The following is a 121,896-nucleotide window of genomic DNA, read 5'->3' as shown; positions in this document are numbered from 1 at the left end:
AGAATTTAATTTAATTTGCCGGAGCGAAGATGTCATAAAAATGACGTCGCACAACTGACATTGTGTGGGAGTGCGAATGGTGGAAAAAACGGGGCTTCATTTGTCTCTGTGCCAGCAGTGCAGTCACCTTTCCATGCAGAAAATGCTGGTAGTGTTTTTGAAGGCCAACCTATCGGTCTGTATTGGATGGGCAAGTGCTAAATTCCCTACTTGTTAGCTTGCTTACCTGCTGTGATTAGCAGTTGAGCTGTCTCCCCATTTTTCCGACTGTCTAATGATCTTCTTATGTATACACTAATATGCCCACTAATGTGCAAGCGTATTACTGATGCACGTTTGAAAGAGAACGGCAGTCTGAATTTTAAAGACAAAACTGTATGCTCTCCTTTTATTTCCTTTGCACAATTTGTACACTTCAAACAAGGAAAAAAAAGCAAGACACCTATGTTCCAAAAGTTTCTAGTACATCTGGCTCGTGGAACACGCCAACTACGGACACAACGCACCACCGGGTAGTGCAGTATTTTTTTCATCACTTTTATGTCACCTTCTTTTCAATACTCACTGTCAGTCGGAAGCTGGGGAGCGTTCTTGAGGTGGGACATCTGATGTGAGGAGGCGAAATGCTGTACAAGTCAATGCTGTGATTGCTCAAATGTGACCTGCACACTCGGTGGGTCTTGCAGGCAACTGAGTTTTAAATCATATTTGCCAATCAATCAATCAATCAACAAGTCAATGCTTTGGGAGGCGAAAACAGACAGCACCAAAGTGATGTAATGTATTGTGACGTGGGGAATGCATTGCACCAGAATGGAAAGAACCTTTTGGCAGAGCAGCGGTAAACATCTTGTGTTACATGGACTACTTCCAGAAAACTAGCACCAGGCCAAGCAGAGCGTTTGAAAGAAACAAAAGCTGTTTGGACACCTCAAGAACAGACTCTTGCCTCCGCATATCTAGACGCAACTTGAAAGACTTAGTCATATAGCATCGTGCACTATTGTCCTGAAGAGCTTTAAACTTGTCGACTAGTTTACTATCTGGCAGGCAGCATTTTATCTTGCCGTGAAAGCCCACGTTTCTATCACTTTGTTGTGCGGAGTGTCTCGCCACAAAGAGTCGCACCTGCTGAATGCCACTAGTTGGGACTGTGTAGCAGCACGCTCTCCAGCTTCTCTGTTTAGTAAGAAAATTTGAGGCGAACGGAAATTCGTTTCCTTGTTTGTTAACGAAACCCCGAAGCCACCTTTGGCAGCCTGTGAAACTTTTATTTAATAAAAGTTGCTGTCAAGGTATATTGCAATATTTTTTAGAACTTTAGTCCACCCAAGTGCAGAAGTTACAAACTGTTACTAGACAATACCATAACTTCACATTTAATGTGGCAAAAAGAATTAAGATGAAATTCACAAAACCAATTGCTTTTCTTTGCAGTAGCATGTGCGTGGCTGTTAGCGGAATGCAGTTTCACCTGGCCTTCGAAAAAAGGTTTACAAAGGATTTGCAGTTGTTTATGCGAAATGGTGCTGAATTCACTGTGTGGTATAGTAGCAGACCTTAGGTAACTTTTGTTCGCCTAGACACATTCAAAAACAACAATTCCGCTCGCATCTTTGATGACTATAATTTCAACTATTCTGCTAAGGCATTCTCAGATAAAACAACAACCTTGTCCCCCAACTAATGGCAGTCAAGGAGTTCTGGGGAAAAAAAAACAAGAGCAGTGAAGTTTACGACCTTTGTGGTGAGACACTGGCTTGTATTGTGTGCAGCCCCAAGACACCAGGGGACGTACATGTGAAAAGCTTTGCTTGCTTGGTTTCTCTGAGGTGGCAAAGCGCATAGGTTGAAGCATCTTGGCACTGTAAATGAAAGACTGGATCGTGTAATGGGAGGGTGTCCCCGTTACGGCCCATACAATCCAGGGTACACACAACATTCACAAATGACTGAGCGGATGGGACCACCCAAAGGAATGCATTCTGTGTGGTCCAAACATGTCTTGGTCAAAGGGCCACCACATATGAAAAGCTTCCGGGTTGGACTGCTTTTGTCGTGCATTTTCGTTTCCTTCGGTTGAAAAATAAAGTAAACGCAAAGAAGGTAACCGCGTAAATACTGGCCTAAGTGCCGCATACTATCTTCCTTCTGCTGTGTTGTCGAGAACGCTAACCAGGAAGGTTTTCCTGCTTTGACGTGGTCCGGTGTGTTCCCTTGTAAATATATTGTCGAAGTCCTTGATACAACGCGCGACTATGAGCAGCTCTAGTGAGAATGTCATGATGTTATATAATTGACAAGCACACTTTGAAAGCCCCCTTCTATCACTCACCCGTTGTGTAGGGTTAACAGTTGGAAAGTAATTACAATACTCTCATTAACTAGTACACATAGACTTTGCACAGACCATTCTATAGAGCACCAAAGAATTAGACCAGCAGTGCCTAAGGTGACAAGGAGGGTTAGCAGTTTTCAGCACAGTTGTGCCTTGCACTGGATTCAGAAATGTAACACACACTGTAGCAAAACTGGATATGAAGCTAGTGAACAGTGGAACAACTGGAATACACTCCTTCAACTTGACAATTGACTCTGGAGCCTTTGCACACTTCAAGGCAGTTGTGAATACACTGCAGGTGATTAGTATTAATCATACGTGTGCTTTTTTCAGTTGCCCGACTAGCGGGAAAAGACGACGCTCCACATCTACAGGCCAGAAGCAAGCCTAGTCATCCTTTTGTTTTTGAGCATGTTTTTATTTGAGTGGCATATGCTGAACTGTTTTAACAGCCTTATGATCCCACTGTGGTTGCTGTAGCAGACACACTTTCCAAATTATTTATAAATTTCTTTAAAATCACCTGACCAAGGTGCAATGGCTCGAAGAGTTTTAACAGTAACATCGTAGTATTCACAAAACGGCAAACATCCCACAAGCAGAAACGTGAACCTTCACTCAAACACTTGCAAAGCTGCAGTTCAAGTACATGTAGGAACTCGGATCCACGCCACCACAACCATTACACACACGACAGCACGAGGGAGGCGCTTGACCTAAGGGCTACATCTAGAAAGCGGAGAAACCTCAAAGACTAGCGCGCAGCTGCAGCAAAACAACCAGCATACAGTCGTTTCAAATGTGTCATTCCTCAGCCAGGGGTCATACGGAATGCGTAAGATGGACACAACTCGCACATGCGTACACTTGTATTGGAGAAACTCGACTGGTCGCACAACACGCAACACCAGTAAGGGGGCTTTGTATATATTGCTTTCTGTGAGGGGCTTTGTGATCAGACACCCAGTAAAGCACGTGCTACTTGCAGAGCCTGCGTGCTTTACGACACACTCTGATAGTCTCTACAATGATGATCGCAACTTTGCAGTTGCGCTTGATTGTGGGCATCCGCATATTACATATACTGACAGAGTCTAGACGATTGTGAAGGTTTTCAGTCAACGCTGAGTATAGCTGTTTAGAAAGGGTTGTTGAAGGGCTACGGAAGATTGTTTTCAGTTACGATTGTTGACAGTGCGCGGGAATAGTCAGGGCTGCAAGTTAAGAAGACTTGGTTTATGTGATTGCTCTAACTGTTGTGTGGCGGTGTTGAAATTATTTTTGTGCCTCGACTTGGACACAGCAACTGATCATTGCCTTAACGATGTCTATCTTTTTGCTTACAACTGCTACTTCTTGAAATCAGGTTAGAATGTAGATTCTACTTTTGGTGCTGCTTAAATGTAATGCAGAATTATTTTCGTGCAAGTTTTGTCCAAAGTGCAAATCACTAAAGTTTTTAAATGATTGCCGACTTTACGTTGATTGTGCATTGCTCAGAAACTCAATGTTTGATTTGTTGTTCTGGTGAAGATAAAAAATTTGATTGCACCAACACAATGCGAACTTTAAGACTTGACTGAGCACCCTGATTGGGCGTCCCAAAAATTTGCCCTTTTTGATGTTTACAAGAAAGGGAACTTAGTTCCCTGTTATCTGAGCTGGACTGCAAGATCGACTGTACTGAAGTTTATCTTTTCAACGATATTTTCCCTTGTACTGTAAATGACTTACTTTTCACGAGAACCTGGTTTTTCAAAGCACTGATAGCAATAACAATTCACACAACTTCACAAATTAAATTTGGGCTTTCAAGTGCTGGCCTTCCTTTGCCTTTGGACTAAATTCACTAAAGGACAGTTATAATCATTTATTAACACGCCTAAAATAATGTCAAAACACAAGATTTGACACTTATTCAACGGACTTCACTAACATATTCATACAATACCTGCCTGCCAGGGTGCAACCTATTTTAACTACATCTTCACAGGTCTCGAGACCTGCACATGTCTGAATAAACCATGCTTACTGCGTAGGATTTACTACAGTTAGCTCCTGAGCTCACACATGGAAGTCCTTCTGTCATTCACACCCTCTTTCGGACTTGTTGCATACCACTGAACAAAACTGTTCAGTACTGTGTCAGGGACCTATGTCTACAAAATTCTTGTGTACCTGGCTGGGAAAAATGTGCAGTCTTGCAAATTCTGCAACAGCTGCAACTATCTTGTGAAATCTAGTATCTGCAACATTTCTGAAATTTCAGTACGCTATTCTGTTGCAAAAAATTCAGCTCGTGAAAAGTAAGTTACTTATAGTAGTAGCTCCTTGTTGCTTAGTGTGACTTCAGTGGATGATTAGGCATGAAGCTTAAAGCCTACAAGCTGTTAAAACTGCTTCCTTTTTTTTTTACTTTATAAATTCTTTGGTTAAGTAACATCTGAAAGACTTTTTTTTTTTTTCACTCTGAGATTCCCCTGTGTTTCACTCAGTGATCATGAAGCAAGGAACAGTATTGATTCATTGGTTTGAACGAACATTCATCAACAAGAGCTCAACATTTATCTTATCCATGCATACCCAGAGTTCACAGTGACACGGCAACAAAAATAAAACCGAACAGTGACACTTTTGAGTATAAGCTCACTGGGCCAAACGTGTTAGCCAAAAAAAAAAAAAATATATGAACAAGGATATATGAACATCGCTATGTATACAACACTCACATACCTATATATAGTGTCCGCTCGCTCTCACACAGTCTAATGTATAGGGTTGCACTGTGCAAATGTGGTGAAAGTGCCCTCTGGAAACGCACATGTCGAGGTGGAAAAATTCCCAGAGAGCATTGAAAGACTTACTTGCCAGAGCACGGAAACCTAATTTCAGCAAAGACATCGCGTGAACTTTGTGCTGCTTGCTCACCGGACGTTTGCCCTACATTCAAACTCCCAGCACTGTCTTGTGACTGGGATCATTATTTGTATCATGCTAAAGACCAACTGTCATCCTCTCCTTACAGAACACGGATAATTCGGAAAGCTAGATGCTTGATATTAGTGCCCATTTTCGCCAAGCAAGACGCATGCATTTTGCAGCTACCTAAAACTAACATTGCTTTTCAAAGTGACTGTCCTCGTGCCATCTTGCTGCGGCATACTGCACTGTTTTGGAGTCGTGGCAGATAATGGATGAGGTCTGGATCAAGCACTAACCTAGCTACATGCTTTTCTTCAGTTAATTGATTGCTCTCTAAATGTCTTATTTGTAGAGTACTCACTTCTACACAACATCACTTTAAAACGGCCCACTTTGAATAGTATGTGTTACCTAAGCTTATAAAAGTAAAAGTCTGCATCTTGTGATGCTCCAGTATATAGGAGGCTATATGGATGTTCATAAGTAACACAAACAAGGCATGCCATTTACTACTGTACCAAACTAGCATAGTACGAAGCTGTGAATGATTTGCAGTTTCAACTGGAAAAAAATGTCTTGCAAAGCCTCAAAATAATGGCGTTCTAGAATCCTTGGTGGACCCATCGAATTGTTAACTGACACCGTGACACTACCTGAATGGCATCAACATGTAAGTTAATTCTATGCTCATGAACGTGGCCAACTGCACAATCTAGCTCTTTGCTCAAACTGTCTCAGCTTTCTCGGCTGGAGGTAATGACTCTGCGAGTTTCATGTATGATAACCACCGCCCAACATCGCTGGTGCTCAAATGCGGAACTTTGATGAGGACCTGACATGCTATGTCGCGTTCATAAAGCTGAGATACAGAGCCCGGGAAATGTAAGTAGAGTGTGCATTAGGAAAACTTTGTTGTTGCTCTTTAGATGATCAAAATACCATGAGGTTGGTGAGCAAAACAGAGAGCTTAAAGCAGTACGACTGCATGCCGACGCTCATCCCACACCTCCCTCGCGTATCTTTCTGCCCTAGCTTCCACTCTCATGGATGCAAATGGTGTATGAATGTAAGTGGGCGCCTGTGTTCACCTTGTCACCTTCACGTCGCCCAACATCATGTTTGCAGGGAACCACTCCCCTAAGATGAACACCTCTACACTAGATAGCCTGCATTGAATGCCTAGTGGAAACGCTACGAGGAGCCTCAAGCAGCGGGCTCATTCAGCGCACATGGGTGGATTAACGTAGCCCAATAGGTTGAACTCGACAGCGCTACAGAAGATGAGAAAGAAGACGTAGACCACCAGTAGAAACACGCCCAGCTTCTTGGTCAGTAGCCAGTGGCTCCTGTGGATTGCGTATATCTGGAACAATACACCAAGGCCACCGTGACTATTAAGGTTGGCTTCTGAAAAATTTTGTGCATACATCGGTGAATGTATAGCTTCACCTTGTGAGCACATATCTGGCTCACAAGACAACGTTTGCAGTGTAAATTAGTATTGAGAACATGGGCTGGTTTAATTATGTGCTAGTGGCAACAACCTGCAGTTAATTGAATCCTAAACAATGGGACCAGAACTTACAGTAATGATGATGGTTAGAAACAGCAAGACGACTGACCACACCAGGCCCCCACTGTTGATGTAAGCCTACAGGGAGATTTTTGTGGGGGTTAAGCAATCAACAGTGTGATCACAAATAGAAATGTATGTGGTGGAAGACTCACAAGTGATCCAGGCTCGACCATCCCTGTCTGAATCAGCCATGGCAGTGCTAAACCTATCAGGATGTCAAATACATTGCTTCCAATACTGTTTGCAATGGCCATGTCTCCTTGACCTGCAAAAAAAAAGTGAAATCGCATGAAAAATAGCTTTAGAAAGGCAAATCTTTTATCATAAGTAACAAAAGAAGATGCTCATCTTCTAACACAACTTCTAGCGATGTGCTTTTGAGTAGCCAATGCTCAAATAACAATTAAGCACATACGACATATGTAAGTTAAAGAGACAATGAGGGTCAGTAGAAATTGCCCTATATCAACAGGTCACTGTGTTTTGATCACAAAGGGACCACTCTTATGGAAAACGGAGCTTTTATAAGCGAGAAAAGATAAAAAATGAAACTAGATGTTGCCACCACCAGTCGAATTCTCAAGTAATATGCGTGCGTTGACACCGACTTAATTTTGGGTGTGGATCCCAGAGGCCATCCTACACTGCCGTTCACAATTCAGAACGGTGGCAACTTGTCCTGTTCGGTAAATATGCCACAAGCTCCAACTGACTGGGAAGATTTTTAAATCTAATTTTCTCTGCAATAAATGTGTCTTTTGCTCCTGGCCAAACATCAACATTGCAAAGAGCCAAAGAATCAATAATTACTGAGAGTAAATATTGGTCCAAGTTGTCCTTTATCAACACGGAATAATTGTTACTCTGAACACATTCAAATCAAACTTACGGTTAATTCGAACTGACACACTTAGTTGGCATTTACACCATTCAAACAAGTTTTTGGTTTGAATGACAGTAATTGCTTTTAGTTACAAATTTCATTATTCATTATGCCTTTCATGTAGAATGGTTTAATGATGTCGCACTTTAAATTCAGCCCGGTACAGCAGAGAATCCTAAAATGGCAACAAAGAAAGTATATAGCCATCGGGCTTGCTGGTCAGCGATGCTTTCAATAATAAGAGCAATTGGAAACACGGACATACGCGGTCGAATCAACAGCTCATCTCTGTTCGTCTCGGTCCTTCTCGTCCATTACGCTTTCGTGCGGCGATTTTGTTGTACAGCGACAGCTGTTGGTCCCTCAACTCCTGAGATCGTGGCGTCATTGCCAGCAGAGCAGATGATATGGGGAGAGGAGGCGCGCCGAGGGGAGAGGGCCAGCTCATGCTGGCAGCCTAGCCAGCCGAATGCCGAGCGTTCTCTCCCTCAGGTGTGACGGGAAAGTCGATGATAACAGATCCCCGATAACAGACCCCGACCGCGGCGGCTGCGTTTTTATGGAGGAAAAACGCTAAGGCGCCCGTGTGCTGTGCGATGTCAGTGCACGTTAAAGATCCCCAGGTGGTCGAAATTATTCCGGAGCCCTCCACTACGGCACCTCTCTCTTCCTTTCTTCTTTCACTCCCTCTTTTATCCCTTCCCTTACGGCGCGGTTCAGGTGTCCAACGATATATGAGACAGATACTGCGCCATTTCCTTTCCCCAAAAACCAATGATTATTATTATGATTATTTTAATCTAAAACTGAAACCGAAATCGAGCTACCTTCATATTCACCTAGCCAATCCCATCCAATCCAGACAGAACATTTGGTGCTTGAAAGTTTGTCTTGCTTGTTTACATCCGACGACGGTTCTGTCTAAAGTTTGTCCAGGGGCAGAGAAAGAGAGAGAGATAGAAAAAAAAGGTGTCCGCTTGTCCCAGTTTAATTTCGTCAGTCGGTGACATCGCGGCGTTGTGACGATGCAGAGAGAGACACAGCTAGGAAGCGCCGAGGCAGCGCAGAGACCAGCAGAAACTGCTCCCAAGACTCCGAAAGGTTTGTGCTGTCGTGCTTGAAAGTGTCCTCCAGCCTAAGGTTGAAACTTATGGACTTCTTTTTCTGCCAACGGTTGTTTCTTTGGGAGTGGCCGGAGATCGGACGTTAGGCTGCGAGGCGTGACGCAGAAAAGGTGCCCGCGGGCTTGACGTGACCTCGCCAGGGTATCGCAAAAGTGGCGGTGTATGCCAATGCTGGCGCCGCGGCAGACTTGATCGATCGAGGTCGCCGCGCTTTTGATTATCTGTTTCGCTCGCTGAAACATGTCTCTGACCCCGCCGCCGTTTACATCTCTATCGCGCTTTGCACGCCTTCGAAAGCAGGAGCTAGCGCGATTATGCTTCTAGCAGTTCTCTCCCGAAACAGCAAATGCTGCGTTGTTTCATTCAGCTATATTCACGAACGGAATGACTGAAAGCTGTAAAAAAAAAAAAAAACATCGGATCGTGTCTAAAATGTACACGCATACCTCGTGTCTGAAGCGTTTTTTTTTTCTTTTTGTACAAGTAAAGTTTGGTCAGGCAGTCGGAATGCGAAACGCTGGTACGCCGAGCCGCTGTGATCGTGGTGTAGTCTGCTCTTGGATTCGAGTGTAATGTCATGCGCAGTTAGGCCGGCGCTTTCGAAAGACACTTCGGACAATCGCGATTGCAGTGACTGGTGCAGTATGTATTGCACATATCACTGATTTCCATTTTAATTACGGTTAGCGCGTGACCTTGCACTCCGTTGTTACGGCTTAATTCCTCTAGGCCCCGTTAGAATGCGCTTATAGTACGCCGGGCCACGCGCTCCCGTGTTCCCTCTAACCGTGGCTGCGATAGTACAAGTGACATTACTGGACGCCTGCATAGACGTTGCTCGGGAATTTGTACATTACTCTCACGGTTGGTGTAACGTACACGTTACGTGAGTGCACTTACCTTGTCGGGAAACGAGTAGGCTGGCGTATGCGTCAGGTATGCTGGTGCCTGCCGCCAGGAACGTGATTCCCATTATCGTGTCAGGTATCCCCATCGTGTAGCCAATCAGCGTCACCTGCATGGGTATGCGCCTGGCCATGAGTCGGAGCACTGGCAGGCTAGGAAATAAACTGTAGCGTCTTGCTCTAATTCATTTCATTTTGTGCAGATGATGTTACTCTCATGCAGTTTGACAAAAGAAAAAATAAAAGGCACTTTAGTTCCAGTAGCAACGTTAGCCACTTAAATTATAGAACACAATTATTATTAGTGATTGAGCAGAAATCTTCAACATCAAAGCCTGTTCATTTTTCGCTGCCCTGCTTAGCTCTGCGCTAGACTTGCAAAGGTCCGAGGTTTGCGAATTTTCCTCCACTTGCATAGTCTGTACAAATGACCAGTATTCATCCCGTGTAGGTAGACATTACAGGACTGCACTGAATACCAAGAGTGCCAGGTTAGAGAGCTCCGCAGTTTTATTTTCTTTAAGTGACTCCATTAAGTGACATCAGTTTGGAAGTGCTTTTAGCATGAGTAGCAGTGGTCCTGTGACCACTCTGACAGTAGCAAGACGTAAGAAAGACTCGGGAAAGGTAATCAAATGCTGCCACACGCACCATCCAGACCATGACATAGGAGAAGGCGGCCGTCCAAAAGATGGACATGAAGAAGCTGAGGAGGAAGAGCCGCTTGCCGGTCGCGGTCCGGCAATCGGGCACTGTGTAGTGTAGGGTGGCCAGCAGCGGCGCCTGCAACATCCACTTGAGCACCACCCATGGGCCCTCCTCTGCAGCGGAGGTGGGGAAGAACAATCTGTTGAATGATGTATCTGACGGTCACACAAGCTTTGGCTGAGAGAAACTGTGAAAGTTGAGAGTAGAGCAAGCAGGAAAAACCAAGAGGACATTCGTTGATGCTCGGGATACCACTGGTAGTGGCTAGTTTTCTGGGCTATTGCATTTGCAAATGTCTCTGCTCTGGCCAGACCACTAACTCAGATGCTTCCTCTGCCGCTGTCCTCTCACCCTAGCAGTATAAGTGGGAACAGTTTTAGTACGTTAGCACTAGAGCTCCCACTCGGCAGCTTAACCATTGTCTGTGAGGTCCCTCTGTGTGCTCACCAGTTTGTGGGCCACCTAGGTCGTGTGACCTTGTGACGTCATCACAACCTGCCCTCCGGATTGGGAGCGATCTGTCTACCATGGCAGGTGGCAGTTCAGTTAATGATTAGTCGCGAGTGGTTGTTTGGGATGAGCAACGTGGGTCTCACAAACTCCACTGGTGGCAGCACCTGCCATCGCAAGGCAGTGGTGCATTGCTTAACCGCTGCACCACTGCGCCAAGAGGGGTGTGAGGACTCCCAGCGATCTCTGATTATAAAAATCTAATTCAAACAAATAATCAAGTTAAACTAAGCACAACAACTAGTGCTAGCACACCTATGTCTCATTTGGCCAAACTGAGCTAAATTGTCCATCAAGGAACTCTCGATTCGCTAGTACTTTTGGTATGCGTGACTGTGATACAGCGGTGAAGCATGTGCTGGAAGTTTATTTCCGTAATCAAAACCATCAAAAACTTCCCGAAATGCATCACCATCTATCGCAGTTTTTTTTTAATTCTTCATCTGTTGCCAACTTTAATGCGCCAGAGACTATAACTGAGTCAGTTCTCAGTGCTTAATTTATTTTTCTTCATAAGATTCAACACTGGTACTGCACTTGTGTTGGTTACTAACTGAACCTCCTAACTCAGGATTAGTTTTCACTTGTGTACAAACTAGGTATTGACTGGTGTGTTAGTTTTCTTTTTCAAGAAGATAGGGCTGCGATTGATTAAGAATAGGTGATACATTTGCTTTGAATTTGCCTCCAATTTCCTGAAACCGAATTCACGTTGCTAATCTCGGGTGTTTGCAAGACTTGGATGTTGGGGATTACAAATTGCAACAGACCTATAATTTTTGTTTCTAGAAAGATTTTGAGAAAAGCACAGGTGACATGGCAGTAACTTCAGTCTGCTATTATAAAGAGGCAAGTCAAATGACAGCACTGTTGCATAGCAAAATATGTTTGTAAATAGTGCACAGCACAACGAGTAGAAATACTGGCAGTTTCTGGCTAACAGACACCATGCGAGTTAACACTGTTTAGAGGAACCAGCTTACTTAGGGAGGGAATTCTTTTCCAGTCAGCCTCTGTTGAGAGGGCGACGTCGACACTGAAATGTAGAATGCACAGTAAGTCACCAACATCTGTGCAAAAGCAAAAGTGAAATTTATAAATGCTATGTGTAGAAGCCTTGGAGCACTTTTTTAGTACTCTTCTGTGCTTTTGAACTTCATCGAATTTTCGTTTCTAGTAAAGATTGATTGTATGGCTCTTTCTGGGTATACTGATGTTTCTCCAGCTGCGAAGCATGCATTTTAACGCAAAAGCTTTAGATGGCTCATCAACACGGAAACCCGGCATCGCATAAAAAGTGACGTCACACAACTCACGATTAGTCGAAACGGTGTGAAGTCATCAAATGTGGGAAAATACGATATGTTAACCGGTAATAATCTGTACTATTACTTACAACTTCGCCAACTACAATGGAAGCAACTCCTATTTGTCTCCTGCAGGAGTATGCACAGCTCAACACACTGGAAGATTTAACTACCCAGCGACAAACCAATTGAGCATGCGTCCGATGTTCAAGCCTCAACCACCTCCATGGGACTACTGTCACATTACATCAGACGAGCCTGCTCGTCATAAGAAGTCAGAGTTCTCTTCTCTGCCGTTACCACCAGCTTTTTCTACGAAACATGATGGCTATATCCTTTACACAGATGTCGCCATAACCCCAACAGGGGGATTGACTGCTTTTATAAGCCCGACACACCCTCAACACTACAGCTGCCAAACATTCTGTACTGACACTTCATCATCGCTTCCCTTGGAACTGCAAGCGATTTTAAATGCTATAGCAGCTTTACCTGACGACTCTCCTTATAACCAGGCGCACCTAGTTTCTCATTCACATGAAGCTCTGAAGCATCTAAAGAAAGTCCATGGTACCCTTCAGGTTTCCCAGGCCATACATGCTGCTCGTCAATCCTACCTGGTGCCTATACTCATCCACTGGGTTCAAGCTCGCACAGATGTCCATAACGTCACAGCTGGCGTGCTATCTCATTTAATGGACGTCCCACAAACTCCCCCTGCCTCTCTGCCACCAGATCCACTTCTGACACATTTAACATCTTCAGCCTCCCTCAAGCAGCGTACGCGTGCTCTTATTCCCCTGTGTACCTACCCCTTCCCTCCCAACCTATCACGGGTGGAGGGGGTCTCTCTCAGGCGGCTGCGGGTCGGAGTGGCCCTTAACTACAGAGGAATAGAAGAGAATTAGAATATGGTAGGAATGGAATTGGAATAAAATTGAAATAAAATTGCAGTGCTTTCACATTACTCGCTCTACGTAAATCCCTTAAGTGCCCCCGCTAATTTTATTGCTCAGAAAATTGCTTTTGAAACTTTTCCCGGCACTCGATTAAAATTTGTCTCTATACCAAAATGGACTCTGTGATTACTGTTTTTCAAGCGAAGGCATTATAGCCTAGCCTCAGGAATCCATGAGGGATGTGTCGATGCATGACCGTTCACTTACGAAATTGGCCAATGATGGTGATGTCCACATTTCATTGGTTGACCTTCTTTTGCTTATAAAAGCTCTGCTTTCAGTGAAAGCAGCGTCTTGGTGGTTAGAATTCGGTAATCTATAGATACAGACCAACTTCAATTCGTCCTCAGTTTCCCTTTAGTTCCTGTCACATTTCATCATTTTTTACTGCATCTATGAAGGTTAAATGTCACAATCACAACTGACTGGCCTTCTTGTGTGGGAGGAGAGGTTATCATTCAGAGGAATGGGGAAAAAAAAGTGAAAAAGGGCTGAGCAAATTTTATTAATTTTCACGCGTTAGCAGCTGTGTTTAGTAGGGGAATGAGAATAGTACTTTTTTTTAAACCGAATCAAATACGAATAGTGTAGCTAAAAACTGAAAGAATATTAATGCTATCATTTGCTGCATATATCTCATATACGTAGGAAAATTACCTTTCGCTACTGACGGCGACAGTTAACACTTTAACTAGCGCCAAATCTCAGTTCAGGAGAAGGATGAGAGTTTGAGCCATAGCCTCTAATAATGAGCATGAAGGCAGGGCTTGGTAAACCTGGCTGAACCCTGTCACGTTGCCCAATTTTTAAGGGCGTATGTGTGGCAGTTAAGAACGTGCACACGAATGGATCGTGCCTTTGCGTTGAACCCTCGTTGCTGCACACACAGATCGCGGCAGTGCGCTGTATGCTATGCAGCGTAGGAGTGGGAGTGGGTTCCGTTTTTGAAACAGGTGCCGAAAAATACTACGGCTTGCCGTATTCAAACTTCATGCCAATTATTTGAAAACTCAAGAATGAATTCATTTCGAACAATTTTGAACATACACTATTTGATTCGTTCAGCCAATCGAATAGGAGGATCTTCGATTTGCAGTTCAAAAATTTGGGATATTTGCACACCCCTAGTGCTTTGGGATAAGGGAAAGCAGCAGTTTGATAAGAGGTGTTTCAGGGCCTCCTTAAATGGTGCTTCAAACAGCTGTGGTGTGTCATTGTTCGATATTTGCAGCACGTGTGCCAAACCTGGAACTCTTGCCTCGGCGGACCATGTCATTGGGGTCGAGGGAGGTCTGGGAAGGTAAGTGCTGGATTTCCCCACGCCGGATGCGCTTGTGCTGCAAGCAGAACAAGACACAGACTGCGTGAGCATGTGCCCTTTTGTAGATAAACATACGGACTGTGTTGATGTGAAAGCGATTAAATTGACGGTGGCCTACAGGCTGTGCGCGCGTCTCGTGCTTAATGTTGCCCTGTGCTTGAGACAGGTGTTTATTTGTCATCATATATGTTGAAGGTGTGCAGTATTTGGATTTAAAATAAAATTCAGCTGACTTGTTTATTGAGTTGTTTGATTTGCCTTTTTGCCTAATGGACACGAAATTATTGTGCCTTGTTAAAGGGCAGACATTGTGTGTTTTTCATACCACTCAGACACTCTGAGCATTGTTGCTTTTACGGATCAGAGTGGGGAACAGAGTATATTTATAGACCAGATAACGGAAGTCACTCTAACATTGATACATAACACCAGAGAAATTATCAAGTCATCTTTGCAAACACTTTTCGAGCGGTGTTTAGAGTGGCTTGTCTCACCTCGTGGGTGATCCTTTTTGCTGCAGCCCAAAAACGGGTCTTTGGCCGGAAGTAGCGTGTCATGAGCATTCGTAGGGCTGCTTCATACAGAGTCGGCCTGGTGTAGAAAAAAAAGTTGTCAAGTGTCGGGTCCACATCATAGATACACAGCTACAAGAATACATTCCTTGCTTGCTGCCTAAAAAGTTGGCATGTAAGTGCAGAAGTAGCATGTTCTTATTACGTTGTACATAGAAAGCAAACAACATTAATGACTACTGTTTGCTATTGCTTTTTGGAAACTTAATTGTAAGGAACTTAGGGTAGTTAAAATCATTCCGGGGCCCTCCTCCGCAGTATGCCTCGTCATCTGTGATGCTGGTTTGGCACACTAAAATCCATAGATTGATTAATTGGTAATTCAGTGGCGGTAGCAAAGTCTGCATGCAGATGCCTTCTGATTACATGCGAAATGCCAAACTGCATGCTTTGGCGACAAACTGCAACACTCACCTGCGCCGGCTATCTCGGATCATTTCATCGAGAGGCCGTGTGTTTCTGAGCGCACTCTGCTGGGCGTAGTCGTCGATTTCATTGTTGAATGGCACTGCACATTTCAACGTGATACCAGGCAAATGCATGACTGGCATAGATTAGAGTGACAGCAATTCGAATTTTACTTACAGTAGCTTGTTACAAAACAAGCTGTGGCAAATCACGATTGGATACTTTGGCTATAATCTAGAGCTTACATTTGTTAATGAAAGGGGTAAACAGGGAACGCTTCTGATGACTGCAGCAGTTTATTAGTGTCCGGAATGCCCTTTTAGTCATGCTGGCTTTGGTGCACTGGCTTAGCCAGCAAAGCATGCTGTTCAATATGTCAGTGTTGCTATGCCAAACCACACACAGTGAATGCAGCCCAAAACTCTCATATTATGGTTGGTTTAAGAATGCAATTGGGGAAGCTAAAGGTCACTTTAGAGCGCAGGAAATTCAAACGGCCACATTGAAGATGCTTTTCGTGACCCTAAGCTTACATGAAATGCAGTGAGTGCAGTCTTGACACAGTGATCTCACGGCATTACCTAGATGCAAGTTGACCACACAGAAAACCTCTTATATTCTTTTAACCTCTTAAACGCGTCCTTTTGAACTTGGCAGGCAGGCAGCACTTCTGTTGTAAAGTGTTCTGTCTTTTCCCTTTTCAACCAAAACTTCAGTTAAGTGCTTAGGGCTTATTTCAATTTAAGCACACTGTCAATTTTGTTTTCGTGTACCAGAATTGGTGTGACCTGTGTCAGAACTCGGAACGCCCTCTGACGAAGGATTCTCTGCTTCTTTAGTTACCTGCATGCACGTTAAACGTGTCTAATCTGGCACTTGGTTCTGCTGACAGTGCGTGCAATGTTGAAGAAACTTGTCCACTGAAAATGAAAAATGGTTAGCTCTTTGTCTTTACTAATGACTCTGAATCATCTTTAGGGTAGTGACTGCAAATGTACCACTAAATTATCATTAATACTGTCGTGCACTCTTTAATTTAATCAAATGAAGAGTGAGCAGAGGGCTCACCGTAAGAGCTGTAGTTTTTAGCATCATAGCCGGCTGACGTTAGGCCTAGTGAAGTCTGCTCCTCTTCGTGGATCCCAAATGTGGTGGCAATCCATTGGTGGATCCTTTTGTTGTACCTGGAAAGAGGGGAAAAAAATAAGAAAGAGGCGTGAACATATCTGCTTCAGTTCCCGTGCTTTGACTCGTGCACTGGCACCATTTGCAGCGTTTTTCCTAACTTTTTATACAGGGTGTCACAAATATAGTGGCATGAAACAAATATTACTCGTTTGCTCTTACTAGCTTTACACGTCGCAGCTTACCATCCACACAGTTCAACTGTCCGGTGCAGTCCACGTATTTTGGTTCATGCTGTTGTGAATACAAATTGATAAAAACTTCATATGTTTTGGTGTAGCTTGCTATCAACCTCGGTGCAGTTTGTACGTTTACAGAACAGAGAGACCGAAACCAATTGAGCATGCGTTTGATTTGCAGATTAGATTCTTTTTACCTCTGTTAGGGGACTTTGGTTTGCTGGTCTGGATTATGAGCTTGGTGTGAAGAGCAGCTACACGCGCTTGCTGTCACAGCTTTCTGACATCCCTTTTAGGCTTTGATTCTTGGAACATGGAAAAGTGCGCCTCACCAGGTTTTCGGAAGTTATAAACTTTGAGGGGACACTTAAGCTGCACATTAAGGGTATAATGCAATATCGTAATGGGTTAATTCTCATAAAAATATGGCAGGTCATTCTCTACTTTACAATCATAGATCCCTGAGAGTCTTCATACCACTCCTGGCGCAGTGGTGCAATGGATAAGTGATGCGCCACTGTCCTGCGGTGGCTGGTGCTCCCAACAGTGGGCCTTGAGCGGCTCAGGTTGCTCTTCCTGAGTGACCAGTCATTAATTTAACTGCCACCTGCCATGGTGGGCAGTTTGCTCACTATCCGGTGGGAAGGTTGCCGCAAGGTCACGTGACCTAGGTGGCCCACCTGCCTCCTAGGTTGCCCTCTGGGCACCACCTGCCAGATTGGTTTATGGATTAGGTTTATGGGGTCTTAACGTCCCAAAGCTACTCAGGCTATGAGGGACGCCGTAGTGAAGGGCTCCGGAAATTTCGACCACCTGGGGTTTTTTAATGTGCACTGACATCGCACAGTACATGGGCCTCCAGAGTTCCACCTCCATCGAAATTCGACCGCCGCGGCCGGGATCGAACCCGCTTCTTTCGGGTCAGCAACCTAGTGCCATAACCACTGAGCCACCATGGTGGGCCCCCCCAGAGTCGTGCTCCTGATTTATCGCTCACAACGCCGACGCTGACAACACCGACACAGGGTTTTCTGGACAATGTGACCTTTAACTAATAGATAAGCGTGATGAGTAGGTAAGGGACTTGTGTACGTAGTCACTGCAGTCTGCAAAACTATTCCCGTGCACGTCGTGAAAGACGGCGGCATCTAAAAGCAAAGCCGTGTCGCTTCCCCTCAACGCGAGCAACCTCCCCCTCTATGGCATCTTTCGCCGGCGACCCAACGCACGCGCTTGTTACGCAAGACGGGCCCAGGCGCGTGCTTTATTGTTCGATTGTTCGTGCGACGGGTGACGCCTGCCCTCCGGCGCCTGGTCACTTGCTAACGCGCCGCTTACGCTCTGTTTCGCGGCGCACTCGTTTTTCCGGCGTTGAGGGCCGAGCGCGTGTACTAGCAGCTTTTGTGTCCGTTTGCGTCTGTCGCTGGAGCGCAATTGCAGCTCATCGCGCATTTCTAGCGTATCGCAACGTCACGGTGACGTGCGGTGTGCCACCGCTGTTTACGCGGAAGCGTTTGGGGGCAATTTTTATCACTGATGCGTCCAACAGTAGAGGGACCTCCTTAGAGAAATTCTTGTGGCTGGCAGAGGCGCCGTACCCGAGAGGGGGACGGGGGTAGGGTGGCAGCCCCCTTCAGTACTCAGAGAGGGAGATACAAGTGTTGGAAGGGCTGACCTCCTCCCCCGTCCCCCTCACCGGTTCTGGCGTCCCAGGCGGCAGACGATTCCACTACGGGTAACGTTTCACGCTGTCAGTAACGCTGATCATGCGTGTTTCAACGGTTTGCGCCGAGGCTAAGAAAATCCAAAACGGGTAGATATTGAATCACCATCCATCATAAGCTGCCGCAAACATTTTCGACATTACGTCGCACCAGAGATATATCGGCGATTAAAAAAAAGCACCCGTCTAATTTTTCCCCGCAACTCGTACACCGGAGCGAGACAAAAAAATTGACAGACAATTACGATAGTCGGGAATGCGAAATTTGAGCGCAGCGTGCTGAGGGAGTCGTACCACGTGACCTCGCCGTCTTAGATCACCTGCAACATAGCCGCGGTGTTCGGGTGACTGGTTGGCGCCTTTGCCTGTTGCGGGTTTTCTGGTGCTAGAGGACATGTGACGTAGCCCCTCACAACCGACGTCACGCGAGCCTTGTATGACGTCGTAGGGCAGGGCTCGTGTGGTCGGCATTTGGTCCAGGATGCTGCAGCTGGTCACGATGACAGCAACGAGGTGCTGCATATCGGACCAAGGGTCGACGACCACAGCGCCTAGTGGCCCGTGAGGACCGCCAACACCTCTAAAAATGTCGAAATAAGTTTTACAAGTCTAAGTAGGAGAAGCCGGCACCAGACGTCACGTATATATTATAAATCATCGGCTCGCTTTTGGGGACTTGTACGCGGCATGAACGCTCAGTAGCCTTTACTCTACAACCCGCCGCGGTGGCTCAGTGGTAAGGGCGCTCGGCTACTGATCCGGAATTCCCGGGTTCGAACCCGACCGCAGTGGCTGCGTTTCTATGGAGGCAAAACGCTAAGGCGCCCGTGTCCTGTGTGATGTCAGTGCACGTTAAAGATCCCCAGGTGGTCGAAATTATTCCGGAGCCCTCCACTACGGCACATGTTTTTTTCCTTTCTTCTTTCACTCCCTCCTTAATAATAATAATAATAATAATAATAATAATAATAATAATAATAATAATAATAATTGGTTTTGGGGGAAAGGAAATGGCTCAGTATCTGTCTCATATATCGTTGGACACCTGAACCGCGCCGTAAGGGAAGGGATAAAGGAGGGAGTGAAAGAAGAAAGGAAGAAAGAGGTGCCGGAGTGGAGGGCTCCGGAATAATTTCGACCTCATTTATCTCTTCCCTTACGGCGCGGTTCAGGTGTCCGCCGATATGTGCGACACATACTGCGCCATTTCCTTTCCCAAAAAAAACGTTATTATTATTATTATTTACTCTACATAATAAAAGCATTTCACAGTCGCTTTTAGTGCCGTGTTAAGGCATACTCCGGTAGTGGTGACGCCAATTAACTCACTTCATGATGTCGATGTAGACCCCGTACAGGAGCAGCATGAAGAGGGAGTCGTACCACGTGACCTGGCCGTCGTAGATCACCTGCAGCATAGGCGCTTGCTTTGTACCTGTCCATTGGTCGGGGGACGCTGCTGGCATGCGGTAGCAGCGACAGGGCTGACTCACCAGGATCAGGATGACCACAGTGAATGCGTAGAATAGGGAGTCCCTGAACAGGGGCCACCACGTCACGGGCACCTCCTGCGAGTCGCGAGGCAGTGGGCGCGTCACTGTAGGGGAGTTGTCCGCGAATATTTTGAAGCGAAAAGCTTCACTACGCTAGGTAAAGCATTCGTCGCGTAGGCCGGAGAATGACCTTGAACGACCTTAAGCCCAACCAAGAGTAGCCGTGTATGACCGTATGCGATACAGCTGTGGTGTCGAACCCTTCACCCCTGACTTTGACCCATGACCTTTAGTTGACCTTCGACATTGGATGACCTTTGGGTTGACCTTTGACCCTATAATAATTAATAATTATATTATTATAGGGTCAAAGGTCATCCAAGGTCGAAGGTAGGTCATAGGTCAGAGGTCAAGGGTTCGACACCATACCTACCACATACGGTCATACAAGGCTATCCTGGTTGGGCTGAAGGTCATTCGAGGTCATTCTCTGGCCGCGACGAATGCTTTAAGAACATTCTATGGCGTGATGTGAAGCCACGTGATGACATCCGATGGGGGTGTTGTAAGACCATGTGATACAACGTCATAGCTACGGTGGTCATGTGGTTATATATAGAACGGCTGTCGCGAGCGTGTAGCGGAGCTGCCATGGACGTGCCACAGACGCTTAGAAAACGTGCTGGCTTTTCGCTGAATTCCAGGGTTAGCTAAGTTAAGCCACTGGCAATTTTTTCTGCTACAGCCGGAGCGCGCGCGACTTAGTGCCCGTAGCGTCCTCTTAGTATAGACTTGTAGCATAACGCGTACCGCTGCCGGTTACCTCGTGTCGTGTACGCGCTGGCGACACGTTGAGCGCTATGTTAGGAGTCGCTGTGTCGCGTCGGTCAAGGCAGTCGCCCTCATTCTATAGGGCGTGCATCCGATTAGCAAGTGCTGTTGCCCGTATGTACGAGTGCCGACCGAAGTCTTGTTGCTTGCGAGTGAGTAGGAACGCTCCGCCTGCCTGCTTCGTTTTCCCGCCTTGTGCGTTTACGCCAATGGCGCTCGGTGAAACGCCCACAGAAGGCTGCTCCTGGTTTCGCCACACGCTCACAGAGACAAGCTTCATCTCTGCGATACCAAATTCTAACCGGCCTTTCCCTTCCACTGGCACTCTAGCGTCTTATGGAAAACCGTGCAGGACGCACGTTACGCAAAACCCAGATGAAAGTTACATTTTACCTTCCCACCTAATCCATGTTCTTGAAAACCTAGACGAACGGGATCTTGGGTTCCCAAACCTCGGTCCACACTGAGCTTTCGAACCGGATTGAGGCGGTGGCTGCTGCCCTTGAGGGGACTTTGGAACTTCTACTTCTTTTGTCTACTTTCGTTAGTCATTTGTAGCAAGTACCGCTACTATAACTGACGCGGTATATGTTGGCGGTGGAGCGCCAATCGTCTGGCACACGCGGGACAGGAACTAAAGCGGTGTCTTTGTTAACAAAAACCTGTTGGCATTAGTGGAAGCTACACCGGCCGCCAGCCAGGCGGCAGAGCGGTCACGACAAGTACTTCGTAAGAGCCAACCAGTTTGATCAGTGTGAAATATGCTATTTCGTTCGTGTAATACAGGCTGAACGTCAAAAACAGCGAGTTTTCTCGTGCGCAGTTTCGAAGGTCGAGTTACACCTCGTAGCTGCCTCTGCTATTTGTGCGACGGAGCATGTTTCTCGTGTTTTTTTTTCTTTGCACTGACGTGCAATGCTACGCTGGATTTGGCCGCGCCCGGTGTATAGTTATAATTGAATTTCTTCCCCCATCGTATATGATGTAGAGGGCGCTACGCCCCAGGCTTATTTCCGGAGTAATTGACGTCACCCTTTTCGCATCGCGCAATGTCGGTAGCAACCAATCCCCGCCCTCCACTCTCCACGCGTCGCTCCGTCCGCGAGAGGCGCTTTTGTCCCGGCTTCCACGTGTGACGTCCCTCGCTCGACATACCCCGCTCGCTCAGCACCGCCCAGAACACACACAACGCCCGTCTCCCAGGCGCTGGAATGACAGCAAGTAACAGACACTGCTGTCCCGCACTTTTCGTATGCCTCACGTGACCTCAGCCCTGTTTGTGACGTCATAGCCACCGGTCGGATGCTGACAGCGAAACCATAACTGCACGTTAAAGATCCCCAGGTGGTCGAAATTATTCCGGAGAACTCCACTAGGGCACCCATTTCTTCCTTTCTTCTTTCACTCCCTTCCCTTACGGCGCGGTTCAGGTGTCCAACGATATATGAGACAGATACTGCGCCATTTCCTCCCCCCCCCAAAAAAAACAATTATTATTTTAATTGCAAGAGAAATTCAACTGTAAATTATTTACCGGGCGCAGGGGAACATTTCACGTAATTATGTATGCATGGGAATGTCTGACGCACCATTCTAGAAAAATGTAATGGAACGAAAAATTGGTATTTCTATCGCTTTATGTCCTCGCCACGTTCTTTGGTATACCATAACGTAGCAGACATGCAGGAACAGTCTAGCCCATATATGGTAACGCCAGCTTCTGTCAGTCGCGAACAAGCTATAGCCTACGCAAGGTCTTCCCCCGGCAGAAATGCAGAGGAGGTTGCACAATTCACCTTTCCGGAGCACAGGCCGCAGAGTCCGATGACGAACAGCACGTTGAAGACCGCGGAGCCCACGATGGTGCCCGTGCCCACGTCTCCCTTTGCGATAAGGACGCCTGCGGGGACCGGCAGGGGGAGCCACTATAGCGTTCCACGTCCACGTGGACATCGGTTAGAAGTCGCTTCGAAACCCCAGCTGCAGTGTTTGGCTGTTAACAGATCTATAGACTGCGCGGATTCCCCGCGATCGACGATTGGCCAAAGGCTGACGATTAGCCGCGAGGATGGAAGTATGTGGTCTTGGAGGTGGCCTGTATACGTCATTAAGTGCTGCTATCTGGAGACTACCGTCATCACTAATGGCCACGCGGGTTGTTGCACCAAGTGTAAGTGCAGCTATGAATGGATATGCCCATTCGAACGCGTTGTGCTGATGAGATGCTACCGTGAAGAGTGGTTGTAACCCGAGACAAAGAGAGGGAGAGAGATACGACCCATGTTTAACGGGTTCCCGGGCATTGCTGATAACGCGGCACACGACATCAGTGATTAGGCGGCCAGGCATGAATGGAAACATGCGTGTTTTTTTTTTCCTCTTTTTTTCTGTTCCTCAGAGGCATAGCTATGTGTACGGTAGCGTGCTGCAGAACGGTTGTGGCAGATAACAAAGAAAGAGTTGCTTGTTTTTCGTGCACAGCATATGTGGAGGTAGGCAGAACATGCGTGCATGTATACCGAGTATGGCGGTGAAGAGCTCGGGTGCTGAGCTGCCTGCTGCCATGAAGGTGGCCCCTGCCACGTCCTCGGACAGGTTCAGCCGCTGCACCAAAGAGGGAAGGGGGGGGGGGGGTCATCTTGAGTATGGGGAAGGGACGTGGCTGTCTTCGTTATGGACGTTTATTTGTTTGTTTATTTTAGTGTAGAGGAGTGGATTCATAAAACCGAACGGAAAAAATGAAGCGGAAAATTTTACAAAATTCGATACAATGGTAAGAATGATAAGCAAACATTTTCTGTTGGTTTTTAACCTTGTTTCGATGTGCTGTATTGCGTACTTTTTATTTCTAAAAAAATGCTGCGCATTTTTTTTGGTTTGTCGTTTTCTATGACCATTCTTTGTTTTTCATCAGTTAACCCCCCCCCCCCCCCCCCAAGGTAATTCCCTGCTGATCCCTTCGTGTATTCTGAAGTAAATAATTAATGCGACAACAAAGATAATATGAGCATTAGCAGCGACGCGCAGAGTTACAAAGAACGCTCTACTCTTTAAGGAACATTAACGTGAGGTCGCAAAACGCAGACATTGACTGGCGGGAATGTGCAGTTTCTGTTATTGATTGGATATCCGCGGGAAGCAGGTGGTTCCAATCGTTGGTTGTACGGGGCTCGGACGGATAATGAAATGTGTTGGCGTGGCAATAACTGAATCCAACTTTGGGCCGGTTGTCAACGCGTGAAGCCCGATACGGTGGCATTGATATACGGCTTTTGAAGAAAAGCCGATGATAATAACCGTTTTAGAGCAGGCAGAGCCCAAAAAATTTTCTTCCAAGTAACCGACAGGCCACACTCTAAACGGAAAGGTGTGAAAAGGGTGTAATCCTATAGCCTACTCACTTTCATGAAAGGAATTTCAGAGAACAGCTTACTCTTTTTTTGCTCCCATATAAGTGTATTTGTGTTTAGTGTGCAGTGATAAGCTTGCCGTAATGTTAGTGGGCCACGACTTTTCATTGTGCATACACAGCGGTCAAAACACGATCTCGTTGGACAGATATGCAAGTACAGCGTCGGTGGAAAATCTTGCGGTTGTGAATTTCAACACTCCTGAAGCTTAAACCCGTGGAAGAGGAGTCACACCCTTCAGAATTTTGATAGCTTCATATATACGTCGTGAGTGCCCTGTTGCACAGCTCATAAAGCACACCCTGCGTCCTGAACACTTTTGACTAAAAGGGCACGTGCAGGATGCTCGCGCTAACACTTGCACCTTCACTGCCACGTGTACACGCTGAGTCGCTTTGGGACGTTAACACCCATTAACTAAACTAAACCACAGCGTACACAGCAGAGCAGTGATCATTATGGAGTCATGTAGGGGCCGCTTTTTGCAAATGTTCATGCTACAAACCAGGTTTCAGTGGCTCGGTGACAAGATTTGCGGCCCGTTTATTAAGATTTCACAAGCCAGGGGTGTATATGCCGATAAGCACTCGGGCGGAGGGGGGGGGGGGGGGCAAGGCCGATGAGACAGGAATAATAACCTCTCTGGTTAAGAGGATACAGCCCGTCGTATTGAAAATGCGCTCAGGCTTCGAGCCGTGGTCGGGTTACGCGATTCTCGAAACCATCGCGGATTGGGCGGGAGTGAGGATGTGTAGTTAGGTTCAGCTTAAGTGTTGTGCGCGGTTACGGACTCGACAGTGCTTCTGAGAAATGCGCGCCTCTACCGTTACGCAACCTCGCGGACAGATTGATGAGAGAGACGGCGGGATAAACGGAGGGGGCAAAACGCTATCCCGTTGCGACATGGCTTGGCCCAGTGTGGCGAAATATCCCCGCGGGGGAAGATTGGGACGCCGGCACTGTCGATCAACAGCGGAGCGCTGAGATCGTCCGGGTCGTCGGACGACGCGTGATCTGCCGACGGGGACTTGCGCAAAGTGGCCTGGTTGGGCAGTAAGTATACTGTGACAAGCGCATGGACAGGCTTGACTCCGCGGCGGGAGTGAACATTTGTGGGTACTGTTTTCTAATCGGAGTGGGGTGCATATTGATGGGCAACGGGAATGGATCGGGATTGCCTCCGGTTACCTATAGACGCATGCGGTTGAGTGGCTGGATTTGTAAGCGCGCGGCAGTTCCGAGCATGTAGAGAAAAAATGGTACTGGTGAGTAGAAGTGTATGTCCGTCCGATATGGCCAGTGTGGTCACTTAGTGAAGAGTGGTTGACCGCATGTCTTCAAGTGCAAGCCCGCAGGTCTACGCGAAGCTTTAACACCGGCAGTTGGTCACTGTTGACAAATAGACGCTAAAGCCTTAATGAAGGCAACCTATATGAACTGACATATCCTGTATGCGCGCATCTATGATCCCACATATAAATATGCAGGCCCCATAAATATTCATATATGACAGTGATATAGAAAGAGCCCCGTAAGATCGCATGTTAATCTCATGTCATCAGTTTGTGAAGTTTTCTTTTAGTGTAGCCGCCGCGGTGGCTCAGAGGTTATGTTGCTGGGCTGCTGACCCGAAAGATGCGGGTTCGATCCCGGCCGCGGCGGTCGCATTTCGATGGAGACGAAATGCTGGAGGCCCGTGTGCTTTGCGGTGTCAGCGCAAGTTAGAGAGACCCAGATGGTGGAAATTATCCGGAGCCCTCCACTACGGCGTCCCTCATAACCGGAGTCGCTTTGGGACGTTAAACTACGTAAAAACCTGAAACCCTAAATGGTTTAGTGTATTCGGCCTTCGGAAAGGACGGAGCAGTACTCACGGCGCAGCACTCCTCCAGGGAGGCGATGAAGTAGTCGTCGCAGACCACTGCCAGGGCGTAGAACATGTATAGCACCACCAGGATGTGCACGATGACGCCGCCCCGGGCGCGGGCCTCGTGCGAGAACAGGTCCGGTGGAAACTCGTGGTACGCTGCGAAGACCAAAACGGTAAAGAAGGGGGGGGGGGGGGGGGGGCTGAGGCTGCGCATTCCCCTGCGCGATCCGTCGACACGTTCACGCCGGTAGCTCGTCGTACATTAATTGCATTTAATTGGCGCGGATTGGCTTTGGCATACGTTGAGCTGACGACGCAAGCACGACGCGTGCGTGTGCTGTCTGGAGGCTAGCCCGCAGATAAACCCACAACTTCATTCACGTGACACGTGGTACTTAAACCAACAACTATGAAGCGTCCGTGGCTTTTGGTCAGGCGGATGTGTTCTGTACGCTGTCTTTGTTTTTGTTTTCGGTAAAGCGGTAACCCTATTGGCGGCTGAGTTGGGCGTTAACGAATACGCTGCGCAAGATGTACGAACTGACAAGATTCTGTTTTCTCTGTGAAAAAAACTGCAAATTTTTAATGCGTGCCGTGTCATTTCTAGCTCGAAGTGTGTGTGTGGTGGAGGGGTTGGGGGGAGGACCAGCGTTGTGCGCATGCGCCCTGGCATTACGGCAGCTGGATGCCGCCTTCACCGACCGTTCCTCTTGTAAAGCATGTAAATGTATGCCCGTGTGCTAAAAATGTTCTTTACTTCGTCGTTTCTCTGCATAATAAGCGAGTTCTGTCCCGCTGCAGAAATGGCGCCTCCTTCGGTCTGTATGTTCATGTCGTCTCAGTGCGGAGCCATTATGCAGTCGGATCAAGCTCAAGCAAGCCTGTGTCGATGCAGACCGCCCTCGCGTTTGGCGTCTGCCTCGGGAAACGGAGCGATTTCTCAATAAGGCAGCCGTCCGCTCTGGATTTCCATTTGCCGCACTGGGCCGCGGGACACCATTTTGTGGGTATAAGAGTTTGGAGTATATGCGTATAAAAAAGAATGATAGAAATACGTAATTCACGCCGGAGGTTTTTTTTTTTTTTTTTTTAGAGAGTGCAGCCGCTAGCCGTGACACAGTAACGGAAATGAAAATTTTGCACAGCCCGCCCGCGCGAGTATAAAAATTGCGCGCCACACCTGCGCTGTAAACGTCGCAGGTCGCCTTTGTTGGGCGAAACTGCGGAGGGCGTGGTCTGCCGGCTATAGCGTCGACCGCGTTGTTGCGCGCGATCATGACGGGACGCTGAAGCTGCGTACACGGTGTACAGGAGTGTGGCGTGGACGCCTTTGAGCGTATACACTAACGAGCGTCTGATGTCTTTGCATGCAGTGTTGTGTGCAGCGAAACCGCGTGCACTGCTGCATTGTGTCCTCCCGGTCACGTGGGCTATAAAGAGGACACGCTAGCTTCGTCTCTAGCCTATTTTCCGTCGTTGTACCGGGGCCGAGACAAACTGCGCGTTGTCACGGCAGGCGTTGGTGGGTACACGTGCCGACCGAAGAAGTCTGGACGGTATACAGTGCGTGGAGATGCAGTCCGCGACTAGTACAGTCTTGGTCAAAAGTCTTGAGGCCACAGCGTTCAGCTGCAGCGAAATGAATGTTTTTAGAAGGCTCCGTGTAGCGGATCATTGAAAGTGCAAGTCAAGTATGAAGCTCCTCTACCACAAGAAGAAACCTTCTGCTAGCATTTCGAGGTCATTCGGTCTTTATTAGTGCCGCAGTGGCTCTGTTATGTGGCTGAAGCCAGAAGCCTTTGGCCTTAAGACTTTTGACGAAGACTGTGCCTAGATGTCGGTGGGGACCGTGATTTGATTTTGTTCGTATTACTTCTTCTGCAGACATTTGATTGTTTTAAACCATTTCTTAAATTCGATTCAGGAGTTATAAAAAAATGGAGAGGACACTTAAGCTCCGCATTAAGGCTAACACGCAGTAGCTTTAATGGGTTAATGTCCATATATGCGGAATTGGTCATTATCGACTTTACATTCATTTATCCCTGGGAGTCCTCATACCCTTCATGGCGGAGTAGCGGGGCTTTGCGCGGCACATGTTGCTCTTCTCGAACAACCTCTCGTGACCGGTCATTAACTTCCTCCTGCCACGGCGGACAGTTTGCCGACAGTCCGGTGGGCAGGTTGTGATGACGCCACAAGGTCACGTGACCTCGGTGGCCTACCGATAGGTTTGATTCTCAGGGGATTTTTTTGCTCAAACGACAACGACGGATTTTCTGAGCAACGGTTAACGCTGTCGCGTTAGAATAAAGTTGGTTGCTTGGCTGAATTAAGCGTTCCCCTTTTGTATTGTTCGTGACTGTACTTCATACACTCAGATTGCTCGAGTCACAATCGACGCGCGTCATTTTGTATCTTTTTTTTTTTTTTCATTTGTGCGAGGTGGTTTTAACGGCCCAAAGTTTCTAACACGACTTCTGCGATAAAATTGGTACGTTGCTACAATGGTCGGATACAAGTAAAGAACGAAACGCCTTTTTCCCGTTATATGATGCTCTTCCAGCCAATGGCGTCGACCGGTTCTCATGAACCTGCTAGTGTGACAATGCAGGAAGTGGCAGATGAAAGTGGAAAGTCTCCTCCCTGCATTGTAGGGAATATCCGCCTCCCTGCATTGTCATGCCACTCCGTGCACGGTCGCGCTCATGAGAACCTACCGATGCCATTGGCTGGAAGGGGGTCCTTTGACGGGGAAAAAGCCGCTTTTTCCTTGACTTGTACCCGAATATAGTAGAGGTGCCTAGCTGGTTTCCCGAGCGAGGTATTTGCCTCAACGCACGAGTGCAATGCGGCGAAGCTTCATCTCTGCCAGCTGGCGAAAGCGCTGAGAGTCCGCGGACGGGTTTGTAAAGTGTCACCCGGCTTAGCTTTTCTACTCTGTGCGACTAAGTTGCCGCCGAGACGGCGCTAAGTAGTCGTAAAAAAAATTTCTGTTCTAACCATTCGGCAGTGGTCGCACTTAAACGCATCGGCATCGTTCATGTCAGAGCCGTCTAGACCGCCTTTAAATGTAACTTTTTTTTTTTCGTCCTGGATAACTGCTGGAGCGATCGTTCACTTACCGGGTCTGATGCAGTCGATGGCCTCCCCCTCCCCTTCTTCTTCGTTTTTCGTTTCGTTTCGCCATTTTTCCTTGGCCCCCGGTTCTGTAGCGTTCTCGGAGACGTTCTTGGCCGGAGCGACTCCCTCCTCCGGGGGCTTCGGCTTGGACTCTTCCCCCTCTCCCTCTTCTCCTGCGGTGCGGCCTTTCTCGGGACTCGACCGGCCCTCGGTTTTCTCCGGCTCGGACGGTTTCTGCTCCTCTTTTCCGGACGGCTTGCTTTCTTCTGGCGGCTTTGGCTTTGGCTTGTGTTGTTTCGTTTTCTGCTCCGGCTGGTCCTCCGATTTCGGTTTCTCCGCCTGCTCGTCCGTCTTGGTCGCTGGTTCCTCCTCGTTGGATTTTGGTTTGGCTTTGGTGTCTGCCTCGGGTTTATCCGGCTTCGTTTTAGGTTCTTGCTCCGGTTTCGCCGCCGTCTCGCTCCGTTCCTCCTCTGCCGTGGACTCCGTCTCTGATTTGCCCTTGGCGGCCTGTTCAGATTTTTCTGCGGTTTTTCCGGCCGATGCCTTTGGCGGCTTCTCTTTTTCCTCCGTCTCTGCCGTAGTCTCTGGCTTGGCTTTGGGCTTCTTGTCGTTTGCTCCCTGGTCGTCTTCTGCCCCATCTTTCGAAGCCTTCTGGCCCGAGGGTTCCTTCGGTTCCGGTTCGCTACCTTCGGCTGCGCCCGTCTCCACCTGCACTCCGGACTGGCCAGCTTTGCCGTCGCCTTTAGGCTCGCTGACCGTGTGCTTTCCTTTGCCCTTGCCAGCTTCGTCTTCGTCTTTGTCTTTTGGTTTTTCTTTGCCGCCCGTCGACTTTGGCTTTGGCTCAGTGCCGTCTTCCTTTGGGGGAATTTTGTCCTCCGGACCGGCGGAGTTTTCAGGCGAGGCTTCCCGTTTGAAGAGCGGGCTTGCGTGTCTCGTAGGCGCCGGGCTGACATCCGTTTCCGGTGCAGACGACCTGAAGCCGTCGTCTGCTTCCGCCACTCCGCCGCCTGCGATGGCGAGCAGACGACGGCCCGCCAGATAGCCGTTGGCGTTGCTCTCGGGCGCGACTGCATATTTTAAAAAGAAAAAAAAAGGAGCAGAAAAGGAAAGCAAACTGCGTTAGGACGATGTGTACTTAAAAGTAGGAGACTTAGCAGAGCAGAAATCTCGTGTCCGCTATGCGGTGTAATACGTTTCGCGCACAATGCATGAACGAAGGGTGAACCAATAAAGTCGTCCCGACACCCATTGTTGTTTTGTTAGAACTAAAACGCGTCACTTCTTTCTTTGTTTACTTCGTTTCGTCATCTCCGTTTGATCGCTGAGTGCCTTCCCCTCGTCCGTCTGATCGAAAAAAAGAAGTGTCGTCTGCCGTAAAATTCTTCCACTGGCTGGAAGAAAGTGACGCCATTTCCGGTGAAGGCATCAACAGCTTCTAAAGCTGTCGCATTGACAACGCAACGCATAAGCTAATTAGGTGTCCCTGGGAATATTTCCTCTGTAGTGTGGTAATCTTCATCGATATAACCACTGACATGATGAGTGGAAAGGAAATCGTAGCCCAGGATGATGTCGTGTGAGCAGCGAGACAGTACAATAAATTCGATGGTGTATAAGACGTCTTCGATGAGAACACGGGCCGTGCACGCCGCTGAGGGATGAATGCGCTGTGATGAGGCGGTGCGAAGCGAAAAGTCGGAAAGTGCGGTGGTCACCTTACGAAGACGACGGCAAAGAGCTTCACTGATGACTGATACGGCAGCGCCCGTGTCGACTAGAGCGAGTACTGCGACGCCGTCGACAAACACTTGAATTACGTTAGTGGGAGAACACCGAGGACTTGAAGAGTTCGAACCAAGCGCAGTTCTTGCCCCGGGAACTGCGACTGTTAGTTTCCCTCAACGGTGCCGGTAGAACGTCGGAGTGGGGACGGGGAACGGCGACGAGGGGAAGGTGATCGGCGAGCTGTGTACGTTTGATTGTCACGAGATACAAATTCGGAACTGGGCGGATTTCTCGGCGAGGGCTGGTCTGTATTGTAGGAGTAGTTCCATAGTTCAGGTCGAGAAGGTGGAAGGCGTTGGCGGCAAAGGCGTGCGACATGGCCCGGCAGCCCGCAAGAGTAGCAGATTGGTCGATTGTCCGCGGTACGCCAAGGGTTCGTAGGGCGTTGGCGTACCCTTGGAATAGGGACATGGAATGCAGACCCAGGCAAAGGCGAAGGAAGGTTGGAAGGAGCGGCCTGGTAGGAAAGAGATGCTGATGGCATGAGCGGCCTGGCCGCAACTTGGGCGTAAGTCAGTGGTGCCGTTACTTGCGCTGGCACGGGGCTGGGCGGCAGCACAGGGCTGGGCGGGAGCATGGAGCTGGGAGGAAGAACGTCAGCGATGTGATCTTGAACGGCACGCCGTATGGTAGGGGCCAAAGACGGAGCCATGTCAGGAACAAGGCGGCCACTATCCTGTAACTGAGGGACCAGCGATAGCTGGCGGGCGACCTCTTCTCGAACGAAGGCTTTGATTTGCTGAAGTAAAGGGCTGTCCTCTGATGGGGTAGAACCGCCCAGCGCAAGTGTAGAGATGGCGTCGTCTCTAACACCGGACCGCCGGGTAGAAGCGCGCTTCTTACGAAGCACGTCGTAGCTCTGGCAAAGCTTGATCACGTCACTCACCGTGGCAGGATTTTTTACCCAGAGCATTTGGCACGCGTCGTCAGAGATGCCTTTCATGATGTTCTCGATCTTATCCGCTTCAGTCATTAGCGGATCGACACGCTTGCATAGGTCCACGATGTCCTCTATATAACTAGTGAACGACTCATCGACTTGCTGAGTGCGCTCACGCAAGCGTTGTTCTGCCCGGAGCTTGCGAACTGCAGGGCGGCCGAACACTTCTGCAAAATTCTTTTTAAATGCAGACCAAGATGGCAGGTCTGCCTCATGGTTGCGAAACCAGAGGTTCGCCACGTCAGTCAGATAAAAGATTACATTGCTTAGCTTGATAGCGTCGTCCCATCTGTTGTAGCTACTGACGCGCTCATATGCCGCCAACCAATCGTCGACGTCCTGGTCGGCTGTGCCACTGAAGAAGCACGGATCACGCTGCCGTAGAGCTCCAGAACACAGCACGGTGGTTGGGAGGGGCGACGATGTCGTGGCAGTGTCATCCGGCATGCTGGAAGCAGAGGGTAACGTGCGGCTTCTTAGTTCCAGGGTGGACGGGAACGTACCCAGCAGCACCTGCACCAATTGTAGGGGTGTGTTTATTCGGTGAACCCAGATGATTCCAGCCGCTCAGGGGAGACTCGCAGCGAAGCGTCAGGCGTGGCGAAAGAGCAAGGCAGCGAACAACTTCTTCGTCCTTGAGAGCGGCAGCACGCGACGCATGTCAGTGGTTATATCGATGAAGATTACCACACTACACCTCCGTAGTTCACGAGCGAAACTTTCCTCTCTGGATTCGCGAGCGTTTCAGAGCCTTTTCCTGAGATATATGTACGCGTACACCGAAGCGATAAAGAAACCGTGTTCGCGTTGGTCGTCTGCTTGGTCGAAAGGTGCAGACGGGAAGGGACAGAGGGAGAGAAATAACCGAGGAATCGTGAAAAAGTTATGCGGATCTCTTGGTGTGCTTTTGCAGGCGGCGAGCTTTCTGGATCGATCATCGTATGTTAACCTCCGCAGGAAAAGAGAGGACATATGTAGTACAAAAAAAAAATAAATTCGAAGCAACGGAGAAGTACTGCAACGGGACACGAAGGGGAAAAAAAAGGCAGACAGAAATAAGAGTTCTGCTTTCACGTGCTGCTTGAAAGCTGAAGGTGCTGCTCTTCGACTTTCTTTGCCGTCTGTTACGAATGTCGCCGCTTCTTGAACAAGTAATGACGAAGTAGAAAAAATTAAGTCGTTAGAAAGCTCTTTTAGGGCCCTCTCGAGCGTCTCGTTGGACGACCCTTAATCTGGTGGCAGAGCGGGGTAACAGAGTGCTCGGTGAACGCTTCGGAGAAGTGCAGTTTTTATTTATGGCCTCAAAACTCGGGCCAGGGCAGTGAAATTCATATTGAGCCACTGTGAGGGCATGGCTGCTCAAGGAAAAATGAAGAGGTTGCCCGGCGAAGGGGGGGGGGGGGGGGGGGGGGGCGTCTAGATTTGCAGGCTAGCGCGGATCAGTCCTTAATTGGATCGATTTACCAAGCGCTATGACTGGAAATTGGTTTGTTGCAGTGAGCGTAACGCTTTTACGTTGCAGTTTTCTTTGAGAATGCTATTCATCCCGTCCAGCTTGGCGCCTAGGTGAACAGTCTACATGTTGTGGCAAAACTGTTTTGTATTTCGTTCGGCATTAGCGTTTTGTAGGCACCATGATTTGTGTGTTCAGACCGAAAATAATGGCATATCGCATGGTGGTGATGGTGAAGGAGGGGGGGGGGGGGCAAAGAAGCTTATTTCTTTGCAGACGGCCGACGCAGATGCATTTCCTTTGGATCAACTGCCGTGAGTTGTGTCTTCCTACATTCAACGCCGTTGGAAAGTACAGTTTGTTTGACCTATCTGCTTGTTGTTTCCCCTTTCCTGACTTTCGGGTATGGTCAAGAAGGTCACGACCGCAGCAGTTTTGCATTGTGAAACCAGCAGTGTGAAGCCATCACCATCATCGTAATCACAGTCAATAATTATCTTAGTTTATCACTTCGTTCAGAGTTCCTTTGCTGTAAGTCTCTCTCTCTTTTTTTTTCTCGCTTGCAAACGATTCTGTGCTGACGTGTAATGCCATTTAATGTCATCGGTCGGCCTCAAAATCTAATTTAACTGAAGTACTTAGCCCGCCGCGGTGGCTCAGTGGTTAGGGCGCTCGACTACTGAGCCGGAGTTCCCGGGTTCGAACCCGACCGCGGCGGCTGCGTTTTTATGGAGGAAAAACGCTAAGGCGCCCGTGTGCTGTGCGATGTCAGTGCACGTTAAAGATCCCCAGGTGGTCGAAATTATTCCGGAGCCCTCTTCTTCCTTTCTTCTTTCACTCCCTCCTTTATCCCTTTCCTTACGGCGCGGTTCAGGTGTCCAACGATATATGAGACGGATACTGCGCCATTTCCTTTCCCCAAAAACCAATTATTATTATTATTAACTGAAGTACTTAACCTACCGGCCTTGTCAGTTGAGCAAACTGGTGTGAGGGCTTGTATGAAGTACTGTAGTGGTTTAGACTCGGGTGCACCTCAGTTATTTACTAGTTAACTGATACCGCAGTCTCTTTCCAGTTTGGCGATCAAGTTTACTTGGGGCTGACTGGTAGCGTTCAGTGTCTGTTTGTTTAACTACTTGATGTGTTACCGCGGTTTTTCTTGGGACGCGGTTGCCACATTTCTTGGTGGCTCATTAGTTAAGGCGCTCGGCTAATGAGCCGGAGGACCCGGGCTCAAACCCGGTCGCGGTAGCCGCATATTGATGGAGGCGAAACGCAAAATGGCGCCCGCGCGCTGTTCTATGTCAGCGCACATTAAAGAACCCCGAGGGGTCTAAATTAATCCGAAGCCCTCCACTGCGGCGTCCCTCGTATACCACGTGTTGCTTCTTTATGGTAAACCCCACAATTTACATTTATATGTGTAACCATAAAACACGTTTCTGCGTCGTCGTCTGGGCACATCCATTACGGCCGTGGACGTCTTCACTTCGACTAAGCTCGCTGTTTATCTGGATTGCGCGTTTAACTACAGGATCCCCTGCTTGACACCCAGGTTCGTTTCTCGTACGAGCACAGTCTGCCGTCGCATATCGACCGTGTTTAGCGTAGAACGCTTGCTACAGCCGCTTCTGCGCATTTATAGAGTGTGGCCATGACCGCCAAGTCTTTTTCCGAGTCGTCTTTCGCGAAAGCAGACGACGAGCCGTGCGCAGACGGCGCACTCGGGACCGCGAAGCAGACGACAGTCGCGGCGCCCCCATGAGGCAGGAACAGAAAACAAATGTAGGCGGAGGAAAGAGACCGGGAGGTTAGCCTCGCTTAGGGAGCAAATAAATCTTCCAGGTCGGCTGTCACACGGGGGGGGGGGGGGGGGGGGGGGGTCTTATTGGGAAATTGGGGGAAAAAGGGGGGAAGAGTGAGAAGAAATGGACTTCGCTGTGCGCAGAGGCACAGTGGCAGACAGTTGGGAGAGGCGAGACCTGTCGTACCCGCGACCCGCGCACACAGAAAGGCGATTGTCGCACGGTCGTTTGCGGGTTACGGGGGCGGTGCGAGTCTCGGGGGCCCGCCGCCGGTTGTCGCCACCTCCGTCGTTCGTCGCTGCTCGCCAAGGGGGGAGAGGAAAAGGGAAGCGAGTGGAAGGGGGGAGAGGGGATGAATTGATTTACGGCCCGTTATCGCCATCCCGGCCACCATAGCGCTGCCGCCGCCTGTCGCGTTGCCTAGTAATAGCCGCTAAACTGAGCCCCGAAACGCGAGCTAGTAGTGGGCGCGGGGGGAAAAAGGTACAGGCCTGCAAGGTACGAGGAGGGTTGGGCTGAGGGCTCGAGCTAGTGCGACGGAAGCGGGAGAAGGCGCCTAGGGAGGGAAAGGGGCGTCGGGAGAGGCTGTACGCGAAACGGAAGGAGTAGGTAGGGGAGAGAGGCGCGCTCGCGCTAACGGAAAAAACAAAGGCAGTAAAAATGGCGGGCTCACGTGCCTTCCCCGAACAAAGACGAAAACAAAGCGAAGTTGAAAGCCGAGAAGCGAGCGCGCTGCAGCAGAGGAATAAATAAGCTGCGACATTGATCGAGCCGGCTGAACGGCGGGCTTTGTGGGAAAAGCCCGGTTCTGTTCGCCCGGGGCCGAGTTGTAGAGCGCCTGCGAAGCTTGCTTCTCCTTGTGCGTTGCGGCTGTGCGGGAAAGTCGAAGCGAGGGAGTGGAAACGTATTGTTCGTGGCGCGTGTGTGGCGTCAGTGTGGCTTATGGAGACGAACGAGACGGATGCGTTGAAAGGAGAAACGTGTCTGCGGGAAAAGCTAGAGCAAAGGGGCTGATAGTAAAGAGGTGAATGGTAAGAGTAGTAGTCGTAGCAGTAGCAGTAGTAGGCGGTAAAAGGGCACTAACAAATGGAACGCCGGGTGATTTCATTCAGGGTGCAAAGACTTTTGATGACAGAGCAGTGGGGCAGGTTCCTCAGGTATGTACGGTGATTGTTTTCGTGGTCGCTTGACTGCCCGGCCGTCGTTATTAGTGGTGCGGTCTGGAACACGTTTCTTTTTTTTTTATGCCCAATATAATCTATCTCCGGCCGTCGTGATAAAAAAAAAAGACAGAAACCAGTTGTAATTGTTTGACTGAGGGGAAGAAGTGAACGGGATGGATTCACTGGAAGTGATTTCGCTAGTGCGAAATGTCACCCGGCGGTATTGCCGCACCGAGCTCGGATGGAGCGGCAGGTCGCTCGCATTATGAAACCGCGCGCGCATTTCGTTTCTTTATTGCTTGGAGGGTGAAAATAGAACAGAGGACATGTTTACCTCTGCGGATGGATACGCGGCTGGGAGAAAAGAAAGGATAGAAGGGAGCAAAGCGAATTTACAAAACAGGCTGGAAAAGAAGCGCTCGTCCGTGGGTTTGATTCCGCTTCTTCCACGGAAAAACACGGGCGTGACGCAAGTTGAGATTGAAACAAGAGAAGGATGAGTCGGAACGGCGGCTTTCCTGCCGCACAGCTTGAGGAAAAATAGCGGTTTTTCTGGAAATCACTCGCTACGCTCTGGATATTCCGTGCAGCGAACGACAAGAAGGAAAGCAAACTTATTCGAAAGCGAACACATTCGGAATGAATGTGTCGCCAAGATTTTCAGCGAAACTTTACTTGAGGTTTTTCCTTTCTTCTTTCCGAGGCAGTTGGCGCGATTAGATTGTGACTCAACTTTATCTGGTATTCCGTTTTAGGTTTTCTTCAGTCCATCTGCGCACTCAGTCGAAATACAGGCATTATACACCACCCGCAGCCAAATACGCGTATGTTCCTTGACAAAGCTCTTTTTTTTTTTCTAAGCTTGACTACCCCTGTGATAAGTTTTCAGACTAGCGGATGGAAACGACACCTGTGAGGCCCGGTGTTAGACATTACAGCGCGCCGTGCAGCTTCAGACCACTCCTGAGCGCTTCACATTCGTGTCGCAGGTGACGCGTGAATATGCGGGGCTGCAATTCTGCTCGCAAGAGCGTGTCGAATGCTAGTACATCGGGTTTGTTAGAAGTTTTTCACTTTGCTTTTCAAATGAGGAGCCCTGAACGTTAACGGCATGCTGTTTTATATTTTTAAACAGCAACATGACTCGTAGTCTCATAATACGCCAGGCGGGGAGGGAGGGGGGATAGAGAGATGCGTTTATTGTCCTTTTTCCTCGGCGTACCCCTAACGCGCAACATAACTCTCTCCCGTCCACCGCAGTGTCTCCTGAACACCCTGTACAGCAGTGAGCAGTTTCAGCTGATGGCCGAACACATCAGTCCGTCCGGGCTTTGCTTCGCTTTTCCACCGAGCTATTATCGGTTTAAGTGGTTGTGAACTTGTGCGTATTAGCATCTCTTACCTGTCCTTATCGACGCGCATATTTGGTGCATTACGGCCCCCGTTGCCGTTGCGCCATTGAAAAAGAAAACGGCAACAAAATGGTGTCGCTGTAGCCCGGCGCAGAACAGGGATGACTGGAAGTCAATTGTAGAGGCGTTTTGTCCTGCAGTAGACGCAGTTTCGATTGTGATGATGATGATGATGATTAGTACTACTGTTACTCTCTTGCTTCCTCCCTCCCTTCTCCTCCAGTTCACGGTAACTGGGGCCGAGCGATCTTCTTTACTCGACAAATGAACCTATCTTTGTCGTGCCTGTGACTTCTTACACGGGTAAGGCTTGCCGGTCGAGGCCGAATCCGTGCGCTTTCCATGCAGGCCTTGGATCGTCACTGCAAACTGAGAGTCTGACGTGCGTCGCCGCAGTCAGTTCAGTACCTACACAAACCCATATCGCTTCGTTTAGAAGCGGCCGATGTTTCAGTTGGAAACCCTTTCTGAATGGATTCTGTAGCCTGCTTCGATTGTGCGGTCGATTGCTCTCCCGTACCGCTTGATCCGCCATGCGAGGAAATATTGCTCGCTTGATCCGATGGTCTAACCGATTTTGAGGAACACGCGCGGTGAACGCTTTTCGCGGATAGTGGTTGCTTTCTCGTGGTGCTTTCTGGCGCCTGTAAAGCGGGCTCCTCCGCACGTTGGGTGTTTATGCGGGGAAGCCATAGCGGGCGGGGTGCTGTGTAAAAAGGACGCCTTCGACTTTCATGGTGCCGATACCCGTCGTAGACGCAGGTTACAAAGAGGTTAATGACGGGCGCGACAAAAAGGCGAGAGTGCGATTGTGTGGAGAAGCCTGCTGCCTAACGAAAGTCCTAGATGGCTGCCGCAAGGCTCGCCGTTTAATGTCGCATAGCGCGCCCTAATGTATCATTGAAGCTTCGCTGAAAGTAAAAAGGGAGAACTTATAGGTGGGAAAGCTCAAAGCTACTGGACGTGTCTTTTCGGAAGGCGGATATTATGCGTGAACATGGTGCTGCGATTAAGGGTGTATGAATCCAACTTGTCTGCGCTACTGTTACGGGGAACGGCCATGTGCCGTCGACGGCACATAGACTTGTAAACTTGTTCAGTAAACTTGCTCAGTAGTGTGCGCCTTACGCCTAGCGTTCCTTTCGGCGCAACATCGAAAACTGCGGTGATGTCTTGACTGGTCCGGGTAAGTTTTTCTTCTTTTTTTTTTTTTATAGCGTAAGGTGTTAAAGGCTTGCCGTAGGGTGCCCTAGGGTGACTGTGTGGTTGGAACTAAATGGTGACATCTTCATGTGACCGGTTTTATTGACGTCATTGTCAAGTTACCATACTTAGTGACGTCATCGTCCGTCCATTGACACCCGGGTCACCTGCGTAAGCCATTACACCACTTGTGCAGTCTCGGTCAAAAGTATTAAGGCCAAAGGCTACTCGCTTCAGCCGCATAGCAGCGCCATTACGGCACTGTTAAATACCGAATGACCTTGAAATGCTAGCAGAAGGTTTCTTGTTGCGGTAGAGAAACTTCCTGCTTGACTTGTGTTTTGAATGATCCGCTACACGTGCGGAGCATTCTATTAACACTCATTTCGGTGCAGCTGAACGCTGTAGCCTGAAGACTTTTAACCAAGACTGTGCATGGCCATCACCCCCCCCCCCCCCCCCCTTTACACTCGCATTAATGGGTCACTGAACTCATTTAACCTTTCGCACATTACGATGACCCCATCGTACAGCACTTTCGACCCCCTCCCCTTAGAATGGAGGAAAGAATGGCTGCTGCAAATTAAGAGCGTCACAGTTGTCCAGATCTCTTTTCGCGTCTACTTCACTGCTGTAAATGCGTTTCTGATCGTCGCTTTCTCGACGGCCGAAAGCGCACACCTCCGCAACGGCCGCACTTGAGGAGTCGAGAAGGGCGGTGCTGTTCGGATGTCTTTCGGATGTCGTTTGGACGCAATTGGCTCGCTTGTTCAAAGAAGTAGGGGCAATGGAAGGCGCATACTGTTACACGCCGTCTCATTTCGCTTCCTCCGTTCTTTCCGCTATCAGTCTAATTCCGAAGCTCACGATTGGGTCATCGCATTAATGGATGGAGCTGATTGCCAGTACATAGATATGATAGCACCCGTAAAGAAGCCTTTTTCCCATTAGCGGGAGGTTTTTTTTTTGCGCACTTTCCAAGAACTGAACAGAACCATAGTTTTTTTCGGTTTCGCCTGGTGTGCTCTCTGAAGGCGGGGTTTGGATGATTGTGAATCTTTGCGTTGTCAGGTAAAAAGAAAAGATTGCTCCGAAATTTCGCTGTTGGCGGCTGGAAAAAGTGTGCGTGTTTGACAAATAGCATTTTTACTCCAGTTCCGCCGAGCAATGCGCGGCGTCTTCCGGTGTCTTGGGCGTGTTCCGCGTTGTTTAAGCGCGCGTGAGAACTTTCGCTGCGTGCATGTCGCTTCGCGAAATGGCAGAACCGTTGGGCTGGCTGCACGCTCGTGTATGGCATCGCTGTACCACCTGGCCTGGTGCTGCGAGGCTTGGCAAAGGAGAGGGATTGTCCCAGAGCTCTTTGATAGTACCAGTTGTAACACTCCGTAGAACCGATGTATCAGAAACTGGCGCTTTAATTGGGCCGAAATGGGGTTTAGCAGACTGTCACGCCACCTGCAGTATTTCAGACGAACTGCTTACGTCTCCTTGAAGCCCAAATATCGACCAAAAGTTGTTTTCCAAAATATGTCGACCAAAAGCCGAGCTCATAGGTGGCGCCACCGTCTGCGGTGGTGCCACTCCTGATCAGCGAAAATGTCTCTCTCCTGAATCTTAGTTCGTGGTCGACACACTCAAATTTATTCGGCAGCTTATGGCAGAACTGAAATGTGCTGTGAGCGGACCGATAGTTGTCGCGGCGAGTCGCTCGATCGAATAGGACACGCCTGTTCGTTTAGAAGGCGGAAAACTTGCCGTCACAGCGTCCTTCTTTGGTGTTTGGTGCGCGTTAGTTGGTCACGTACAAATTCCGTTCTTTCACATCGCGCGTCATCGAGGCATCATTAAAATCATGCTGTCATGAAAAGTAGCGGCGTTGCATGGTGTTTGTTCCTTTTTTTCTGTTGTGCCGTGTTCTTGAGCTGCTTGCTAAGTGATGTACAGGCTGGCCCAGCATCAGCACTCTTGATCGGCCTGTTTTCGAGGCTTGGTAACTTGGCTTTCGTGTCAGCTGCTCGCTCACGACTGCTTCACGGTACTTCAATGGTGTGTTAGATGACTGAGATAAATGGGTAGAAAACTCTGTTGACGTCCAAACCGCTAAAGGTAACGGTATACGTTTGCCAGGCGGGTTGAGGGCAGCGTTCGGGGCACTGTGTGGTCGTTGTGAACGGCCATAGCGTTCGGGCGAGTGGAGCGGTCCGGCGAGTCATCATCAGCGCGGGCCACGTTCATCGACACAGAGTGGCGGCGACGATGAGGACGAAGCGGGCGCTGGCGCATGGACGAATTCGAGCACGCGCTCGACGCTGGCCGCTCCCTGGACCAGACTGTTTGGGCGCCCCGTGGTTCGTGCAGTGAGACAGAGACGCCCGCAAGCCGCGGCCACGACGCCCGGCTCTCCCGGGACAGGGGGTGAGACGCCCCCGCGAAGGACTTGTACCAGGCCCGAAGACGGGCCGCCCACACCCGAGGAGGCCAGTGGTGCCCTCCACCGCCGCTGAACTGAGGCGCCGTCGTCGCGGCCCGTAGTCGGACCGCACCACCCGTAGTAGGACCGCACCGCCTTTCTTCTCGCCGACGTCGCCGTCCCTCGCGGGTCGGTGCCACCGGAACCGGCCCAGCCATGACGGAGATGTCGGCAATGTCGGGTGTGTCGGAGCTGTCCACCGCCGACACGGGCGGAGGGGCGGCCGGAGGCGGCATGGACGCCGAGAAGAAGAAGAAGATCATAATCGCCGCCGTCGTCGTGGTGGTCCTGCTCGCCCTCATCATTGGAGTGGCGCTCTTCGTCGTCCTGGTCCTCCTCAAGGAGGAGATCCAGGACAAGACCGAGCCCACGGACCCCTGGTGGTGACACACGGCAGCGGTTGCTGCCGACCCACTGCGGTGCGTTTGCTGCCTATACTACTCTCGTCCCGCACCCGTTACGTCAGCGGTGCTTGGTACGGCCGCACTTAACGCACTCCTTTGGTGTTAGATACGGGGCCTGCTGTATGTGGAGTGGTAATCCTCAAGTAATCCGGTGGCATTCGCAGCGTGATGGCTGAGGTAACTGAGTCGGGCACGGGCGGTTATTGTTTGTGTACAGACGTCTCATCGATGTCTGAACCTTACGTGTTATACCTTTATAGGTCTATGCAGAATTGCCGAGCAGGTTAGATGTCAGCTTCGCGATTCTGCGTTTTCAACCCATCGAAGCTGTACAGCGCCGGAAGTTGCGTATTGAAAATTTAGTTGCAGTAGTTTGCGGAAAATGGGATATTTGTGAGGACGGATATAACGGCACAATTAAAAGTTCTCGTTTCGTTGGATCGCTGGAACCGAAACTCCGCGAGGGAAGAAATTTAACCTTAAATTAATTACCGAGCGTATATGCGAATTGCACGTGGCGATGCATGTCTTCGAAAAGTCTTACGTGCGAATCTAAAGAGAAAAAACGAACACAAACCAACAATTGGTATCCGTACTTGGAGGCTAACGGAAACGCCTTAAAATTAGCTTGAGGACAATGTAGCGAGTTAAAGGGGCTGTGAAGGGGGGCATCAACAAAGGTGCGGTCTGCCTAGGATGCTAAAGGACGCCGCTTCACAAATATCCTCCAGCAAGAATTTGTTAGACGCGTTTTGTGGAAGCTGATGTTATCTATAGTCAAAATTTCAATTTCCGGGTCTTCGCGCCTTTTCCTGCCCTCTCGTCACTTTTTGCGCGCGAACCAATCCGCTGCTGACGTAACGAGCGCGGACGCTGACGTAACGAGCGCGGATGGTGACGTAACGAGCGCGGATTCGGGCGAAAGCCCAGCACTGCAGGTCGCCGCTAGGCGCGGAAGCGAGTGTTTAAAAATTGTAAATTATCGGCTCGCTTTAGGGGTCTCGTACGCGGCATGAACGCTGGTTGGCCTGTACTCTACGTAACACGAGAATTTTATATACAACCACAAATACCCTTTTCAGGGACTATTTTTAAGGAAAGGAAACTGATAGGTGACGTTAAGAGAGAGGAAGAGAGCAGAGTGGGGCAGGGTAATGGAGTGGATTGCAATAGACGGCAAGCGTAGCTGCGGTCGTCAGGGAGCCATGGGGGCGACAAAATTAGGAAGCTTGCGGAGATAGAGGGCCGCTTCATAAAGTCAGCAATAAGATTACAATAAGGAAGGGTGTCAGCCAGGGAGACACGGTCTCGCCAATGCTATTCACCGCCTGTCTGCAAGGGGTATTCCGAGGCCTGGATTGCGAACGGTTGGGGATAAGAGTGAATGGAGAATACCTAAGTAATCTGTGATTCGCTGATGCCATTGCCGTGCTAAGTCACTCAGAAGATGAGCTGCAAAGCATAATGATTTAGGCAGAGCAGCACGGTAGATAATTAGCATGCAGAAAACCAAAGTAATGTTCAACAGTCCCGCAAGAGAACAGCAGTTCACAGTTGGCAGCGAGGTGCTGGATGTAGTAAGGGAATACATCTACTTCGGGCAGGTCGTGGCAGCTGATCTGGATCATGAGAGGGAAATACCTAGAGGAATAAGAATGGTGTGGAGCGCATATGGCAGGTTGTGTCAGATCATTATTGACAGTTTACCAGTATCCCTCAAGAGAAGTATACAACAGTTGTATCTTGCCGGTACTCGCCTACGGGCCAGAAACGTGGAGGCTAACGAAAAGGGTTCAGCTGAAGCTAAGGACAACGCAGCGAGCCATGGGAAGAAAAATGATAGGCGTAACGTTAAGAGACTGGAAACGGGCAGAGTGGGTGAGGGAACAAACGCGTGTTAATGACATCTTAGTCGAAATCGGGAGGAGGAAATAGGCTTGGGCAGGGCATGTAATGCGAAGGCAAGGTAGCCGCTGGCCCTTAAGGGTAACGGATTGGATTTCAAGAGAAGGCAAGCATAGTAGGGCAAATGACAGGGTTAACTGGAGAGGCTGGGGGAGGCCTTTGCCCTGCAGTGGGCATAGTCAGGCTGATGATGATGATGGTGGTGGTTGTTACTGTCGCAGGAGAGGGTTATTTGGAGCGGTAGAGTCATTATAGTCCTTCAGAGGACTCCTGCCATAAATGCAACGCGGATGACAGACTACAGAAACAACGAGGGAAACAACGTGTATATTCGAAGGGATCGGAGACGTAACAGTGGAGTGGTAGGGTCGGATGGAGAGATGAGATCGGGAGGTTTGCTGGCGTACCGTGGGAAGCTAAGGGCCTCTATTGTCTTGCAGTGGAACTAGAACGTGTTAAGCAACAAAGACAGTGGTAGGGGGCTCTACCCTCGTCCATATCTACTCTGGAAGTAACTTGGTTGATGTTTATTACCTCAGCAGAGGATAGATGGGCGTTTTTATTGTTCCTAAATGTTTTCTCTGATCCACGCAGATGTGGTCTGGGAAGAGCTCCAGGTCTTCGGCGCCGCTGTGACCATCCTAGCGGCTGCCTCCTTGTGTCATCACTCAGAGTGTTCCGTAGCCTCGTTGTTTTAAGGGGCAACACTTCTTCCCCCCTTTTTTTTGTCAGTGCATCCCCGGGAAGTGACGCGGCCGTTCCAACACGGTCACAGCCGTTGGCAGCAGCGAAGGCGAGTGGATAGATGAGCGCAAGCAAATAAACCAGAGGCCGAGGGACAGACCAGAGACAGTGGGACGTGTGATGCTCTGCGCATGCGCCATCCGTGTTCACAACTCTCCACCACCGCCACCATGTGGCGCCACCATACTCCCCCACACTTTTCCTAAACCTTGTCCTTTTGTTTTCATGTAACGCGTCGCCAATAAAGGACATCTAGAGCAAGGCTTACGGAACTGAAGCAGAGGGCGATCGACACCCGATTCAAGTGTGCCGGGTAAGAGAGTTAATCGCTTTGGAAGGACAAGTTTTCAGAGACGAGCGAAGAACAAGATTTGTTTCTTGAACGTAAACTGATAATACCCATCAAGTTCCAGTGGCGGGCTTTCGAGTGGGACTTCATTTAATTCAGTAGAGTCCGGTTGGCGAGCAGCTTAGACTTACGTCCGCGTGGAAACCGACCCGAGTGACTCGTGATCAGAGGAGAAAAAAAAATGTTGACGTCGTCGTCTGTAGGACGTGGGACCTGAGTGGTTTCTTCCCGTCACGTGATGGAGGCGTAAGCACACTAACTTGCCCGCTAATGGTAGTTTTTAAACGAGTTGCTTCATAGATGTAAAACGGGAGACTTGACTGGCTCCTAGACCACATGGTGAAGACTGTTGAATGTAACGTCACGCAGGAGACTCGCGCTGGCGCTGTCTGAAACGGAAGGTGATATGTTAAAAAAAAAATGTAATTGTTGACGCTGTGCTCTGACTTTTTTTTTAATAAGTAGTCCGCCTATAGGGATCTTTCAAGGACGAGAACCTCGATATGCGATACTTCTGCATATTATTTATATTGTGCGCGACGGAGTGGGAACTGAAATAGTAAAATCATTCCCCACTTGCAGGCAAAATGTCTGCAACGTTTACCCCAACTTCCGGTTATGTGGCGCCACATAGGGACAAATAGGAGAACTAGGCGATAAAGCAGTTAAAGCCCTCCTAGGCTTTCTCTTGGTGAGGTGTGTTTACAAGACAGTACTCGACACACCTCGACATCTGCTCGAGGTCTACTCGACATCTACTGATGTGCGAAATTCCAGTACACCCTAATGTCACAGTATATGTTTATGCAACATATCCACAGACATTCATGCCCTATATCGTTCTCTCCAGGCTTACCTCAGTGCACTCGAGGTTTGGCTGGATACAATAAATTTGGTATTAAATGTGCACAAAAGCACTGTGCTAGTTTTTAAAACCAACATGCCTCCATATATAGCGTTATACTATCGCTCAGACAACATACCTCAAATGGAATCTTTGAAGTATCTAGGCGTTATTTATGGTGCCAGTATGTATTGGCGGCCCCACATCAAGGCTAACGTTGAGAAAGGTGAGCGTGCACTAGGTAGGCTACTACGAATAAGTAATAGGAAATTTGGCATGCGCCGGGGCACGCTTGTACTTCTCTACAAAGCCTATGTCAGACCCATTTTGGAATTTGGCTGCATACTCTTTTCTGGCTCCCCTAAATATAAGCGTCATCCGTTGCTGCTGTTAGAAAGGCGCGCACTGCGCCTCTGCCTAGGTCTCCCTCAATCAGTGTCCACCGCAGTTCTGTACCTGGAGGCTCGTGTTCCCGACCTCAACTCTCGTTTTCACCTTTTAACTATCAGGACTTTTTTTGCGGGAATTTGAGTCGGCTCCTGGTGCGGCTACACCTATTTTCGTCTCGTTCCAAGCTCTCTTTCTCACTCCTCATTGGCCAAGGTTCCGCCGCTCTCAAGTTGTTTTTACTCAGAACCTTTTATCCAACGTTGGTGTGGATCTGAATTTTGTATGCAGAGTTGGTTGCGCAGCGTCCCCTGTGGATATTGCGTTTGATTATATTTTCCCACCTAATGCGAAGCGTCTGCCTGCAAGGACATTAACTGGACTCCTTTTTGATCACCTTGCCCAGTACCCGCACCATATTGTAATTGCTACAGATGCGTCTGGGGTCAAAAGGAAGGCAGGGGTTGGTATTTTCTCAGAGTCTCTCTCGTGAAGCTTTTCGGTCAGAGTCCAGGATTACACAACCATATTTCTAGCAGAGTTTATGGCTCTTGGGCTGGCTGCGTTGAAAATTCCCACAACTGTTTCTCAGGTGATATTCCTCTCAGATTGTCTCTGTTTTGTCGGCGCTGGAGTCCACACGAAACGCTTTTTTGAGACGCTCACTAAAGTTTTTTGTTCCTGGATGGGTGAAACAGGTGCGCTTCGTTTGGATACCAGGTCACTGCGGTAGTTTTCAAAATGAAGCAGCATACTTTTTGGCAAAATCAGCTCTAAATGTACCAGTTGCGAGTAGCGTCCCTACTCTTGTTCTTTTCGGTATGACACGATTTCAGCGTTTTCAGTTTATAACCGCCGCGTGCAACGATCCCTTACTCTCTACTGTCGACTACCAACATCTCATGTACCCATGGAAGGCTCGCGCGTGTAAAACCCGGCAGTGTGAGGTAGCGATGACACTCATGCGGTGCAGGATTCCCCGTTTAAATCTTTACTTATATGTAGACGCGGGTTCAGTCCCACAAACCTTTGTGCGGGTTGTGGGGAGGTCGAGACATTGGAGCATTTCCTACTCTCTTGCCGGAGGTTTGCACATCAGAGGAGAGAACACATAGAAATTCCCATTACAAAATTGGGTCTCACCTTGTCGGTTCCCCTCCTCCTCCCTCTCGGCGCGAGTGTCAGGGGTTTTGCATTGCATCAAGTTTGCGAATACCTCCACAAGTATATAACAGCTACCGGCAGATTCCCTTGCTACTTGTTTCCAAAATTTCCACATTTAAAAGATCGTTTGGGAATTTGCATATATTCAATTCTCAGATAATCTCTGACAATATGTTTTTTCTTTCCTTTTTATAATTACTCTGATATTTCACCCAAGGCACAATCATTAGCTTGGCACCAGTTTAGCCTCTTCTTTGGGCTCTGCTCACTGAACCCTGGCCAATCCCCCCGTCGTAGGTGTGTGCCATGTCACGAAGGCAACAACAACAGCAACAACATGAATGCAACAAAATGCGTCTTGAGTCGATTTTTAGAGATAAAGAGCTGGTTTTGAGAATGAAAGGCGTTTTCCTCCTCTACTCTCTTCCTCGACGTTTTTGCACCCTCCCCGAAAAAGTGGACTGGAGTCGACTTCGTCGCGTTCATGTAAACGTGACTGTTTGGAGGGGGGCCATATTCCAGGCACAGCTTCGCAAAATGTTCACTCTAAAAAAAATGGCAGGCTATACATATACGCCTGTTCGACCGCTCTCTTGCATTTCGTGTGAGAGATTTTCCACTATCGCGCGGTCGAAGCGAGTTTTGTAAGTTCGCCGCGTTTCGTATAGGGCCGCTTTGCCAAATCCATCAAGTGTACGTGAACTCGTTGTGCGCGTGTGCTTGACGCTCCTCTTCTGACACGCAATGGTGTCCCGCTTAATATGTGTGTCCATCAAGTCCCGCCTGTATAGCACGCTTAATGCCCTTGTTTGTGGATTGGAATTTTATTTTTGTCGGCCAGCGCGGGAAAGTGAAAGCAAAAAATTGGCGCCAGTAATTTCGTACCGGCTATGGGAGACGCGTCGAGGGCTTATCGACTTGTGCTGTGCCTATCAATGGACGAGACTCGGTTTATCATGATTCTTTGTCTTCTCGAGACGGTATTCAGTCAAGGAGATCTAGCGGCGGGTCCGAAAGGGGCAATCCTGACGCCATGGGCTTGTTGGCCCGGCGCCAGTAGTTTTAGCACTGGCGGCTTTTGTGGCTTTGTGTGAGGCTTATTGCTTGACTGATCGTTATTACGCCACGTTCATCGAACGGTCCTCCCTTTGCTGCAGTGCTAACGGCAGTTTTGTGGCTAGGCGTTGCAAAAAAAGGGGGGGGGGGAGTGAAATGCTGCTTTGCGTTTGGCGAACCTTCAGTAGACGTCTCCATAGATTTGATGAAAGACGACCAACATCCTACGAAAAACTCTCCGTTTCTTGCTGCCTCACTGTTTTTTTGCGTCTAGAGCTGTATCGCTGAGGCTTTCCGGGCCTGCCGGACGTTATAACGGTGACAGGAAAGTGCGCGTCACAGTCCTGTGACGTCTCCACGTTACGCGGCATACGGGGAAGCCACCAGTCACACGCGCGCACGTGACTTCTCACCCACGGAGTCATTGACGTCACCGTCAGAAGATTACGTTACCGCACAGTAACGCACCGCTGCGGATCACGTGATCGCCTCCTGACTAATAAAAACGGGCCAGTTCCACGTTTAGTTGCCGGCCAATCGGAACGCCTCCTCTGGTCCCTCTTGGAAGGAGCGAGGTGTGGGAGAAGGGAGGAGGTGCAGGTATACCTGTAACTATGCCTCTTTAGGAGAGGGCGAAAACTTGCACGCTTTTCCACTTTCGTAAAATCCTATACGACCTATATAGGACCCAAATCACACTAGTGGAGCTCTTAACCGGTCCCGTAAACTGTATGGGACCCTACCTAGAAGTATATATGGGTCCCATATAAATGTATATGGGACTGGTTAAGGGAAGTACATATGGGCCCCATACCGATTCATTGTTGTTGTTGTTTTTTCCTCAGGGGGCGCGTTAATTAGCGTCTGTCTGTTAAATGCCGGTGTTAAACCTCACTTGGACCTCTTAACTTTCGCCCGAAAAATGCTGAAGCAGGAGAAAAATTGGCAATGGCTTAGCTCGGCTATGCCAGGATATACGTGGCGAGAGGTAGGTTTTCCTGGCTGAGCTTGTTGTGGCCACTCTATGCTTAGCAATGAGATACATATAGGCTCCATCTCGGCTGCTATGCGGCGTCTGTTACGCTCGGCAGTCTGACATCTCAGTTTGGCAAGGCGTTCCTCTCTCTGTTCGGGTGTCTCCGCTGCTCTCTTCGCCTTCTGACGCTCATTCTCTGTTTGTTGAGTAGCCAACTGCCATACGACAGCCTCAGGATCGGAAGAGTTAATCCTCTCTTGTCTATACCCCCATTTAGTAGCGGCTGGACTCTCCTTCTCTGCATCCATGTCAAACGTAGTGATACAGCCGCCCATTACATATCCGCCTTTCATACGCAATGCTGCGCATGCGACGCGCGGTTCGGGTGATAGAGCAGCGTGCGGTGACGAAGCGCTCGGCGCACCTGTGGAGTCTCTCTGGTTACCATGTTATCGGCGCATGCGCGCAACTGCTCCGCGTGACGTCACGCGCGGCTCCGACGGTGGAGTGGGCGCGCGGCGACGGCGAAGAGCACGCCGTACCCGCTGCTCCTCTCCGGTTGCCATGGTAACGGCGCATGCGCACAACTGGCCTCTCCCGGCCCCCCACGAAATGCTCGACTGGTAGCCCATGTGTAGCTCTCGCTACAAAAACAGAGAGGAAAACTGGCCCTTCTGCAGGCGGTCCAGCCGTTTGCCTCGCTTTTTTTAGCAGCCCTGGTCTCGACTGAGATCGGAAGAATTGGTCATGTGTTTAAGTATGTTCCCATCTCTCTTCTGTCTTCACTGTCACTCATGATAACCATCTTTCTTCACCTCTTCCCCTTTCTCAGTGCTGCGTATAGAAGGCAAGAGAGTCGTCACTCAGGCCTATTAATAGCTATCTGTCTTTCCTTGTAAATGAACCTCTCCCTTTCTCCGACGAACATTAAAGGAGCTCTGAAACACCTTCCGAGCAGAACACATTAACTCACTTAATCACTGCACTGTGTTCCCATGAAAACCAGAGTCAAATAATACTCTTCTACACGCAGCAGACGACCCACAATTACGCGTCAAAGTTGGCGAGCCCTTCCCAGCGACTTTTTAATGCTCGCACCCTCCTCCGTCCCCCGCATCTGCGTAGACATGGTGAGAGGTGGCCATTGGTTAGATTCTTTCAGACGTCAGGCAGCTACCGTGGCCGCGGCCAATAAGCCGCTTATCTCCGGCGGGTCGGGAAGCTCCGCTCCCAGAGGTGGGTCGGCGAAGGAGCGCCTACCTTCCAGCGTGCGAAAAGTGACGAGAGGAGAGGGAAAGGCGCGAAGGCGCTGAAATTCAAATTTTGACTGCAGATAACTTAGCTTCTATAACGCGCATTTAAAAAAAAATCCTTGCTGGAGACTATTCGTGAAGCGGCGTGCTTCAATATCCCAGGCATGCCGCAACGTTATTAGAGCCCCCTTCACAGCCCCTTTAATGGCGGACGGAAAGGTACTCACGCATGGCCGTTTTGCTACGGAAACGGTAATGCAAAGACAGAGACGTCGTCGCCCTGAACGAGTAATGCTTTCGAGGCGATATTTTTTTTTGTATATAAGCGCGGGATATCACGTTGCCTCTGTATAGGTACAGTAGCTGAACCCACACCGGTCGTCGTCGGGGAGTCGTAAACACTGTCCCATGTCATCTCCTTTACTCTATATAGGCTAAGCTCGTTGGTTGGGAAGATTCGAGGACATTGCAAGGAGATGCTACAGTGGGCGAGACTTGGGCGAAGGTCGGACTCCGGCCGAAACGTTAGTAATAAAGTGTTTTTCGCCAGTGTCCTCTTACAGCTATATATATATATATATATATATATATATATATATATATATATATATATATATATATATATATATATATATATATATATATACCAGATGTCCCAGCGAAATGTAATCAAGCTTTTAAAAAACACGGAATGTCCTAGCCGTGCGAGACCAACTGAGGGTTGTTTACAGTGACGTGACCCAGTCCGCAGTACTTTTTCGCTCTTCAAAGCTCGCTAATTATTTAAGCCGAATTAGCTAACATTTTAATTATTTACCCTGGTGAACAAAGTGGCAATGGAAAAATTGTAGATCACTTTGAAAAACAGTTGACCGCAACGTTTGCACCAAGATACCGTTAACGTAAAGTAGTTTTTTTTCCCGGTCTTAAACCCTATAGCTCGCACAATAAAAAAAAACGTCTACGTGATAATGGAGCCTTTGCGTGCACATTGGGGCAGAGATGTGACTCAGCAGCCAAAAGAGAAAGGTGTTGACTTCAGAGAGTGGAACCCTATCAGGCTGTTCGATGATATTAAAGTACTACTGGGATCTGCTCCGATTCGCAGTCGCTTCACAACGCAAGGTCAACGGAAGAGCAAGTAGACATTCTTCTGCGGTGCTCTCAGATCGGTGGCATACGAGTTCAAGCCCGGTTGCCACACTCCTACATGACTAACACATGTGTTATAAGGGGAGTACCAGTGTGGTATTCGGAAAGTGCCCTTCTTGACTACTTGAAACCGCAAGGAGTTCTGCACGTGCGACGGTTAATGCGCCGGCTGGAGCCTGGAGAACAACAATGGGCAGCGAAGCCTACAAACTCTATTGTGCTAACGTTTGCTCCCAACACCGAGCGCCCTGGAATAATTGACCTTGGTTTCACCAAACATGCAGTCCACGAGTTCGTTGAAACTCCTCCCCGGTACTTCAGGTGCCAACGCTTTGGACATGTAGCGAGAGTTTGCAACAAAGATCAACGTTGCAAGCGGTGTGGTGGTGGCCACGATTACAAAGAGTGCAAGGCAGATTTTGCTGGCGCTAATTGTGGAGGTAACCATCCAGCGAGTTTCAGTGGCTGCACATTCCGTGTAAGCGCCTTACACCGTCGCAAGTCCTTATTAGTGGCCCCAAACCACAACCTACTGAGAAGCCGATACATGGAAGTGAAGAGTTCCCTGCGCTCGAGTCGGAAGCTCGGGACGTGGTAGCAAGCGAGGTCGCTGCACGATCTGATCCGAGCAAGTCGGCAACGGCCTCCGAGGGTGAGCTGGCTGTTCGATCTGCTTCTGCAAAAAGTGTCCATGTTCCTCAGTGACCAGATCACAGCAAGACTCGACAACATGGAGGGCATCCCCTTGCCTTAAAAGAGATGCAGACACCAGCTACCGTGGCCAAGAGTGGGTCCCAGTCCCCGTCTTTTGTCGAAGTGGTGCGCCAGTGCGTGCAGCAAAATAAGGAGCTCAAAAGCCGGAATCTCTCCGACCTTCTACGCGTTTTGTTTGATGCCCTGCGTTCATATAGCCAAGCGATGCAGCCTGGCACTTTGAAGAATTTTATACAGCTGGTGCTTTCCATTGATACCTTGATCACCGCCTTCGCAGAGAACTTCAACTCCTAGATGGCTAGTTTTCTTCAACCTGTTGCAACTAAAAACCCCAGATGAGTGCCGTTTATCATGCAATGGAACTGCGCTGGGATTATAAGTCGATTAGCAGAACTAAAATTGTTCTTAAAAGAGACCTGCGTTTCAGTACTGGCTCTCTCGGAGGCTGGCTTGCCAAGCGGGAGGTCTTTGCCGGGATACGTCGCCCACAAGAATTGCAGCATAAAGTCTTTTCCCGCAGGAAGTGCCGCCCTTTACATACGAAGGGAGATTCCTCATGTGGCTTTGAACGTCACCGATCCTTGCACCGACAGTATTGAGGTAGTGGCTGTGAGGATTCGGCTCGCCTTCCAAACTCTGTCCATTGCATCAGTATACGTGTCCCCGCGGAAGAAGGTCGATATGGCTGTGTTCCTCCAGCAACTTTGTGACCGCTGCCCAGCACCCAGAATCATCTGCAGTGACTTCAACGCCCACCACCCTGCCTGGGGTGACAGGAACACAGATCCTCGCGGACGCCAACTTGTAGAAGTCATCGACAGTTTGGACCTGTGCGTGGCCTGTGACGGAAGTCCCACTTTCTTTCGTCCTCCAACCTCACCCACATCTATAGACCTAACCTTACATTCACCTGACGTCCGTGTGCAGTGGTCAACTAGAGCTGACCGAATGGGAAGTGATCACTACCCGATATTTGTGTTTACTGCCGACTTCCATCTGCGTGGTCCTAAAATTTGCATGTTGTTAATTGGGACAAATACAGGGAGCACTTAGCCTGTGTTTCCGGTGATGTGACAGACAAAATGATTTATGCTAAGATGGCTGCTACCACGGCGCTCAAGATACCTGATCATTTTCCGACTCCGGATTTAAAACTCAGGAACCTCTGCGCAGCGCGCAGAAGGGCGGAGCGACAACTGTTGCGGAAGAAGGACGACAGAGCCTTGAAGGCAACTTTCAACAGGCTCAACTCTGCCATTAGACGTCATGCGAACAAGCTCTGTAGGTCCCAGTGGGCATCCTTTTGCGCTAGTGTGACTGTTTTCTCACCGATAACGAGAATTTGGCGTGTCGTTGGCAGTCTTGCTGGTGGCTCTCGTCCGAGTAAACCTTTCGAGGCGCTTGCATTGCGCACGCAGAAACATCTCGTGTGCTTGGCAGAAGAATTTGCGGATGCATTTGTAAATTCCAGACCAGGCATTCATCCCTGCGCTCTGCCTGCTACGTCTCCGTCTGTTATGGACGCCCCGTTCACACATCGAGAACTACAGACAGCGCTCCGCAGCCTGCGGCGTCGCTGTGCACCAGGTCCTGACGGCATTACCAATCAAATGTTACAGAACCTGCCTCTGAAACACCGGAAGATGCTCCTAACCTATCTCAATCGAGTGTGGGAGTTTGGTGACGTTCCCCCTTCATGGAAGGTGGCTTGTGTAGTCCCACTGCTGAAGGCCAGCAAAGAGATGACAGACGCGGCCTCGTATCGTCCTGTATCGCTGACGTCGTGTGTGGCTAAGCTCATGGAGAAGATGGCAAGTAAGCGTTTGTCTTGGTGGCTTGAGGATAGAAGGGCACTACCAATATGCATGACTGGATTCCGCACAGGTTTAAGCGCGCAAGATAGCGTCCTGGACTTGATAAGCCACATTGAACATCAGAGTGCTTTTGGACTTTCAACACTAGCTATTTTCCTAGACGTATCAAAGGCTTATGATAGCGTCCTCCAGAGCTCAATACTGAATAGTCTGCATATCATAGGCGTACAGGGCTAGGCTATCTTCTGCGATTCATTCACTCATTTCTCAGTGATCGTAAATTTCGAGCGCGGTTAGGCAGTACAATGAGCTCCGAAAGGGCGGTATCGCGAGTGGTACCTCAGGGTAGTGTCCTGTCCCCAACGCTCTTTAATGTTGTCATGGCTGGTCTTCCCGCAAAAGTGCAAGAACATTGTAGGCATGTCCATATGTCGATATATGCAGACGACATTTGTCTTTGGTTAACCGGATATCAACACAAACGCTTAGCTCTATTAGCGCGACAGGCCGTGCTTTCAGTTAAAAGTTACCTTCAAGGTGTTGGGTTGACTCTCTCGGTGGAAAAATCTGGCTTCGTCCTGTTTCCAGGTAGGGGACGACGGTATGCGCGGCTGAGCATAGACCTTGATGAGTCTTGCCTTCGTCAGTTTAACCGCATACGTTTTTTGGGCGTCACTATTGACTCACGTCTACAGTGGCGACGAGCTGTGGACTCGATTGTGGCTTCACTATCTTCGCGTCTCAATGTGCTTCGTAGAGTTGCTAGTGAGCAATGGGGAAACCATCCTGCTTCAATGATCAGGCTTCACGATGCCCTGGTGACAAGTCGCATAATGTACCAGCTCCCTTTAATTTCCCCCTCGGTATCGCAGCTGGAACGCCTTGAGGTTTTGCACAGAATGGGACTAAGGAGGGCTCTCGGCGTTCCGCAGGCTGCTCCAAACAATGCAGTACTGTATGAGTCTCAATCGAAACCTCTTCGGCTAGCCGCTTCACAAAGACTTTTGCTGCAAATTGGCCGCCTCAGAGAGACTGTTGCCGGGAGAGCGCTTCTACAGCGCCTTCGAAAGAGATCTGAGTCCGGGGCGTACTTGGCTTTAAATACTCTTCGTTCTCTGGGTCTCGACCTTCGAGATCGACCTAAGACGTTGAAGCCACCTTGGTCCTTTCCGAGCCTCGATTGTTCCTTGACAATTCCCCACGTTCGCGCTAAGCGGAATTCTCCTTTAGCGGCAATGCGTTCGCTCGTACGGGAACATCTTGAGACCGAATATGCCAGTCATCTTCAAATTTTTACAGACGGCTCTGTGGACAAGGTCAGAGGATCTAGTGCAGCTGCTTTTCATATTCCGTCTTTGAAGTGTAATTGGTCTGTTCGTTTTACTAAAGTCGTGTCCTCCACAATGGCCGAAAGCGTTGCCATTGAGGCAGCTCTAAAGAAGTTACGGTGTTGTACGCCTCAACCTACTGTCATAATTACGGATTCAAAATCTGCCCTTCAAAGGTTAGAGTACGGGTTCCCCACTGATGCCTTGAGTCTTAGATCCCTACGTTTGGTGCAGAATCTACATAGCAAAGGCTTCTCTATACGTTTTCAATGGGTGCCCTCGCACATAGGTGTCTTAGGCAACGACATAGCAGACAACCTCGCCCATACAGCTCTCTCCGGGATTCCAGTACATGGAGTCCCTCATGAAGTCAAGCAAGTGTTCAGAGATGTGGTGTTGTGCCACTTCAGTTCTTTGTGGAGCTCTCCTCATCAGCCATGTGTGACCAAGGGTCTCAAAAGGTACCAAGCCACTTTGCTGCACCGCGTTCGCACGGATTCTGCTCGTACGCCGGCGTGGATGTATAAGACTGGCCTAGCGTTGTCACCATTGTGTTTAACGTTTGGTGTGTGTGGTGACATAGAACATTACCTCTTGTGCTGTACTTTGTACAAAGCGGAACGGGCTGTGTTATTCGGATCCCTCAAGAAGGCAGGAGTTCCTCACAGTTCTCTTCAGGACATTGTTTTCCCGCGCGGGAGCCAGTCGAGTAGAAGGGATGCTTCTCGCCTTCTTCTACTTTACCTGCAGGACACGGATTTGGCCTCCACATGGTGACCTCAGGAGTGTCTGTTTGGGTTTTTGCGGACAGTGTTTCTGTGATTTCTATTTAAGTGTCGCTACGGTGGAGCAATTGCCGGCAGCAACTGCAAGGCTAATCCCACCGGTAGTTTACAACCACTCAACTCAACTCAACCCAGCAGCTGGTCACGTGATCGCTTACTTTTAGGGCCAACAAATAAAGCTGCGTAAATCGTACCTTGATGGAAACAGCGCTGCTAGTGTTTTTTTTGAGACGATCTACAACCTTGGCATTGACACTTTGCTCCTCAAATCAGTAATTAAAAAGTTAGCTAATTATACTTAACTAATTAACTTTGAAGAACGAAGAAATACTACAGACTAGACCACGCGACTCTGAACAACCCTCAGTTGGTTTCACTGGGACTAGGACACTTCATCTTTTTTAAAAGCTTGGTTACATTTAGCTGAGACACACCTGATATATTAGTCTGCTGTGTGCTTACGGTGTTTGTAAGTTTTACTGTGCGTTTGACACTGCTAAAGGTGTCTGCGCTTGCATTTGGACTGTTGAAATAGGGCTTAACGTGAACCGGTAATCATATACACCCTTCGAGGCTTAAAAAGAGTAGACACACCAAATTTCTGAATGCTCGTGTTTTTAGTGATGTGCCAGACAACGGTACACATGAGTGGTACGCATGAGTCGAGACGTAAAATTCACCTACGCCCGCAGTTCAATAATTTAAAGTTGATTTTTTTTTTCGTGTCGTTCGAGTTTCAACATCCAAATGACGTCTGTGACATCACAAACGATACGAGGTCGCGTCAGGCACGGAAAAACTGCGATATATAATCGCTGCTTGTTCGTTTTTTGTCATTCCAACTGTTCGGCAGGCTTGCGTAAGAGATGGTACGAACTAAAACGAAGACAGCAGCGGTGCCATGCTACAGTTTCTTGTATGCCTCACGTGACCCGAACTATTCTCCTACGTCACAGCCGTCGCTCGGCCGTTGAAACCGAAGCAGCGTGAGAGGAAAAAAAAAATTAAATTAGAAATTATTTGCCCCTTGTTGGCGCAATCCAAGAGGTTGTCTATGTTTTCTGCTCTGCAGCACGTCATTCTAAACGAACAAAACACAACTAAACCCCCTCCCCCCCCCTACCCTTCGCTTTCCCATAGCCCCTTGCCGTGTCATCATGCTGCGGTCCTGACGCACAAATTCTTCCTCCAGATAACAGCCGTAACTGGAAAACAGCTCCAGCAGAAAAGTGAATAATAACAATAAATGATGGCGCGCCGCAGTTTCGCAACTGTCGTCTGGTGAACCCGTGCTCTTAGGGGAAGGGAAAAGGAAAGCAGAGTGCGGTGAATTGCAGTTCACGAACCGCGAGGGTGGGTTATTTTCTGGGGCTGAAGAGATTCGAGGTTTGCCGAGGGAGCGAGAGAGAAAACGCATATCCGGGCTCTTCGGTGCCACGTTACGCAAGCACTCATCTTGGTCTGAGAGCGAAGGTCGCGTCTGGGCAGAGCCGAAAATCCGCTCGGAAAGTTTCACGCCGTCCCTACGAGTAAGATATTAAAGATAGGGGTCGCGGACGTTGATTTCTAGGGTGTGCTCATTTAACTACGCACATCTGAACACACTGCACGTCTGGGAGCGCGCCTCGAAAGTTCACCTCTGCGTGGTTTATATATATATATATATATATATATATATATATATATATATATATATATATATATATATATATATAGTCCTCCAGCCGAAACGTCGTGAATTAAATCCTGTTATGTTTGTTCAATTTTTGGTGATTTTATATTGACCAAATCAGATGCCAGAAATCACTTTTGATATATATATATATATATATATATATATATATATATATATATATATATATATATATATATATATATATATATATATGCACACAAAGGAAAGGAAATGAGGGGCGGTTTGACAAACACATGAAGGAAGCCAACAGTCACTGAAACCACGGTGCATAGGGGAATGTTTCTATTTGTTTTTTTTTTATTTTAGTGGTGATCAAGGGGAGAATAATTCTTCGATTAATCTGTCGGTTAATGAAAACTACTTATAGACCAGCAGAGAAAACAACCATGCCATTCATCCCACCGGCGGCATGGTTGTTTTGTCTGCTAATTTATCAGTAGTTTTCTTTAACCGACAGATTAATCGAAGATTTATTCTCCCCTTCATCAACACTAAAATTTAAAAAAAGATAGAAACATTCCCCTATGCACCGTGGTTTCAGTGACTGTTGGCTTCCTTCATAAGTATATATATATATATATATATATATATATATATATATATATATATATATATATATATATATATATATATATATATATATATATATATATATATATATATATATATATGAGAAGCCAACAGCCACAAGAACCAAGGAGCATAGGAGATTTTTTATTATTATTTGCAGTGTTGATCAATGGAGATTATTATTGAATATATATATATATATATATATATATATATATATATATATATATATATATATATATATATATATATATATATATATATATATTACCGCGAAATTATACGGTCTATGTTAGGCAGACTAGCCGAGCCGCATAAGGGACGTCACTGGAGAGTCTAAATTTAAAGTCCATCGTCGTCTTGTCTTCTACGCTATGGCTCGTTGATTGGGAAGGGTCGAGGACATTGTAAGGAGAAGCAGATATGAATGGGCCGGTTCCTGACTCAAGCTTGTAAATTTTCTGTCGGGGGAAAACAACAACGAACAGACTGGATGGTCCGCCTACGTACCGTGTATGCCTATACACCTCCCTACCAGGCGTTGTTGTTGCACGGAAAAAAACGGGGGGGGGGGGGGGGGGGGGGTAGAATGCAGGCGCTGATATCACCGGCAAGCGATATCCTGCAGCGCAGAGCAAGCGTGCCGTACTCACGCGTCTTGATCTTGGACAACACGCAGCAGGCGGCCAGGAACGCCAGCAGGGCGATGGTCTTGTGCACGGCGCGCTGTCTGGCTCGTCCTCCTAGCTGGGCAAAGCGGCAGCGTTGCGAAACACCGCCGTCGCAGCGACCTCCCGGCGACGACCAGGTCGTCGCACCGCCGCCGCCGCGTTCCATGTCTCGTAGTCGGCGGTCCCTGTAGAGGAAGGTGTCGTCTGGTGATGGCCGGCCGTAGTCGGTCTCCTCGACCCGGACGACGACGTAATGCTTTTGTTTTTCAGAAGACCACCGGGCTCCGCACCGCTGCCGTCACCAACATCACCACAACCGTCACCACCATCGCCGCGCCGCTGCTGCCGTGGATTCACGTTTTCCTTGTTTTTCCCTTCCCTTAATGCGTTTGGAGAACCGGCGGCCGCGTCCTCTACCCGATCCCCTTAGGTCCCTAGGGAAAGAGTTCGTCCCATACGTCTTCGTCTGACCGCGTTTCCCCTTTACCGATGTATATCTGTGGACGCTACGGCGAGCTCTGCTGCTCCTGCGCGGTGCTGATCCGCACGCACCGCCCCCTACTCCACCCTCTCCCTATGCGGCGGCGGCGCTGGCTGGTGGGGAGGAAGGGAGAAACGCGGGACGCGTCTGCTTCTTCCTTCCCTAATGCGAGCCCCTCTCCCCCGCGACCTTTCTTTCTTTAGGGAAAACCCGGTGGTTCCCGCGCGCTCCGCGAAGTGGCGCCACCTGATTGATGACGCCGTTGCCGGGGCGACGACCGGAATGCAGGGGCGAGGTGTCCTAGCTGCAGACGACGCAGCAGCTTTTTTGACCTGCCGACTGCCAGTCTTTTTTCTGTGGTGTTTGTTTCTTTTTATTGTCCAATTCGTTCCCGTTTTTGCTTTTAGCGCGTTTTTTTTTCTTTCTTTTGAAGGTGGGTGTGAGTTTGATTCGTTATATATATATATATAATCTTTAATCGTGGACTGACGTTCCCCCGTCGCCCGATTTGTCGATGGAATTACGTGCCGCGGCGCATTTGCGCTGCTAGTCTCCTTTGTGCCGTATTTGTTATTTTTTTTTCCGGCTCGCGCCCTCTGTCGTCAGCTTTGTCACTCTGTCTCGCTTGTCATGACCGTCTGCGAAGTGCCGTCGACATTTTATTCCCGGAATCTTCCCGATTGATTCTGTTTCTCTAATGTTGCTTAGTTTATTGCTTCGCAGCTGTGCTGTTGCTCCCGACTCGGCTTGTCTTGGCCGATCGCGATTGCGCTGGCGCGTCGTGCCCAATAGGCAATTCTGCGCGGAACAGTCGGGGGACCAGGCGCGTCCTCCGCGGCGGATTCGAAAAAGAGACTGCGTGCGATGTGATGACGTTTTCTCAGCGCTGCTATATTCGCCCTGTTTTTTTTTTCTTCACGTGTAGCCACGGTTAGGCTACGGTCTCGTTTCTGAGAATATTACCAGGAAGGAGGCACGGGCTCAGTGTAGTCCCGCGTAGAACTTGTAATCTAGGTGTGTGTGTGCGTGCGTGCGGGGGTGTGGGAGGTGGCAGTAGGAATTCATTCGGAATTGGCGCAGCAGATAACGCCAATTTGTATTCCGCACCTGTTCGTCTTGATCTTTGTTTCGGCTTTCCTCGTTATCGAGCGACTCGGAAGTCGCTCTTTTCGCTGAAGGAACGCTGTCGCGAATGCGCATTGGTCTTTGGCAGTTCGGCTTTCCGCGCACGGGACAGATCACTGCATGCGTATAGTTTTCATTTGTTTCGCGTTCACTGCCGTCTCTCCTTTTTGTGTTCAGTCGTGACAACCAGAAGTATCGAGTTCGATCGCATCTTGTTCAGAACAAGAGGACTCGCCTTCTGGTAGCGAATATAAATCTTCATTTACCGTGTCTGTCTTATTACGTGCATCGCGTTGGATGGATGGATGGAAGGAGCGTCCTTTTTGAAACGGGGTGATGGCAGTAGCTACCATGCTCAGCTTTTTCCCCCTTTATTTTCGTCCAACTATGTTGTAAGTTATTAAATTTCGCCATTTTTAAATTCGTCTTCCTACACTTTTAACACCTTATGTCACCTCTCTGCTTTTGAGCCACCAATCTTCCAATCGCTTTTTGCTAATTTACACCGCAGATTTCTTTACATGACTATTGCTATCTCTAAACCCTAGGGCCTCAGGAAGAGTGACTGTGCCTGCATTCGTATTTGCCGGCCCCTTGTGGTCAGCTCCGGAACCATCTGCGGGAGCGCACTTTTTTCGTGTTTTGCTATAGTGCTGACGTCGTTGAAAACGCGAAAATAGCGTTAACCGCTGCTTCGACAGTTGCGATTGTGATTGCTGTATATGTGATTTTGGGCCCGATGCGCTGTGCGTGCTCAAGCCATAGAATAATGCCAATAATAAATGTTAATCGTGTTACCGTTAAATTCTTGCTCTTCGGCGAAATACAAGTACAGCTTGTTTTGGAAAACAAACTCGCGTAACGTACATTAAAAGAAGAGGCGAAAAATGTGTGTCCACCCAGAAATGGTGAAAGGAGTTGCAACTGTCACGCAGCTCTAATAGCATATGCGTGTTCGCTAGTTGAACAGTGCTGCAGGCGTGACCTGAAAGCGCACTTTGAACTTGCCGCCATTCAGTGCGATCAAAACGCGAAGTTCCACTTGCGCCCGCTTGGTGGCGCCACGTTACCGTCTGGATGATGTCATCACGTGACGCCGCGCGGCTGCAGCCTCATGGTACGCTATAGGTGGCAGCGTTACCCTGCTCAAGTGTCTACGATAATGACTGTAAGCTAGGGAAGTTCGCGACACCACCGCGTTGGATTCGTTTATCCAATCGACCGCCGTATTGCGTAGTGTGCTTTGATACCAGCGACAACGGCGGCGCTGGAGTCGCAAAGGGCGCGAAAAGATGAGACAACGGCGCAACGATGCGCCTGACGCAAGAGGCTGGTGCCCTACGGACGTTTGAGTGTCAATTCGAAGATAACCCGTTCGGCTGTACACGCTTAGTCAGTGACAGATTCGCAGAGATTGATTGTGCGAATTTTGGTGGCAGTATACACGCTTAACCGCCCAATTCATCACTAACACGTCACAGTGAGGGGGGCTAAAGGGACTCTGAGGAGAAATTCAAGTTGGCCTGTGTTTATAGATTACCGCGCGCGTTATAATGACGCACAGCCTGCTTTCTCTGAAAATGGAGTTACACCCCTGTCACACGGCATTCCTCGATGGCCTTTCCAGCAAAGGCACCTTTTTTCACCAAAGCAGCGAAAGCTTAAAGGAGCAGCGACGCAGCTACACGGTGCAGCCCAAAGGTGAAACAGTCGTTCAGGCTTAGCACCCTCTGCTGTGCTCGAGGCGGCTGAAGTGAGTGTTTCAAAATTAAAGTGGGGTATTCTGTTCATTCGTTGAACTGAATTTTTTATTCTTATAGCTTCCTTAAAAGTACTGCAAGAGCTACTCTCATCATCAGCAGCAGGTTTTGTGTATTGCCTTGGCCACCAGGAGCACTCGGTGTTGCTGCAACACTTTTACTCTCTTGAAATTTGGGCATAAAATATAAACACCCAGAAAAAAAGCAAAGCCAGACACACCTTTAGTATCTAAAAAAAATATTTTCGAACATTGTTGGCTGTATCTATTTTTTTATTGCTTTTACTTTTTGACGTTGGATGGCACTGCGATCGCAGGTTCGGCCGCGCCTTTGGGCTCCAAAGGTCTCTGACGAGCGCCTTCGCCTCCAAGACCCTTAGCGGCAAAGGAGCAGCATTTGTGCCGTGTAGCTGCCCACCTTACGCCTTTGCATATAAGGACCTGATTCTTAAAGGCATTTGCGGTGCCCGTGTGACAGGGGTATTAGAAAACGTCGAAAAGTGAAATACACATATCACCGCTACCGGTCGTTTTCAAAAGCGAACTGCAATGGTGTCAGTACTTTATTTTTTTCTGGTTGCTAATACCTGAGGTTAGGCCACACCGCCATTCACTGCCTGTCATTAGAGAGATATAGCATAGCGCGATCCGCTTCCGCGAGTCGCCACTGCGCGTACGCAGAACGCCATAAGAGCTCCAGATGGCGCCACATGCCCCTCACCTGCGTGCTCGCCTGCCTCTTCGGGCCCAGTCAGCGCGTGCCAGTTGTCACGTGTCACTGTCAATGGTGCCCACGGTAGCGGATTGCGCTATGCTGTAACTCTCTATTTACTGATGTTACGGGACTTAATCCAGTGCCGAGAAAAAGAAGGTCCTCTTAAATATCAATTTTTTCAGCTATGAGTTCGTCTTTCGCTGAGGAGCAAACTTCAATGCCGTCGCAAAAAGAAAGGTAATTCGGCAGAGAGACTTCAGTGTGCTTATACGTGCGGGAATGCGAAAGTACTGCTGTCCCTGGGTGCATTGAGACCCACCCACACACGCGCGCGCGCGTATGACACTATCCGGAACCTTGTACGGCGACCGTTTGTGTTGTGTTGGGTTTAATGGAACATAAGTAGCTGAGACTATCATGCGCCAAGCTCATCTGAGCGACGAATGGTTGCATCACAATTTTGATACAAAAGTCTGGGAATTGGCATACAATTGAAGGTGCATATATGGCGTCAGTTCGAATCCCTGTGGCAAGCTAGCCTCCCATAGCCCTGCCATTTTTTGTGTGCGGTCTGTTGGCTACATTGGGCTCTATCTCCTGCGTGTGTCGCAAAAAACGAAAAAGTGCAATAAACTTCGCTGAATAAAAAAAAAGCTCACTTAAAATGTACGCACAGACGCACACAAAATAAAAAGACAAAACACAGCAACAGCACAAAGTGAAAAAACTGGCACCGGGTCAAAATGGCTGCCTTTCTTTCCTACGATGGGTTCCAGAGTAGGCGGTAAATATTTGCTTGCCAACAAAACTTCTGGAAAAGATCCGTGTAGTGTATATAAATAGTATTTAGAATTTCATCGTTTAACGAACGTATTTGCTCTTCAAAACTGCCACCCATGGCGCGAAGATGCTGCGGTAGAGAGTAGTCGCGCTTGCGCCTCGAAGGCATTCCAAAATCTCGAATGTCTCCGCGGAGCTCCGTCGACTCGAATGTCATGTGAACCGAATGCCGTTCAAAAACGTCGTGTAGCAGCGCAGGTTTGGCAGTCGAGTCGAATGACATTCGTTTGGAAGGCATTTGAAACGCCCGTGTAGCACAGGTATTAGCCTCTGTTAGAACAGAGGCGTTTAGTAATGAATAAATAGTAAAATTTATTAGAAATGACCTATTACTCTTAATAGTAGGAATTTTATAGCGGACTGTAACTATACAAAGTAATTGTTGCTGCTATATTTGTTTAAAACAAAACTTGACGGCAGCAGCGCCCCTGTAGCTTGGCGGCAGAATACTGAAGCTTTCAAATGCTTTTGGAATAGTGTAGCACCGTGCGGGTCTGTTCAGTCCGAATGCCATTCGAAGTTTCGAATGCCGTTGGACTCGAATGTCATTTCAACGTACCCGTTTAGCACAGGTATAAGCCATATGCGACGAGAAGTCATACGACACCATCCGGAGCGCCGTACGACAAACGGTTGCGTCACGAATGTTGGGAAAACTGACGCCTTATTGGGGAGCATATATAGACGAACGAAATCATACGTCCGCTTGATGGCGTCACCCTATTTTTCTAGCCATCGGTGGGATTTACTATGCCATCTGCGAGTACACCGAGGAGTTCATTGACTAACACACGCTACCGGCTTTTCTCGTAGTGAGACCAGTAATGCTTTCGCATTAACACCAAACAATCGATTTTTGCAAATAAGAGGAATTTTATGGAAGTTTTTTTACGTTGCTGTGAGCTACAGGTGGGAGTAGCTTGCTCCACCCTATCAATGGTTAAATAATAACGCGCACTTTCCTCAATGCCCTTTTAAAGGCGAGCAGCTAGCACGGACATTCGCGGCGTCTTTGATGGTGGCATTGTAATTTTTTTTCCCTTCCTTCTGACGTGAGGACAGCTTAAGTGGAATAGAGATAATATATGTGTTGTCACACCGGAGCGAATAAAGCTTGATGTGAGAGGGCTGTGAGCGGCGGCGCCTGACATGACCTGGCTGATAATTAAGTTCAAATAATAGTAAATCTGGTTTAACTAATGTCAGCTTCATATGCGCTGTTGCCGTCAGTTGCAGGTGGGAAGAAGAATATTGAATATTGGTTTTGGGGGAAAGGAAATGGCGCAGTATCTGTCACACATATCGGCGGACACCTGAACCGCGCCGTAAGGGAAGGGACAAAGGAGGGAGTGAAAGAGGTACCGTAGTGGAGGGCTCCGGAATAATTTCGACCACCTGGGGATCTTTAACGTGCACTGACATCGCACAGCACACGGGCGCCTTAGCGTTCTGCCTCCATCGAAACGCAGCCGCCGCGGTCGGGTTCGAACGGGAAGAAGCTGCATTATTTGAACGAATGATGCGTATAATTTTTTTTTCCTTTCTAGAGTCCGTGCGAAGCACCACGGCGCTTGAAAGTTTCCTCATATAAACCACTCAGTAGAATGTTTCCATTGTGTTTTCATGTCCGCGCTATTTTGTTCTCTGTAACGTATCTACAACGTGCAAGTTCAAAATGTCACCAAGCCGCAAGGAAAACAGGCAGAAGAAACGACAAATTTTACGTTTCCGTTTAAAATAATGCAGCTCCTTCCTGCAAAATAGCGCGGACATGAAAACACATTGGAAACATTCCACGGAGTGGTTTATATTATGAAAGTTTAAGCGCCGTGGTGCTTCGCATGTACTCAAGAAAGGAAAAAAAATTATACACATCATTCGTGTCTTCTTTACTTCCCAGAGGGCGCAGCTTGTTACGCCAAATCGGAGGGGCGTCGCTTCGCCTCATACGTCTTGGCTGTCGTCGTGCTCCAACATGGCCGCGCCCGCAGATCGTACATATCTGCTGCTGACGCTCGATAGTTCTCTTTGAACTTCGTTACCATCTTCGTGCTGACTGCCACAAGGAAGTGTGCACGGGAGCACTGGTCGTCGCCGATAGCCATGAGTGCTACAGCGACCGCTTCGTCGTCGTCTTCGAGCGTTGCCGCGACTGACAAAGTGACCCCAGCGCCGGACGCGGACTTCCGCTTTTCAACCCATCAGTTCAGACGCCTCTTCAACGGCAACGCCGTGCACTTTCTGGTGCTTCGCATGGACTCTAGTTTCTTGCTGTGGATCGGCTCGCAGAGCGGGAACATGAAGAACCTCGCGGTTGCCATGTCTACTGCGTACGAGAGAGCGCCGACGGCGAGTTGTCTGATGGGCGACGTGTCGGACCTCACGTCAAGTTCACTGGCGTCCAAACTGTCCAAGCGCACGGGCTGCCAGGTGTTTGTCAGCTACAACCTGTCCGGCACGGACGCGGCCACGGTGAACTTTGTGCACGACTCACTCATCGAAGAAATGTCGCTTAATCCGGAGAAGTTTCATTAAACGACATCGCCTTTCGTCCGTTCACAAATGCAGCTGTGTTACGCGAGTCTTTACGATTGTTGGGATGTGGTTTTATGGAATTCGTCCGTTTTTTAAACAACCGCCAGCTTTTGAACTGAGGCCCGGCGCGGTCACAGCCCCTTGACAGTTGGCGATCGCGTTTAGCCTGAGGGAAGCCGGTTTTTATCGTACGGGAAAGTTAGAACCTCCAGTCTTGATACATGCAAGTTTCGCCGGCCTAAGTAATGTTCGTAGCATTTCCCTTGACATTTCAGCGCACAAAGCTTCGTGCGGCCATGGAGAGCGGCGTTCAAGGCAGCGCATTGTTGCCACGAGCAGCGGTAACCGTTGTTTGCGTAGTTTCGTACGTCGCACCTAGCAACAGCGATAACAGCCCAAACAGAGCAACGCAAATGCGAATTGCTGCGCATCTTGCGGAACGCGCAGGCGTGTTCTAATAAATCTCAGCGGTGCAGTAGTGTTTGCTTTAGCGCACGGGAAGGGAGAGCAAAGTTCTCCGCTTGGGTGAAGGTCGCTGCGAGAGGCAAGTACAAAGAACAAGAAAGTAGAGGGGGAGGTGTTACGTCATCAAGTAGGTGCCTCTAGCCGGTCTTCTGCTTTTTATCGAGCTGGAAGTAGCCGCCAGAGCGCCGCGGCCGTCTCGCACACTTGCAGACGGCAAAAAGCTGGGGAGCGGGCTCGGAGCGGTGCACGGGCGCCGTGTAAATTTGATGCCCGAAAACTGGCATCGCAGCGGGCAGCATGTCGGAGTCCTACGGTGAGTGAGACTGCACGGCCGACGCTTCTTCTCCGGGGTCCTTGCGGTGCTCGCGTGGTCTCCCGTTCGCGAAGTGAAGGAGAAGAAAGTAGTCGCTCGCTTGAGTGGCCCCCTTTCGCCGATTCGACCAGCTGTGTGTGTGTGTGTTTGTAGTGCACTGGCGGCGGGTTCTCCCCTCTCGGAGCAGTAGTAGGCCTACATCGCAGACTTCGGCCTGCGTAGTCCTGCGTTGCAGACGATCACTCCGCCTTGCGCCGATTTTCCCCTGCGAGCCGGAGCCCCGGACGTCGTTCCGTTTGTTTCAGGCTAAACCTAGCCCCACTCTTGGTTTTTTTTTTTTTTTTTCGCTACGAAGGCGGGTGCGGCACACGTCGGCCTCGGAGTCCACGACTGCGCGCTTGTGAGAAGCCGTGCACTCTGCTGCGATGCTGAAGCGTAGGAAATCGGGTATGCACCGCGAGCGTCTTTTATCGCCTAGTGTTTTATTGTTCCTGAAGCGCGATGTTTGGGTTTTGCGGCAGCTATCCTCGTCTTCCGGTTTCGCGACGCCGCGAGCGTTGCTGTCCGCGCCGGCGACTGAAATATTCGGTTCATGGTCGCGATTTGGATGCGCGATCGCGACCTCAGCTCTTGCGAGCTCAGCTGTATTCCACGCAATCCTTGCATTGTTTTAAAGCTCGACGGTAGCTGTCGCGAGTCGCTTTCGTTGCGACGTGACAGCTCGGTTGTTTGGCTACGCGCACCGCGGGTAGGGAGCAGAAAAATCCGAGACGCCCCTGGGGACTACGGATTACGGCGACGACGCCTGCGCGCCTGTCAACCGCGAAGCTGCCGCGACAGTTTTGCCTTGTTTTCTTTTTCGCGAGCGACAAGTGCTGCTAGCGAGCAGAGGGTGGCCTAAGAAAGCGAAGGCGGGTTGTTATTGTGCGTTACTTGTCTCGAAGCGCCGATTGCTTTCGCGCTCTAATCTCTCACCCGAATCCGGCCCTCCCCTCGTTGTTGCGCGTAATTGCGTTTGCGGGATTAGCGCTGCCCCGTTAATCCTCTCAGCAGAGCTGTTTGTTCGGCTCAATCCCGGGTCTGTTCCCAACCTTTTTCCTTCTTTTTTTTTCCCCCCTTGCAGACTACCTGTTCAAGTTCCTGGTGATCGGCAGTGCAGGGACAGGGAAGTCATGCCTTCTCCACCAGTTCATTGAAAACAAGTGTGAGTTGCCGTCGGTAACAACCGCATGTGGCGTCGCCGAGACTTTCCGACGCGTCGCGTCACGTGTCCCCATGGGCTCCCCCACTCGCCCTTTCTATTGTGGAGAGGGTGTTTTTGTCATCGCCGACGCGATCGTAAGGTTTCCGCGGTGGATAAGCTTGACAGCGCAATACCCGTCGTGTCACAGGCAGTTCGCCTTTTTGTATTTCGTTTACAGTGCACGCCGAACTGGGCCGAGCGATCGGTGCACATGTGAGGCCGCCTCATGGAAGCGTGCTAGAAATTCCACAACGCGTGAAGTGGGTATGACTGCCCAATCAATCAGTACATGCCTGGATGCGTGTTTTGGGGAGGTTACAGAGGTGGCTTCGCACCGCATAGAGGAAGCTGTAGGTGCAACGCAGGAACATGCAAGCGACAGGGAAGAAAACGAGTAAATTAGCGGGCTGCTTTGCTCACGTGGGCCCTCTGTATGCTACATGTCCGTGCTGTTGATTTACAGTGCTTTTATAGCCCCTGCCTTGATCACACAAAAAAGCGGCTCTCCTCTGGCTTTCTGGTCAACATCGGCTCCTTTTGATGTTCGAATGGCAGAACTTGCGAGTCGAATACATGCAGTCAATTTATGACGGTGTCGCCTGTGCCGTGTGTGTTTTCTGTAATCCTTGCCTAAGCGTTTCAATGCAGTGAGAGTTCTGCTCTGAAGTTAGGTAGAGAGAGAGAGTCAACCAAGTGTGGGCACAAAGGGAGCCTAAGCAAGCATTCATTCACCATCTGGCTCACTTCCTTCTGCAAACTCTTGCCTCACCCTATTCCCTCCAGGAAAGGCTTGCTTCGGACTTTGAAAGCACTAGGGTTTGCAAAATGGTGCTGAGAACTATGAACACATCTGAAAATGGCTTGCTAGTGGCTGCACATCACGTGTTCTTGAGGGGAAAAAGTGCTTGGTACACTGATTTCATCTTTTGAGAAGTAAACTGCAGCTAAGGTCACAATAAAGTGAAGGGTACCTTTTTTTTGTGATGATCTGGGGCATCCAAGTAAGGAGAGGCAATGCGCAGCAGTTGGACACATGGATGTTAGAGGTTCATTGGAAACGAAACATAGGTATTTATATCTCGGAGTCACATGACATGCACAGGGTACGCCGACTAAGACAGTCGCAGGAACAGGTGCACATAACAGGTACAAGACAATCCAGAGTACATATAAAGTGAAACTGAAATGCAACCAGCTTCGTGCTTCAAAGTTAGTTTTGTTAGGGGCCTCAGTGAAAATGTGCAAAAAGAGAGATAATGGCTGTTCTATTTTTTTTTTTTTTTTGTGGGGAGGTGCCAGCAAATTTTCTATAACTTTTTGCCGACCTTTTAAAGCAATGGGTTCCATCTTCTTTTGCAGGAAGGGGGGGGGGGGGGGGATTTTTGGTGGCAGGGTCACAGATAAGTTCAAAGAGGACCAAATACAGAGAGGCTGAATAACTGAAATGTGCACAGCAATTATCTTGTTGGGGGTGTATTGTCACTGAAAGCCGAAATTTCCACATCCACTGTGTGTGTTGCTGGTGTGGATCAGGCTTGGGCCGCCAAGTGTTCTTGTTGCAGTAGGCCTTACCACAGCTCAGCGGAATCTGATAGATTACATTCAATCTGCATTGCACAAACTTGTTCCTGTGGTTGGTAGGCAGCTTGTTGCACAAAAGGGGTGTCGTGATCTTCTAGCCTGTCCTTGGTTTTCAGTTTTTCTTGACAGCATGCATAGCTAGAGGCGCATTTGCTGCTGAGAAAATTGGATTTAAAGATTTTCCTGCTATCTGATCTAAACTCTCAACGCCGTTAGCTAAACAGCTCTGTGATCACCATTTTGGAGTGAGTGAAGTGGTTGCCTAGCTTTGTGGATCTGCGTGCAAAAATGTGTCCAGACTGAACTCACTCTGCTGGTGGGGGCCACACCTGTACTTCAGTTCTTATCTACTGCTAGCTTATAAAAGCTCAGTTTTTGGTGGAAGTAGTCGCTTCCTGACCAGAATGCGGTAGTCCATCGACACAGGCGAAGTTCAGTTTGTCCTCAGTGTGTTTAAACACTGTCATTGTATAAAACATTTAGGTCAATAGTTATGGAAACAAGAAGGAACAGTTAGCATGCGTAACAACCATAGTCAGTTAGCAACGGGCGGACATTTTTAGAAGCGCTGTAATGCATGTCGGGCAACGATTAAGGCTGCTAGCATTTTTGGAATGAGTTAAGTAAACGAACAAGCGAATTTGAGGGTTTATTGTGCCCAGTCAGCTAAAGGCCAAAAGGGGCAAAAACTGAGATGTTTAGTTAGTAAGATTTAGGAACTGTGCTGGCAAATAGTAGGGAAATAAATGTTGCAGTTGGAAGATAAGCACACCCCCCAGTGCAATAATCTCAATTATTGCACTGTGGAGTCACGGTCATAGTCATTTATGACAGTTATGGTAAATGTGACTGTGAGAATGAGACAAGTGCCAACAGACACCAAGATATGTGAAGAAATGTGAAGTGCTTATACTTCTGGAACTAGCAGGGACTAGTGTTTGTGTGTTTCTGTGCTTATGGCTGCTTGATTTTGACACCTCTCTGTTCTGGTGGTGCTGTGTGTGTGCAGTCAAAGCGGAGTCGAACCACACCATTGGTGTCGAGTTTGGCTCCAAGGTGGTGAATGTTGGCGGCCGGTCGGTCAAGCTGCAGATTTGGGACACGGCTGGCCAGGAGCGATTCAGGTACGGCCTGTTGCGGGCTTCGCGGCTCAATGAAGCCACTCGGACAAGATTTGCTTGCTTATCGCGCATGAACTCCAGGATACAGCTTAAAAAAACAAAAAACTTCAGTTGGAAACAATGGACCATGGCCCACACCGGGCTCTCCACTGACCAATCACAACAGATAATGAAATCAGCTTTTTTGTACTCGCCTGTATCGTACAAGCCAGAGGAATTCTATGTGGTTAGGGCTTTACTGCATACTAAAGTGCACAGGAAGTATGCTTGTACAAGTTATGATGCAAATTATTCAAGGCTTTTGAAGTGTTATTAAACCTTTCTATGACACATTTAGTACATTGCACAAATATTACAGCCGTTACATGAACAGCTTTCAAGGTGTTTTGTAAGTTAAGTGCTCAATTCTCAGTTTAATTCAGAGACAGTCAATGGAAGCCACAAATGTTCATAGAAGTGTTATCTACTTTGTGTTGGCAGGGACTTTGTAATACAGTTCTTAGAGAACATACACAAAGGAAGACGCACACTGCCTAGATATTGTCCAGAAACCTCCTCTGTTGTGCATGTGTCCCAATAGATTTGATCAAAATTTATGAAGCATGCCTCACTAGGAATTTTAAATAGGTTGCGACTTTTTAAGCTTGGTTAGAAGGGAGAGGCATTAGTTTCGAAAACCATGCACATTGCCGCTCAACATTTCTTTCAGTTGCTTTAACGGGGTGTGAAAGTTTCCTCTGAATAGCCTTGAGAATCTTCCGAATGCAGTTCATATCACTGAGGTTTGCTTTTATCTCTGTAGCAACCTCGGCCTCTCTTTGTTCTTTGGCTTGACTTTGTTTCAACTCATCCCTCAATTTAGGGTAGCGTCACTTCTTCGGAGAGCTTTCCTATCAGTTTGTGGGACAGCTGCATCAGGTCTACCATTCTGATACAGATGTTATTCTCTGTGCCTTGCTGTGCTGAAGGCCGGGTGGAGCCAAGAGGCTGCATGCATGACGCAAGTTATCTTGATGCATCAAAAGGTTGCTCCTGGCTCTGCAAACATTGCTGTGTGCACATGCAGCAGCCAGAGCGGAAATGCTCCGTTACTGCTGTTGTTCACACTTCCCGGTCGTGAGTGCATTTGTCTGTGGAGGTTGCCGAGCCCGTATCTATTTCGTAGACATGGTTGTTAGTTCTATCAGCTTATCACCCTGAGGCATTGTGCGAGCGTAACCTGATAAGACAGGCCTATCTCATCGCGCTTGTCTGACATTTCTGTGGTTTTGGAGCAAAGCGTTCTTGCCATGTGGATGCAGATGGCGGGGATAACTTTTCCGTGCCTTCATAGCACCGCAGCATTTAACATGCACTTGTGGAATGTGCAAATAGTTGTTTCAGAAAGGCATCTCTGTTCCATGCAGAGTTTGGTTTATGTGGTGAATATGCAGGGCCTTTGAAAGCGGTGGCGCTGCTGCAATAAAAATATCAAAGGCATTACTGTGATCACATAACCAACATAATGCCATTCAATGTGGTTGCATAATACAAGCTAACCTGAAGAGAATGGACTGTGTAGGACACACAGGATGAAGTGCAGAGAGAGCTGGCGGTCCATTAGACTTGCCGGGTGGATACCGAGAGAAGGAAGAACTATCTGTATGCAGCCAGCAGTCAGGTGGGGAGGTGAAATAAGTGTTTTCACATAACATGACTGCAGCTGGTGCTGTATATGGCGCCTTTGTCCTGCAGTGGGCTTGATCTGGCTGAAGGGGAAGATAACATAAGCAGTGTCATTCCAGCGGTAGTACTTTTAAAAAATTTCCTGTACTTTGGCTGCGCTGGCAACCAGATCACAGCTTGGAAGACAAAACGGCTTGCAGCAGGCTTTCTAAATTGCCCGAATGGCTACATCACCATTCAGTTAGCGGGTGGTGCCGGTACATCGGCCGCCTTAAAAACCTCAAGTTGCTCCTCCCTTCTCCCCAGGTCTGTGACCAGGAGCTACTACCGAGGAGCGGCGGGTGCCTTGCTGGTGTACGACATTACGAGGTGGGTGTTTCTCGTCTTTTGCGATGTTCTGGTGGTGTTTGGTTGGTCCAGCATGCCATGCCAATCCACTGTGGCGTAACAAGCAGTGCACCAGGTGTGCGACTTTCATTGCTGGTGGGACAGTATCACCACCGCAACTGCCACCTCTGTTGCAATGTGCGAAAGAAAAAATACAGAGGCTGAACTGGTGGGTAATGCTTGAGGGTGTGCCGCACACCCGTTATTGCCTCCTCAGGCAAGATAGGTTGCATGGGAACTGTTTGGCGGGTGTCGGTAGTGAGGATTGTACGCCTTGAACTGTCTGTGCATGGGAAATGTGAATTTTGTTAAGCAGGGGAGCAGTGGGCTGGTCTGGCTGTTGCCATGGGCAAGAAAGAACTTGGAGGGGTGGTCATATCTCATTCGTACAAGAAGGAAAAAGGAGAGAGGTTGGAGTGATAGGACACCGGACATGTGACTTACGAGCGGCAGCCCTTTTAGCGCCTCGAATGGTGCCTTTGCTGCACCGTGTAAGGTGGTTTCATCAGTGTTGCTGTGCTGCCTCTGCGGTGCTGGCAAACATTGATCTAGCTGTTGGCCAAGTCAGCATAGCTGTCAAAATACTTCATGTTCATGCACTTACTATAAGTGTCATGCTCTCAGGGACCGTGGTTTTGCTTTTGAGTACAGTGAATGCCATGCCTTGACCACTTGACTCGTGCTTTGGGATGACAGTGGTGAAAGCGTCAGACAGAACGAAGGCTGAGAAAGTTTAGTGCACAGCCTATCTAGGCGGGCCACATGTGGTCTTCAGTCTATTTGACCATCGTGTAAGTTTAAATGTGATGCAGCTTTGTACTTTATCACTAGCTTAGCAAAATTGTTAAAAACATGGGGACAATATTTGGGTCCTTTTTCATAGCATCAAGGGTGCCAAGAGGCATCAGAAACGTTTTGCTTGGGAAAGGGTAACGGCATGGTGTCATGCACCCTCTTAATTTTTTTCCTGCTTCTGCGAGTGCTGCTCAATGAGTACAGGTGCAGGAGTTATATGGCCACCTGGCAGTACTAAATTATCAGGGTAGTCTCAGTTTGACCGGTGTCCTCATACTGAGAACATTGCAGCACTTGATTACCGGCTTTCCTTGTATGTTGCGTCGCATCGTTGCTTTCAAATTGTTAAAATGGTGAAAAATTTTGTTTTCCAAATGCAAAGTATACACTGGTATATGATATGATTTCTATGCCGGCCCGAAGTTTCTTAACTGAAGTCTACTGAAGTCTACTGGGAAGTACTCCAAAAGAATTGCTTTATATACCACAGTGATGCTGATAGTCCCATGAAATGGTTGAAAAATTATCATTTTCTGAACCCTGGCATCATTGGAGCATCATGACCGAGTGGCACCCACTTTGCAGCGAAGTGAGACAATTTGCATTCTGAGTTAAAATTGCATCTCCTTTGGTGATTTCTACTTTTTCGATCAAAGCTTGTCAGTCGAGTCTTAAGAAGGTGGTGATCGAACAAAAACCAAGGGAGATATTGTCGTCTCAACTGCAGTTTGAACAGATGCAGAGTAGACCGATTTCAGTGCAAATGTTGTCGTGCCACCATAGCTTGCTTGCATCAGAGGCTACTGGTAGGTATGGCTTGTTGTTTGTGGGTGAATCTCAAAAGTTCAAAGTTTTCTTGGCTAGTTTTTAAAATCTGGCTGCATGCATGATACCTAACATAAAGGGCTTTTGCTGGCAAAAGCTGCGGGCTAAGAAACCACAGAGCCAGGCTGCCCACTCATCTGAAGGGCATTAAAAGCACCTTAGCATGGAAAACTAGAACCAGAAACCAGTCCCTCACAGATTTTGCACGTGTGTTGGGGGTAGAATGGTTGGGGTGGTCTGTTGCGCACTAGAAAGCACTTGTCACATAAAAAACCAGCAACCTGGGGCCTGTAGTTCAAATTCCCGTGTGTCACTGGGTTGAGGAGGCGGAGGTTTAGAGTGTTCCGCCTCCTCAACTGCCTCTGACGATGTGTCCTTGTGTTTCTTTTCCTCCTGCCCTGCCCTGTGGCACCAGCCGGGAGACGTACAATGCCCTGACGAACTGGCTGACGGATGCGCGCACTCTGGCAAGCCCCAACATAGTCATCCTGCTGGTGGGCAACAAGAAGGACCTGGAAGACGACCGTGAGGTCACCTTCCTCGAGGCGAGCCGCTTCGCCCAGGAGAACGGTGGGTCTCCTCGCCTCTTGGTCATCTTTAGCATAATGCCTGTGTACAGTGCAGTGCAGGGCCCCCTGGCCTTCTTCTGGTCGAAACTTTGAGCTAAGGTGGTTGTGGGGCACCGTTCACGGGACTGTGTCCCACAGAAGTCTTGAGAGCCGTCATTAATAGTGGAGTTGTGATCGTCGCAGTTGAGCATTTTCAGTGCACTCCCCTCAGCTGTGCCCTTCCCCAGGGGCTTCTGTGGTTGTTTTGGGCGACCACTGTCTGCATGCTTTTGCTTTCCCTCCAAGGGAAGGTTGAAAGATGTCGGATCAAGCATCATGCCACGATACAGGTGTGCACATTCACCTTTTGACTGTGAGCAGCACGTGACGGTAGCAAAGTGCTGTCTGCTGCAACACTGTTTTAAAAAAAGTGATAGAAAAACTGAGAGGATGGGGCACGATGCAGTGCTGTCGGGGGTGAAAGAAAACAGAGTAAGATATGTTACGTGGGGAAATGCTCATGCAGCGGATTTAATACGGCACTGCACTTTCACTGACTGCTGAGGTTGTGCAGCAGTAAGTGTGCAATAAAGCAGAGGTTCAAAATGAAAGATTCGGTGTCCATCCCTTGGTAGAACACTGATGAACTGGAAGCAAAGCCACAGTGTCTGCTTTCAGATGGGGGAAAAATTTGTGGCAAAAAAAAGTAAGCCAGTTGATGAGAGGAGGTGTGGCACTCAGGTAACCAGGCAGTAGAGGCACATCATCCATCAACTGGTATGATGAAGGAATGAAATGCTAGGTTGTGCTTTATGTAGTGAGCATGGGCCATAGTAAGCATGTACCTAGGTTGGCCACGTCGGCAGGGAGCGCTAATGGGCTTTGGTTCGGATTCTCTTTAAAACAATCAAACATGGTCGGACACTTTTGGAGGGTCTGGTGTTTGGACAGTTTGTTTTGGCCAATAGTCACGGCTTAGACACTGTGCTCCGGAAGGCATGCTTTGGTGGCATGATTAGGAGATGCAGTGCGAAACGACGAGGATGAACAAAACGTTATGGAGGCTGCTTGCATGCTGTGAATGCGAAAGCATTTATGGCCCTTTCCGCACCTCTAGCGCCATCTGGCGTTTCATCCTAGGCTGTTCACATGATTTAGTGTCTTAAATCATGCCACATCGTCTGATGTGATGAGTTAATCATGCCATATGTCATACCATATGACGTAATTGACGGCGTAATCTTGTACATTTACCATACATATGCCATGACGTCATCTTATACCATGACATACCTAATCAACTACCATTATCTTCAACATCATAAGCATCACTGTCATTAACTATTACTACTGCTAACTATCTTATGGTTTGCTCCTGATGTCATGGAGTCTTGGTGACGCCATGTAGCGGGTTTTGGGACCACTTTTCTGGACGCTGACACTGGGTTTTGTTGCTAATGGACCATATAATGCTTTTGCAATAAAATGCAGACAGACATGATGCAATAGAAGTCAGTAGGAATGACAGAACAATGAGAAAATGACTGATTTACCTTATTTGCACAAATATAACATGAGGGGGCTATCAGACCTTGGGAAAATTTTAAAAGAAATATTATTAATTAACGTCTTCAGTGGCAGCCCTGTGTGCATTTTTGTCCGCCCTCATCGTTTTTGTGCTGCATTCTCTAATCGTGCAACCAGACCAAGCCCAAACCACAACTCCATATGCTTTAGCAATTCAGGTGCCCTGCATTCGAGAAATGTAAAGCCGCTTGCTTGAAGGCAGAGCCCATGTGCCAAGGGAATGAAAATGATATTGTTTCACTTGGAGAGGCTATTATGATGCACTTGCGTTTGTTCCGCATCTTCTTGCAAAAGTTTGACAGCTTCTTAGTCCGGACCCTTTGCAGTGGCCAGCAGCAGTGAGGCATGTTCAGTGCCAACTTCTGTGCTCCTCCGCTGCCTCTCAGGAAAAAACTACGTGTATATATTACACAACGGTGTATATAGCTTGCTTGGTCGAAAAGCCGTCAGCGTATTAGTAGTAGTTGGCACCGCGCGTCAGGAATAATCGGGTGGCTGCGTAAAAAAAAATCTTATCATGGTCATTTATGATTCTAGTGATCGATGATTGATTGGTGTGTGATAGGCGATGATGAGTTAATGAAATTATTGTAATTAATTGATTAATTCAAGAAATGAAAAATTCTAAAAAGGGGGCTCAAAGGAGTCAAAATGCTCACAATGTAATTGATCAATTAATTGAAACAGTTGAAAAAAATGAAGCGTGTGTTTAAAGATGTCTTCAATGGGCAAGCAGTCTCGCCGAACAAGCGATGGCATTCCGTGGTCTCCCTGGCAGCGCTGCAACACGGTGTCACTTTCTGCTCTTAAAGGCGAAGTTTAAGCGTCCTCCAGTTTGTGGTCTTGTCTTTTTGCAGTCTTTGCTGCTTCAGTTCATTGTGGTTACATTTTGGACTGCACCGTTTCCTTGCAGAGCTGATGTTCCTGGAGACCAGCGCGCTGACGGGCGAGAATGTGGAGGAGGCGTTTCTCAAGTGTGCAAAGACGATACTGGCCAAGATCGAGTCCGGTGAGTCGTATGTTGCTTTTAATAACATGCTTGGTGCATGCCGTATAAACGCATGTAAGGGTCGCACACATGTATGGGCCGCACTCAAACTTTCCACGACCCATGTGGGAATAGCTTTCAAAATGCACGTGCTGTGGCCTTGATCACCTCCGGCTGCGAGCAACGGCATACTTGATCACGGAGGTGATGCATGCGAACAGGAGCTTCCAGGTGCCGCCCATGGATGGCACCAGATGCCGCGGCTCATAATCATAATCGTAAACTTTTTCCTCCGCCGCCGGCTCCCGCTATCCATATCGACGTCGGTATCACCAGCTCCAGCATTTTGTGGCTGTCAAGGCACGGGAGTTGTGCTTCACCGTAGTCGTGACTTTCGCGTGCTGCCACCGAGCGTTGTAGCTTTAGCAGTTTTAGCACGATGGGCAAGCACCTTAATAGCTACATGGCTGGGAGTTTGCTGTTGAACATGGCAAGCGTGCGGCGGGCAGGAAATTCGACGTGGCCGAGAAGTGCGTCCGACGATGGTGCAACCAGAAGGGTGCACACAAGGTGCAAAAAGTGCGCTTTCCGAGGCACGCTATACAAGTTTCTAGAACTAGGAGAACAGCTGCACTGCTAAACTGATGACAGCGCGGAACAACGGATATGTGTTGACAGCGGACGTGCTGCGCGACTTCTTGTGGGATGAGTGTGCACCAGAGCACATCACCAGCTCGGAGTCTGAATACGCCGTGAGTGGTGATTGAACGTGGAATAAATGCCGCTGATTTCCTGATTGGTGTGTTTTTACTTTAAAAAAAGTTTTTTTTTCTCAATTCGCGTTTATGGGCAGCACCTCGAGAATTGGTACTCAAATCTGAAAGAAAAAAGTGCGGCCCTTACACGCGTTTATACCGTATGTGCCTGCATGCTGCGAGGAGAGAAAAAGCACATCGATGCATGGGTAACAGCGAGAGACAGACTGCATCCAAGTTTCTGCTCTAAGTTGAGGCTGAGGTCCCTCTATATTGGGAGGGTAGCATCATACCTTGATGTGTCCACCTTCTTCCTTTCCTTCACACTTACTGTTTCCCATCTCTTCCTCAATTGCAGTGGTGGGCTGAGCAGTGGGTTTGTTGTAGTGAAAGCTGTTGTAGCTTTGTTTTAGCCATATAGCCCTGCAGTCTGCCATGGATCTACAGCGCCAGTTATAAGACCTTTAATTAGTGAATTAATATAATTTAACCTTGTTAATTTTAAATGTTTGCACCTGCCCACTCAATCATGGCAGGTGGAAAAGTGGAGAAGGGAGAGGGTCGGAAACGAAGGGTGGCCTAGCGGCTTGTGAGGCTATGATGAGAGCACGGGAATGCGCAACCTGAGGGCAGTTCCAGGGGCAGAATGCAGGGCTGTGCAGCTGAACCAGAGCTGCAACAGCTTTCACTGATTCAGGCACTGATCCCTTAAGCCTAGCTCTACAAATTTGTTTGCCTTAGAAATGAGTCACGATGCACCGTTGTAACAGGCAGCTGTGCCGTAGCTGCTTGCATGAATGATTACACAAATGGTAGCTCACTGAGTGCAATATTCACATCAGAAACTGATTATAGTCTCAAGTGTGCGAATATTTGAAAATTGGTTTTTGAGGAAAGGAAATGACGCAGTAACTGTCTCACATACCTCCATGGACGCCAGAACTGCATTAAGGGAAGGGATAAAGGAGGGAGTGAAAGAAGAAAGAAAGAAAAAGGTGCTGCAGTGGAGGTCTCCAGAATAATTTGCACCACCTGGGGATCTTTAACGTGCACTGACATTGCACAGCACACAGGCGCCTTTGCGTTTCGCCTCTATTGAAACGCGGCCATCGCAGTTGGGTTCGAACCTGGGTACTCCGGCTCAGTAGGCGAGCACCTTAACCTTTTAAATATTCAGTCGAATAGTAAAGTATTCTATATTTGATTTGATTTGAATGGTTGGTAATCCAAATCTCAAATCATTTGTCTCGAGGAAATAGCGTTTTTGGAACTCTTGCTGCATGTGGTTTCAGTTCAGCATATCTCCTCCGCAATGGCACTGCAGCGCATGTGCAGTGCCCGCCTACCTCATCGCGACCAATCAGCATATGTGCACTGGTGGTGAGCGGTAGTGGATGCAGCTGACTGCGGATCGCGCTGTGCTGTAACTTTCTAATAGAGAGATTTAGTATAGCGCAACCTGTTTCAGCATGCTGCCAGTGTGCACGTGCTGATTGGTCCAACGGGACAGGCGTGTGAACAGCTGGCCGGCATCTGGCGCCTTGTGGCATTCTCATAGGCGATCTGCGCATGTGCAGTGGCTCCTCGGTGAAATGGATCGTGCTGTGCTAAATCTCTAATCTGAGGACTTCCGGCTCCCTAAGCTTCCAAGGAACGAGTCTGAGCTGACTGCAGCTCCCACGCAGGCGCTCTTCTCGACTAATTCGCTAAACAAGCGCGACAGTGCGAGCATGAAAGAGAGCTAGCACGAGGCACGTGGACCTGGGCGCCCCTTTCCGGGGTGGCGCTGGGCGCGCAGTGCATGCTCCTCGCAGGTGTCATAGAATCACCGTTTAACAGATGTTCAAAGACGCAATCTTAGTTACGAACTGCAGGTGGAGGCCCCTCGTATATTTCTCACCCCCCGTAAATACATCAGCACTTCATGCAGGTCAGCTTTCCCAATTTCCATTCGCCATTTTTACAGAAAGTCTGCACAGATTCAGTGATTATGACAAAGCATTAATGCATTCTCTTTTTTTTTTATGTAATTGCCTTGCACGTTAGAAAAATACGATTTTAAAAATGCTTATTATGCCGTCCCAAAAAGTGCACCAGAATTATTAGAAATTATTCAGAGGAAATTACTATTTGCTTTGAATTCACTTCAAACCAAGAAACTACCATTCGCACATGCCTACAAGTTGGTCCTTCTTCCCTGCAGGCGAGCTCGACCCCGAGCGCATCGGGTCGGGCATCCAGTATGGCGAGGCGACGTTGCGCAAGCTGAACCGTTCGCAGCAGCAGAGGCGTGCTGGCACAGACTGTGCCTGCTGATGTCATCCGACGGCGCAACCCTACCCACCTACCACCCGACTCCACCAAGCCACACCTCTCAGCGGTCACCGCCCTCTGCACCCCTGCCCTGGAAGAGAGAAGGCCGTGCGACCGCGGCATCCTTTGTTTTCCAGTTCTCTCTTCTGCTTTTTCCTTTTTTTTTTCTGCCTTTTTTTGTGTGTCAGTTCCGTCCTTGATTATGAGCTGTCTTCTTTCCCTATTCACTGTTGTTTTGTTTGTTGTGGTGTGTCTTGCTCGGAACTCTCAAGCTCTTTTTTTTTTTTTTACTTTTACCTAAGAGCACATGTTTACGGAGAGGAGGATTGGAAGAAGCAGTGTTCTCTTTTGGTTTCTTATTCTTTTTTTAGTCTCCAAACATCTTCGGAGGAAAAGAACCTCCAGTCTGGAGTCCATTCAGAAAATTCAGCCTTTTGGATTTGATGGGAGAAGCCCTCTTTTTCCGGCAGAAATTTGCCCAAACTGTCATGAGCTTTCCCTGAGGAACGAAGAATGAAGATTCTGAGCACAACTTTCTCTGCGGGCGAAATGCTCTGCAAAGCTCTACGGCAATCTCAGCCCTCTCCCCTCTTTTTGTCATCATCGAGATCTCTTGTACCCAGATCAAGAGCTGTACAGTCTGTATACCGCAGCTAGGCCTGTTTTTGTCACTTAAAAGGCGGGGGGGGGGGGGGGGGGGTTCAACTTTGGGGGCAGTAAGGACGTGACGAGATGAGTGAAAGATCTGTTTGATTGTCGCGTCTGAGGGATGTGGACGTTCTTTTTTTCTTCTGTGCATTGTACACAATGCTTGCATCTTACACTCTGCAGAGTGTGAAGTCTGTGCTTTAGTGGAATATCTGCCAGGGTTTTGCTAAAGCTGCTATTTAATTCTTCACAGCTCACACGGTGTAGCTGTATGCCAGAGTGACAACTGGAAGAGCTGCAGTGTGATGCATGTTGTCCTTGTTGGAGCTTCTTTGACAGCAACATATCAAGGGATACGTTGAGTGAACCTTGCATTGAAGATGTCATGGTATCCAGTCTGATTATCTGAGCACTGTCTGGCTTTCATTCTGTGTTGCGATCTGAGAATACATTGGCAGTTGAAACGTCTAAGTACTTTTTACTGCTTTCGCAGGTTCAGGCATTTGTTAGCAACTAGCTAATGTGACTTCGATGGAAGCGATAGGTGATGACTGTTTTTAAGAGTTCTAGGCTGTTGAAAAAAAAAAAAAACTGCTGGACAGAGCTCTCTTGGCTTATGTTTGTCTAGTCAGGTAGGCCTTTCTTTTTACCTGCCGTCGATTTTTGTCTTAGGTTACCTAACAACTCCTCACTGTGCTGCCCTCAATAAAGCAGATGGTGCCAAGGGCCATAAACACCATTTCTCTTTTGCCTGATCACATTTCAGTCTGGGTGTGCGTCATCCACTGTGGCTTTTAAGTGTCCGGTATTTATTTTAAGCTGATCTGTTTGTACATTTGTGTTTCCTTTTTATAGCGAGTGTCACTGTGTTGTCATGCACGATGCATAGATTTTTGAACATCCCAAGTGCAGAGCAGCTTGGCTCGATTTCTTTAGTGCTTGCAAGGTTTGCGTGCTGAAAATGGCGAGAGAGGTTCGCGCTTCTTTTTAGTAGTCCTTCTTTTTAACATTCCATCTGTTTGAAGCGCAGGCACTTCTTTTTCTTTGTCATTTATTCCCCTTGTTTGTATTTGGTTGCATTTTGAGATGTTGGGAGCAGCATATCAGCAAAGTAAACATGTGCAATAAAAGTAGTTGCGTGCTTTTTGGAGACAACTCGTTTCGGAGGAGATTGAGCCGACTTCTGTGGTCACTCGACTCCTTCGACTGCTTGGTGGGTTTTCTGTTTTGGTCGTGCAGGTGTTGGGGTGAAAAACGTTGCCTTGCGAGTTTTAGGAGCTCAACCTCTGTAGTGTAGTATTAGTAGTCAGCGCGGCATGTACTGAGTGCTGTCGCGCGCCAATGTTTTCGGGACGTATACACCGTCGCTTTCTTTGCCCTAGCAGAACGTCTCTGTTGTAGGTCTCTTTGCTGGTGCAGGTGAACGCAAGTTTGTAACAGTCTGTGCGGGTGTTCCATTATGAAGGCTCTCCTTTTGAAATGTTCCCCAATGTGCTGTCCTCTTCAGTTCTTTAATTCCCTTGGACACAACGGCAACAACAGCAGTTGGCACAAATGGAAACTGAGCTGCCGATTTTGATGATGATGTTGGTCATTGGCGGGGCTTGTTCACACTAGAAATGTTGAAAGTCTTCCATGGCAGGCAGTAGGTGTAGTGTGGTTGTTAGTCAAGTGGCTCTAGTTGTTTTGCTATGAAAATGAAATCCTGCCTGTCCCATGGGTTTCCGCGCCTTAGTCTAGAGACCCCCCCCTACCCCAGTGTGCAGAAACTGCTGTTGAATGCTGCTTTCATGCGAAGAGCCTTCGTAATGCATGTGCACTATTTCATTTGCATTTTTAGTGCACTCTCTCAGTTTGTAAAGATGCGCACGATGCCCCTCCCTGTCGCTCTCTCGCACACACTCGTGCTGCATTTACACTTTGCTGAGCACATGTTTGTAAGAAAAGGGAGTTAAGCTTGTACTATAGTTGCTGCACAACAACCTTGGTTGTGATGAATAGTGTGCCTCCTAACTGTGATTTGGATTTTTTTTTTCTTCTCCCTTTTGCTCATGTAACCTGCAGTGTCAGATTTGTTGTTTTTCTCCTACTACTTTGTGTACCGCCAACGGATGGCGGGTGTGCTGTTTGAGTGTTACTCTCGGTACTTGGGTACAAGAAACAGTCATTGTTAAGGCTACCAGTTTATTTTTCAGCCTTTCGTCAGCACACATACGCACTTTAATATATACATATTATATATACAACAGACATATTATGTATACATATATAGGTAGCAGCTGACGTTCTGTATATAAGATTTATCTTTTAATAAAATGATCCAGCAGTTCAGAGATACTTTGGTGTGTGTGTGTGTGTTGTTCGTTTCAGATTTTCCTTGCTTCACATCTCTGTTCTAATGTAGCATTACTGGGCTGTGTATCTCGAATGGCTAAGTACAGTAGTAACCTGCTGCACTGTAGTCACTGAGAGGTGCTGACGGCATCTTACAAGTTTTCTGCTATAAAGCCCTGGGGCTTCAAGTGTGGTAGCAGTGTTTTTGTGAATGGCATTAATTGAGAAATGGGCCAGTTTGGCAGAGCTGATCGGAGTTGTTACTTTGGCTTGCACCGCAGAGAGACAAGTGATGGGAGTAAGAAATGCATTTGTGCTTTTTTTTTTTGCTACTCTCGCGCTGTCTGTAGCGCAGACAGTATCTACAGAGCATTGTTTTAGAATTCGAATATGTGAGCAAACAGCCTGGCTTAATCACGCCGACATCATGCAAAGGTAAGGTGTTTCCTCGCGCTTTATAAATGCCTGCTGTTGGTGCTACTGTATATTCATCCAAAATTTGAGCACTGTGCACCGTAGCTTGCTATTAGTTTTCGGGAAGTGACAGCGGATGGTTGGACAGAGGTCTCGAAGTGATCGGTTATTGCTTGCACCGGCATTGGCACATTGTCTCGAACCGCTTAGCGTTTATAATACAGTCTCGGTTGTGTATAGGCTCCTGCTCGGCCCTACGTCGGGGAGTCTGCAAAACGCGTTGTTCCGATGTCAATCCCGAACCTCGGCCCAGGGTACTAAGGCAAGGTCGGCCCGTGCAGTTTCGGTCCGTTTGCCTACGTAAGGCCGACATAACACCGAGCTCGTTTTGTCCCTTAGGCACCACATAAAAAAAAACTAAAACCAAGTGCAGGGTTGAATTTAAAGTCTTTTAGATTGAAAATGAAAGTGACAAGCTGCTGAGGCACCATACATTGAGCATGCCACTAAGAACGCATTAGATCGCTCCTTTCCAGCAATACTTCAAAGTTAAGTGGCGAAGCTCGCTCAGCTTTCAATCGATCGATCGGTGCTAGTCTACGCTAGTAATAAGCGTGACATTTAGTCGCAAAAAGAAATGCTATCTCGCGCGCACATAGCTGTCATTTATTCTACCCTTCAACATTCGTAAAACTTAAACCACAAAAAGGGAGTGCGCTGGAGAAAGTGGCTACCAACTTGAACACGATTTTCTGCAACGATTTTCGGCAGTAACAACAATTCCACCTTTACTCTGTGTAACATACGTGATCTACAGGCTGAAAATTAGGGAAGCAGAGAAAATAACCCATTTAAATCTCAATTTTTGATGGCATTCGCCTACGCGAATTTTTCGACAGACCGGTGTTCCCGAAATAACCGCGTCTGGCGCCACGGTCGTTCGCAGCGCATGCCAGCCGGTTTTGAACTCCTTGACGCGAACAAGTTTCCACTTCAGGACACCTGTTGCTTAAAACGTAATTATTCTCAAACTTGTCGGTTACCGCAAGTACTAAGCTTCAGCCACGACATGGTAAGCAGTCGAGTAAAAGTTCATTACTTCTTTAAGCACAAAGCTTCGCTCGCCGGCGTCAATTCTTCGTCTGCATCACTTCACATACCCCGGCGGACATGTTGCTTTTTTGACAGCCCGCCTGGGTAAAAGTTGTTCGCTTTGAAAAGCAAGATTGGAGGTTCGTTCTTAGCGTTTGTGTTGAACGAGATCAAGCTTACCTTGCAGTGTTTCAAGTTCTGCGCGCAACTCTGGGTGCCGCTCATGTGTCACACGTCAAACTGGGATCTTGACAGTTGACAATTGTCTCCATCGTGGAGTGCAAGGGGTCGATGAACGAGGCGTCAATTTTCCTCGCCTGATTAAATGTTTATTACTGTCTTCTCTGCGGATTATGTCGTCGAATTTCTTACGAGAGATTTCTTGTGCAGCGTACATCACAGCTACGCATAATTGTTTCCAGAACGGTGGGTTATCCATGCCGGCCGGAGGTCATGGAGAAGCAAGCATGCAAAAAAAGGCAAGCTTCATCGCTGTTTCAACTTGTTTGTTTATTAGTGTAAAAATACTCGCCGTACACGACCCAAGACTATACAAAGGAAATAATGATAATATAAAAACAATCTAAAACGTGCAATTCGTACTGACTGGCGTCGTGTGGAGACTCGAAAAACTATCATTTTCAGAAGTTTTGCGTTGTACCCTGCCAAGCACAAGCACATTCATCACTGCTGGAAGACAGCTTCGCTTTATGCGTTCTCCTGAAAGGAATCCTGCTGCCCGTGAAGATGCATAAGTATGTTTGGCGAATCTCTCATTGGTACTTGAAACACTGCAGATCATGAACACTAAATTTAAATGCTAAATTTAAGTGATATCTGAGGTATTGTGCTTGCATTTAACTGACGTATTTAAGCCAGCAGTGAAGCTTTGACATCCAGGCAAAGCTTGAGGCATCCAAATGGTAGATATATACCTCATCCTCTTCTTTTCACTGGCTTTAGACAGTGCTGCAATGGTACTGCATTGGAGGATTATGCTTCTGTCTTTGACCAAGCCTGAAGTGCCATGGCTAATGTCAGATCAAGGAATCGCTTATCATGCAACTTAGGTAAATGATTCATATATGGTGCCAGTTAGAATTGAGGAGCTCCTGCGAAATTTTCCGCAGAGTTCACCAATATAATGAGTGATTATACCAGATTAGCTAGCAATCGGCGCAGCTCAGTAGCTGTGGCAGTGAAGTGGAAACTAACAGGCTTGTCTCACACCATGTACATCTGTATCCAAGCAATTTATACAAACTACGTGCACACAGACACACACAATTAGGCACTCGTGAATGTTATAAACATATCTTTTGTTGCAGCCTTAGAGATATCAAAAACATTGTTCAGCCTTTCTTCAACCACAATGTTGGTACATGAGCTATCGTGGCAGTGATACCCGCATCCCACTCCTATAGAGAAAGATAAAAAAAAAGTTCCATGTAAAACATGCATGTTACTAAATGCTGCACTTGCAGTCATGGAATGTGCTTCCTGGAATGCAGATGTCACCTCTAGCCTCTGTCCTACGGTCATGTTGCATATGTACGTAACACCGCCGTCACTAGGGCAATTCGATCCTGACCATTATCCTGACTGACTCAGTTGGGACTGAACTCCATGATTGTACGGTCTGATTACATGACAAGTATAATGCCGATCAGCCCCAATCCTGCTTGACCCAAACAGGTTTTTGAAGTGCGACTAAAATGTTTGATTCTGGTCGAGGGCTACTACTCCCGTTCTCAGGAAACTTTCAAATTCAAATTACAGATGAAATGTACAGAGATATTCTACAGATTAAGCTATGAAATTTTTAAAAGCTTTATTTTATTTGATGTGGCCTAATTTTAAAACTTGTGATATAACTCAACAGGACGTGCCTGTCTTGTTACTAGTGACCAAGCATGCAAACGCTAATGCAGCACCTACATGCATGAGCTGGTAGCGTAGTGTTTTGCAGGCTTTTGTGATGGAATCTGCTGTAGCTGTTCCATAAGCTCAAATTGAGATCAGAAGTGTTTTACTGCGAATTCATTTGCTTGACACCTTGTTCTATGATTATGTGTGCATGTAGCATAACCTGTCATGTAGCAGGCCAGCTTGTTGGTTGGGATTGAATGGATACGTTTAGAACCGATGCATGTCAAGCATGCCTGAAACTTCGGCCAGGATCGGACTGAGTTGAGATTGAAGTGCCTGTGTGACAGCGCTATAACATCGCCCTTGTCTGATGTAACGAGCTTCTGATTCATCTAGACTACAGTTGATATGGATGTAGAGCGGGCCCTTAGCAGCCAAACTAAAAGGCAGGTGCAGAAAAACTGTGCAGCTGTGCTACATTACTAGTGTCATTGAGGCACAGGAGTTGTCAAGGCTTATGCCTTCGCGTGGACGGACGTGATGCTGTAGAAGCAAAGCTGTGTCGGCTACTGCGGTCGTCTCTAAAACATTTTCTTGATACACTCTTCGACAATAGGTGAACTGTGGCCCAGAGCTGTATCATAATTTCAGTGCAGTATTTAGACTGACTGGCACAGCTGATGTCATACTTTCAATTTTTATGTGGTCCAGCTGCGCCAATTTGTGGCCACTAGCTTTAAACCAGGCCTGTATGCTTGGGGAGCATATTTCTATAAAAGGGAGTGAACACTTCTCTATCATATGCCTCAGGCTGTATAGACCACTTCAGTCTTGTAGTATTCTCTTCTTTATCTTACTTCTGCTAATATTACGACCACCCAAGCCTGGTGGTTATGTTGGGTTTGAGCCTTCATAGGAAAAAAGTTTTTAAGTGCGTATTTGATTTGAGAGAGCCATGTAGCTTTTTCAGCTCCATGGCTGCATTCACGAATATTAATCGCAATTGTTCTAACAACCCCAGTATCAAAAATGAAGCGGTACTCACAAGCATCCTGTTGTGACACACATCTGTGTTTGGTTAAGTATGGCAGTTAAGTTTTGGCTGATGCCAACAGCTGGCTTAGCTTGCTGGCTTGTTCATCAGATACTGTGTAAACTTTCATGGTGTGGTTGCATGAATATAAGTACCATGTGCACTGGCAGTGTGACTTTGTCAAATGCAATACAAATGCAAAGCCCAGAGACAGATGCGTGCTTGATTTTCTTGGGTTGCATGGGCAGCTGTTCACTGACCACCATGAGAGCGCAACACACAGCATTCTGGTAGCACGACAAACATGGGCACAGAGGAACTGGCTATGGCCTGACTTGGCTTGCTGACTGATGTGCATTATGGCCTTTGGGTATCTTTGGCTTGGTAGAGCGGGAACACCCTCTCTTGACTATGTTGCAGCCTCCCTGTGTAGTTTCACTTATACTGGTCCCTGTACTCAGAGATCCAGGTGCGCCGGTCCTTCGGGGGGTGCCGAGTGGGGTCGTTCCGGGCGGAAGGTCTTGCGCCGCAGCGGCGGTGGAGTTGGTGACCTCTGCCGCTGCCTCATGGCAGCCAGTGCTGAAGGGTGCACCTGCCAGAGTGCAAAAGTAGTTTAGTACAAAGGTGCACCTGCCATATAGTAGTGCAGATGTAGTTTAGTAGGAAGGTGCACCTGCCAGGGTGCAAAAGTAGTTTAGTACAAAGATGCACCTGCCATAAAGTGCAGGTACGAAGCTGCACCTACCATAAAGTGCAGGCGTAGTTTAGTACGAAGATGCACCTGCCATAAAGTGCAGATGTAGTTTAGTATGAAGGTGCACCTGCCAAAGAGTGCATAGTTTAGTACGAAGATGCACCTGCCATAAAGTGCAGATGTAGTTTAGTATGAAGGTGCACCTGCCAAAGAGTGCAAAAGTAGTTTAGTACAAAGATGCACCTGCCATAAAGTGCAGACGTAGTTTAGTATAAAGGTGCACCTGCCAAAGAGTGCAAAAGTATTTCAGTATGAAGATGTACCGGCCATAAAGCGCGAAATCAGCTTAGTACAAAAGTGCATTTGCCGTAGAGTGCAAGCGTAGTTGTGAAATTGAACTTGTGTAGTTAGTCCATACTGGAAAATACTGCTTTGACAGTGTCATCATGTACTGCCGTTCAGCAAAGTTCTCATGAAACTTTTTAATTTAAACGGATAAATCTTTCTAGGTAGTCTTTCTTGCACTGATAAGTGCTGCTGACATTTTGATGGCAACAATCCTCAGGTGATCTTTCTCAAAGGAGCACACCCCAGCCTCCAAGTGGCATCGTTATTTTGGCAAGATATACTGCAGATGCATCCCTTTTCACCCTGCATTTTTAATCAGTGATGATTCACTTGTGTGATAAAAAAGACTTTCTGATTTCTTAGCAACACTGGCATCCTTCATTAACTTCAGCCGTTTTTTTTTTTACTACTGTCATTGACATTCATGGTACAAGACAACTCTACCACTTGTTTCATGCTATGTATCAAACTTATTGTTTACAGGGTCCACTATGAAAGTAATGCGCATGATTTTATTATGACATGACTATCCGTGGCAGCGCGGTAAAACCGGTCAGGAAATGTGGCGAGGGTTCTGTCCTGCCAACGCAGCCGGTCGCCAGTTTACTCCGAGCTGTGTGAGCGGATAACACGGCGCAATGGAGTGTTCGCTTGAACAGCGATATGCTATCAAGAGGGGGCATATTAGCGTGTGCCTTTTCTTTCATTCTTTGCTCTCCTATCTTTTAACTGTCCTACTTTCAGCAAGTGGCAGCGATTAGTGGCTCGGTGATTAGTGGGCAGGCCCGTGCTCTTTCCTTTTCATTCTTCCTGTCGGCAACAGCAGCGGCAGCAGGTTCAAGACGCCTTCAAGGACAACTGCATTTCAAGGTCACAGTCCGGGACGGGGCACAAGGCATTCAAGGAGGGCTGGTAAGAGGTCGCCGACGAACAACTGTTCTGGACGCCAACTACGATCAGAACCGACGAAAACGTGGATCGTGTGCGCGAAGTTTTGCGTTCCGACCGTCGATTGGGCATCCAGCAAATTGCTGACACCTTACACATGTCCACATTTGCGGTACATGGGATAGTGACCGAGGATCTGCAAATGCGCAAGGTCTGCATGAAGCTTGTGCTGAAAGTGTTGACAGAATATCAGAAAGAACTTCGAGTTTTGCGCTGTCAAGAATTGTTGGATTTGATCCAAAATGCGCCGGACTTTCTTAACTCTGTCGTAACCGGAGACAAATCCTGGATGCTCGAGTACGACCCAGAATCGAAAAGGCAATGCAGCGAGTGGCACACAAAATCATCCTCCCGCCCTAAGAAAGCGCGGATGAGCAAGTCTCGCATCAAAACGATGCTCATTGTCTTTTTTGATGACCGAGGAATCGTCCATTTTGAGTTTGTACAGCAGGGTTAAACTGTCAACTCAGCCTTTTACCTGGAGGTGCTCAAGAGATTGAAATCAGACGCGGTCAAGCTCCACCATGACAATGCCCCCAGCCACACATCCCTCATCGTTACCAACTTCCTGGCCTGGAGCAACACCCCGGTGGTCCCCCTTACAGTCCTGACTTGGCTCCGTGCGACTTAATTCTGTTTCCCCGACTGAAGAGAGCGCGGAAAAGAAAGCACTGGGAGACTGTGGAAAACATCCAAAAGCATGTTACAGCGTTCCTGAGAGACATTCCTGTCGAGGACTTTCAGGGTGCCTTCCAAGCATGGCAGACATGTCTCCGCAAGTGCACTGATGCAAGAGAGTATTTTGAAGAATTTTAACCATTTGTGCAGGTCCGTTCAATAAACATATTTTTCTCAGAAAATGCGCATTACTTTCATAATGAACCCTGTAAACCTTTAGTATTGCTATCTCCAGCTAACTGTGCTTATTTTGAGTTTGGTGCACTACGGCCCCGGTCGTAAAGACCCAAGTACTACTACCAGTACCATCATGGCAGCAGTAAACACTTCCTAAATTGTACCATGTGAATAAATTGTCACAGCATGTTATTACCACTCTACAGCTGTTATCGCCATTTAGGTAAACCTTTTCAACCCCTATTACCGTGTGCACTCTCTACTGTTGCTGCCCCACATGCAAATTGTACTCATACACATTCCACGCCTGGCAGTGGCAGTAATGGTAGGGTCATTGCAGCGGTGATGTACTGAAACACTTGGATGACCTGAGCTGTGCAGAAGCTGGTGCTCACCTCATTGGTTGAGGCGGCCACGTTGAATGTCCGCTTTGCGCCTATCGTATCGACTTCCTCTCCCGAGCCAAAGTTCTCGAAGGGGGCACCCCACAAGGCAAAGCAGCGCTGGCAGTGGATGGGTCCTCTTCGGGGACTGGCTCGGTTTCTGGTGCCTTTGAACAAGGTGCGGAGAGAGAGGGAAAAAAAAGGCATTAGGATACGAGAGGGAACATAATGAATGCCGTTATTTAGCAGAACCAGCCTTGTTTCACAGTCAATGTGAGGCTGCGCGCTGGTAAAAAGCTTTCATTCAGATGAGCTAATTTCCTGATTAATTAACGTGCACTGTAAATAGACATACTTTGCATGAGAAAGTAACTAGATAATGAAGGTAGAAGCTGGTGCTTGGTATTGTGCTGCTGTCTAAGGCACGATTAAAAAAAAATCTTTAGGTGAGGGAACAGTGATTCTTAAGGGTGTACTTTTCTCACTTTGATCTCTGGACTTGTCCATTTGGAAGTCAAAACATGAATTGTGGTGTTATCGCATTTGTTGACTAGCCAGAAGCTTACGTAATTAATCGTGTAGCTTTGGTCTCTGTCTGGAGTAATCATACTTAGGCTGTTGTGATTGTCGCTCTCAACCGCACAAGATATGAATCAATAGTTAAAATAGAAGATCGAAGCTAAGGTTGCCCGGATTTCATGTGGAGGGCTGTTTTTTCTACCATTTTTGTAATTGGGGGGGGTTCTCTGCTCATGATCAGCTACTGTTTTCTGTGATTGGGGCCTTTTTGGCTGCCTTGAATGTATACCAGGTGTTTCAAGGAAGCTCACCGCTGATTTTTAAAAACCAGCTTATTGAGGTACAAAGATGGCTTCTATGGCATGCTAATACCAGTGTTGGCGGACGTTAGAAAACAAGTAAATCATGTTAAAGGAGTGAAGGCACAAATTTTTTTTTCTTGCTTGTTTTCTTCTTTCAAATGATGCATTTGGCTTTAGAGTACATGGATCACCTTTGGTGTTCCCCCACAACTGCTAGAAAATTGATAAAATTTATAATTGCATTTATTTTTTATGCTGTTTCAATTTCAACAACCAAACAATGACTGTGACGTGCAAGGTCTATTTAGGTCACGTGAGGCATGAAAAACTGCGACATAATCACTGATACTTACAGGTGCCGACCACCTGTTAGCCGTGACTACCCCGACAGTGGATAAGATATTAGCGCTGATGAAGCAGGTGACAGTTATTATAATCTAGTGCTTAAGCCAGCCTGCTTCAAGGAGCTGGAATGACAACAAATGTCACGTGCCACATGTGCCAAGTGACATGCACAGGTGGGTGCTGCTGTATTCGCATCATCGGTGCACAGTTTTCGAATTGCGGGCAAGGTTGTCAAAATTTGTTGAGTCACAGTGCCAAAGGTTATTGAGTCTTCAAAATTCTAAAAAACTGATGTGGCCTTTACTAATGGCCAGCTACAAGTCTCTAATTGCAAACAGGTGCCAAGTAAACTATTCGAATTTAGTTGTAACCAGCTCAGTAGTTAGCAGGGTTCACCTGTTTTCTGACGTCCGCCGACACTGATATTTCTACTTTGCACGAGCCATCTTATTACCTCACAAAGCCTATTTTTAAAGGACCGTAGACAGCAGATTTTAGTCGCATGTTTTCTCCTCTGAATTCGTGAGTTAGACATTAGGTAACCACCATGTTTTATTCTCCTTCAACTGCTAAACAATGTGTAATTGAATGTCTTCTTGATGCTCTTTCGGTTTCATCAACCGGACAATGTCTGCGATGTGTAAGGGATGTTTAGGTCACTTGAGGCACAAAAAAAACTGCAATATAATCGCTGATATGTAGATTTATTCACTACAATGCTTAAGCCAGCCTGTTTCAAGAGCTGGAATGACAGCAAACGACATATCAGTGAGTAATTGCAGTTTCTGGCACACCTCATGTGACCTAAACACTACTTATGTATCACAGCCACCATTCGGTTGATGAAACTCAAAACAGCAAGACAGAATAAATTCAATTATAAATTATTTAGCAGTTATAGGCGAATACCACATGGTGAACCATGCATTATAATGTCTAATGCATCAATTGAAAGAAGAAATGAAAGTTAGTGGAGTCTTTACCAGAAACATATCGTCTAATGGCAGAGGATTTACTTTTAAAGATAACATGAACCAACCAAGCACAGGATGGCAGAGATCGCCTATTATTTCACTGCGTATGGACTAAAAGCTGCACCTTGGTCAAATTTCAGGTTTATTTTTTCTTTGTATGTGGTATGCTTCACAGTAGTTGGGAAGCTGGACATGGCTGCTTCATGTGGGAAAGAATTAGGATTGGAAGGATAAATTGCAAGGATAAAAAAAGATGGAAGAGATGACTTTTTATTGTATCTGGCTGTGCTGTCCACACTAAGATTTTTTTTTTTTCAGCAGTTTAAATGAACTGTTTGGGTAATCAAGTTGTCCTTTGTTGCAGTGTAGCTGCAGTGTCAAAGTATTGGGTACTTTGTGTTGTGTTAAGTGTTGTGATTTCAAACAATCAGTAGTTTTTTTTAGATGCCGCCTGCTTACGGCATTTTTCTGCATTTTCTCTCGTTAAATTTTGCAAGGATTCATTTAACACTCTGTGGAATACGTTTTTTGTTTTTCTATAAAACACTCGAAGCAAAATGTGTGGTTCGCATGTTGCTTGTAATTCTCAGCTTGGGGTATCCACTGCCACTCAACACTGTTGTCTTGGGGGATTTCGGCTACGCCTGATTTTTATGCTTTGCCAGTGAGGCTGAGACTTTTGTGACAAATATCCAGCTTTCTCTGCGATGCAACATTGCATAAGATTCTTGTTGCACTGCGTTAAAGAGTTTATAAATATTGGAAATATTCACCCAGCCGTATTCAAAACAGCGAACTTTTAAACGTGCTATTAAAAATACACGAGTGGAAATGAAGCCCTAAACGTGGCAGTGTGTTTCCATGCTCAAACCTTCGTGTATGGCCGCACAGGCCCTTCTATGCAGCTGTCAGTGGTCGGAGGCTGCCAGAGCCAACCACAAACAACCGCAGACAATGAGGCAGTGTCTTCGGGACAGCAGGCTACTTGAGATGTGAGGTTTGACATTTTCGTCTGCGTCCGCCTGTTTGATGATGTGATGCAGTGCAGTAACAATGGATCTAGAAGTTGGCATTGTGTTTTTAGATGACATCTGCCTGCAGCATTTTTCTCCCGTTAAATTTCACATGGATTCACATAACACTCTGAAATAGGTTTTTATTTTTTATCGATACAACACTCTAGGTAAAATGCATGGTGCATGTGCAGCTTGTAATTCTCAACTTGGGGGCTGATGCTAGACTAGCGGTAATGAAAAGTGGTGCATATAGTCTGGTACCCTTGATTTTTTCAGTCCTTATGACATTGCTGTAGTGTGCTGAAATGTTTGTGTTCTTTAACATGCTGTGTGTGCTATCTTTCTGGTCAAATGTGCCTTGATGGGTAGTCTGTAATTTCCACATATTGCTGTAGCCTTTAAGGATTTTGGAACTAAACTCTTTCTGCAGCGACTTATTTTGTCTGGACAACTTGAAGTTGTTTATTAATTACTTTTTCTACTTATGTGTGCAGTTTTTCTATCGCATATGGCACTTTGTAACTACTTCAGAAAAAGCAAAAGATTTCATACTAGTGCTTGAGCATGTGTGCACCCCAAACTGGGATGAGAACTTCACCATGCACGTTGAAGACTTGATTGCTGGTGTTTTGACAACTAATATTGTGGCCGATTCATGCACTAATAATTCAAGACTACCTCCAGTCTTGAACATTTATATCAAGCAAGCTCAGCTGACAGAATACACGATTAAAGGTACTAGAGGCAGGTACTATTAGCAAACATCTTACATGACTTATGACAATAGAAAGCAGCGAGTCATTATTGTGCCAGGTATCCCAAAACCAGAATTTATCTGCTTGAGCATCATTGGCTGTTTTGCTCAATGCAGAATTGCAATTGTCGACACAGGAAATGGTGTGAGACAAACGAGCAGAAGTTTTCACAGCCTATTTAACCTCGCCGTGTCAGGTGTTCTGTGCTTTGTGCGCCTTGTAAGCTGGAAGCACCTGTGTTTAGCTCGTATCATCGTTGCCGTGCACTTGTTTACAGTGGGAGTGACACCGTTCCATTGTCCTATCAAGTCTGAACTAGCCATTACAGTGTTGCATTGAGGCAAAGCCCATGTGAACAGGCTAACCAAGCATGTAGGTGTAACATGCACCGTTGGAACCAGTAGATCAGTGTTTCAGGTGTGCCGCATGCGTCGAGAACAGCTGTGTTACGGAACAATGTAGGCCGAGCGTCAAACTCACGATTCCGTTGCCTGTGGTCTTCGTTTATTCGGGAAAGCCTCGTGATCTCAGCCGGTACGGTCTGCACCGCTTTATCCTTCCTCGCTGGCAGCGAGGTCTGTGTGGCCACGTGTATGCCGGGAGGTGCTGCAGTGCAAAAGGAAACGGCGCAGTAAATGCAACAAACATGATGAGTTTGCAAAAGCCATGTGGAGTTGTTTTGCTCCCAATCGAATTTGCGTAATTATTAAGGTCTATCTGGGCTCATCCCTAGCGCCTGGATAAGATTAGGGGGTCGCTGGAGGACTTTTTATCAGGCTGTTGTGGCACACTTTCGCTCCTTGGCCTTTATCGCCGTCAGTGACGCCGCGACCCGGGCTATCCACGCGACGTCGTCAGCACGCGACGAGTGTTTTTGCGGACGACACGCTTGGAACAGATGACGCTTGGAAAGAAAGAAAACTCTCTCTCTCTCTCTCTGTAACGTACTTTCTCGAAATCTCATCGCTCCATCGTAGCCGAGAGTAATATATTGCGTTCTGTGGGAGAGCGAAGTGAAGGGGGGAAAGGGCACGCGTATCATCGCGATGGTGGCAGCGCGTCGAAGATCGCGCGCGCGTCTCGCTCGCGTTCACATTAACGACTGACGTTGCGGGAGCCCGGCTGAAGGACGTGCGGGTGCGGCGCATCATCACGATGAACGGCTCCACGACCCATCGCCATCAAAACGGCGTGCTACCGCCGGGGACGACGCAGAGGCGATCGTTTTTTGAGCGCTGGGACTCTGCGGTATGTGCAGACTGTAACGTCACTTTGCCTCTCAACTAGTTCGTGCACGGTGGGTCGAGCTGGAAGCTCCGAGCGCGAGGAGACGGCATTCACAGGCGTTCTGCCGTCGCCTCGCGCATCCTTTCCACTGCCAACTAGTTGCGAGACGGTGTGCACTTTGGGTTCTCCCTCATCAATCTTTTTCTTTTCTTTATCCGCTTGGCGTGCATGCTCTTCCTCCGTCGTCTGCAACGTCGAGAGTCTCCGTCGAGCAGCAGACGGCTGGGCGGGAGTCGTCTGCTACGTGTATTACGGCTATTCCTCCGAGGAGCTTTTAACTCCTCCTTTATCGACGTATCAGGCGACCCCGTCGCATTTAGGCGCGGCTGGCGGGCCGTTAACTCTTGCTCCACCCAAACGCACTTGTGAAACATTTCCGATCAATCAGTTTGTGCCAGCATGCACGGTCTCAAACGCAGCGACGGGAACAATTAACGGCCCACACTTCATTTCTCTTCAAGGAGGCGTGTGCGTGCCGTCTAGCTGAGGGAACATTTGTGACGTGTGTGTATAGTTAATAAATCTTGGTTGTATATATGCTCCGACACGTCTGCATATATGCCCTTTTCGTCCTGACGCCGCTGTCTACGTGCGACAGTGCACCGCGCGCCCGCATTATTGTCATACGAGCCGACGGAGTCGTCGTCTTTCTTACATACACGTACCGAGCAGACGGGCATCGACAACGTCCGCCGTGCGTGAAGCAGCAGCAGCTGCGGCGGCGGCAGGTGAGGTTCTTCTTCGGCGATCGTCGCAGGAGCTGCCGTCGTCGACCCCCATCGAAGCATCGTCGTCGTCATCGATGGCCCTAGCAGCGGCGGCCGCCTCGGCGGCTAATTGCAGCCGCTTCTGCCGGACCCTGGTCGGTGGTAAGCCGCACTCCTCGGACTCGGAGTCGCCCACTTCGTAGCCGCTGTCCATTTCGTCGCCGAGCGGTTCGTGCACGTACTCGCGCTGGCGCCGCTCGGCGCGGTACAGCGCATTCTCGAGCCACAGGGCGCTCCGTTTGTCGGCCGAGAACCATTTGAAGCTCTTGCGGTACTCGGACTTTCGGAGCACCATGGCGATTCCGTTGGCTTGCGCGGCTTCCCCGCGGTTTCACATGGGCGCGCAACCACTGTACGCGAACACACTACCGGAGCCGAGCGGTGACCGCACGGCACGGAAAACCTCGCATCTGGCGCCGCGGCGCCTCGCGTAGCAGTGGTGTACGCTGCACACGGAGCGGGCACGCACCGTGATCGGGTGGTGGACGCGAAGCGGATGAATTTATCGGGAAAGGGCGTTGTTGCCTCCACGCAACGCTGGGCACGACGAACCCGACGGGACGCCGTTGTGGTGCACGGCGCGCACACGGCACGCGGCCGTGTCGTGCATTGATTGCCCCCCGTCCGCCTGCTCCGGTTTCCTTTCGGTCTCTTTGTTTTCGTCTGCTTCGCTCCGCGGAGCACCGTTATGTCTGCGAGGCGAGCGGTGTCGGCCGGCGGTCGCGCAGCCGCAGTTACCGTAGCGTTGCTTGCTTGCTTGCGTTGGTAAATCGGTAAATTCGAGTTTATATTGCACTGATTTCTCGGTGACATAATCCGCACGTGTTGTAAGCGCTTGTGCATTGTGGCTGTGTGCAAATCTGTTGCGCAGTATTAGCTTTATCGTCGCACTTTTGATTGGAGTAATAGGTGGAACCGTGGTGTCGTACTTGCGCCTTCTGCAGTTTTTTCTTATTCACTATCCGTGGCAGTTTGCAGTACTCAAGCAGCTGCTGGCGTGAAAAAATCGATCGTGATTCCTTTGTGTCGACTGTTTCGTCGGCGTGCACTGTAGAAATAATCCGGAACTTTTCCGGAAGTTTTCTGTGTTAGGACGTTGAACGTAGTTGCGCCGCGGAAAGATCAAGTGGCAAAATTTATATCATTAACAAAAACACGAATGAAGCCGGGTGTGCAGAGCAATTTCGGTTTCGTCCGCACTAGCTGTTGTTCGTCTGCTGCAGCTTTACGTTCGAAACTCGTGACGACGACGTTCGATTATTGTTTCTTCTTTATTTCCTGGCACCAGGGAGCTAAATCGCTGCGGCCAATTACCGTAACATTCCCCTAATCACGCCACGTGGCCGCTCAATCGCTCACGCCTCAAGGCCCGGAATCGTGAAACGCGCAGCGCAAAGTCGGCTGCCTTGGCCGAAGGGGTTTGAACCGGCGACCTTCGAGCTGGTCGAGGAGAAGAAGAACATGCGGAAGTTTTGTTACACGCACTGATCACTTGTCGCGTCGCGCGCCAAGTTTTTGAATTTTTTTTTCTCCCCCTTTACCCTGCCCTTGGAAAGCAACGTCGAGTTTCGCTTTCGTCGACGCTGCTGCCCTAGCGGCTGCTGTGGTTCGCCATGTTCATCGTCAGCTGAGAGGGCCGTGTGTGTGTGTGTGCGTGTGTTGGTAGACGTTGTCCGCGCAATCCGAGGCAAGGCCGTCGTCCGGCGGTGCCCGCGTCTAGCGCTTTTCTTTGAGCGTGCGCGCGTGCGAGTGAAGAAAGGAAGTGACGTTCCAACGCCGTCAGCGTTCCTCTGAGTGCCCGCTTTGTGCAGAGTCGTTAAAATAGAAGAACAGATGAGCATCGGCCGGCGGCAGCGTGCGTGGATGGAAAAGTCGACCATGCAGCCGCACTCGCGACCGCTCTGACCTTGCCTTGCGCTGCTGCAGCACATTCGCTTGGTCTCGATAATATGGTATTTGGTATCCGTCTCTAGCGAGGGTTTTGGAACAGCGCCCGTCGGTCTACCATCGTTGTCTGCTCGGAGTCTCTCGAAAAACAGACGGCGACCTTGCAGCCATGTCGACTTACACGGAGAAGCGGATCGTGAGTTGCCTATCTCTTTTTTGTTCGTTTGTTTCATCTGGGCGAGGATGGGAGCACGCGCGATATTCGTTATCGCGTGTATGCGAATGCTGTTCGTCGTCGCGCTGACGCGCGTTTTTTTTTTCTTTTCTCCCTCTCTGAGGTTCGTGGCTTATACGTTGCCGGTGTTGTTGTCCCGAAAAACGCGCGGCCACCTAGCTCGGGCATTATCTGGAGCCGTTATCGAGGCCGGACTCTTGCGTGGAGTGTGCCGTGCGTACACATTCCGCTAGGTTGTAATATCTCTCCGTATCGGTGGTCATCTTCAGAGATAACAGTTGTGTATTGCCGCGGCAGCGGGGCACTCCTCTTCTGTCAGTCAGTGTAGGAGACGTATTAATTGAGGCCAGGGTTGCGATTGGCGGTGTCGACGAGATGGGTGGCGTGACGAGTACTCCCAAGTATCATTGTACATTGAAATACAGTGAAGTACAATGCGTACACATTGAAGGACTATGGTACTGCACATGAACTGTGCATGTGGTCCGTGAAGGACTATATATGGTACTGCACATGAACTGTGCATGTGGTCCGCGAGTGTGCGATACGGTGCCACCGTCCGTTCGCAGGGTACCCCCCTATGTGTTTGCATGGGAGGCTGCGGGCGCTTAATTGGATACTTGTCTAAGGGTTGTGTTGTGTGAGCGCGTGTGCGATATTCTTGCTGAACCGTCGTCTCGGTCGGGGCATGATAAATTGATCATGATCACCTTAGAAACACTATCGCCAACATATATAAATAGGTGAAAATCTAAATGGTCCCAACTGGCTTTCGGAGCAGTTCCCAGTTGGGACCGCCGCCGCGGTGGCTGAGTGGTTATGGCGCTCGGCTGCTGTCCCGAATGAAGCGGGTTCGATCCCGGCCGCGGCGGTCGAATTTCGATGCAGGCGAAATTCCAGAGGCCCGTGTACTGTGCGATGTCAGTGCATGTTAAAGAACCCCAGGTGGTCGAAATCTCCGGAGCCCTTCACTACGGCGTCTCTCATAGCCTGAGTTGCTTTGGGACGTAAAACCCATATAAACCATGAACCAAACCAGCTGGGGCCGACTGGAACCCAATGGCTCCATTTGGTGCCGTTCCCTAAGCCATTTGGGACCAGTTACGATTTTCAAGAAGTGTCATACATTCGTATTAATTGTTATCCGTGGCGGCCGGGACAGCACGTTTATTACATCCACTTCGGCGCTTTAACCCTGCTCCCAATTACAATGTCCGGAAGCGTTGCAGCATATCTACGGGTGTTTGTGCCCGTTAGCGAAGAGTGCCTGTGTGTGATATACTATATCGGGCTCTGCGGACTTGCCAAATGAACGTCGGCGCCGGATGTGGAAACGACCTCTTTTTTTTTTCTTCCCCCGCCAATAATGTTTCACGCGTCAGAGCGTTGTGTTTGGAGTGCCGAGAGCCATGGTTTCTGAACGGAACGCTTGACTCGTTCCCGTCGCAGGTTATGCTCTAAAGGCTACTGTCATTAATAAACAGGGTGTAGAAGAAAAGAGAGCGCAGACAAAGCTTTCCCGTCTGGGAAAACGCGCCGGGCAGGAAAATATAGAGGAGATACCTTAGAGAACTTGGCTAAGATATTTGGTGTTAATGTAACAGTAATCGCAGATTGCCGAAACAGTTAACCCAGCGAGCACTGGAACTCCTCTGGATGTCCTGCGGACGTTTAGGACGTCCACAGTACTTCCATGGGAGTTTTAATGTTCATTGGGATTATAGGGATGGTGGTAAACGTGCATTCCTTTTCAAGCGTTAGGGAACGGTTCTGGGTTCTGCACAGTGCGGCGCGAGCGCTATATCCTCCTCGCCAGGACCTTTCATAGTTTCGAAGTGTCAGGTGTGCGCTACCGGGACGCTCCGTTACTCACGACTTGCGGAAAACCTCTGTATGGACTGATAACTTTTGAAAGGGGCAGTATGTGAGTGCAGCTGTGGGAGTCGAACCGGCGACCCCAGAATAAAATGGTCACGATTTATGTGATGTGAGCAAGCCCCTTCCGATATAGCGGGACGCCCAGGAAGCACCGTTAGCTGTGTAGATGTGTGCGCATAGCATATCCTGGGCACTGTAGTACTGCCGGCACATGCCGGTGCGTCGTGCCATTACACGGGTCGAGAACCTCGGAGAGGAATCGATGGCGTCACAATAGCGAGTCTCCATCGCCGGAAGGAAGGTTGAAAAGCGATTCGCTCGTGCAGTCAGTTGTGGAACAGGTGGGCAAACTGAAGAAATGGCAGTGAGTTGGTTTGAAGTTGTCTCCAGTGTGTGCTGTGTAAAGGATCAAGTGAGGAGGAGGGTATATGATGCGGCTTTGCCTGCGGAGCTGTATGACTGCGCAGTTGTCATTGGGGGCGTGAGCGTATGGTTGTGGGTTGGAGTGACCATGGATCCATCCGCCGCGCTAATTTCTGGTGATACCGTCATGCCCAGGGCCCCAATATGTAATGGTGATATGTTGCTGTGATGCTGGTAGCGTAGTGTGTGGGCTGAAGATGGAGGAACTGTGCCTTCATGGAAGGTTCCTGGTAGTCTGCACAGTCGGATTGTGGTTTGTGAGCAGGGTGCAGACGTGTGCTGTAGATAGACATGACTAGGCGTTCTGCCTCTGTGATGTTTGTGGTACTGAGGGTTGCTGCTCCTCGCCTAGTGCCGGTGTCCAGCTACGCGGCTCTGTGTGCCTGGTATCCGGGGGTGCGGTGTTGCGTTGACACATAGGATATCTTGTTCTGCGCTGGGACGTGCGTACTTTCCTGGGACCTTTATGGTAGTCTGGGCTCATGTTTCGGAGGTTTGGTTTCAGGTGTGTGTTTCCTTGTAGGTGAGGAGCGATGGTTGTTAGTGGAGAGAGCCGGCGTGTGAAAGGACGGTTGGCAGGTGGAAGGTGTGACAGCCGGTCTGCTGGGTCGTTTGTGACACAGGTTGCTCTTCCCGATCTCTTCCTGTAAACCACCTACCAAGCCTGGCAGCTAGGGTGGGGGCTTCACACAGACGAGCGTGGTCACTTTCCCTCCAGGCTGTGGTTAATAATTGGTTTTTTTTGGGGGGAAAGGAAATGGCGCAGTATCTGTCTCATATATCGTTGGACACCTGAACTGCGCCGTAAGGGAAGGAATAAAGGAGGGAATGAAAGAAGAAAGAAAGAAAGAGGTGCCCGTAGTGGAGGGCTCCGGAATAATTTCGACCACCTGGGGATCTTTAACGTGCACTGACATCGCACAGCACACGGGCGCCTTAGCGTTTTTCCTCCATAAAAACGCAGCCGCCGCGGTCGGGTTCGAACCCGGGAACTCCGGATCAGTAGTCGAGCGCCGTAACCACTGAGCCACCGCGGCGGGGCGCTGTGGGCATTCGCCGGTCTGGTGATGTCACGTCCCTCTGGCCAATGGCACTCCTCATCTCTGTTGACGTCACTACCGGTCTGGTGACATCACTAATGATGTCAATATCCGTCAGCCAATCCGGCTGTCCGTCAGTGTGACGGCGCCGGGTTTTCGTTGTATCGAAAGCCCGGCGACCGGCATCGTCACACTACTATTGCATAATAGCTCCCGCAAGCCTAATTTTTGCACAGGTAATAGACTTCACCCGGCCTGCATCATCGGAGCACGTGTCTTTGGTCTGATGGGCAAAAGATTCCGCGTGCTGAGGGGGCTACGACGCGTAGCGAGGCGTCTCTACGCTGGAGAATAGAGGCGGCGGGGGAGCGGTCGTACATGCAAAACGGGTTCAGATGCGAAAGTGGACGGTTTTGCCCATCGGGAACGCCCCTTTGGCGTCACGTTGTTGCACCAAGGAGGCTATTTTGCATGTACGCCTCCTATGATCCGAGTCATTTTCATCTTTGCATTCGCAAAACAGGCCTCGAGGGCCGTTTGGAGTTGAAGTTCGAGTCGAGGTACAGTGGTCGAGGCGTGCTTATGGATTCGCGTCCCTCTTCACTACATGGGGAAAGAGGAAGAGGCCGGTCGGCAAGTGGACGGTGAAGAGAGGGAAATCTCCCTGAACACCACCACACACTGCAGGCGCCGCTGCCGACGCCGGGCAGTTTTCGCCTCCATGGCCCTCCTAATGCTGGAGCATTAAAAAAGGGCAGAACAAATGACATTCTTGGTCGGGATCTTTCGTGCAATTCGCAAGTTTTTGACAGCAAATTTGCGAAGAGAACGAAGATTTTCGCGCGCCGGCACCCGAAGCCTGGCGGCCGTCAGGTGGCCGCGGAGGAGTCTGTGTGCGTGGATGGGACAAAATTCGCGAAGCGTAGAGGGTCCCCAGTCCTAGTGCGTTTGCCGCGGTACGAAATTCACGCCGACGACTGCCAACACCGAGCGAAGGAACAGGCGCCCCCGTCCCCGAGCGGCGATGCGGGCGCGCCGGCGATGACTGCGAGGAGTGGCGGAGGCGACGCTCCTCCGACTCCGTGCTCCCGAGCTGCCATGAGGGCGGCCACTTCTCCGCGCCCAAGGTGATTGCTGCGATACGCGCGTACTACGCGCGGTATCGTGACCACGCGATGTCGAGCGTACACGCCGCGTGCTAGTCAGCCCGCCCCCACGCACTTCCACGGCCTCAAAGGGATAGGAGCAAAGGAAAACGATAATACCGCGTTTGCAGGTGTAGTTGGCCCTCCCTGGCCTGAGGAACGCCAGTGTTGCTGCAGCTTGCATGCAGGCGCATTTGTGTAGGATTAATAATAATAATTGGGTTTTTGGGGAAAGGAAATGGCGCAGTATCTGCCTGGTATATGTTGGACACCTGAACTGCGCCGTAAGGGAAGGGAAGGGATAAACGAGGGAGTGAAAGAAGAAAGGAAGAAAGAGGTGCCGTAGTGGAGGGCTCCGGAATAATTTCGGCCACCTAGGGATCTTTAAAAACGCAGCCACCCCGGTTTGGGTTCGTACCCGGGAACTCCAAATCAGTAGCCGAGCACCCTAACCACTGAGCCACCGCGACGGGTCTGTGTAGGATTCCAAACTTGGAACTTGAGGAAGGTTACTGAAATCTGAGAGTGCAGTTTATGAATAAGAACAGTTGGAATAGGCCAAAACTCAACTGAAGCCAGTTGGGTTCTAATTCTTTGTTGGAATAGGCCAAAACTCAACTGAAGCCAGTTGGGTTCTAATTCTTTGTGATTATGGTTTGGCCAGTTCCAGTGGGTCTTTTTTTTTTTGGGGTGTGCTGGATTTTGAAAGTGCGTAAATGACCACATTATAGCAGTCATTCATACAGCTGCAGCAAAATTGTGAGGTTGGGGAGATGTGGCTGCTAAAGAAGTGTCAGCTAGACCGTTCCTAGAGGTGTTGAGCGTTGTGATTGAATTGCCCCGTGCATGCCAGTCTGTGGATCACTGATCAATGACCAAGTGCATGCTCATCTAGCATGGGGATCGAGGAAAAGGGAGATGGGGCATAAACTCTGTGCACCTGCAGGCTAATTGGCACACTGGGCAGCTTTCAAGGAGCTTTTGTGAAAGGTCAAGACCAGTGGGCAGAACTGAGTGTGTAAAGTGAGGGAGCAGCTTCATGTGGTGGCCAAAGATGGTGGCAAAAAACCGGCTATGCACTCACTGAGATACTTTTCTTGCACATTTATCGCTTAGCTCGTGCCCATCAATCTTTCCAAGTTGCACACAGCATGCTTTGATTGACTAGTGAGATGCTGGCAGCTGTTGGCGCACATGAGAGTCCCTTGAGTTCTCACTTGATCCAACACCGAGAAGATTAATGTGCTCACCGCAGCTGTTGGCTGAGCTGACATTGCTTAATGTGGGTGTCTGTTCACATGCACTGCTTCGGTGCTACTCATATGTTGCGCTTGCTAGTTGGTGGCTCTAATTGAACTCGGTGAAAAGTTCTGTGCTTCATTGGATGCATTTGGAAATAAAAGAAGCAGATAGTGCTTGCCGTTTTGACACTAGTTTGCAACAGCTGGTTAGTATTTTGTACTAGGAAGCTGGGATCCTTTGCAGCGATGCTTGGCATATCTCTTAACAGAAGACTTTAATTTTTCTTCTGGCAGAGATATTCAATAGTAGTATTTGGGGGCCAGAACAAACATATGGCATCAGTGGTTTTAATGGAGAAAAAGGCAGGGCATGAAATTTTGTTTTGACAAAGTATACTTTTTGACAACCTGCACTATAAAATGTTAGGCTTTGCCACATCATATCATGTGTAAATAAATTCAAGTGCCTACACTATGTACTCAGAAATTTGTCCGTACCATCGCTGATTGCTTATATGAGATCTGGCCAGTTTAGCTCACTGAAGTAGTGTGTAATTTTAACTTCACATTCAGTTCTTTTTTACATGTCAGATAACATTTTAGAGCCTGTCTAATGCCCAGGCAATTGTGTGATTAAAGTTCTTAACATCCAGCTTTTTGTCATCACACGTAATCACATTGCAGAAATTTAAAAGGCTGATAAATTATTAAAATTTATGAGTCATATCTAAGAATATGAAAATGATAAAACTATGAACGCATACTCAATGGCATACATAAGTTAGGAACAGAATTAAAAAGCATTCCTCAACATGGGGATACTAAGACAACCTGTTTAAATTTTAAGTTGCTTTGCTGTGTTAGCTCTCAGTGGGTCACCTTGCAGCAGACCACAAGCAAGTCACTTGTGCAAGCGGTGTGCTGTTCTTTTGTGAGCATAGGTGACAGCTATCAACATTTTAACAGTCCATGTCATTTGCAGTATACTGGGCACTGAGGCTTACAAGGTTAAGGGGCATCTCTAGGGTGTTTTTTTTTCCAAGGTTACCTTTCTCTAATGAAATTTATGGTGCAGGCCTTTCTCTCATTCCTGATCACCTCCACCAAGTTTGGCAGCCACGTGACATTTCATTCTGGTGCAAATCGATTTTAAAGTTTGCCTTTTCCTTGGCGTCAGTTCAGATCATTTCTACGTGCAACGCTGCATTTTTGACGACACAAACATTCCCTGCACGTTAATACCTGCTCTTTGCTATGGTAGAAAAATTTTGAGGCTTGTATTAGGTTGTCTCGTGCGCTTTATGAAAGGGCTCACCAATTTTGTTGCTACTTCAGCCATTCGACGTGCCCACGAATGTTTTTGTAGTAATACGTGCGACGCCATCACTTTGTCGCACGAAGCATTGTCCCTATTCATTTCGCTGTTTGGAAAGTTTGGAAATGGCTTCACACAGTATTTTGATAAACGGTTTGTTATGGCTGAGAGAGGGGACCATAAGGATAGTGCAGCGATTGTTAACTGAAAATGTTTGAAAAAGCCCCGGATTTCTTCATTGAGCAGGTGACAGCGTGCAACCAGTGCAGGCAGCATTGTAATCAATGGACTAAATGTGTTGCGGAGCATTTCTCTTGCCTTGCACGTTTCGAGTTTAAAACAAAAAGTGCAGTTAAAGTACCCAGAAACTGGGAGAAGGGCACCCATCTTATGTTGGGCTCTGTGCCATTTTCCACTTCTCTCAAGGTCACCTCAATGCCATGCCTATTTTTGAGTTCTGTTCAGGTCTTTATTTAGACCCTACCTACCTTCCTTGTGAATGCCTTCAGTCATTGGAGCCAGAAAACATTGGCAGCATTTATTTTCATTGTCGGGGACCAACCAGCTGGCCGAGGAGTTTTCCATTATTCTGTGTGGCATAGTTTGTAATTCACAAACGAATTTCCTGTGTCCATCTGGCAAAAAACTGCGCGAGCTGGATAGCTGCGCTTTTCCTTGTTGTTTTATCATTTTCATGTATTACAGTCTTTTGCTGTTTTACATTTCTCTATTTCTCTGGCAGTCACTGACCTCATTCAGTTGATACATTCGACATAGTTGCATGTAGTGTTAATGACGTGTGTACGATTATAGTCGACCAATTTTTAATCAACTGAAATAAAATGTGCTGTAGATTCTTTGATGAAACTAGACCAATGAGTCTGTTATGCGAGTATCTACTTATTCAAGCTGTGGCTTTCCAGTGAAAGGTCGCTCTAAAAAAGCCCACGTTGTGCTCACCCTAGGTGCCCACGTTTTCTTACGCAGCACTGGCCTTGCTTTGAAGATGCTTTCTATTGTGCGTAAGTACAAGCTTCAGCTACAAGCTGCTGGTTGGACGTAACCGTCCCCGTTTTACTTGATGAAGCAATCTGCTCGTCATTTATGAGGTTTATACTGCCGGTCGAGGCACCGATAAGCTAGAGATGAAGGCGAGCCCATTTTGTTGTACCTGCTGAAGTGGTCTGTGTGTCAGTGACACGGTTAGAGACAACAGCATGGGTGCACCCATGGGAACCGTAGATAAGGCCCTTTAACACATCTAGTCTTGTTGTGGTTTACTTTTCCGACCGCGTGTTATTTATGTCATTGCATAATATATGTTATAATCATATCGTACTACATTGTTTTTGTTATTAATAGCTTATTATTTGTATTATTGTTATACAATGACCATGTCTCCTTCCCTATTGTCAGCACAAAGTGCGCAAGTGCAAAATGTATGCTAGCAGCATGGTTTGCCTTCACTGTGGTATGCGAAGGCGATTAGCGAAGTATGACTGAGTGCGAGAATGGTGGACTCTTGATAAGCTACATTGGCCAGACCAGTCATTGCTTAAATGTGAGGCTACGGCAGCACCAGCACACTTTTGAAAAAGAAGAGGAGCTCTCTAGCTTGCGAAGTAATTGTAATGCCTGTAGGCACTTGCTTCTTTTTCTGCTTAAAACTTCAGTTGCAAGCGCGTGCTTTCATCGTCCCGACTCCTTCTTGTCTTCATCTTTTTGGCATTTCTTGGCTGTGAATATGTGCCGACTATCCAAAATGTACATTTTAGTTTACGGTCTTGATAGGTTTGACTCCTTGTGTGGTCATGCGTTTGCTCACTTGTCTGTGTTTTGCATTTGAGCCTTCTGCATGCGTAAGTCACGTGGTCAGAGATTGCTGCCACTTTATTGGTGGTTGAAAGCAGGTCACGTTAATTAAAAGCTTAATTCCTTTCATTCATATGTCATTGCCACCCCCCTTATTTTTATTTTTCTCTCTCTACTAAAACATGTGCCCTGCCCAAGGCGAGAAGCACTTTTGCTATCCCCCCAAAATGCATTTCTGCAGAATTTGCCATGCATTTATTTTCTCTTGATCGTATTACAAAGCCTTCTAGTTAGGGCAAAGAAGGGACTGAATCTTGGAACAGGCAAACAAGATTCATTTAAAACATATTGGGTACTGGAGTGGTTTTCAATTTGGTGAGGCCTTTTAGCATTGCAATGGCACAAGAAAACGCATGAGCAAAGTTGGCCACGCTGTTTTTAAAAGGGATTCAATACAGTAGCAGCCCGTGATCATTTTGAAGTGTGGAACTGAAGCATTGGAACTACTTTTATGGCAAGTTTGTGATAACTAAAGCAGTGGAATGCTTAAGTGGTGCAAATTGCCTTGTGAAAACGCAGCTACATCGAACACAGGCTGACAGTCAAGAGCACTTGGTTGATTTGTATGCATGCAGTAAGTAATGCATATATTTGCTCTAGGAACCCCCAAGGGATTCGTTGTCAAATGGAGGTGATGCAGTTCAGATGTGTTTTCAGCACTTGATAGTGACCTGGAACATAATATTCCTGCGCGGATGTTTGAAAAATGACTCATGCTCTACACACTTTTTGTGTAGGAGAAAGTTTTTGTCATTTTGTGGTCAGATTTATGTTAAGAGCATAAGTTTGTTGGCGACTCTCATACTAATGTTTTTCTTGAAAAGAAGTGTAGAGAGGGAGGGACTGGACTTTAAATTGCGTAGGACATTTTGCTAAGGGGTGGGGTTAAAACCTGCTTGACTGTGCCCCGAGTCAACAAATAGTTGCGTACAACACCTTCCAACACACAGAAGTGATAACTAAGAAAAGTTTGAATGGTCTGATATTTATGACCGGGAAAAGTGTATTCTGCAACCACAAGGAAATCTGTAAAGAACAAAAAAAGTATTAATTTGTTTTTGAATGCATTACTGTGACGCAGAGCATAAACAAAATGTTCTTTGCTAATAAATTAGCATTATGAACTCTTTTACTACTTTTTTCACTCAGTGAGTGTATTTGAGTACAGAAGAAAAAACTGAACAAGATTGCCTTTTTGTGTTTTAGAAAATCAGTCACTGAAATCCAAAATTCAACAAAGCTTCTAGTTTTCTTTATTTGGAAAGTTCGTGTTTATTTATGGCATCCTACTGAGGGAACTTGAGGGAAAATCTGCTTGCGTATATATCAGAATCACGGATCATCGGCAGTTTTCTGTTCGTGAATGCTGGAAGGTGATTTCTGTGCAACAAAGGAAAAAAAAAAACTGATGGTAGCAACACGCCAAACTCTTTACGGACAAATCAGAAATGAAGGCACAACACGACACCGCACAAAAATAAAAAGTCAAATGTAAGAATGTGGCTGCCCTGTATTGATGCCCTTCAATTAAAAATTGTACAGTAAATGAGTAAAATAAGGAGGAGCGGATTTCTTTCAGTTTGAGTGATGGTAGCACAGAAATAAAGGTGATGCAGGAATTTTTCGTGCGCCGGCCGCAAGTGCTTGCATCAGGCAGTTGTGCGCACCATGTACGTTGCTTCCTGTGTGTGGAATGTGCAGACGACTTTTTTATTTTTGTTTTGTCTGTCGGCTCGTTTACGACATTGCCACGCATGAACGGCTGCTGCTTTGTGAAGGCTTTCATCTCTTCCTTGCTTTGTTTTTCAAACTTTTGTTTCTTTTTTTAAACCGCCTGGAGCAAGGTCGTCTTGGGTGCAGCAGATGTGCAGAAAGCAGGTGGTGATGGCCGGTGGGGCGAATAAAAATGGCTCGTTCATTCGTTCTTCCCATTTCTCATCTGCCGGTGACGGGCTAGCAAGCACTTCGTGACGCTCGTGCACATTAACGTGTCGTCTTTTTCGCGTCACTAACTCTGTCCCAGCATTACCTGTCTGGCATTAAGACATTAACGATGCCGAGTGTTAGTGGTAGCCAGAATGGTGGTCACCGGAAGCATGTGCCTGTGGGTCGCCGTATATCAGGGTATCAGGTATGGTTCAGCTTCGCTATGCAACCTCTGCTTTGCCCTCTTCAGCTTGGACGGCACGCTTCAAATGCTCCGCAGTAACTTGGTACGTTGCACGTTGGGTTTTGGAGTAGTTCATCATTGGAGAAAAGTGGTTTTGGGAACTTACCCATTGCTGAGTTATGTGTAGAAACATTCATCCCTCTACTGGTCAAGTTCTCGCCGTCAGCTTTTCAGTGTGATCTCCTCTTTTATGTAGCAAGGGTTTCAGGTGGGACCTTATCTTGCATTCGTTCTATGATTAATGGTAATCTTAATGCGCTTTCACGATTTTTTTTTTCGTGAATTGCTTGCAAATTGGTGTCGTATATCCTGCTGAGGTTCCCTGGTTGTCATGGCCTTAGTGCCTTTGTGTATGTTTCCAGCTAGGAACGCAGTCCTGATGTCCTGTGCATTCAACAGCCATTACGTTACTGACAAAGCTACTAATGAAAGTGGGATTGGGAAGAACCTACTGCCGTCTTTATGACGAATTGGTGGTGACTTTTTGTTAGACGGGGTTACTAAAGTTTGGAAACCATGAACTCATTCTGTTGAGGGTTGATAATGCAAGCAAATTTTGTTCAGAAGGCAGTCATGTGTGATTAAACTCAGTTCATCCAAGGTTACCACATTCTTTCTTTCTTTCTTTCTTTCTTTCTTTTTATTTGTTGCTTAGACGTTTGCCTAAGAAGGGGCTGAGGCTAAAGGCTAACTGCCTCAGTTAGCTCTAATACTAGTCATCTAGTAGTGGTGGTGTGGTGGTGGTAAAACTAATGCTATGCTAAACCATTCTAAAAAGGTTTGTCGGAAGAGCATTAAAGAAAGCCAAGGTACACTCATTTAGTGCTTGCACCCATGTTAGGAGATTTGAAGTCCTGCTTGTTTTTTTTGTGGCTGGCATGCATACCTGACGAGGCAGCACTTTTGAATATATAACATCATTATTCTAGCTTTGTGATAACAAGCATAGGCTGGGTGAAGGTTCCTGTGGAGCTCGCTGACTAAAGCATTTGCACAGCAAGATTTTCAGAATGTCGAAGCTGCTCTGAGAGCAACAACTTAAGCAGGTTCTTTTTAAATACTTTTTTAGCTGTAAGTGGGTTGCCTTTCCTGTTAATCGTGGTGAATGCCCAGCACATTATCATCCCAGTCAGTCTGAAAATTAATGATTTGATGCTAGATTTTTTGCTTTTGGGGTGTATTTACGGCAATGCATGGACTTGCTTTTCTTAGCTGGGCTGCGCAGCATTGTTCTTGTTTCCTTGGAGTGTAGTCGGTTCTCGTGCTCTTTGTGTAATTAAACTATATGGTCTCTCTAGGTCTTCCCAGCCGTTATTTTTCTGTGGCGCACAGGTGCAGGAGTTCGTTGGTTGATGGCATAGTATGTGGCGTGTCCTGCAGGCCATGTCAACTACTGGCTGATGGCACTTTTCTCAAATTTTCACATGCCAGATTTCAGTATATCCGAATCTCATCACGAAAGTCTTCAGAGTCAAGTGGTGATATAAACACAGTGCATATATGGGTGGATGAGGCGATTTTTTTAGGTGTTTTTTTTTTATTATGCAACATGAAATACCTTCAACTGCACCTGTAATTAGAGACATGTGAGTTTTCTTTTTTTTTTTGCAACAAATTACTAACTTCATGCTCTTCACTTGCTACAGAGTGCTGATATTACTGCTCCAACATCATTTTCTTCTCTGCGGCTTCTCCAGAATGCATATTTTTCTGACCCAAGAGCGGCTCCAAAACCTGTTTTGGCTGTCCGACCATTGTAACAGTGATTTGGGCAAATAAGGTGGAAGTTTTTAAGGGCGTTTTACTTGGGTATTATGCGTTATACGAATTAGGCAATATGTCAGCAGGTGAAAGGTGCAGTCATCATTATGGCTCTATTAGTGCAGTACTAGGCCAATGGACCTTCGGATGCTACACAGCCACATTGCATTTTCAGAGGGCTTGGTGACTGATGAGTTGGTTTCATTTCAGCTGGCCTTTCGAGCCTAGTTATGAAGATATCTCTTAAATAAGAAGAAATTATGTAAAGGAGTGATTTCAGTTCTGTTTCAGATAGGAATGTTTTAGTCGTAAGTTAGCCTCTGCAAATCGGATCTAATTTTTCGCGGTGACATTTAAGTTCGGGAATTTGCCTGTTTTTAAAGAATTTGAGGGTTTTTTTTTTCGGTGAAAATACAATTGTTATGCTGTTCCAGAGAAATTTTTAGAGCCGATATTCTCCCTTTTTTTTTTTTCAAATTGACAGGGTTTTCAAGCTGGTGTGGGGATAAGGATCCCGAAATAGGGAATTTTGGGTCTAGTCGAGGGAATTTTTGGTTATGGCGTGGAAAGTCCCTGGTTTTTCGTTACGAGAAAAAAAACTTATTTCTCATGCGTTCATGACCTTTCTTTTTTAATCATACCAGTTTTCAAGTTAATTTCGTGTTTGGGATTTCTTCTCCATTGTTTAAGCACCTCCGCTCTCAGTTCATATCAGGTGCGCCTATTTTCACTGTCATGTGGCTTCAGCTTTTAGCACATGATTTTTTGCTCATTTCTTTTTTTGTATAGACTGGCTGTGTACCAGCATGCATGCCTCAGTTGTAATGAACTCAATATCTTTAATTTATGTTGTATATTTATGTTGCTATTTATTATTTGGCCTATAAAAAGTTCTCACATCTGGCTTACATTCATGAACAAAGTACTGATATTTTTTTAGTTCTTCCAAGGTCTGACACATCCCCGTAGGTGCACCTGTTGTAAACATGTTTTAGACCTTGTTGTGCACCTTCTTACAGTAAAACTGACTTTTCTCTACTTTTTTGTTTTTGTGCTCACTTTTCGAACTCTCTGTAAAAGTCCATTAAAGAGCCATAAAAGTATGACTTGAACATGATCTTTAGTCAATATTTCACTCTTTGGGCAGCCCTGCATATGTGCATTTTGTGAAACAAGATATGAAGCTTCATTATTAAAACGTATTCCTAGATTGCAGTGGGGACGACATATCTGTTTCGGTTTCATATAGGATGTTAGCCTTCTAGTCTCAGCGTTGCTAGTCTGGTCATTGACGAACTTGAAGAATGCACATGCACGATTTTTGTCACCTCTCAGTGTCTGCATGAAGGACTTAGGAAATATGCGAGCCTTTGCCAGATCTTTTCAAGTCATTGGTTACATTGCTCGTACAGTAAGACTGTTAATGCAAGTTTCACATTAGTTATGTCATGACAAGCCATAAAGAGGCTGTTACTGTGCCTTTGCATTCCTCACAGCTACATACTTGCACAGATGTTCAGCATTGCTTGAACGCCGTGTAGAAGTGCACATGGCAGGAGGGGAACTGCTTTCATTTTTCATCATCATAGCCTTCATTTTTGTTTTTTGGTAAAGACGAATCCATGCAGGTGGTTTTCATGTTACACATTTTTCACAGAAGTCCTTTGCCAAGTACCGCCTTCATTGCTTTTTGTGTGGGATAAGTCCTAGCTGCTTTTCGTTTCTTTTGCGATCGTAAATCCTCGCAGGTGGTTTTCATCGTTGCATACCTTCCGCAGGGCTTCCTGCTGCTGAGTGCTGCCTTTTCATTTTTTGTTCCTCACGTTATCGTCCCACCTGTGAGGTACTGTGTAGGACTGTGCATTCCAGAGCTCTCTGATAAGCCGCTGTAGAAGGGTTGATGTCGATCGGGTTGTTTTTTTTTTCCTTGCTGCATAGACTATTTGTGTGATCGTTTTATTCGGCCCTATAAAGGGGACTAGGTGGAGTGATGTATTCTTTAAAAGAAAAAAAAATATTTTATCCAGAATGGTGCTTTTCAAGTCAGATATTGTACTTAAGTGGCTGTTGTATTTAATGCTTACTTCAAAACTTTCGAACTTGATGGTTTGCTTAAGAGACCCAGTACACAAAAAAAAATTAAAAAAACTCAGTACTGCATTTGCTTTGCACTTTTGATGAAGTGATTAACAGTTACCTTCATTTAACTGACCAAAATTGTTTCTGAAGCAGCGGACAATGCAGAAAAATTATGTGCACTGTGATTTTGGCATGCATTAACACAAGGTTGTCAAAGTGGTCCACAATCTTGTAGAAGTAAAGTAATATAAAATTATATTTTGGAATTGTACATGCCATATCTGTGCGCGCACCACTTCCGTATTTTTCAGTGGCGCCACATTATCAACTGTACAGAAATATAGGCAGGTTATATTTTGGACTGTGTGTAATAGGCCTATTTCAAGTAATCCCTGTTATAGTAAATATGTCACATAATATTTGGTACAGGTGGGAGCAATATGAAAGGGAACACGGGAGCGTGTGGCTTCTGCACCTCATTAAGCACTGCCACTGAGAGGCACCGAGAATGGGCGGCACCAAGTGCATGCGCAAAAAGAGCAGCCAAACATGCTTTCTGGGCATGTGCCTTTACCACTAATTCTTACCGACTGGCGAGGGTGCTTCACAAATCGCAGAGGCCACGTGCATTGCATCTACCTGTACTCTCTTGCTGAAAAGCTCTGAGCTCAGAATAACCTCTCCCACAGGTACTTTCTCTTTTGTTTTAGTGAAACAGCGAAATATTGAGCAGGCTTTATGGAAACCATCCTACTGCATATCTGAACATGGCGAAACCATGACGTTCACGATATCCTCTCCGGAAGTTCGAAACATGCTATTTTTCAATCCAGCACAGTGCCAGCAAAAACACGAGCTTTTGTGCAGCCAGATTTTGGACATGTTTTTGTGGCAGCTTTATACTCTGAGCGTGCGGGTTCTGATGTCTTTATTGCGAGAGATCCAATGTGAGAGCGGTTGCTCTGTGAGAATGGTGGCTTGCCTATGCTGTGGTCTGCATCGCCACTAGTTGGTATGTACACGGCACAGAACTCTCGACAGCTTTGCAGTAATGGCTGCTTTAGTGCTTTAGCAGCTGTGTGAAAAAGAATGGCATCTTCCGACTTCTCTATCCATACCTTTGTTCACATAAACGTGACTTGGATGCATATATGTCAGCGGGGATTACTTGCCTTACAATTCACATTTACCGCATTAGGGCGTGCAGCTGTAGTAGACTGTTAACCCTTTGCAGGACAGCGGGACCCATGTTGTCCCACTTGCTTATTGAGCTTTTGAGTCTTTTCCATCAGTCAGCTGCTTTATAATACCCCTTGAAGCAATTTTCAATTCTAATGCATGTTTTCATATAACGTCAATAAAACTGAGGTACGGATGCGTAGCATATTTAAGGTCCCTTCTTTACAAAGTCATTGGTATAAATGGGCACCCTTTTTTCTGTAAGAACTGCTTGAAAGTGATGTCATTCAATTTCCGGAGTGAGTTTGAGTGCAATTTTACTATTTGCATGCACGTGCGACATGCATAGAGCTTGCGCTTTGTAAAGGACATGTTTAGCTCGATAAACTGTATCTGTGCAGGTCGTGAGCCTTGAGAGGCTCAGTGCAGTCCTTAGTAGTCAAGTTGTTTGAGATGATCTAATTAAGTGTTGAGAAATGCATTAGTATTGCCTTGGACCTAAGCGCTGTTGAGCCATGCATGGGAATCGAATTAGTCAGCAAAGCAGCATTAGAGGTCCGCGCTTATTTAAAAATGTTAATGCAACAAGCCTGACAATGAGCAGCATTAATGAAGTTGCTTTTCTATTGCTTGGTACAGTAATTTTTTCTTGTTCCAGAAAAAAAAAAGTGTCTCTGAGATGTTTTATTAGCTTTGTGCTTCTGAGTTGCAGTCAGCATTGATCGGTACAAACTAATGCCTGTCTTTTGGTTCTGTTGAATTCTGTTCAAGTGTATTGAAATTGACACCTGTCAATGCACCTTTGCACAATGTGCTGTGTGTGCAGATGTATGGGCACAGCCGTAAGCATAGCGACAGCACAGAGTTCAAGGAGATGTCCAAGGCGGACGCCCAGGCCCACCTGGCACAGGAGCTGGAGAAGCTCTGCCGCACGGCCAGCGCCGCCGAGCGAGAGACCGTAGAGGCAGAGTTTCGAGGCTTCCAGCGCCTCTTCCACAAGTTCGTCAAGGACACTGGACCTGCCATCGTCTGGGACAAGATCCAGCCCGTGCCCGATAGTGCGGTCATCCAGTATGAGTCTCTGCCAGCGCCCACGGACGAGGAGGCCATCAGGTCGATGCTCAACAAGCTGGTGGTGGTCAAGCTCAATGGTGGCCTAGGCACAAGCATGGGCTGCAAAGGCCCAAAGTCGGTCATTCCTGTCCGCAATGACCTCACCTTCCTCGACATGACTGTACAGCAGATCGAGGTGAGTTTTTTTTCCTTTTCAGTCTTGCCAAGTGACTTCTTCCTTCCATCACTTGCTGGCTGATGTTGCTGCATCCTTGGCTCATCAGGCCTAGTCATTTATTTCTGCTCTAAACATGTGTAGCGGTGTACAAGATATCCTTGTTTGAAGCTGTCTTCATTCGCTGCTACTTCATTATGTGCACTGTGCCAATGGTGAGGGCAGTCCTCGGAATGTGGGTGTCGAAGGCATTTTAACTTCAAATCATTGCTCAGAGGATGTGGAAATTGCGTAGAGCTACTTGTTGGGCATGTTTCTTAAAGGTTTGCTTGTGTATTGGCTCACCAAGGAGCATATGTCGAACCAAGGTTGTGTTCTGTCCTTAGTGGAGCTAATGGCTTGGACCGGATGTGGCAATTCGGAGGTCGTGGGTTCAGATCTCACCGGCAGCTTGTGGTTGTTTTCTTCTGCTTTCTAATCGGTTAACTTTAAATAATTACCCTATTAATCTCCCATTGGTGAACACCACAAAAAAAACAGTCTCCTGTGCTCCTTGGTTTCGGTGACTGTTGGCTTCTGTCGTGTATGTCATAACAAGCCCCTCTTTTTCCTTCACTTGTCTACTCAACATCTCTGTGTATGTAACGCTACATTCTTAATGAATGACCAGAATATGCCAACAAAATTTCAGCTGCACTTTGTAAACTAAATCTAGCACCGCATTTAATGCAGCTTATCTTTAAGGGGTGGGGGAGTGCCATTTTGACAATGGGAGTCTTTCAATTCTTTTTTTTTTTCTGCAGCACCTGAACAGGACGTACAATGCCAACATGCCGCTGGTGCTGATGAACTCATTCAACACTGATGAGGACACGTCCAAGGTTCTGCGCAAGTACAAGGGGTTCAAAGTCAAAATCTACACCTTTCTCCAGAGCAGGTATAAGCACAGTTTTGGGTCGTGTCATAGAACAGAAGGTGAAGTGCATAACATAGCTTGTTGTGTTTGCTGCAATGACAGGGGCCAGATGGGCAGTAAAAGTGGCACTGTTTTTAGAGCGCAGCTCTTAAATGCGCCCGTTCGCGGGTTGAGAGGCATCCGTCACCGTCAACCTCTGCGTAACTGGGCTTCCCTCATAAACACAAACATGTGCATGCCGCACGGATGCACAGAGTCCAGCCGCTCACTCAATGATGTCGCCAGAGTAGCGCGCTCCGTCGTCCGACCACCAATGCATAGCAGTGTGCGAAAAGGAAAGTGGCGGAGGAGGGTGTGATGGTATTGTGAAGGCAGGTTGCGGGGCGGCGACCCCACAGCACCACAGTAGCTCGCACCGTTGTCTGCTCGCTCATGAAGTCATCGGTAAAGTAAGTGGTGACGGCGTTGCGAGGAGTGCCAGTTGTGGCCGCTGCTTGCTCAGAGGTGGCGCCAGAGTAGCGTGCGTGGCCGTCCGTTTGCGTGAGGCGTGGTGGTGGCGGATCACTGTGCACGCTGCCCAAGCCGAAACCCGGAGCCGCCTCCGTTGTGCACTGCGTGTTCCATCTGCAGTCGCCTGCGGTTCAGATAACGCAGCAGCTGTGCTCAAAAATCGCATTACCGAGAAACGTAATCGCCAGCCAATTTTTTTTGTAGCGGTAGCTACATTAAGCTAGCACTTTTAGCCTTCAGCGTGGCGGCGCCGCCACGAGGTCACGTGGTTGGTCACGTGGTGCAGAGCAGCTGCCGGTGGCGCGGCGGCCAAACCGAGTGGGGCGGGGGAGTGGAGAGGGGGGAAGATCATGAAGGAACACCCAGCGAAACGGAGCGGCGAAAGACTGACTTTGCAATTCGACTGAGCGAGTTCCACTTGGCCAACTGTAGTTATCGCGTCACTCCAGGTTTAACCAGAGCTAAACCACAGCCATTTTTTTTTAGCTCAAAGGTAGTACTGCATGGGTATGCCATGCATACATTGCCTTAGGCTGAGGTTGCACCTGCTTTAATAAGTTTGAGACCTGGAATCGTACACGAAAGTGGAGCTGGGACAGTGGGATTCTGCTGTCCACATCACATTTTACACTGCTGCTTGAAATTATTGCATTTCGTTGCATGGAGCGCACTCTTGAATGTCGTTGTTTGTGCAGTATTAGCATTTTTTTCGACGTTTACAGCAGTGAGCTAAACTTGGTAGGGGCCAGCTGCACACTGCTGTCAGGTGCCCCAGTCACTGTGCTCATCATTTTTGGTGCCACCAAGTTTTTTTTACTGCATTGTAGCTGCAAATTTGCTAACTATAACAGCCTGCTCTTCAAGTTTTCTGTGTGCTTGTGTGCTGCCTCAACTTTGTCCCAGTTTGCTAGGCTTTGTTGCATTTTTCTTTTTGACTTGTTTGTACGTGACATGATGGCATCACCTGTTGGTGTTATCTGTGGCTTGCTCATGTGCAGCTCTTGAATATGGTAGTCTGAGGTGAAACAACACCTTGTGGTTGACAGGGATGTGCTGCTATGTCTGTAATGGCACCAAGGGAGGAACTTAGCTTGATAGATTGGATGAAAGCTGGCAGTAAGGTTGTTCGTGGGCCATGCTAGACAACAGGCACAGACATCCGGCAAGGCCGAAGACAGTAGTGACTGCATGCTGTAGTTTTCTGTTGGCATTGAGTCATGAGTGAGGTTGTTTGCTAAGCACACTGGCTGTGAACTTTGAATATTTTGGTTCCCATGAAAGAAGCAACCCTAGTCCAGAGCCCCTCTTGCTGTGCCTTGTATGGCCCAAAGTCGAGCTTTCAGGTTGGAAAAGGGTGCCAACGTCGGACGTCTGATTAGAATGATAGCTGTGCAAGACTTGAGTTGGATGTTGGCAAGTTGCGTGATCTTGTGGTTCGTTTTATTCCAGGTATCCAAGGATAAACAAGGAAACCCTGATGCCCATCGTCACATCGCTGACCGCACCATCCGAAGACGGGTATGTTCTGTTTTGCATTGGGCTGCCTGGCTCCGAGGCAAAGTCCCTGGCATGGGGTGTACAAGTCACTGTCTACCTAGCCTCATGCACAGACTTGTACTCCTCATATCATTGACTTTTGAATTTAGTGTGTCATCTGCTGGACCAGCCAGCAGTCCTAGAATTGAAAGCATGATGAAGCAGGGCCTAGTCGTGCTCGTTAGAGGTGAAAAAAAAAAAGAGTAGTAGTTTATTGCGGCCTGTGTAGAAAGAAATGTGAGATATTGAGAATGGGAGTTGCTTTAGACGTGCTCCCCTTTGTGCTATTACACAGCTGCAGAATGTGATTTTAGGCCACTGACTTCTTCACTTGCCACGTTTCCTTTTTATTTTTGTAGCAAGTCAAAAACATTTCTAGTAAGGGTTTGCAGATATCGAAATTTTCTAATATGAATCTAATGTGTGTATGAAGAAAAAATTTCTTGAAGAAAATATCGAAACACGTCGAATATCTGTTCGAGTATGAGAAAAAAAATCTGAAAGAGGTAAGTAGGCAAATGTTGTTGCCTATTTCAGAATAGTTGAATGCCTTTGCAACTAAAACAAAACTAGACTGACTCGTCAGCATAATAAAAAAAAAAGATGTGCACAGAATTTTTTGCTGTTCAATTAGACAGTGTAACAGTATGAAACATGTAATTTGATCATGCAAAATGAGTAACAAAATGAAATATGTGAATTAATATGTGACTGGCAACTAAAAATAACACGACAGGTAGTAAAACCTCTTTAAATTGGACAAAAGAACGGAAAGTATTCTCAAATTATTCAAACCTTGTTATATAAATGCCCCTGCCACTCCCTCCCTTCCCGAAAAAAAAAAAAAGAAACCTGCCCAAATGTGTTGAAGTCTTTCTGAGGAGGCTCCATTGTGCAAACAGCTAAAAGCCCATGACAAGCACACAGTTTAGGCGTGCTTGAAGAACAATGCGGACATAAGCAAAAGAAAGGCACATTGCTTTCGGAACATGAGAACTGCTCCTAAAAGAAAAAGAAATGATTAACTGATTAACAATGTGCCAGTCGTCATGCGAAAGCAGCACGCAGCTGGGCTCAGATGGGTGGTGACGAAGATCAGAAACCAAAAATAAGCGGCCATGCTGTCTTTTGGCCTTGCAAGTCATCACGTCTGCTGTTACGCGCACGTCAGAGGAACGCGGGTTACAGCGCACCCTGCAATAAGTGGCATTTTTACACCATGGCGTACCTTGCCAGTGGCACTTTTGCGCGGCCTGCCTTCGAAAGCCCCATGCAAAATTCCACAGGTGTGCTTTCTCTCATATTATATTTGACTAAGACTAGAAGGCCGAGCTTACGTTTGAAGAGCTGTGATAGCAACAGGACAAGTGTGATGGGTGTGAGCGTTAATTATGAAACACGATATGGAAGAGTGAATTAAGACCGCGCGCTTAATTCCATGTTGTGATTGTTAGAAGCGGG

The 121,896-nt window shown here is 47.8% G+C and overlaps 5 protein-coding genes and 2 long non-coding RNA genes across 14 annotated transcripts in view; 5 read left to right on the top strand and 2 right to left on the bottom strand.

Moving 5' to 3' along the window:
• Window positions 1-363: 363 nt before the first annotated feature.
• LOC144133042 (sodium/potassium/calcium exchanger 4-like) lies at window positions 364-59,958 on the bottom strand. Its single transcript, XM_077665863.1, has 17 exons — window positions 59,379-59,958; window positions 29,353-30,417; window positions 26,232-26,383; window positions 23,467-23,551; window positions 22,744-22,847; window positions 20,117-20,191; window positions 19,953-20,032; window positions 16,605-16,720; window positions 15,543-15,636; window positions 15,051-15,147; window positions 14,481-14,572; window positions 11,953-12,005; window positions 10,403-10,572; window positions 9,747-9,861; window positions 6,992-7,104; window positions 6,849-6,914; window positions 364-6,626 (listed from the first exon to the last, which is right to left on the bottom strand). Exons 1-17 carry the CDS (start codon window positions 59,560-59,562, stop codon window positions 6,480-6,482), a joined length of 2,808 nt encoding a protein of 935 aa, XP_077521989.1. The 5' UTR covers window positions 59,563-59,958; the 3' UTR covers window positions 364-6,479.
• Window positions 8,766-41,492, top strand: LOC144133051 (uncharacterized). Its single transcript, XR_013314973.1, has 3 exons — window positions 8,766-8,823; window positions 14,467-14,535; window positions 41,358-41,492. It is a non-coding gene; the product is annotated as an uncharacterized LOC144133051 (long non-coding RNA).
• On the top strand, window positions 41,658-44,602 carry LOC144133050 (uncharacterized). The gene is made up of 2 exons (XR_013314972.1): window positions 41,658-42,003; window positions 44,488-44,602. It is a non-coding gene; the product is annotated as an uncharacterized LOC144133050 (long non-coding RNA).
• Window positions 59,959-66,284: 6,326 nt separating the features above from the next.
• On the top strand, window positions 66,285-66,883 carry LOC144133049 (proteasome assembly chaperone 4-like). Its single transcript, XM_077665876.1, has one exon. It carries the CDS (start codon window positions 66,420-66,422, stop codon window positions 66,849-66,851), a length of 432 nt encoding a protein of 143 aa, XP_077522002.1. The 5' UTR covers window positions 66,285-66,419; the 3' UTR covers window positions 66,852-66,883.
• Window positions 66,884-67,461: 578 nt separating this feature from the next.
• Window positions 67,462-84,422, top strand: Rab4 (RAS oncogene family member Rab4). Of its 2 annotated transcripts, none has more exons than XM_077665875.1 (7): window positions 67,462-67,629; window positions 68,753-68,833; window positions 71,463-71,577; window positions 73,546-73,608; window positions 75,662-75,816; window positions 78,295-78,390; window positions 81,328-84,422. In XM_077665875.1, the coding sequence occupies exons 1-7, from the start codon at window positions 67,614-67,616 to the stop codon at window positions 81,438-81,440; spliced, it is 639 nt and encodes a 212-aa protein (XP_077522001.1). In that variant the 5' UTR covers window positions 67,462-67,613; the 3' UTR covers window positions 81,441-84,422. The 2 variants fall into 2 exon arrangements, with proteins under 2 accessions (XP_077522001.1, XP_077522000.1); XM_077665874.1 differs by lacking the exon at window positions 67,462-67,629 and adding an exon at window positions 67,765-68,076.
• Window positions 84,423-85,757: 1,335 nt separating this feature from the next.
• Window positions 85,758-121,896, top strand: part of UGP (UDP-glucose pyrophosphorylase) — a 44,948-nt gene continuing 8,809 nt past the window's right edge. Inside the window, exons 1-5 of one of the 7 annotated variants that reach the window (XM_077665866.1) lie at window positions 85,758-85,905; window positions 86,316-86,404; window positions 117,072-117,494; window positions 118,277-118,410; window positions 120,349-120,417. In XM_077665866.1, coding sequence (XP_077521992.1) covers window positions 86,363-86,404; window positions 117,072-117,494; window positions 118,277-118,410; window positions 120,349-120,417 — 668 coding nt within the window. In that variant the 5' untranslated portion in view covers window positions 85,758-85,905; window positions 86,316-86,362. Of the gene's footprint in view, window positions 85,906-86,315; window positions 86,405-97,011; window positions 97,215-97,985; window positions 98,123-98,960; window positions 100,104-104,163; window positions 104,611-108,171; window positions 108,207-117,071; window positions 117,495-118,276; window positions 118,411-120,348; window positions 120,418-121,896 lie in introns of those variants that run through there. The other 6 variants (XM_077665864.1, XM_077665868.1, XM_077665865.1 and 3 more) reach the window with 6 other exon arrangements.
• On the bottom strand, window positions 86,415-98,685 carry LOC144133045 (uncharacterized). The gene is made up of 4 exons (XM_077665873.1): window positions 97,919-98,685; window positions 96,447-96,572; window positions 92,068-92,222; window positions 86,415-89,419 (listed from the first exon to the last, which is right to left on the bottom strand). The coding sequence occupies exons 1-4, from the start codon at window positions 98,313-98,315 to the stop codon at window positions 89,285-89,287; spliced, it is 813 nt and encodes a 270-aa protein (XP_077521999.1). The 5' UTR covers window positions 98,316-98,685; the 3' UTR covers window positions 86,415-89,284.

This window comes from Amblyomma americanum, chromosome 5 (genome assembly GCF_052857255.1).
Source record: "Amblyomma americanum isolate KBUSLIRL-KWMA chromosome 5, ASM5285725v1, whole genome shotgun sequence".
Taxonomy (NCBI): Eukaryota; Metazoa; Arthropoda; class Arachnida; order Ixodida; family Ixodidae; genus Amblyomma; species Amblyomma americanum.
This window is presented reverse-complemented; position numbering and strand designations above follow the sequence as displayed.

Coding starts and splice junctions, on each gene's coding strand:
- LOC144133042 (XM_077665863.1), bottom strand. CDS start 59,562: ATGGAACGCGGCGGCGGCGGTGCGACGACCTGGTCGTCGCCGGGAGGT. Junction 15,148..15,542: donor ATCCGAGATAGCCGGCGCAG/GTGAGTGTTGCA, acceptor TTTCTACACCAG/GCCGACTCTGTATGAAGCAG. Junction 9,862..10,402: donor CCTATGTCATGGTCTGGATG/GTGCGTGTGGCA, acceptor ATACCCATGCAG/GTGACGCTGATTGGCTACAC.
- LOC144133049 (XM_077665876.1), top strand. CDS start 66,420: ATGAGTGCTACAGCGACCGCTTCGTCGTCGTCTTCGAGCGTTGCCGCG.
- Rab4 (XM_077665874.1), top strand. CDS start 68,055: ATGCTGAAGCGTAGGAAATCGG. Junction 68,834..71,462: donor CCAGTTCATTGAAAACAAGT/GTGAGTTGCCGT, acceptor GTGTGTGTGCAG/TCAAAGCGGAGTCGAACCAC. Junction 75,817..78,294: donor CCGCTTCGCCCAGGAGAACG/GTGGGTCTCCTC, acceptor GTTTCCTTGCAG/AGCTGATGTTCCTGGAGACC.
- LOC144133045 (XM_077665873.1), bottom strand. CDS start 98,315: ATGGTGCTCCGAAAGTCCGAGTACCGCAAGAGCTTCAAATGGTTCTCG. Junction 92,223..96,446: donor AGACCACAGGCAACGGAATC/GTGAGTTTGACG, acceptor CCTTGTTCAAAG/GCACCAGAAACCGAGCCAGT. Junction 89,420..92,067: donor TGGCCGCCTCAACCAATGAG/GTGAGCACCAGC, acceptor GCACTCTGGCAG/GTGCACCCTTCAGCACTGGC.